Below are 113009 nucleotides of genomic sequence, written 5' to 3'. Positions count from 1 at the left end.
TTCTTGATTTTATGTTCATGGTTGATTTCTGAAAAGGAGTGGAGGAAGCTGAAAGCACACTTCATTACTTACGCCATGTTCTTCGTGACCTGCAACACATTATCAATGAGGATGAACATTTCACCAAGACCTTCCCCACACCTCCACTACTTGCCTTTAAACAACCGCCAAACCTCAAACAGATCATTGTTCGTAGCAAACTGCCCGGCTCTCAGGACAATTCCATACAACTCTGTCACGGTGGACGCTGCAAGACGTGTCAGATTGTGGACATAGATACCACTATTACGCGTGGGAACACCTCCGACCTTGTACATGGCAGGTACTCATGTGACTCAGCCAACGTTGTCTATCTTATACGTTGCAGGCAAGGATGCTCGGAGGCATGGTACATTGGGGAAACCGAGCAAAGGCTACGACAACGGATGAATGGGCACCGCACAACAATCAACAGACAGGAGGGCTCCCTCCCAGTTGGGGTGCACTTCAGTGGTCCAGGACATTCAGCCTCGGACCTTCGGGTGACCATCCTCCAAGGTGGACTTCGGGACAGGCAGCAGAGGAAAGTGGCCGAGCAGAGGCTAATAGCTAAGTTTGGTACCCATAGGGAGGGCCTCAACTGGGACCTTGGGTTCATGTCACATTACAGGTGATCACCATTGCACTACAAACACACAAATGTTCCTACACACACACACACTCTCACATACACACGGACACAGGTACACACAGACACCCACACACACCCTTATAGACACACACACTCCCACACGCACCCCCTCACAGACTTAAGACACTCTGCACTCACTACACACACACACACACACTTTTTCACATTCACAACCCCAACCCCAGACAGACACACACACACAGACAGACAAAGCCCCACATACACACATATTTTGTGGGGTGAATTTGTACTTGCAGAGTTACATTGCATTTTGCTCAAAAACTGCATACATTCATGTAGAACTCTGAGCTCAAAAACTGCATGAATTTATGTAAAACTCTGTTATCTCACTTTTTAGATTAGAATCAATCTAAACATCAGGTCATAGACAGAGAACACAGGGGGCTTCAACATATTGTCTAGCTCTCACCATTGTTAACACCTAACCCGAGAATTCAACTTTAAAAAAAAGGTTTTGTGATTTACACATGAAAGAAATGAAACTATCACTGTATTCTAACAGATGAAAGGCTTAACAGACAATCAATGTTTCAATGTATAATTTTAGTTACATCACACTATAAATTTTTGCTATAAATTCTGTGTTACGACCAAGCCCTCCACTATCACCTGATGAAAGGGTGTCGCTCCAAAAGCTAGTGTGTTTCCAATTAAACCTGTTGGACTAGAACCTGGTGTTGTGTGATTTTTAACTTTGTACACCCCAGTCCAACACCAGCATCTCCAAATCTTCATTACTTACAGGTGACTATCATTATCTATCGATTACCTAGTTTACAAATTTTAATAGTTTAGCATTGAAGTGCTAAACTATTATATATGTGAGATCATTACATTAATTTAATCACATAAGAAATGCTGTTCCGAAACAAAGGGCCTGCATTTCACAGACTGAGGATATCCCAAAATGCTTCATGGTCAATTTATTCTGATGATGTGACAGTTAAATTGCACACAGTAAGACTCCATAAGCAACATTGACAGAATGACTCGGAAATTACTAATATTGACCAGGACACAACAGCATCTGATCTGGAAAATGGCACAGTCTTGATATTGCACTGAAGCATCAACTTGATTATGTTCTCAAATATCCAGTCTTTTAAAAAAAGACCTTCTGATCTGGGGACAATTATGCTAATATGAGACAAGGTTGGCACTACTTTCTGTGTAAAACTCTCCACAAATATACTCAGTTAACCTACCAAGATTATTTATCTTGTATACTGTGTAAATGTTCAATCTGAAGCTAAACTACAACAGATAAATGTGAAAATTTGGATCAAAGTTGTAAGATACCCAGTTCTTGGTCTATCAGTTTTTCCTCACCTACTTTTTCCAAAATGGAATCTTTAATATTGCCCCTTTGCTCCAGACCCCAAGTTTAAAATCATATAAAGCTAATGTCCCATCTCAGGTAGCTGAAAGATTCTCTATTGGCTGACATAAGTAATTTCTTATCAAATATGGGTCACACAGTAAAAACAAATAGGTGATATCTGAGGCTCATTCAGCAAGTAACAATTCACTCTTCTACATTCACATTGAATGTTCATTGTTGTGATAATTCTCTCAAAACACAGAGGAAACTGGTGCAGGATAGTAATGCTATATGCTTTTCAAAGATGGCCTCCTATCTTTTTAAGCACAAAATCACTTTTTGAATTTAAGTGTAATCCAGGATCTACCTCAAAGAGTATACAGAATACAGTGGACAGTTTATTTTTCGCACAATGTCTCAATGTGACCCCTGTGACTGCATGTTATCTGCCAGTGCCTTGAAGTCTAGGTTTAGTCTGAGACTGTTGCTTTTAAGGGTCTTTTTATGCCACAGTTGGTCAAATGAGGCCTTGATGTCAAGGGCAGTTAGTCTCACGCCACCTCTGGAATTCAGTTCCTTTACATTTGAACCAAGGCTGAAATGAGGACAGGAGCTGGCTGAACCCAAACTGAGCATCGCTGAGCAGGTTTTGATAAACAAGTGGCATTTGATGGCAATATCAATGTCACCTTCCATTTATGATCAACAGAAGACTGATGGGGCAATCATTGGCTGGGTTGTTCAGCATTTGTGTTAGGATATACCCAGGCAATTTTCCACATTGTCCGATAGATGCCAAAGTTGTAGCTGTACTGGAACAGCTTGGATAGGTCTGTGGCAAGTTCTGGAGCACAAGTTTTCAGAATATCAGAGCACGTAGCTTTTGTAGTATCCAAAGCCATTAGCCATTTCTGGATATCATGTGGAGTGAATTGAACTGGCTTATGACTGGCATCTGTGATGCTGGAAATCACTGGAGGAGATGGAACATCCAACCGGCAGTTCTAACTGGAGATTGTTTCAGTTTTATCTTTTGCACTGCTGAATCGGGCTCCTTGACCATTCTGGATGGGGATAATTTTAGAAGCTCTTCCTCCTCCAGAGAGTTGTTTAATTGTCCACCACTATTCATCACTAGATGCAGCAGCAGTGCAGAGCTTTAGAACTCATCCATTGGTTGTGAAATCACTCAGCTCTGTCTATCAGTTGGCATGCAAGTTGTCCTGTTTTGTATCTTCACCAGGTTGAGACTCCGTTTTTAGATATACCTAGTGTTGTTGCTGGCATGTCCCCTGCATTCTTCGTGAATGGGAATTGATGCCCTGGGTTGATGGTGATGGTAGAGTGGGGGATATGCAGTGCCATAAGCTTTCAAATTGTGTTGGAATATAATTCTGCTGCTACTGATAGCCTGTAGCACCTCACTGATGCCCAGTGTTGAGTTGTTAGATGTGTTCTCAGTCTATCCTATTTAACACAAGGATATTGCCACACAGCAAGTATGGAAGGTATCCTCAATGTGAAGGGAAGATTTTGTCTCTAGAAGGACTGCGCTGTGGTCATTTCTACTGATATTGTCATGGTTGAAGACTGGTGAGGGTGATATTGAGTATGGGTTTTTCTCTTGGAGACAGTGAGGACTGCAGATGCTGGAGAGTCGGAAAGGGTGCTGCTGGAAAAGCACAGCAGGTCAGACAGCATGCAAGGAGCAGGAGAGTCGACGTTTCAGGCACAAGCCCTTCATTAGGAATGCAGCCCACATTCCTGATGAGGGGCTTATGCCTGAAACATCAACTGTCCTGCACCTCAGATGCTGCCTGACCTGCTGTGCTTTTCCAGTGCCACACTTATTGACTCTTCCCTTTTGTTGATTCACTCCAGGCTCCGTTTGGCAGTTAATTCCTATGGAACTCAACCTGCATGGTCAGTAGATAATCGACAATGTTTTCAGGTCACCTTTCAACTTCAGATTTTTAAAAATTAAATTAAAATTCAAGCCAGAATCCACAGAACATCACGTGGGTGTCTGAATTACTATTGCATTGACTATGCCACAACACCACCAGCTCCCTTTTAGAACTGAATAGATTCTGCTGATCTCCTGGGACAGGTTTTGCCTTTTCCTCTTAAGCTTAGTCTGTGCTGCATCTGAATCTCAACTACCTGCACCATCTGTATTGCCTTCTTTGAATCATTGTTTTTTTTTGAGTGTTAGAAATCTTACATTAATGGTGCATTCCTCATGACAATGCCTCTACTGGTCAGAGTCCACTTTGTCAACCAATCAGCAGTCTCCTCTCATGCAGTATAAATGTTAGCCTTCTTTTTGAATCTATATTCTTGCTAATTGTCGAGGTGAATGGAAGGTGAAAAGCCTCAACAAAACGTGTATTTTGAAGTTCTGTGCTACCAAGTGACAAAACCATATCTTCCTAGCAATATTATTTCTGATACCAGGGGTTAGCAATGGGGCACATGTCTCTGGCACAGGGTCTGTCCTTGTTGCTTAGGAGGGAAGGGAGAAGAGGAGCAGAGCATTAGTCATCGGGGACTCCATAGTTAGGGGGACAGATAGGAGGCTCTGTGGGAATGAGAGAGACTCATGGTTGGTGTGTTGCCTCCCAGGTGCCAGGGTTTGTGATGTCTCTGATCGTGTTTTCGGGATCCTTGCGGGGGAGGGGGAGCAGCCCCAAGTCATGGTCCACATAGGCACCAACAACATAAGTAGGAAAAGAAATGGAGATTTAAAGCAGAAATGGGCTAAGGTGAACGCTTAGAGCTAGAACAAACAGAGTTGTTATCTCTGGTTTGTTGCCCGTGCCACATGCTAGCAAGGCGAGGAAAAGGGAGAGAGAGGAGTTGAACACAAGGATGGTGCAGGAAGGAGGGTTTTAGATTCCTGGATAATTGGAGCTGATTCTGGGGTAGGAGGAACCTCTAGAAACAGGATGGTTTTCACCTGAATCAGAGGGGTACCAATACCCAGGGGGGGAAATTTGCTAATGCACTTTGAGTGGGTTTAAACTAATTCAGCAGGGGATAGTATCCAAAATTGTAGTTCGAGTAAGACGGGAGGATGAGAGCAGCGAAGTAAGAACTAAGATTTCAAGATCACAAGAAGGCACTGGCAGGCAAAAAATTGGTTTGAAGTGTGTCTACTGCAATGCCAGGAGCATTTGGAATAAAGTGGGTGACCTTACAGCGTGGGTTGGTACCTGGGATTTCAATGTTATGGCCATTTCAGAGACATGGGTAAAGCAGGGACAGGAATGCTTATTGCAGGTTGCAGAAAGAACATTTGAGGACTCTTCTACTGAGGTAGTATGGGCTAAGATTAGAAACAGGAAAGGAGAGGCTACCCTGTTGGGAGTTTTCAATAGGCCTCTGAATAGTTCCAGAGATGTAAAGGATAGGATAGCAAAGATGATCCTCGATAGAAGCGAGAGTGACAGGGCAGTTGTTTTGGGGGAGTTCAACTTTCCAAATGTTGACTGGGAATACTACAGTACAGTACTTTAGATGGGTCGGATTTTGTCCAATGTGTGCAGGAGTGTTTCCTGACAGTATGTAGACAAGCCAACAAGGGGTGAGGCCGCATTGGATTTGGTATTGGATAATAACCCGGCCAGTTGTTAGATTTGGGGGTCGGTGAGTGCTTTGGTGGTAGTGACTATAGTTCAGTTATGTTTACTTTAGTGATGGAAAGGGATAAGTATATACCGCAGGGCAAGAGTTACAGCTGGGGGAAAGGCAATTTTGATGCGATTAGGCAAGATGTAAGATGCATAGGATGGGGAAGAAAACTGCAGGGGATGGGCATAATTGAAATGTGGAGCTCATTCAAGGAACACCTACTGCAGGTCCTTGATAAGCATGTACTGGTCAGGCAGGGAAGAAGTTGTTGAGCGTGAGAGCCGTGGTTTACTAAGGAAGTTGAATCTCTTGTCAAGAGGAAGAAGAAGGCTTATGTTCGGATAAGATGTGATGGCTCAGTTAAAGTGCTTGAGAGTTACAAGTTAGCCAGGAAAGACCTAAACAGAGAGCTAAGAAGAGCCAGGAGGGGACATGAGAAGTCATTGGTGGATAGGATCAAGGAAAACCCTAAAGCTTTCTATCACTGTATTAGGAATAAAAGAATGACTAGAGTAACATTACAGCCAATCAGGCATAGTACTGGAAAGTTATGCATGGAGTCAGAGGAGATTGGGGAAGCCCTAAATGAATACATTTTGTCAGTATTTACAATAGAAAAAGACAATGTAGTCGAGGAGAATACTGAGATACAGGCTACTAGACTAGATGGGATTGAGGTTCACAAGGAGGAGGTGTTAGCAATTCTGGAAAGTGTAAAAATAGGTAAGTCCCCTGGGCTGGATGGGATTTATCCTAGCATTCTCTGGGAAGCCAGGAAGGAGATCGCAGAGCCTTTGGCTTTGATCTTTATGTCGTCATTGTCTACAGGAATAGTGCCAGAATAGCAAATGTTGTTCTCTTGTTCAAGAAGGGGAGTAGAGACTCCCTGGAAATTACAGACCTGTAAGCCTTACTTTGGTTGTGGGTAAAGTGTTGGAAAGGGTTACAAGAGATAGGATTTATAATCATTTAGAGATGAATAAGTTGATTAGGGATAGTCAACACAGTTTTGTGAAGGGTAGGTCGTGCCTCACAAACCTTATTGTGTTATTTGAGAAGGTGACCAAACAGGTGGATGAGGGTTGATGTGCTGTATGTGGATGTCAGTAAGGCATTTGATAAGGTTCCCCACGGTAAGCTGTTGCACAAAATATGGAGGCATGGAATTGAGGGTGATTTAGCAGTTTAGATCAGAAACTGGCTAGCTGAAAGAAGATGGTGGTTGATGGGAAATATTCATCCTAGAGTTCATTTATTAGTGGGGTATTGCAACAATTGGTTACAGCTGTTGTTTGTCATTTATATGAATGACCTGGATGAAGGCATAGAAGGATGGGATAGTAAATTCGCGAATGACAATGCGGTTGGTAGAGTTGTGGATAGAGATGAAGGATGCTGTAGGTTACAGAGAGACATAGAAAAGCTGAGAACTGGGCTGAGAGGTGGCAAATGGAGTTTCATGCGGAAAAGCGTGAGGTGGGAAGAGGTTACAGGAATGCAAAATACTGGGTGAATCGTAAGATTCTTGGTAGTGTAGTTGAGCAGTGAGATCTCGGTGTCCAGGTACATAGATGCTTGAAAGCTGCCACCCAGGTTGTTAGGGTTGTTAAGAAGGCATACGGTGTGTTAGCTTTTATTGGTAGAGGGATTGAGTTTTGAAACCATGAGATTGTGCTGCAGCTGTACAAAACTCTGTTGTAGCCACATTTGGAGTGTTGCGTACAATTCTGGTCACTGTATTATAGGAAGGATGCGAAAGTTTTGGAAAGGGTTCAGAGGAGATCTACTAGGATGTCGCCTGGTATGGAGGGAAGGTCTTACGAGGAAAGGCTGAGGGATTTGAGGCTGTTATCATTAGAGAGAATAAGGTTGAGAGGTGACTTAATTGAGACATATAAGATAATCAGAGGGTTAGATAGGTTGGACAGTGAGAGCCTTTTGCCTCTGATGGTGATATGGCACAAGGGGACATAACTTTAAATTGAGGGGTGATAGCTTTAGGACAGATATCAGAGGTAGTTCTTTTACTCAGAGCGTAGTAGTGATGTGGAAAGCACTGACCAACTTTAAGGGCATTTAAATGGTCATTGGATAGACATATGGATGAGAATGGAATAGTGCAGGTTAAATGGGCTTCAGATCGGTTTCACAGGTCGGCGCAACATCAAGGGCCAAAGGATCTGTACTGCACTGTAATGTTCTATCTTCTATGTTCTATGATGTAATGTCTTCCTAATGTGATCATTTTTCTTGCTTAAAATGATTTTAATTTTACTACATGGCTTTCCCCTTGCTTTGTGGGGAAAATGGTAGATTCCCACCTTCTGTGGCTGAAATGAAGGTTTCCAACCTTTTCTGCAACCCTAATAAACTCTCTTTCCTTTTTCATTCCATAAATCCACACCTGTCTAGGCATCAAATTTGCCTCTTTATCAATTTATTTCTGACTTTGGGTCTGTGATTTCAACTTGAATTGCATCTGTGGCCCTTGATTTCTGCTATTGTAACTGCTCACCAGGTTGATTTAACATTAATGTTGGAGACCGTTGATGTCTGCTAGCTCGCCACCTGAACTCCAACTTGGGGCTGTTCTAATAGATTACTCGGACCCAATATGATTTTTAACTGCCTGGACTGATTAATACTCCTCCAGCTCCAAGGAGCTCCTAACTCTCCTGCAGTACAGCATCTTGTACCAAATCTGGAAGGCTTTTACCACTGAGTGTAGATTCTGCTTTCTTCAATCTTCAGCAGTTTGCCACTCTTGGGTAGTTGATGGTACAACTCTTGCTGCTGCTGACTGTCAGCATGAGCAAAATCCTTAAAAGTTGGGTCTGGAGAAATTTTCAGACTTCCATCAGTGCTACTGCGAGGCAGCTAAATCGAATTTGCACCATTGCTCACCATGCTGTATGAACAGTCAAATCACTGGGCAAATTTCACCTCATACTCTGAAAACCTCCTCAGGTGAATGTAACAGATCCAACGGCAGCATTTCACAGAAGAACTCCCTAGTCATTATTAATCCCTCAATTTCAGCATCACAGCAACAGATCATCTAATCATTATCATATTGCTACTTACTGTACAGTGATAGGATGTCCACAGGTTAAAAGTTTGATATTCTGCTTCTGGGTCACAAGCCAGAATCTTTGGCTGGGAGTTTTCTCTTCTTTGATCAAGGATGCTTCAGCTAAGTGTCTTACCACTGCCTGTGGGAATTAGCAAACAACGTAGAGCAGGCACATGAATCAGGGAGCTGACTGATCTGTATGGATAAAAGAGTTCAGTAACATGAATACACCTGAAGTTGCTTCTGATTCCTTGCTGGAATACATTGCCATGAAAGGCAAGCACCATGTGATCCTCATCATGTAATGATTGATCACAGCATCAATTGCAGGAGTTATCCCATCATCAAATGTCAATAAATGCAGCATTTTTGATGTAATCAGGGACATACATTTGCTCCGTTTTCCAGCCCTACACTGGAGATGCTGAAGCCAATTCAAAGCCCTCATTGTTACTTTGACGGAGATGAGTCCTCTCAAAAATCAAGTCTGGACTCGTTTTAACATCCTATAGAGACAAGTTGTTTTGGGCAGCAATCCAGAATTACCCTATTCTATTTGTCCTACAATTGAAGGGCTCTGCTGATTCTTGCCCTTGTTTAGTTTTGGTTATAATTTTATTCTGAAATGTTCTAAATGTTCCAAACTGTTTAATCTGTAGCCGAAATACCATTGTTTCTGTCAGCTATGTAGAATTGGTCATATCTTCATTGTTCCATGTGCCTGCAATTAACTTTGTCCTTTGTTATCTGTTTGTACTCTGAACTAAACACAAATATGTATGTAACTAGCATAAAAGTTCCGAATGTCCTTATGCTATCAAAAGGATGGCAGACAGACTTAGAGACTGCAGTATACAGTGAGTAACTTGCTTTAGAGTATGAGATCTCCTGGATTGTTTTAAGTTGCATGTGGGAGGATTATTCCCCAATCAGGTCTGTTGAATTTTTCTTTAATTGTTTTCTGGAGAATTCTAAATAAATGGGTAAATACAGACAAGGGGAGGGAAGGAAAATTTATTGAGTTTAAGACAGCTAAACATGCGACAGGCTTGATCAAACAATCAGACCTTACCTTTCCATTCATGTCATGTTGCAAAATTGACACAACTGTGGAACGCTGCTTGATTGGAAAATGGCGAATTGGGTTTGGAGCTGATACAAATCTTCCAACGTGCTCCTGAATCTCTCCTGATTAGTATTTGGAAAATTGTATATTGAATATATTACAAATGATTCTCTGACCTCTGCTACCCTTGAGGAAGACTAAGTGGCTAGAGAACAGAGTTTGTCCTTGTGCATTTCATTACAGGAATGTGGTGTTGGAAACATAAACAGTGATTCAAGTTAAACCCAATACAATCGCTCAGAAATGTTGAGACATAGCAGTCACCATCCACTCGTCTATTTAATATTTGTACTTAGCTCCTCATTTCTAGTTCGGAATTCTGATCCTGACTCCTTCAGAAATGCCTATGGGTGCCACGGTCAGTGGGTATAAGGGGAATGCCCGGGCTGGTGGAGAGGGAATATTGAGGATAGAGAGTGAGAGGGATTTGGTAGGGTTGGTGGGTGAAGAAGTGCCTGGTAGGTCGAAGGGAGTTGTTGCTGGTGGGAGTGGGGTGGTTTTGGGGTCAGCATGTTGGAGGGGGACTGAAGTCAAGCCGATAGGGCAGCAGAGGTGTGATGGATGGTGGGAAGAGTCATATTGAGACTTGAGAGGGGTGGGGAGATTGAGGTCCCAGGGGCTTGGTCCAGAGGCAAAGCTACTGGGGAGGTGGTTGGCTGGGAGACAGAGCTATGTTGTTTTGTGGGGTTTCATGACAGTGCAGGGATGTGATTGACAGGGGTCATAGGAGGTGTCATTGTGGCAAGGGGGGAAGTTATAGTTTGGGTTGCCAGCTTAATAGCCACTGAGGAGGTAGATTTATGTTTGAAAATGTCTAACATTCTCTGAGCAGCTATTAGCTTAACAGAAATGCAACTTTCCAAATTCACTAACATTGAGAATTTTTATCATCGGATTTTAAAATCAGGGGAATTGCCCGTTGGAATTTTCACTTTTCTGGGTAGTTCCCAGAGAGACTGCTGCGTCTGGGATTCTGCAGGCCCTGACAGGCAACACCATCTGGCACTGCAGAGATGACTATATGGCTATTGGGATATGTGAGTCACTTGAGCAAAGACTAATCTGGTTCCATTTTGTACAGGTGTTCCTGAACAGGCATTAGGCACATTGTCACTTCATCTGATCGGCATATGAGGAAGTCTCTTAAATTAATCTGCAAAAGTCACTGTACATTTTAAGAACAACCTTTTATTACAGACTAATTTGACATACAGTCAGGAATGTACAGACTAGGAGAAAATGAGGACTGCGGCTGCTGGAGATCAGAGCTGAAAAGGGTAGCACTGGAAATGCATTGCAGTTCAGGCAGCTTCCGAGGATTAGTAGAATCAACTAATAGGTTCCGGGCATAGGTTTATGCTTATGGGAATAAGGGCTTATGCCTGAAACATCGATTCTCCTGCTCCTCGGATGCTGCCTGACCTGCTATGCTTTTCCAGCACCACATTCTCCACTCTGATCTCCAGCATCTGCAGTCCTCACTTTCTACTAGGTACACCAGCTCAGAATGTTTCCTCCATGAAATTAGATTATGCACTTTGGCAGAAAGAATAGAGAGGCTGAATATTATTTAAATGGGGGAAAGACTGCAGAAAGCCGCAGCATAGATGGCTTTGGGGTTGTCCTGCATAAGCCACAAAAAAAAGCTTTCTCCAAATTCAGCAGCTATTAGAGAAGGCAAATGGAATATTGGCCTTTATTTCAAAGGGAATGGAATATAAAAATATGCTAAAATATATAAGGCAGCAAGAACGCTATGGAGAGTTTGGTCCCCTTACCTAAAGAAAATTACACTGGCATTTGAAGCAGCCCAGAGAAACTGCACTAGGTTAACCTTGGAGGACTGTCTTATGAAGAGAGCTTGAATGAGTTGGGTTTCCAAGAATGATCCCAGGGATGAAGCGCTTGTGAGGTGAGGAGTGGTTGATGACTCTGGGTCTGTACTCAATAAAGTTTAGAAGAATGAGGTGGGGTCTGATTGAAACTTGCAGAATACTGAGAGGGCTGGATAGCGTAGATGTGGTGAAGATGTTTCCATGAGTAGGAGAGACCAAGAACCAAGGGCACAGTCTCAGAGTAAAAGAACAATGGGCAATCCTTTGGATCTGGGGTGACGAGGAATTTCTTCAGCCAGAGGACTGTTAATTTGTCGAACTCATTGCCACAGAATGCTGTAGAGGCCAAATCATTGAGTGTATTTAGGACAGGGATAGATCGTTTCTTGATTCATAAAGGGATCAAGGGTTACTGGGAGAAGGTAAGACAATAGGGTTGAGAAACATAACAGCCATAATCAAATGGCAGAATGGACACAATGGGTTGAATGACCAAAATCTGCTCCAACATCTTATGGTCTTATTGAAAAGTACGAGATTCTTAGGGGACTTGACTGGGTAAGTATGGAAAGGTTGTTACCCCTAGTGAGAGAATCTAGGATCAGATGACATAATCTCAGAACAAGGGGTTTCCCAGTTAAAACAATGGTGTGGAAGAATTTCTTGTGAGGGGAGTGGATCTGTGGAATTCTTTATCAAAGAGTGATGATGTTAAGTATATTCAAGGTAAGAGACAGATTTTTAATCAGCAAGAGAGTAAGGGTTATGGAGAAAAGGCAGGGAAGTGGAATTGAGGATTCAGATTAGCCATGATCCATTGAATGACAGAGCAGATTGAATGACCTGTTTCTGCTCCTACTTCTTATACTCGTATCAGTCTGTCTTAGTCATATATGGTACATGCTCATTACATCATGATTCATGAAGCTGATGCTGTTAAACCATTCTCAATCTCCTAACTTCTGTTTTAGCAGGCATTAGAAAAAGGATCTCCTCCTGGGTTTGACAGTGGGTCCAATATCCACCTAAACTAAATGTAGCTGACTATCTCTGCTGGATTGGTATGGTCTGTGACCATTTTATATCAAATCCTACCCCAAGGGTGAAAGTAGTTGTAGCTTTGTAGCACTCACACAAGCAAACAAAGTGGTCTGATTTGTGGAACAACACTGCTGCTAATATAGAGGTATTGTTCATCAACCTAAAGAGACATATTATGACACTTCTCTGGATTAGGTTGGACTTGAGCCTAAGACTTGTGATTCAGAGGTAGGGCACTACCACAGTGCCATAAGAGTGTTTGTAGTGCATATATGAGCATATTGCAAATGGAGCAATCTAATAATTAAAATTATTGTATTCTATAAATTAATTCTGCCATTGGTTCTAGTGTTTAAGTCAATGGTATAATAAACTGAATGCAAATAAGTGAAATATTCATTCTACTGTGGCCTTTTCTGTAACTTAGAAATGATGTGTGCTTGTGTTCAATGTGTAGAACATGACTGCATTGAATTAAAAAGTTAAATCAAGCTAAAGCTAAAAAAGAGAAGCAAAGGAAATGACTTAATGTGAAATAAACTGAGTAAGGATCTGAGGCCTGGATTTTAAATGCCTCGAAGGTATGATTAAGGAGAGGAAGAGGTTTCTCAGCTGCTGGGTAAAGAAATTAGAGGAGGATACATTGAGATAATTATTGATTCCAACACCATTTGGAAACAAAGATGAGAAGAATAGAAAAGTGAAAAGTTCATGGCTGACTGTATTACTAAAATAGGTATAAAACTTATAGCAAAAATTCAACATACAATAAGCTAAAGTCACAAATGGAAGTTAGCAAGATAGCATTGAAGCTCAGAAATTACAAAATAACATGCATTCATTGTCTTACTGAAGAAAATACACAAATGTTTATCACAGCACCTTAACACAAAATAAACATTAATATATACATTAGCGACATTTTATTTCAAAGCACCTTTTACCTTTTTTGAATGCTATTGTGTACTTTGTAAAGTTTCCTTTTTCCGATAAAAGTCTCAATTTTCATCGGCGATAGACCAAAGTCAGTTGTTTAAAGTCACGTCGAATAAAATCTCAAATCATAACTAAAGCTTTAGACGTCCCATGGCATACATTTGCATATTGTTGAGAAATTTTCCAAAATGAACAATTGATTAAGGTACATTTACTAATTTGAAGAATTATAAATAAAGAAAAACTGCTTAGTAGGCAAAAATAGAAATCCGATTTTAAATCTGCTCAAACGTAATCCTTTCAGAATGCAATGTGTTGTTTGAAATATGCAGCAGAAAGTGGATGATTAAGACTGTATTAATCCAGCATTAATAGTAGAATGAAGGTGAACAACAGGTTGGAGCAGCATGACTAACCATTCGCATCAAAACTACTGCTTTGCAATAATTATAACTAGGCACATGATGTATCTGAATGTCTATCCTCTATCACGATGTAACAGAGATGTTAACTCAAAGCAAGCATTTTAATTCCTTTACTGAAACAATGTGAAGAGCAATGTATTAGCAGGTGCATTAAGAAGTGCTCTTGCATTTTTGTCTTGCTTTCACAACCTTAGGATGCGGCAAGTACTTAACAGCCTTAAACTCCTTTTTTCATTAAGTGATGGGATGTTTGTTTTGGGAATATGATTGCAGCAGAGAGTATGCAGAGGAGATTTACAAGGATTTTGCCTGAGCTGGACAGTTTCAGCTATGAAGAAGGAATGAGGTTGTTTTCCCTTGAGCAGAGGAGACTAGGGTGGAACATGATTGAGATGCGTAAAATAATGAGGGACATTGATAGAGTAGAAGATAGGAAGAAACATTTTCTCCTTGGCAGAAGGATTTATGGCTAGGAGGGATTGATTTAAGGTAAGGAATAGGAGGTTTAAAGATGTGAGGTAAAATCTGGAACTGGGAGCTGAAACTCGTTGCCTGTAAAAATAGAGGCAGGAAGCTGGAAGAACACAGCAAGCCAGGCAGCATCAGGAAGTGGAAAAGTCGAATTTCGGGTCTAACCCTTCTTCAGGACTGGTAAAGATGGTAGAGGCAGAAAACCTCATAACATTCAAGAAATCATGAGGGGCATGGATAAGAGAAGGTCTTTTCCCTGGAGTGGGGGAGTCCATAACTAGAGGGTATAGGTTTAGGGTAAGAGAGGAAAAAAATTAAATGGGACCTAAGGTGCAACTTTTTCACACAGAGGGTGGTACATGTATGGCATGAGCTGCCAGAGGAAGTGGTGGAGGCTGGTACAATTACAGCATTTAAATAGCATCTGGATGGATAAATGAATAGGAAGGGTTTGGAGGGAGATGGGTCAAGTGCTGGCAAATGGGACGAGATTAAGTTAGGATATCTGGTCGACATTGACCAGTTAGACTGAAGGATCTGCTTCCGTGCTGTACATCTATATGACTCTAAATGTTTAGATGTGCACTTGTGATGTGAAGGCAAACAAGGCTATGGACCTATATACTGGCTTGCACCCAAACTCATTCATCCATCACAGCTTTACGTTATGACTACATCGGCCACAACATTTTGCTTTTAACATTCTCACCTATATTCTCAAAACCTTTCAGAGCCACATCCTCTCCTTGTCTCTGTACTTTCCTCTATCCCACAACCTTCCAAGGTATCTGTGCTCTTTCCGTTCTGACCTTTTGAGGTATCCCATGAATTGTAATCATTCCCATGCTTTCAAATATTGAGATCCTAAGCTGTGGAACATTGGCAGGGGAGTGGCTAGTTCTCCCAATGCAGGATTTCTCTAGTTTGGTTTCACTGTCTTTCCTTTTAAAAACTGACCTCTTTGCCCAAGTTTCTGGTCACTTGCCCTTTTGTGGTTCTGTATCATATCTTATTTTCCCACATTCTTGTAAAGTGTAATGGATTAGCTCATTATATTTAAGAGCACAATATTGATATTGATTTGCTGTGGTCACACTCACTACCACTCCATGCAACATACAGATCTGAATTTGTATGTAGCAAATTAAGAATGTAATAATTACTGTAGTCATTTGGTGTAACCAAAGCTCAGTTGCATTAATATTTAACGTATCATGCAGCAAAATACTCCAATAGATACGTGTAGAGGATAATGATGATGGCTCCCATCTATTGTGGCTGAAAATGTGTTGCTGGAAAAGCGCAGCAGGTCAGGCAGCATCCAAGGAGCAGGAGAATCGACGTTTCGGACATGAGCCCTTCATCAGGAATCAGGTGAGCAGTCCTCACTTTTTCCCATCTATTGTGGGCAATGGTGAACTGTGTCCTGGATCTAAGCCACTTCTGGATTGAATATTTGTCATTCATGCTATAGGGTTTATTTCCTGAGTGACAGACCTTTCCACGGCTGACACCAACATTAGCATTGGCCCAAGGTCGGCAAATGTTTTCACATTCCTTCTGGTGGCCTTTTTTTTCTGCACCCCTGTCATTTCTTTTGTTCCCTGTGTAATATAATGAGAATGGAGATGGTAATATAGACATCTGAATGTAACAGAGACATCAGCATTCATGGGCAACAGACTGAGGAAAGAATGGAATAGTCTGTATTACTGAGGGGATGTACTGATCGTGAACAAGATTATGTACAAACTCGTAAATATGAGTTTCAGAGTCGACAGCAGTCATTCATGGCTCAGGAAAAATCATTACAGATTTCAAGTACCAGCAGAGTCAAGCATAATCTCATTCAGAACAAAACCCTGAGCTACACGCCTCACAGCAACACAAATTACTCTGCTTTTACTAGTGTTATGGACCAGGCTAGACCCCCTTAAAATATTTTAAGGTAGCCTAGACCTTAACGTTTTCTTATTTCAAAGGCAGATATGAAGTGGATATTCCAAATGTAATGCAGCTGGTCAAACCACGCAGTTTTAAGCAAAACAGAATTTATTTAAACACCACAGTTGAGATATGAACAAAAGAAAATGGAATTTAGAACAAGTGAACTGTTAGGAAACTTAGCCGATCTGGCACAGCAACTTAACTAAGAAACTGTTCCAATATAGTAATATCCAATAAATACACCCCTTGGCAAAAAGGTAAATTGAAACAGATTCTCGGCAGGAGGGAACAACATCCAAAGAGATTTCAAAGAGGAATTATTTGCTGAAGCTTGCAGCCATCTTGGACTCTTACATCTTGTGACTGCCGCAGTGAAACCAAACTAGAGAAATCCTGCACTGGGAGAACTAGCCACTTCCCCGCCAATGTTAACCTAGGCTCTTCCTAGACCCCTCGCACCTCTTCCTTTACAACTTCTCTTAAAAAAACCCCAAGAACAAAATAACCTTGTTAAAGTTACAGCATCGTCACACCATGCAGTTCCTGACTGTATGCTTATGGTCAACATGAAGAATTCCCCAATCCTGATCAACAACACAACGCACATCGTCATATCATATAGATGAGCAATCTGTTGGCCTTGTACTGATAGCAAGCTCACCATAGAACATCGTTAGGAACGCAACTACCATCCATTCTGTCACATGACTCAACCAATGAAGTCTTTGCTGATTCACACAGAACTTGCTGGGCTTTCTTGCATGCTGGTGTAGATCCAAACCTAATATCCTGTCTTTCCAAGGGATGCCCAATATTAGTCTGAGGCATCAGAGCTGGAAGCTGAACAGAAACTTTTCCGGACTTGCGTATATTTTCTTTGCAAATCTTGCATCAGTTATTTAAACTGAGAATACATCAGCTGGAAGACCAGATGTATGGCCCACAATGTAGAGACTTCCCTTTTATCAACATTGACCAACTTCTCTCTGGAGATCATTGGCAGATTCACATATCTCAGATAACCAATGACCAGCAACCTGTCCCTTGGAGCTGAAATCTGTACCAGGATTGCCAAGGGTGTAGTTGTCATGTCAAAATCAAGAGGTTCGACACAAATCAGCAGCAAACCAACAGAAGAGACAAAGCTCCATGTTTGCATTCTCGGCATCCTCTGTTACAGCAGAGTAACATGGTCAACTTATACAAGTCAGGGCAAACTCATGAAAGTTAGTGAAAACATAAATCTAAATATGTACATATTCACAGAAAAATATATTCCTTCATATCCAAAAAACATGTAAAATTTGATATTGTGATGGTGAAGATGCTACTTGTGTAACACTGAGCCATAGAGATCAGTAGAACAGGGACTGTGCTGAGTTAGATAGACTTAGCCCAAACTGCAGTAGAGGAACTGCAGTAGAGTTATTACCATGTGGGGTACTGATAGAGGCCTTTCAAGTCATGAGGTGATGGGGCAGAGTAGTCGAGTGAGTCAGCTGATATGTGTTTCAATTGTAGGTTCTTCAATGTTGAATGGGATAAAACACTTTGAAATTGGAACTGAATTCAGGCAGTCAAGCTACACAGATGACAGCAATAAGATCTGGGTGCTGGTGAATTTCAGCATGTCTGGCAGCACTTATGGAGAGTGAAACAGAGTGAAATGTGCTTTTTTCAGAACTCTGATCTGCAGCATCTACAATACTCAGGTTTTAGTTCAGAAGACAGCAAATTGGCAGCAACTTCCACTGAACAGAAAAGCAGACCCAGTGTAAGGCAGGCTGCTGATTTTCCTTTCCCTCATTTGACTGATCTGATCTCCTCTCTGTCTAGGCTCAGATTTCAATATTGAACATTCTCCTGAGTTGATGGAGGGATCCTGGTATTTGCAAAACCAAGCCTGAATTTACAGGAGATGGTCCTTCCTGATGAAAGGCTTATGCCCGAAATGTCAATATTCCTGCTCCTCAGATGCTGCCTGACCTACTGTGCTTTTCCAGCACCACACTCTTGACTCTCATCTCCAGCAACTGCAGTCCTCACTTTCTCCTCGGAGATGGTTGCTGTTCACTTCAATTTCTTTCAGCAGGATCTGACTAGAGATTCATGACTTTGTAAAGCACAATCTGAATATAATAAGTCAAGTTTCAGAGACAACTGAATGCTGTTACAAACATAAAATTATGTAAGAATATGCAGCTTAAAATTCCACCTATTGGAAGAACGTTGAAGGAACAGAGAGAGCACTGGGCAATGTTTTTTTATTAATGGATATAAGATTAGTAATTTAGGGGATATTAGGATGGTGAGATATGGTTTGGAAATTAGGGTGAAATGAGTGAATAGAAGTGAGCCTTTTAACTTGTCAACCTTGGGTTCAGTAATCTCCAGTTCCGTCAGCAGGCCCAACTCCAGGTTGTCCAAACATCAACTGGATGAAAATAGAGTCAATGGGAGCTGTCAGGTAGGCAACATGATCTTAATCCAGGGAAATGCATCTGGCAGCTGGGACTTACTCTTCATTCCAGTTAAATTTAAGTCACAGCGCCGATGATGTCACCAGATTGCAATTTTGGAATGTTAATTTAACTCCTACTTTTTTTGTCAGAATGGACTAATGGACTAATTTTTGTTTGTTAAGAATTGAAGGGGAAAATTTGGGAATGGGGTTGTGTGCCCTTCTTATCCATGGTTGGTTGGAGGCGGAATGGTTTATAATTAAAGTCCAGCTGTTTTCAATGACCAGCGACCATTAGAGTTAATGAAGTTCTAAAGAAGAATCTAAACGTTAACACTGCTTCTATCTCCACAGATGCTGCCAGATTTGCTGAGTTCCTCCAGCATTCTCTGATTGTACTAGAATAAATGAAGGGCAGACATGAATTTATATCTCAACTTCTATGACCACAAGATATCCCCAATGTACCTTTCAGACATTGAAGTACTTTCAAATTATAGATACTGGTGTAATATATGGATTGCAACAGCTAATGAGCACGCAAACACTGAAACAGCAATGTGATAATGATCAAGTTTTGTTGTATGTTATTTGAAAGGTAAATTGAAATAACTGCACTGAGGCTGGTATTCTGTCACCAAGTCGTCCTTTATTTCCATGTGTACAGTACACAGGCTCTGGCCAGCCAACTTGGAGTCAGTCACCTGAACTGAGGAGATTCTAAAGTCCTGATTATATGTATAGTTCTTTTTTCCATAAACTGAGAAGACTCTAAAGCTCCTGTCTTTTTTTTTCAGAAAAACAATCACAAAAGAAAAAACAGTAAAGAAAACCAAAAAAAAACAAATGTCTTCCCTGAACAAGGGGAAAGAAAAAGAAACTCTTCTCCTCAAAACCAACAGTAGCAGGAACTCTCTGACTGTGGCCCAGCCAGCACAGAGTCTGTGCCCTAAACTGAGAAGATTCTAAATCTCCTGGTTATATCTTTTTTTCTTTTTTTCATATTCCCTCACACTATCACCCAACAGCAGAACTCCTGGTTATATTTTTTCTTTTCTTTTTCTTTTTTCTTTTCTTTTTTGTGAGTACAGTGAAAGACAACTGGTGTACAAACCTTTGTTCAATTCTCACCACCAGGAAGAAAGGAAACACCCAAGTGGCCAGTGACAAGCAGTACCTTTCACATCAAGGGACAATGCTGCGTGATCAAACAGTGAAAGGGAGGGCAGGGATTAAATTAAAATAGAGTTGGAGGGGGAAATAATACACTTTACACCCTGCGATGTCCACCTCTCCCTGAATAGTTCAAGGGTGTCAGTGGACACTGCGTGCTCCTTCTCCAGAGACACCCAGGCTCTAACGTAACCGCGGAAGAGGGGCAGGCAGTCGGCTGTAACTCCATGGCCCGCTGCCTGGACCTGTTTATGGCCAGTTTGGCCAGGCCCAGGAGCAGACCCACGGGGAGGTCTTCAGACCTGCCCTCCCCCCTCCGTACCGGATGCCCGAAGATCAGGAGTGTGGGACTGAAATGAAGCCAAAAACAGAGAAGGAGGTTTTTGAGGAAATCAAAAAGGGAGTGCAAGCATCCACTCCCAATATATACATGGTCCACGGACTCCACAGCACCACATTAAGCATATTGGGAATAAAAGTGGGCTCAAGACAGATGCATAGATTTAGAATGAGGATAAATTCCAACATGAACTGGTTGTACAACACAATCTCTTTCCTTGTTGTAACTTCCATGTAACTCTAGTTATGTGGTGGTAGTTCAGGGGAACATAAATTAGTGAACCAATATTTTAAAAATTGTCTCAGAGATGCCATGGAGTTGTAGGAGACCAGATTTAAACAAGAAGAAAGGGCATGGATTGGGTAAAGAGAAATATGAAACATTTCAGATTGGAAGCATCACAGAATCACACAATTGTTATGGTGAATCTTCAGTCCACCAAGCCTCGATCAGTTCCATTACCTGGTGACAATCTTCTGCCTTTTTCCCATATCGCTGTCTCTAGATATTTTTAACCAGTCTGCTCAGTAATATTATGACTCACCTCTGGAGCAAGTAGGACTTGGGCCTCATGTTTCAGAGGTAGGAACACTAGCTCTGTACCATGAGAGTTCTTAATCCACACTGCTTCTGTTTAAATAATCAATGCTGTCTTGAATGCCTCAACTAAACTTGCCTCCTCCTCACTTCCTGGCAATGCATTCCACACCTTCACTGTTCGCTGTGTGAAGATGTTTCTGTTCATCTCACACTTGCTTCATTTGTACACTACTTTAAATCTATGCCCTATTGTTTTTTGCCTTTTGTGAGTAGGAAGCATTTCTCCCTGTCTACTCTGTCAAGCTCACTCAAGATTAAGAAACACCTCACAAATCTCCTCTCAGCCTTCTGTCCATGAGAACAGACCCAACTTCTCCAGCTATCCCTCCTAAAGAGAAGAACGTTTCTGCATGAGTCTCTGATTTCCATCATTTTGGAACAAGGTCAATGAGAATTGGCTTCAACAACCAACTTGGGCACCTTTGACCTGCCAATGAATTTATGGTTAGAGACAAAAAAAAACTACAGATGCTGGATTCCAAAGTAGACAAGCAGGAGGCTGGAAGAACACAGCAAGCCAGGCAGCATTAGGAGGTGGAGAAGTCAATGCTTCGGGTATACCCCTTGTCCAGTCCTGGAAAAGCATTGACTTCTCCACCTCCTAATGCTGCCTGTCTTGCTGTGTTCTTCCAGCCTCCTGCTTGTCTACCAATGTGGCAGCAGATCATAAGAACTTTAGAAATAATTTTAGCTGAAGAGAAAGGAAATGAAAGCAGTGAGTGAAAATACTGAAGGGAAGAAAGGTTCCAGCAAAAAAAATTTGAAAGAGGAACTTGGCAAGCAAGGAAAGCAAATTGAATAGTATTATTGCTCACACAGAGGATGAAAAAGATGTAACTAGGGGGAAATTTCAAAGGCAATGATATTCATCAGGGTTTTCCCACATTACAATAGTGACTACATTTCAATGTCCTATTATTGGCTATAAAGTGTAATGGGATGTCTTGAGTGAAAGAAAGGCACTACAAAAATGCAGTTTTCTTTGCTTTTAGGTTTGCCCTAAAGATAAAGTGTGTGTGAAAGCTGAGAAGGAATGTGAAAATATTTCAGAATGTGCAAGCTTGCATTTTTATGTGTTTGAGTTTATGCCTGTGGGGCCATACTGTCTGAAAATTCAGCTGCGTTTTGCAAATGACTGAAATGTAATGCCAGTGTCAAATCACCAGATGGCAATGCTATATAATGGAAGAAATACAATTGGGCAAGTACATGAATGATGATGATGAGTCAGCTGAAAACTGATGTGCATTGTGACGTTTGGGATGATATTTTTCATAGACATTAGCAAACGTGACCCCTTTCCTATTTTATCAACAGTCAGCATTTTATCATTTAGGAAAATGTCTTAAGTCTTTAACGAAAGAGTATTAGACTAAATTTGCCAATAAGACTGTGGATTCTTTTAACAGGTGACCAAATGCTTGGATAAAGAGGTAAGAGTCCCACATAGAAGCAGCTAAAAATATTGACATAAACAGTACAAATCCTTTACCCTTTTTGGTATTTTTGCAAACGAGATGATCAGAAACAGCTGCACAATCAGGTGTTTAAAATATAGCTTTAATTTATATATACAGTAGCGCCTCAACTTACGAACTTAATCCGTTCCGGGACCCGGTTCGCGGACCAAAAAGTTCACGAACTGAATCAATTTTTCCCATTTGAATTAATGTAATTCCAATTGATCCATTTCGCCATGTCGTACTGCTTAGCGAGATAAGATACTCGAGCACCATTCTCGTGTTTAGCTATTATTTCCTTCTTCGTTTCCACAGTAATACGTTTAGGCTTCTTAACACCACTATCACTACCACTTTTCACTTTCTTGAGAGCTCAAATGAGGGCTAATTTAATGCAAAAAACAAAAAAAAAGCATGAGAATGCTTGGACATAGCAATGAACGATGTTCACAGCGCGCGCGCCAAAGACAAACTGAATGAGATCACGCGGGGCCCGAGAGCTTTTGAGTCCAAAGCATGTGTAGCAAAGCAGAACAATGAAACCACGTGGTTGCACACAGGCTTTTTGCGTTCATACCTTCATTAGTACCTTGAATTTCATATATACGCTGAAGCATAGTTTTACGTAAACCGATTTGTTCGTGAACGGGGTCGTTCGTATGTCGAGTCCCTACTGTATATTATATATATGTAAATGAAATCATGGAAATCAAAATGTGTATACATTGATCGAGAGTTGATGGGTGCAAGTCAGAATTTGGAATCAAAAGTGCACCCATTGTCTTAAAGTAATTTATGCTCAAATTTCATTAGGAGACATCTAAATAGAAATTAATCAGAGTGAGCAATCAAACCCACACCACACATTTTGTTTTTAATTGAGTATGACACCATTCTTTATTCTGAATCACAATTTCCACTCCAGGACAAAAATCAAGGTTGTCCAATGCAGAGCTAGGGGAGTATTTTAGTTATTGGAGTATTGTAAAAGATTCCATGTCATCATTCTGAAGAGCAGGGCCTTATCCCACAATGTATATCACAAAAACAGATGATTTGTTCATTATCACATTGCTATTTGCTGTTGCATTTCATACATTACAACAGTCTTTGCACTTCAGAAGTAATTCATTGCCTGTAAATCACTTTGATACATCTAGTGAATGTATAAAGCACAATATAAATATTGTTTTATTTTCTCTGTTAATCCAAAAGCACTAGGTATGCTTGTGTTAGAATCTGTAATCAGGGACATTTTATTGATGTGATTTATCCTGTGAAATATAGAATATATATACAAATATAGAATCATAGAATCCCTAAGAAACAATTTCTCCACAGCTACCCTCAGAGCTACAAACCCTCTATGAATCTTATATGTTCAATAAGGTCTCCTCCTATTTTCCTAAACTCAAACCTTTCCTCATAAGAAAGCCCCACAGTACATGGATCAACCTAGTAAATCTTCACTGGACTGCCTCCAGTGTCACTCTAGCTTTCTTTTGATAAAGGAATCAAAATGTTAACAGTAATCTGGTGTGATCTGATTTGTACCTTGTATTGTTTCAGCAAAACTTCTGTATTTTTATACTCCATTCCCTTTGAAAGAAAGGCCAACGTTCCATTTGCTAGTACCTGTTGACCTTCTACATTTGCATGTGAAAAGAAAGAAAATATTGGGCAGGCCTTAATGAAGCAAACTTTTCTTTCAGAAAGTGTTCAAAAGAACTTGCAATATGCAGAAAAAGTAATTACATAGAAACATAGTTGTGCAAGACTTAAAAATGGGGCCAGGTTTGTGGATGGTGATGCACTCGAGCAGAGGAATAGACAATTGAAGAGTACTTGGGAATATTTTACTTGAGGGTATTTGCACTCAAAATTCCACAACCTTTTCAGCAGCATCATTGACTTATGCCCCCTATTCCTCAATGCTAAGAGGGAGAACATTCAAGGCATTTGACTTGACATAACTTACTGGGAACAAAGGATCCAATTGGATGAGAATGGGAACAATACTCAAGCTGTCTCTGAAAGCCAGATTCTAACCATGTCACTATTTGCTGAAACCACCAACATTTCTTTTCACATCAAACAAAGGAATAACCAGGTCGCAATGGGAGCAGAGTGGTTAAAAAGCATTTGCTGCCTGTTCACGTGTCTGTTGTTTGCAGCATTGGGTCGTCCAGCCTTAACCTCGCAGTCTCGCAGGGACAGTCAGCTGAAGGATTAGAACTCTGACTGGGTATCAGCATTGGCAGTCGAGCTGAAGCAGCATTCACACAGACAACTTTTGTATTCAGACGTTGGTGGGGCCTCTGGTTCTGCGTGCACTCCTCCTAACTGTGCTTTCCCGTACATTCCCAATACTCCAGCCTCCTAGAAAGGTAAGGTGAACAATTTTTTCAATAAATAAGTCTTGGGCGGTACCAGGACCACAAGAGTCCTGGAGGTGTCAGAATAGCAATCTATTTTGTAGGCCCATGCGGGTCATATTTCAGCAATCAACAGATTAAACCTACTCCTGCATGGGTCTTTGAATCATTTATGTATGTAAGATAAAAACTGCATTGAGGGCGGTTGATTTATTGCACCAGATGAGTTTCATTCTATTCCAATTTGGACATTTGCTATTAACAGCAGTAATCTATCATTTAACTATTCGAGGTCAGTTGAAAAGCAGTGAAGACTTGAATTTCAAAATGCTTCATTTGTTATTTTTACAGTAGATTGAAGTACATGTTTTAGACCATCTTGAAAAGATTAATAAGATTAAAAAGATCCCTGTTATAGCACCGTACACAATAATGAGCAATTATGTTGTGAAACGCTACAAAATTCAGAACTAAAGTCAGCTTTGAACAGGAGACATTTATAGTTAGGCTAACCACAAATCACCTAAATATTTTGGTCTGCTTGTCAAAAATGTGCCATTTTTAAAAAATGTCTATGGGACATTGTCAAAATTCTCATTTCCATCCTACATCGAAGAGCCTTTGCTTGGCTACAAGGGATGTGGGGGATGTTCCTTTCAGTACAGTTTACTTATGAAAAGAAAAATTCCATTCTCTGTTTTAAAACAGTGTCGTATTTTCCCCATCTTAATTTTCTCCCTTCTTTCTTGAACATGGCAGAGGTAAAGTTAACTTGTTGATGATTCAACTACCTCTTGCATATCATTCCCAATGAATTAAATGAATTCAATATTAACAATATTATATCTCATTCATTCATTCACGAGATGTTGGCATTGTTGGCTGGGGGCAACATTCATTATCCATCCCTACTGGAACTTAAGTTGGTAAGTTGCCTAATTGAATTGCTGGAATCGATGTGTTGGGTATAGCCGCAATGCTGTTAGGAAGGGAGTTCCAACATTTTGACCCAATGACAGTGAATGAGCAGTGATGTAGTTCCAAATCAGGATTGAGAGTGATTTGGAGGGGAATTTTCAAGGGCTGGTGTTCCTATGCACCTGCTGCTCTTGCTTTTCCATATAGGTCGAAGTCATGGGTTTAGAGGATGCTGTTGAAGAAGCTTTTGCAAGTTATTTCACAAATCACCAGTTTACATTGGTTGAGCAGGGAAGGAATGATCAAAGTAGTTAATGAGGTGCCAATCAAACAGGCTGGTTTGTTTAGAATGATGTCAAGTTTTTTGTCAAGCATACTTGCAGCTGAACTCATCTAGACTATTCCTAACTTGTGGACAGGTGGACAGGATTTGCGGAATCAGAATTCCTTACCTGAGAGTTCCTCACCTCTTACCTGCTGTTATTAATCACAATATTTTTATGGCTGATCCAGTTCTGTTTCTTGTCAAGGACTTGCTTTACTCAAAGGCAAAATAGTCTCAAGTGTTTCACTGGAGTTCATTTTATCATCTGCAGTCCTCACTTTCTCCCTGTATTCTATAATTCTCAGCTGCTTTTCTGTGCTTTACATGGATGATCTGACTTTTCACATGAGACTGGGCAGGAAGTATTTAAGGCTTTTTAATCAAGCAGACCTCCATAACAGGGATTGAATCTATCATTGCCCAATATTCTGACACTTAGGAAAGGGATTAGTTCCTTTTGACAACTGTCAAATGTGGTTTCTGAGTAAAACACCACTGCCTTAATGTTATGGTCTGAGTGTTGTTTATACTTTAGACCTTGTAACATTTACCATGAAAATGGGACAGATGTCTTGAAGGTTTTCAACAGCATAACTGTCTACACAATTTTAAGATCTCAGACTTACAAATTACATTGAACAAAGATACAATGACTGTAAGCAGGTTATTCCTATGATTATTTCTGCTACTAAAGGTGGGGCAGGTGCCTTTATATTGGAATGTCCTCATGGTGATGGCATCTAACTGCCTTTAGGGCACACTGCCAGTTTGCTCTGGGATCTATGCATTAATGCAACATACCACTATTCTCTTTTAAAAAGTGGGACCCTTTTCTAAGAAATGTACAAGGATGCATATAGACAAATTCTCTACACATTAAGATCCCACTTATGGATATATAACATGATCGGATGTAATCCTTATAGTTATCACAACTTGGTGATGTCCCTGTACTCCATGCACTGTCTGCCATCATGAGCTGTGCGTTATTTATCATAGGTGTGTGATGTCTTGCACTAACACAATATCAGTATCCAATTCATTGTGTGATGGATGGTTGATTATATGCAGTTTGGATAAGACTTAGCTGTTGCTCATTACAATGCCATATAACCTAGAGTGGACACAATGTCATTGTATCTTGACACAAACTCATTTATGCATATGGCAATCTCAAATTCTTAACATTGCCTTGGTTCAGGTTGAAATAACTGTCTGAGAACTCATTAAACTTCCTCTTGTGTGATTCTCTTCCTTCATTACAATGCATCATGTACATGTGTTCAAGTGGTGGAATGTGGGAAGGACAAACTGGTGGATCTTTCTTCATGAGAGCTATGATTGGACACACCGGTGTTGGACTGGGGTGGACAAAGTTAGAAATCACACAACACCAGATAATAGTCCAACAGGTTTACTTTGAAGTCCAAGCTTTCGGAGCACTGCTCCTTCGTCAGGTAGCTACTGGGGCAGGATCATAAAACACAGAATTATAGTAAAAGATCAAAACATCACACAACTGATGTGATGCATTGAACAAACCTAGATTGCTGTTATGTCTTTAATCACTTAGAATGGGCTGCAGGTTTCGATTGACTAATATGTAAATCCCAGAGCTTCTTTCAAAGTCACATTCCTGAGACAAGTTAAGGTTTTATCAGTATAAAAAAAGGTGACATCTCAGCTCAGGCAATACATTAAAGGTGTGAGGTTAGAGTCTGTCTATATCCTAACCTTGAATCAGACTGGTTCTATTTCCAAAGTAAGAATTTATAAAATGTCACATGGAAGAGACATTGGAGTGCAAGTTCATAGCTCCTTGAAAGTGGAATCGCAGGTGGATAGGATAGTGAAGAATGTATTTAGTAGGCTTTCCTTTATTGGACAGAGTATTGAGTACAGGAGTTGAGTGGTCATGTTGCAGCTGTACAGGACATTGGTTAGGCCACTGTTGGAATATTGTGTGCAGTTCTGGTCTCCTTCCTATTGGAAAGATGTTGTGAAACTTGAAAGTGTTCAGAAAAGATTTACAAGGATGTTGCCAGAATTGGAGTATTTCTGGATAAATAGACAAAGTATTTTCTGGATTTCTGGGGGAGTCCAGAACTAGAGGGCCTATGTTTAGTGTGAGAGGGGAAAGATATAAAAGAGACATAAGGGGCAATGTTTTCACGCAGAGGGTGGTACATGTATGGAATGAGATGCCAGAGGAGGTGATGGAGGCTGGTACAATTGCAACATTTAAAAAGCATTTTGATGGGTGTATGAATAGGAAGAGTTTGGAGGGATATGGCCGGGTGCTGGCAGGGAGGACAAGATTGGGTTGGGATATCTGGTCGGCATGGACAGGTTGGACCAATGGGTCTGTTTCCGTGCTGTACATCTCTATGACTCGATGACTGACTGCCTACAGATTGTACGCTTTTTGAATAAAATAGAATGTATCTGCTAATGCAAATTCACCCCACAGACTTATATATGCATATGCGGCATGTGTGCATGAGGGGGAGAGAGAGAGAGAGAGAGAGAGAGAAAGAGAGAGAGAGAGAGAGAGAATGTGTGTGTGTATGCTTGATAGAGTGTACACGCAAGTGTGAATGTTATATGCCTGTGAGAGAGTGTGCACATGAGTGTGAGTGTGCTTGTAAGAGAGAACATGTGTATTAGAGCGGCTCTGTGTGAGTGTGATCATGTTAAGAGTGTGTGTACGTGTGTTTGTGTGTGAGTGTGTGTATGTACAACTATTTAGTGCAGTAGGGTCATCTGTAGTGTGACATGAACTCAAGGTCCCGGTTGAGGCCATCCTCATGGGTACTGAACTTGGCTATCAGCGTCTCTTCAGTGACTCTGCATTGTTGAATATCCCAAAGTTTGCCTTGGAGGATGGTCACCCAAAGATCCAAGGCCGAATGTCCCTGATCACTGAGGTGTTCACTGACTGGGAGGGAACATCCCTGTCTGACGATTGTTGCACGGTATCCATTTATCCATTGTCGTAGCATCTGCTTGGTCTCACCAATATACCATGGCTTGCACACAGCATATGAGATAGACAACGTTGGTCTCGTCACGCATGTAACTGCCGGGGAACACTTCAGTGATCGAGGACATTCAGTTTCGGTTATTTGGGGTACCAGTCTCCAAGGCGAACTTTGGGATATGCAACAATGCAGAGTGGCCAAGCAGAGGCTAATAACCAAGTTTGGTACTCCATGAAGACGGCCTCACTGGAGTCTTGGATTCATGTCACAATACAGGTAACCCCATTACACTATATACTCACACACACACTCACACATAAGCACATATACACATACATATATTCACACACTCTTACACACAATCATACCCACACTCACACAGTCCCTCTCCCATACACACACACTCACACGCACAACCTCTCACAGCCATATACTCCATCACACTCGCACACACTTGATCAAGCATGCACATACTCTTACACATGCACACACACACTCACTCCTTCTCTATGACATATGCATACACTTTGCACACACATATAGAAGTCTAAGGAATGAATTTGCATTTGCAAATACATTCTATTTTGTTCAAAAAGAACACAATCTGTAGGCAGTCAGTTCATGTGACATTTTATAAATTCTTACTTTGGAAATAGAACCAGTCTGATTCAAGGATAGGATACAGACAGACTCTAACCTCAGACCTTTAATGCATTGTCTGAGCTGAGATATCACCTTTTTTTTGTATACCAATAAAACCTTAAGTTGTCGCGGGACTATGACTTGAAAGAAGTTCTGGAATTTACATATTAATCAATCGAATCCTGCAACCCATTCTAAGTGATTAAAGACTCAACAGCAATCTAGGTTTGTTTAATACATTGCATTCAGTTGTATGATACTTTGACCTTTTATTAGAAATTCTATGTCCTATGATCCTGCCCCACTAGCTACCTGTTGAAGGAGCAGCACTCCGAAAGCTTGTACTTCCAAATAAACCTGTTGGACTATAATCTGGTGTTGTGTGATTTCTAATTTGATGAGAGCTGTCAGTGAAGGTAAACCCCTGCCTAGAGGAGTAGCACATGGATTTATCAGCCATCTAAAAATCTTGGCAATTCTCTTTGCACTTGATTATCATGGATGTCATTTCACAGTCAGTGCATTCTTTGAGACTGTTAGACTGAGGGCAGTGAGAAGTAGTATTACATCGATGCCCCAATTCCTGCATCTTCTGAAAGGACCCATGAGTGTTCTACAGATCATTGTCAGACCTAATTCGGTGAGGAACCCTACATATACTTAATACGGTGGTCAATGTTTCAACAGGCTTTGGACAAGTTATATCTTTGATTTGTTGCACAAAATTACATTTGGATGAATTAGTCACTGATCAGAGTGTAATTGTGTCTGTTTGATCATGGAAAAGATCAGTCACGATCTTGCACCATGAGTCTGAAAGAATCCAATTTGGAATGAGATTTTGTTTCAATATCTTGATTGATGCCAGGACAATAGATGGACTCATATGACATCAGAAACACAGAAATAATGTAGCTCAGAATCATACTAATCAAGCCAATCTCATAGTCTTATTTCTGCATCATGCGACCTACACTTATGTTATCCAGCATGACTTTATGTAGACCTTGTTGAATTATGACTTGTTTCCCTTTAAAAATGACATTCCTGGAGAATCCAGTGCCTCATCTCTGAATGGGCAGAGGAGCATGTCTGTTCATGGATCTGTTGAATGTGTTCAGGCCACCCACTGATGATCTCATTGAGCTGCTGCAGCTGCTTACCATCTGACGTCATTTATTGAATCTGTTTTGCTCAACTGTGACTAAAATGAGCAATTTGATATTAAGTTTATCTTCCAACTCAGATTAAATAATTCACTTGTAGGTCTAAAGTAATTTCATATTCTTAGCAGGAATTAGAAATTGATTAAGAGCTTTGGAAGTTATAATTTCAGAACCAGGTTTGTGTTGTACACCTAAATTGTATCCTGGATCTTCATAAATAACGATTTGCGTCATAGAGGTACTTTTGGATGACTTTTGACAGATCATTGTGGTTTGTGGTTACTATGGCCAATGAAACGTTTGTCTAATAGGGATGTGTGAAACTATTGTGTTCCAAAACCAGAGCAAGAGTTTCTCTTTCACTGTTGGAGAACTCTACCTGAGCCGTTGTGATGACCTTTGAACCAAATTCAGTAATCTCGTCATCCTGTAATGCTCCAAAGCCTTTCATTTACTACTAATGCAAAGCATTGGAGGATCACACATTTGCTGCATGATAAAGCATTTTTGTGAGATTGGAAAATAGATTGGCAATCTTCCTATTGTATCTTCCGGAGTGCCCATGTGGGGAAGGTCCTGAAGAGGAGCAATCCGGTCAGCAATGGATAAAAAGTTGAAGAAACTGAGATATCTTGTGTAAGTTATCTTTATCTTGCATTGTAAACATTTTCTGCATGTCTTCTACTTTGGTAGGATCAGATCAATATGAATTCATTGAATGGAAGAAATTGATTGGCTCATGTTAACTCAGCATTTCTTTTCCTGTTGAGAATAAGACCATGTTTCCTTTCTACTGTCATGGGCTGAAGGAGGTTTGTGTCACATTCATGGTTAGATCTTCCAAGGACCACAATGTCATCTTTGATACAGAGACAATCCAGAAGATTCTCGATGATGTAATCCATATGTTGTAGGAACAAATCTTGGTAGGAGGATAATCCAAACTGTAATCTGAGAAAACAGTTTCTCCTGAAACGTGTTCTAAAAGTTATCAGCACCTGCAATAAGAAGAAAGATACATGAACCAATATTCATTCTTAGCATCAAGCTTGTAAAATAGCTTGACACACGTGTATTTTGGATTACGCCCTTGCAAAGTAGGAATATTGTGTGGACTGCGCTTTAATGCATTGTTCTGCCGTGTTGAATCTGAGCATACATGTATTTTTCAAGAAAGATGGCACTATATAAGTAATGGAATTACACCAAGCAGTACGATGCTCGACTTTGAAGATTATGTTTGTACCATGGAATTCAGTTCCACCTTGTGCTTATCTATATGAATGTTGCCTACAAACTGGGTGATGCTGGTTGGGAATCACCTTTCGTATGCAATACTGCATTGCTTTTACCGATAGTTACCAATAGAATCAACTCTGTCTTGGTCAATGATATGTCATGGATAGACTGAACGTCACAGTTTGACATTTCTGGGGCTGCAATAAAGGCTTTTTACCTAATGTACTGTGACAAAATATAGATTCTTGCATACTGACTAATCAATAAATACTGGACCAACAATGTAAAAGCATTCAGGTATCCATCCTGGGAAGCCAAGTTGACATCTTAAGGTGTATAATGCCAATGCATGGAATGTCGAACTGATTGTAATATTTAGCTTATTATGTGCACCATACTGTGGTAGTTTCATGAGTACACCTCATGTAAGATGTATAAAGGGATGTTTTCACATTAGGTCCAATGCCAATGTTGGTACATAATGCATGCTGCCATTACTTTTGGGGTATATCATTTGGAAGGAAAGAAAGGTTTCCTATCCATGTCCCTCATGATTAATTAAACCTCTATAAAATCACCCTTCAGCCTTTGACACTCTGGAGAAAACAACCCCAGCCTATTCAGCCTCTCCCTAAAGCTCTAATTTTCCAACCTGGCAATATCCTTGTGAATCTTTTCTGAACCCTTTCAAGTTTCACAACATCCTTCCAAAAGGAACGAGACAAAAATTGTAAGCAATATTCCAAAAGTGGCCTAACCAACGCCCTGTACAGCCTCAACATGACCTCCCAACTCCTGTATTCAATACTCTGACCAATAAAGGAAAGCATACCAAATGTCTTCTTCACTATCCTATCTACCTGGGACTCTACTTTCAAGGAGCTATGAACCTGCACTCCAAGGTCTCTTTGTTCAGCAACACTCCCCAGGACCTTACCTTTAAGTGTATAAGTCCTGCACTGATTTGTTTTCCCAAAATGCAACACCTTGTATTTACTTAAATTAAACTCCATCTGCTGCTCCTCAGCCGATCATCTGATCAAGATCCCATTGTAATCTGAGGTAACTTTCTTCGCTGTCCACTACATGTTACAACTACAAACTTACTAACTATACCTTCCATGTTCATATCCAACTCATTTATATAAATGACGAAAAGTAGTGAACCCAGCACCGATCCTTGTGGCACTCCCCTGGTCACAGGCCTCCAGTTTGAAAAACAACCCTCCACCACCACCCTCTGTCTTCTACCTTAGATCCAATTCTATATCCAAATGGCTAGTTCTCCAAGTATTCCATGAGATCTAACCTTGCAAACCAGTCTCCATGGTGAACCCTGTCAAACGCCTTACTGAAGTCCATATAGAACATGTCCACTGCTCTGCCCTCATCAATCCTGTTTGTTACTTTTTCAAAAAACTCAATCAAGTTTGTGAGATATGATTCCCCACACACAAATCCATGCTGACTATCTCTAATCAGTCCTTGTCTTTCCAAATACATGTACATCCTGTCCCTCTGGATACCCTCTAACAATTTGCCCACTACTGACGTCAGGCTCACTGGTCAATAGTACCCTGGCTTGTCCAAACTACCTTTCTTAAATAATGGCACCACGTTAGCCAACCTCCTGTCTTCTGGCACCTCACCTATCGATGATACAAATATCTCAGCAAGGGGCCCAGCAATCACTTCCCTAGCTTCCCATATAGTTTAAGGGTATACTTGATCATGTCCTGGGGAATTATCCACCTTTATGTGTTTCAAGACATCCAATACTTCCTCCTCTGTAATATGGACATTTTTCAAGATGTCACCATCTATTTTCCCACATTCTATATCCTCCATGTCCTTCTCCACAGTAAACACTGATGTAAAATACCTGTTTAGTATTTTCCCCATTTCCTGCGGCGCCACACAAAGACTGCTTTGCTGATCTTTGAGGAGCCCGATTCGCTCCCTAGTTACCCTTTTGTCCTTAATGTATTTGTAAAAACCCTTTGGATTCTCGTTATCCCTATTTGCCAAAGCTATCTCATGTCCCCTTTTTGCCCTCCTGATTTCTCTCTTAAGTATACGCCTACTGCCTTTATACTCTTCTAAGGATTCACTTGATTTCTCCTGTCTATATCTGACAAATCTTTCCTTCTTTTTCTTAACCAAACCCTCAATATCTCTCGTCATGCAGCATTCCCTACACCTACCAGCCTTTCCTTTCACTCTAACAGGAATATACTGTCTCTGGACTCTCATTATCTCATTTCTGAAGGCTTCCCATTTTTCAGCTGTCCCTTTACCTGCGAACATCTGCGCCCAATCAGCTTTTGAAAGTTCTTGCCTAATACCGTCAGAATTTACCTTCCTCCAATTTAGAACTTCAACTTTTAGATCTGGTCTATCCTTTTCCATCACAATTTCAAACCTAATAGAATTATGGTCGCTGGCTCCAAAATGCTCCCCCATTGACAGTTCAGTCATCTGCCTTGCCTTATTTTCGAAGAGCTGAAAATGTGTTGATGGAAAAGCGCAGCAGGTCAGGCAGCATCCAATGAGCAGGAGAATCGACATCTCGGACATAAGCCCTTCTTCAGGAGGGCTTTCAAGCCATTCCTGAAGAAGGGCTTATGCCCGAAACGTCGATTCTCCTGTTCCTTGCATGCTGCCCGACGTGCTGCGCTTTTCCAGCAACACATTTTCAGCTCTGATCTCCAGCATCTGCAGCCCTCACTTTCTCCTTATTTTCGAAGAGTAGGTCAAGTTTCGCACCTTCTCTAGTAGGTATGTGTACATACTGACTCAGAAAATGTTCTTGTATACTCTTTAACAAATTCCTCTCCATCTAAACCCTTAACACTATGGCAGTCCCAGTCAATGTCTGGAAAGTTAAAATCCCCTACCATAACCACCCTATTATTCTTACAAAATCTTCTTACAAATTTGTTTCTCAATTTCCTGCTGATTATTCGGAGTCTATAATACAATCCCAATAAGGTGATCATGCCTTTCTTATTTCTCAGTTCCACCCAAATAACTTCCCTGGATGTATTTCCGGGAATATCCTCCCTAAATACAGCTGTCCCTTATCAAAAATGCCACTCCCCCTCCTCTCTTGCCTCCCTTTCTGTCCTTCCTGCATTGTTTGTATTCTGGATTATTAAGCTGCTAGTCCTGTTCATCCTTGAGCCACATTGCTGTAATTCCTATTTTCTTAACCATGCCCTGAGTTCATCTGCTTTCCCTGTTAGGCCTCTTGCATTGAAATAAATGCAGTTTAATTTGTCAGTCCTACCTTGTTCTCTGCTTTGTTCCTGCCTGCTCTGACTGTTTGACTCTCTTCTGTTCTCAACTGTACCAGTCTTACATTGATCTCCTTCCTCAGTATCTCTCTGGATACCAACCCTCTCCTTACTAGTTTAAATCCTCCTGAGCAGCTCTAGCAAATCTCCCTTCCAGTGCATTAGTCCCCTTCCAATTCAGATGCAATCCATTCTTCTTGTACAGGTCACTTCTATCCTAGACGAGATTCCAATGATCCAAAATGTGAATCCTTCTCCCATACACCAGCTCTTCATCTATGCATTCAACTGCTCTATCCTCCTATTCCTACCCTCACTAGATTGTAGTACCAGGAGTAATCCAGATATTAATATCCTCAAGGACCTCTTTTTTAAACTCCTGTCTAACTTTCTATATTCTCCCTTCAGAATGTCATCCTTTTCCCTTCCTATGTCATTGGTTCCAATGTGTACAATGACCTCCCCCCATCTCCCCTTTAAGAACATTCTGCACCCTTCCCTGAGACAACCTTGATCCTGGCACCAGGGAGGCATCACACCATTCTGTTTTCTCACTGCTGGCTGCAGAAACATCTGTCTGTGCCCTTGACTAGAGAGTTCCCTAACACAATTGATTTCTTGGAACCTGACATACCCCCCATTACATTGGAGCCAGTCTAGATACCAGAAACTTGGCTGATCATGGTACATTCCCCTGAAAGTCTGCCACCTCCTACATTTTCCAAAACAGCATACCTGTTTGAAATGGGGATAATCACAAAAGACAGCTCTACTACCTGACTATCTCTCTTACCTTTCCTGGAGTTAACCCACCTATGTGACTGTATCTGTAGCTTTTATCCCCTCCTATAACTGTCATCCATCACACCTCCAGCTCTTGTAAATTTGTCATTGCCTCTGTAGGTCCATCCAATCCATTCAATATGACAGGATTTGCAACCAGACAGGATTTGCAACCAATGACATTTATTGCAGATATAATCCTCAGTAACCCTTAAACTCTTCCAAAACTCCCACATCTGACAAGAAGAGCATAACACTCTACTAAAGGCCATTTTGCTCCTTCCAATCTACAGACCCAGAAAATAGCACAGTCTTATTGCTCTACAAAACACTGCTCCAGGCTAACTTAATACTTACGGCTTATATTTTTAAAATTCAATCAAGAGACAGATCCCAATAAAAAAGTATAATCAATAAAAAACCCACCCTACTCACTATCGTTGATATTTGGCAAGGCTATACTTAATACTATTTACTTATCTGTTTCTGTGCTGTGACCGCTCCCAGACAGGCTCCTCCAACATCAGTTGTGAATTTTGCTATTTGTTAAGATTTCCTAGACACATTGCAATGTTGAGCTATACATGAATTCAAACAGCAGAGTCAGGAACTGCACAGATTCACCGCTGTGTCAGTTAGCAGTGTACGTTTCTTTCTCTCTCTCCCTTACAGACAATGTGCTCGCTGCCTTTGTCTGTCTTTCTCCCTTTTAAAAGTGCTGCTATTCTGAATTTTTTTTTAATGTTCCAAAACAATTGCAACAACATTTAAAACAGTAATTGCTGCTCCTGGAATTAGAGGAAATCACCTCCAGCACCAAAAATACCTCAAAAGAGGAGCAGCCTCTTGCAGCCAGAAATTTTTCCCATCCTCCATCTTGGATTACCCAAGTTGAGGTCAAAACATCAAATGCCTTTAAGAAGAGGATAGATATAGTTCTTCGGACAAAAGGGATCAAAGGGTATTGGTTAAAATACTGAAATTCCCTTCCTAATGCCATATTGAGTCTACCTACAGCACATGGACTGCAGCAGTTCAAGAAGGCAGCTCACCACTAACACTAAGAATGAGCAAGAAATGCTGACCCAGCCAACAACACCACCCACATCTCACGAGTGAATTTAAATAAAAGAGCAGGAACGGTACAGAGTTGGGGGATCAGTCTTGATCAGATTTAATGGCAGAGCGGGCTCAAAGGGCTCAATGGCCTAGTCTTTTCTTTACGATAAAGCAATCATGCAAAATTTTGAAGTCAAAAACTTGGAGAAAGGTGGGGTAGGGGTAAATATAATTTTGTTATCTTCATGATTGGTAATGGGTTAACTATGGGGGGAAAATGTTGGATTCGGTAATGGTCCATATTCTATTGACTCCACGCATGCTACTGATGTCATAGACAGTGTGTGTATGGAGATAAGGACTCTAGCTTTTGGGGCCAACATGTGTACTTTTACGAGTTCCCTAAGTCCTGGTAATTATGCTGACTGAATGTAGTTGTATTTATTGCTATCATGAAATAAACCTTCTTGTTATGTAAAAACAGAGTCTGTTCTGGAGATACTCTGTTATGGTCTGTCCTCTACCAATAATCATTGTACTATCTGCGCTTAGGCCCATGCCAAAAGAGGAATTGGTGGTAGACAATTACCTCAATCAAATTTCAACCAGAATCACATCTGCTCAACGTGGCAAATAGCAAGAGCTGTCAGATGTGATCATCTGCAAAGGCACCGCATGATCAGCAAGCACTTGCATCCCACAAAGTCTCCAAGGAAACCAGGAATATTGCTGGAGATTGATGCTGTGGGTGTAAGAAACTTGGAGGTCTAGGGGAGATGGGGAGAAGCAGGAGTTGAAAAAAAACTGTAAGTGTCTCACGAGACTAATAATTTGTGGGAAGAATGAACTTGGGAAGTTTGTGGAATAATACTAGCTTAGTAGTAGTTATATTACTAGCTATTACTAACAATAGCGAGTGGGAAAGGTAGGGACACCATTGCTACGCCACTAGAGAGCTGAAGCCTTGCTATTTTATGCTTCAACTTATTGTCTGCAGGCAATAAATGATAATAGTTTCCATTTGTCTTGTGTCGATCCCTGTTGATCCTCCTAAAAGCTCCTACCAATCTTTCTACATGTATCTTCTACATAAAGCACTGTGTCAACTTGCCCAAACTCTTTCAACAGAATTCTCCAAACCCACAATCAACCACTTAAAAGGGCAAGAACAGGAAATGCAAGTAAACATTACCACCAGCATATGATCATTTCAAACCACACGCTATCCATCCATCCATACCACCATTCCTTCACTGATCACCAAATTAAAATCCTGGAATTTCCATTCCAATCCTGCACTCAACATCACTGTGAGTGTATCTCCATTACAATGGCTCAAGAAGTTGGATGGCCACCACTACCTCATCAATGATTAGACATTGGCAATAAATGCTGGCTTGTCTAGTAATGCTCCTACCCTAGTTTTTTTTAAACCTTGTAAACACAAGCCAAAACATTTCTCAATAACAGAAGAATGAGAATGGGAGGAGATCTCTGTGAAGCACGCAAGATTTTGAAGCAGTTTCACAGGGTAAGCCCTGATAGGTTGTCTCCCTGTCTGGGGAATGTAACACAACTAAGTCTCCAATAATGGGCGGCATCATAACTCGGTGGTTAGCACTGCTGCCTCACAGTGCCAGGGAACAAGGTTCAATTCCAGCCTCAGGTGACTGTCTGTGTGGAGTTTGCATATTCTCCCTGTGTCTGTGCAGGCTTGCTCTGTTTTTTTCCCACAATCCAAAGATGTGCAGGCCAGGTGAATTGGCCATGCTAAATTGCCCATCGTGTTAGGTGCATGAGTCAGGGGTAAATATAGAGGAGAGAATGGGTCCAGGTGGGTTACTCTTCGGAGGGTCGGTGTAGACTTGTTGGGCTGAAGGGCCTGTTTCCATACTGTGGGAAATCTAATCATAAGGTTGGTGGGGCTGGTCAATCATTATCACTGAAATCAGGAGAACCTTCTTCAGTTGGAGGTTGTAGATATCAGAAGGGGTTGTGAATAAACACAAAACAAAGAGAACACATTTTCGGGGATTGCTATAAAACCCCATTTGTATCAGTGACATTGAAACCAGTCACCTCAAAACTGCAGCAAGTCAATATATTGAAGATATGTCCATTAACATATCATGAAGTATGAATGCTGAATACAACAAGAGTACTGCAACTGATCTCATCACCCTAGACATACCTTTCTCCCCTTCCCTGGACGGTCACAAAGTACACACTGAAAGGGACACAACATAGAGTAATTTATTATTTCCACTTCTGATCCCACTTGCTGTCCAAGCACATTATTTGTGAGGAATAAACAAGAGGTCACAAAACTAGGAGAGTAATCAATGCCCATGGGATCACAGCCTGAGAGGAACAGGAGGAGATCAAGAAAGGGAATAACATTATACAAAATACTAGTTAACAACCCATCAAAAATGGATTTTAGAGTTTTATTGAGAAATGCTGCCACCTAGTGGTGTGAGTTAAAAAGCAAAACACTGCATACTTTGATCTTTGAACTTTGAGCAAAAAGGATGCTCATGGGATACTCAATGGAATGCAACAAATAGAGAGCATGGAATTCTGATGCACAGTACTGCAAGGTAATGTGTTACACCCATGTTATATTCTTGAAAGGTATTTTAAAGTAAGTCCATATACATTAGTTCAATCAATACCCTCCTTTTTGAAGCTGAATAATGCTCTATACTGAATGTTCAGTGGCTTATGATTCTAACTCACATACTGGCTAAAACATGTGAATCCTTACTTCAATTCATATTACCATATTATTGTGGTTTACAATGACGCCAAACTGGAAGCAGCAGCAAAAGCTTGCATTTATATAGAAGCTTAACCTTAGAAAACCATTGTAAGATTGTTCACAAAGGTATTTTATTTTTAATTAATGCAGGAATAAAGAGGGGGGTATCAGGAAGAACACTTGGTCAATGAGTTGAGATTGAAGCAAGGTCTTACAGAAGAATATGGCATAGAAATACAAATGAAGGAGGGAAGGTTTAATTATTGAAACTGGACAGCTCAAGAAATAGACATACATTGTAATTTACAAAGGGGCCAGTGTCAATGGAATTGAGAAATTTAGGACTGAAGGAGGAGACAAAAATAGGAAAGGGTGAAAACATTGAAGTGCAGAAGGGGTCATGACTCAAAGTATATCAGAACATAATCAATGGGCAATGATCAAGTTGGACCTATTGTGGGGTAGGGATATTGGCAACAGAGGTCTGAATGAGCTCAAGTTAATGGAGGATGGACTTTGCGAAGTTTGCAAAGTGATGATTAGACAGATATTATCTGAAGTTAGCAAAGGGTTGCATGAAGGTTTCAGCAGATGAGGAACTGAGGCAAGGGTAGTAATGAATGATGGTTAGTGAGGGCAGAGGAATCTAGGACAAATCTTTTGGGAAGGGGTTAATGTTAGCTGTTTGGAAAAAGGGTCGGAATGTGCAAAAATAGCTAGGATGAAATTCATAACGAGAAGTTAGATAAGGGTTACGTGCAAACAGACTCAAAAGAGCAGGCAGTGAGCTTGGAAGGAGGTGAAAAAAATACTAGCGAGATAGAGCAGTACTATTAAAGAATTGAAATATTAAATCATTAAAGAATGAACAAACCTGATCAGTTTTACTTGTGTGTTCAGAACAACTCAGTAACTGCAAGGTGAGCCCTTGGGCTTCTGAGACCAACTAAAGGAAAGGAAAAATTAAATATAACAGAAATTGTTTTCCCACAGTTGGAAATTGTTGACCCACAGAATTATAGCAAGGGTGGCAATGAATGATGGTTAGTGAGGGCAGAGGAATCTAGGGCAAATCTTTTGGGAAGTGGCAGCATCTCCTTACAGATGCTGCCAGACCTGCTGAGATTTTCCAGCATTTTCTCTTTTGGTTTCAGATTCCAGCATCTGCAGTAATTTGCTTTTATCCAGTTTTTAATATAGTGGGGGAGGTGATGGTCTAGTGGTATGATGGCTGTACTGTTAATCCAGAGACCTAGATAATGTTCTGGGGAGCTGGGCAGATGGTGGAATTTGAATTCAGTAAATATCTGGAATTAAGAATCTATGATGATCATGAATCCATTGATGATTGTCAAGAAAAACGCATCTGGTTCATTAATGTTGCTTTGGGAAGGAAACTGCCATCCTTACCTGGTCTGGCCTACATGTGACTCCAGACCCACAGCAATGTGGTTGACTTTTAACAATTAGGGATGGGCAATAAATGCTGGCCTGGCCCTCATCCTGTGAATGAATGATAAAGAAAAATTGGTCAATGGGAAATACCATTTATGATCGCAATACAAACAAATGCAAAACTCCAGTGAAAAGTATTTAATCGGTTCAAGAAAGAATAGGACTCTGGGTAATGGGGATAAATGTTTCCAGCATGTTCACTTTTCTCTCACAAGAACAGGAGTGTGTGGCACTTAATAAGAAGCACCTCGCCAGTGGCCTTACTGGGTGCCAGTCAGGTTGCTGACATACACTGTCTGTTAAGGCTATAAATCATTTGAGTTTGCCTTACCAGGCCATCAAAATGGCACACATCCCAGCATCGGTCTAGTCGCTGGAAATCTCCATGGTAATGAATCTGAGGCAGAAACTCCAATAGGCCAAATGACCTCCTTCAGTGCTGTCAGATTCAATAATTTTATGAATAAAATTTTACCATGGAGATCGTTACTTTAACAACAGGCGGCTTCAAGCTAAATTTACTCACGCTGCGCTTGACTCTTTCGTCCCTCCCTTATAATCATTTTTGATTACTTCCTGTTATTGGTTGTTTCCAGGCCACTGGCAATAAGGCAAGTACAGAGTTCAAAGTTGTTCTATTATTGTCATGTACTTAACAAGAAACCGGGTCTGACATCTAAAACAAAACTGATAGTGCCCATTAAATAGTTGAAATGTTTTAATAAAGAATAGTTCTCCAGTCCTTCTGATGGTATAAAGTGACCCATAGTCAGCAGCCTGCAGAACAGGTGTGAATACCTCCTTTAAGCGGTAGGACGAAAGCACATGGTAAAACTCCAACCAGAATGTTTCAATTCATTGCTAACCTATGTGAGCTGTTGAACTAAATTAATAACAGCTGCAGACTAAAGGATGGATCCGATAGCCTTGCTGGGACCACAGAGGGAGAAGGACTGATGGCAGGATGTTTCTGCGGAGTCAATTTGAATTATTTTGACTTGAGGAGGATAATTGTCTTTCATTTAAAGGGTCATTCCAGGATTGTGCATGAGGATAAGATGCAGAACTGTAATTAGTGTGGTCCTGTTATTTAATCACTAATCTCAATGCCTCCAATTTCTTTTTAATTTGGCTTGCGTGAAAACTGAAATAAAAATGCAGAAACATGCTTGTGTTGCTGCAAACCATACCAGTTTAAATGCTAACATTTATGTTCGTATCCCTGAATGAATGCTCCTTAATATTGTAACAACACCCTTTTTAATTAACTTGGTCAGGAATCTTTCTTTCGTTGTTCATTATAGACAGAGTACAGAATGTACTCAGCCAGTCTGGGCTTGCAAAACCTGAAACAAAACATCTACTGTTGAATGTGATATTGCAATTGGACAGTATTTGTGAAACAATCGTGGTTGTCATTAATAGCTGTACAGCAATTTAAGATAAGCAGTCGAGATCATAACCTAACTTATGTACAATTGCTAGAGTGATATACATTCATTCTCAAGAACTCATTTTCTGGAAACTGTTTAAGTCTTGCGTCTTTTTCTAAATTACTCAGGAGCTTAAGAAGCATGTAACTCACTATTGCTTTCTCCATAACAATACCTTGGCCAATCAACAGCCTTTCTCCTGTAGTATAAAGTGTTGTGATTGTCTGAAATTTGGCATTCTTTTGTTTGTCCTGATAAGTTCAAGACAAAAAGCTTGGATCCCTTTTCCTTAAGAGATACAGTTGGTATAGTGTAATGTCACTGAAGTAGTAATGTGAAGTCCCAAGTTGATTCTCTGGAGACATGTTCAAATCCCACCATGGTAAATCATGAAATTTTAATTCAATAAAAATCTGGAATTAAAAGGAAAGCCAGACTAATGGCAACTATTGTTGATTGTCACAAAATTCGGTATGAGAATGAAAGCACATGGTAAAACTCAATCCAGAATCTGGTTTCTGAATGTTCTTTAGAGAAGGAAATCTGTCGTCTGTCCACTGCTGCACCTACATGTGACTCCAGACCCACAGACATATAATGAGTTCTTAACTGCCCTCTGAAACAGCCTAGAGATCAACTCAGTTCAAGGGTAATTAAAGATGGGCAACAAATGTCAATCTGACCAGCAACAGCTACATTGCAAAAGGATTAAAAACTATTCAAATTGTGTAGTCTCATGTGGTTGGTTGTTTAGGAATTCTGGGATACAAGTTGATGAGATTGGTCCAAAATGTGTGAGGAAAAGTGTTAAGGGCAATATGTAAAAACCTTTTCTTGTCCAAATACTTATCACTTATTTGATGTTTCAGGATAACAAGAGTCCCTTCAGTAGAAGCAAAACAGAAAAAAGTTAAACTAATGTTTATTTTGAAGTTGTCTTCTGAGCATCATCCTTTAGCAAGTTTCATCCATTGGATTATTAAGGCATATATCATCAGTTTCGCTATAGCGCAGGAGTTCCGTTCTTGTGTAGATCGCGTAGTAGCAGCACCATTTAAACTAATGGGGTCAGAATTGGGTTATAATCAATACACAGTTTAAAACTTTGCACTTTAGAAACAAAGTCCCCAATTCGTCAATTGTGTTGTAGCGATATTGCATTAAAGAAATGCACATTATAGCAGAATGACCTGTAGTCCTCAGCTCTGAAGGTTGGCTACTTTCACCCAAGGGTCAAAATGGGGGATAATGCAATCGAAACTTTACTAAGTATTGTGTCTTTTTAAAAGTTTTCTTCTGGAATGTGGATTTACCCAGCCAGGCCAACATTTGTTGCCCATCCCTAACTACCAACATAGATGTTTGAACATCTCTACAGAGCTGACCAATTAGTCCCACACTCTAACTCTTTCCCAATAGCTCTGTAATTGTTTTACTTAATTTGAGAGCCTCTCTCCAGTCCGTAAAGATGCATAGATAATCATATCTCTCAGTTCCGTCTCACTGGCTTCACAATAAATTATTATGAAATCTACAATGCACTATTTTGTAAACAACTCAACAACTGTTATCTGCACAGAAATACCCCAGATATAAAAACAAGATAAATTGTCACTTTTCCAGGAACGTTAAATGAAACAGTACTGCTGGCGAAGAGAGCAAGGAAACCAATCATTAGATCGCACACTGCAATGTTTTAGATCCACCCTAACTGGCCCCATTTTGAAATCTCAGCTGAAGTAGACCACCTCCAACAGTAGAGCATTTGCTCTCTGCTCCACCTCAGTGCCAGTTTAAGATTACACAATCCCAGGTCTATAGAACAGAACTTGACCCTGCTATCTTCCGTCTCAGAGGTCAAAGTGACAGCAAGTGAACCATCTTAACAATGTGAAAACACATCCTACTTTTTCAAATGTGTTTTTGTTCTGTCATCTGATATCCAAACTTTTGTTGGCCAGACCAGAATCTGATACCAGCAATAATTTTCTCTCTTCTCTGAGCATCTGTTTGTGAATGATAAAGTATGTTCATGTTTCTGAACTTTCAGTTTGGTCTCCTTATCGTTGGACAAGCGGATGTAACTTCCATGTCATTTAAGTTGTTTATTTCTCTCAGTCTGTCATTTAACACTTCACAGGCAGATCTGGTGAAAAAGAAAGAAATATCTTTGTGAAGACACTCTCTCTCCTGCTCCATTTGCTCTAGAATCCATTTCCTATTGCATCTCTTCTTTCTGCTGGGAGAAAATCAACATGTGTCAAGCTGGACACAGGACAGATTTTGTTCCTAGATAGGTATTTCTGATAGCTTGAGCATTGATGTTGAGGAATTCAATTGATTTAAATTTTAAATGGTCTGTTATATTTTCTCGATACAGCTTTTTTAAAGTTTATCTCAAGCAAAAACGTCTGGAGGGTAATTTATCAAAACAAGCTTAATATTTTCAAGCAACATCACTTAACTGGAATGAGATCCCTGCAGCACGTTCGTATGGAGGGAGTTAATTTAAAAATGACAAGGACTTCGTGGTAAAATGGGGAAAGGAATGCACAGAATGCTCTGGGGAAAATGAGATGGTTTACGTTTGAAAGCCCTGGTTTATCTTTTCAAAGAGGCCCCTGTGCAAATTGCATGAATTTCAAAGCAAAAAGCTGATCATTGCTAATTCTGGGGCCAAGTCAGTCACAGAACAATCGGTAAGTCTACAATTCTTCTGGAACCATGACATTTCAATCTATCCAACTAAGTTCTAATAGATTGGCTGTAGTCTGATTGGAGATAGTCACACACAAAAGTCCTCTTGAGAAAGATTTTTGTGTTCTGACTTTTTTTACTGTTAAAGCCCCTATGAAATATTCAAGAGCAGCTCAAGTCTTGTTAAGATAGATACCAATCAGTTAAAGTATATTCATCAGTTCGAAACGAGACATTTTAACTTGGAAGTTTTTGATTATATGAAACAATCTAACTTAAATACAATTTTCTTGCTGATTTTATTTTTATATCCAGGGTATAGGAGACTATCACATGCAAAAGAATTGACTAGACCAAGCCTACACTCCCAGTGGTTAAAATAATGAGATGTAATCTAATTGAGCTATGTAAAATTCTTAAGGAACTTGACAGAGTGGGTCCAGGTTGTTTCTCCTGGCCTGGGGAGTCTAGTACTATGGATTACAGTCTCAGAGTTCAATTGTTTAGAATGATGATGAGTGAGAAATTCATTCACTCTAAGGTTTGTGAACCATTGAAATTCTCCACCCCTGAAAGCTTTTGATTCAGAGTTGCTGAGTATATTCAATACCAAAACTGATAGATTTTGTTACAAATGGAATCAAGAGATATGGGGAAAAAGCAACAAGTTGTGTTTGTGAAACATCCATGATCTTATTGGGTGGCAGAACAACCTGGCACAGTGGCTCCTCTAATTGTTAGGTTTTGGTCTTCTGAGTCAATGTTGGTTTGGGAGGATGGGATTATTCAACATTTAATTGTTGCATCACAATTACCTTTTTTAGTTGGTGTTTTTCAACAAAAAACAGATTTCACCTCTTTACACAAATTAAAGATTCTCTAAACAGGAGACACACTCTCCTCTCCAACCCAACCACCCTGTGGCTCAACACTTCAACTCCCCCTCCCACTCCGCCAAGGATATGCAGGTCTTTGGACTCCACCATCGCCAGACCACAACAACACGACGATTGGAGGAAGAGCGCCTCATCTTCCGCCTAGGAACCCTCCAACCACAAGGGATGAACTCGGATTTCACCAGTTTCCTCATTTCCCCTCCCCCCACCTTGTCTCAGTCAAATCCATCGAACTCAGCACCGCCTTCCTAACCTGCAATCTTCTTCCTGACCTCTCCGCCCCACCCCAGTCTGACCTATCACCCTCACCTTGACCTCTTTCCACCTATCGCATTTCCAACGCCCCTCCCCCAAGTCCCTCCTCCCTACCTTTTATCTTAGCCTGCTGGACACACTTTCCTCATTCCTGAAGAAGGGCTTATGCCCGAAACGTCGATTCTCCTGTTCCCTGGATGCTGCCTGACCTGCTGCGCTGTTCCAGCAACACATTTTCAGCTCTGATCTCCAGCATCTGCAGACCTCACTTTCTCCTCATGATAAATTGCCCACAGTGTTAGGTGCATTAGTCAGGGGTAAATGGGGGTAGGGGAAATGGGTCTGGGAGGGTTACTCTTTGGAGGGTTAGTGTGGACTTGTTGGTCCGAAGGGCCTGTTTCCACACTGTAGGTAATCTAACCTAAAATTAAGTAAAAATAAATCAGGATGCACAAGGTTGAAGCCCTCAGAGGATTTTAGGTTGGGTGGGTTAGAGATAGGGAGGAGTGAAACCTTGCAGAGATTGAGAATTATATATTCAAGGTGTTAAGAAAATATTGTACCTCAGTGATTGCAAAGGTGATGGACCAATGGGACTTGATGAGCATTGTGAAATCAAACAAGCATTTTTGAGGATCAGCTCAAGTTCGTGGGCAGCATGAAGGGGGAAACCCACCTGGAGAGCAATGGACGAGTCAGCTCTGGAGGCAGTGAAAGCACAGATAAGAGTTTCAGCAGATGAATTGAGACAGGACTAAATTGGGTGATTACACAGAATAAACATAGTTTATGATGGAGAAGGTACAGGGTCAGAAAATCAACGCAGGGTTGAAGAATGCTATGTGTCTACACAGGCACGGTCAACCAAAACATTACAAAGGCAGGATTTTATAAAATCGTTTTGTTTTGGGGATGTGAGTTTAATTTAAAATAGAGGAATGAAAGAGTCATGTGACCTGTTCTGAAATCTCCTGCTCTCGTTGTTTGATTACTAAAGATTAAAGGGGCAGGGCCAGTTATCTTATTGGGAAGAAGGTATAAGGTATTTACATTTGTAGACAATGACTCAAACTGCTGTGCTGACAGTGGATAGATTTAGTCTCCAAGTCCCAGGGAGATGCTAAAAATGGTTTTGTAAATGGTTATACTTTAAACCATCTGCTTATTCGTAAGATAGAATGGTGTTAGGCAGTCTAGAGTTAATTAGCTTTTCTACCTGAATACAAAACCAATATGATTCATCTTGCCACGGAGATGGACATGGAAGAGAAAGAGTCCATAGGAAGTTGTTCAATGCAGACATTCTTAAATATCATTGAAATTCACACAGAGTCGGAGCACGAATCTGAGAGAGAGAGAGCAGAAAGATTAAGCCAATAAGTTATCCACATTTCACCATGGGTGAGAACTCGCACTCAAATTGAACAGACCAATTTCCTAAAGATTTAAATAAGACTGGCAAAGTTGCCTACCGTTAACAAGAGGCAAAAATCTCTTATATATCTCTTACTGTCAATGTCAATTCTGAGATTAAGAGTTGCCTGACTTTGAAAGGAAAAGAAAGAAAACAAGTTTTCTGGATCTGAGAGTAATTTAGGACTGGTTACAGAAGAGTAGAATACCTGCTTAAGGGTCACAGTAAAGTGGAACTGTGACAGTAATTTTCAGTAATTTTAAAAACTTAAATAAGGAATCTTTTTTGTAGTTTAGAGTATCATTTGTCTGTTGAAATAGTATTTTGTCAACGTTGCTTTTAATTTGACTGTTATAGTAAACATCTTAAAATGTGGAACCTTGTGTAATTTTTGCAATTATTCACTGGTAGAATGAATTTCTTTTCACATGTTAATGTTCTCTACAAGGATCATAACGCTATGCAATAGCCAGAGAGGTGGTGGGACGGATGTCTATGGAACAGAGTTTATGGTCTTCCCAATAGTTTAAAAAGGAAGAAAAATTGCAAAAAGAAAGAAATGCTGCAGTAAAAGAACTAATACTAGCTCAGGAGGTTTGAATAGGCAACAAATACACGAAGGGTGCAGTTAGATTGCCACTTTGAAGTGATTATTGGTATTAGTTCCTGACTTGTCTCTGGAGGAGATCATTGTAAAACTCCCTAAAGGCAACATCCTCTATGCACCAAATATAATTCATAGCATGAAGTGCTTTCAGGCAGCGATGGTATAAGCTGATAAGGGATGGGATAAATTCAAGTCATCTTTGGCTAGTTTACTTAGACTCGACTAATAAAGGTTTTACTACTGGCTACTGTGATCTCTGTCTCCACGTGAACTGCAGTTAATTAGTATCCAGGACAGCTGACTCCACAAAGCTTTAACAGCAGAGTTCTGGTTATCTGCTCACACATAACTAGACTATTAGAAATCAAAATCTTTCTCTATCAAAAAGTATTGTACCCATACAATGAAATTCCTCTACCAGGTATATTACCTTCTGCCCTAATAGAATGGACAGTGACTACTTTGAGTTCTCACCTCAGTAATCATTGGTGAAATTGATCCTCTACTGTGTTGTTTTTCTGATCATAAGGGAGTATAATGCAATTATAGAAACTGAAAAAGGAGGAGTTTTGAAGCATGAGATAGGAACATTCCTGGCTCCAAAGATCCATCTACATTAAAGGAGGATTGAGCTCCCTTATTTTTTCCTCTGGTGAGGCACGAGAAGGTGAAATCTGATTCAACACGCTGGAGGTAGGGTCAAGGCAGCAACATAGCTGGTAAGGTTGGTAGGCTAGAAAGCCCATCTCCAGTTACTGGGCCTGGCCAAGTGATTGAAGCTTCAATGGGGGAGCATTTTGGGAACAGTGATCATAATTCTTTAAGTTTTAAGGTACTTAAAAATAAGGATAAATCCTCAGGTGAATGTACTAAACTGGTGGAAACCTAACTATGATAATATTAGGCAGGAACTGAGGCATGTTGACTGGAGTTTGAGGGTAAGTCCATGTGGGAATAAGTAAAAGATAACGACGGCAAGATTCAGGAATTTTGGATGACAAGGTAAGTTATGAGCTGACTCAAAAAGAGAAAAGAAGCATATGTGAAATTTAGGAAACTAAAAACAGATGGAGCTCTCAAGGACTACAAAGAATGCAGGAAAGAACTTAAACAAGGAGTTAGGAGGGCTGAACGGAGACATGAAATACCCTTAGTAAACTGGATTAAGGAATATCCTATGTTTTTTTTTTATATATGTGCATAAAAGAAGCAAGCCAGGGAAAGGGTAGATCCATTCAAGGTCAAAGGAAGAAATTTATGCATGGAGCCAAAGGGTCTGGTGAGGTCCTTGATGAATTTATGAAGAAGGACAATGGGGGTGGTGATTCTGGAGAGAGTTATGTTGAAATTCTAGGGTATGTCAATATAAAAAGAGGTGCTGGATGTTTTGAAAAGCATTAATACAGACAAGTCCCAAAGACTGATGGGATCTATCCCAGAATACTGACAGAGGTAAAGGAGGAAATTGCTGGGGCCGAATATGAAATCTTCATATCCTCTCTAGACACAAGTGAAGTACTAGAGGACTGGAGGATAGTCAATATTCCTTTGTTTAAGAAGGCAACAGGGATAATCTGGGTAATCACAGGCCAGTCAGCCTTACATCAGAGATACGAACATTATTGGAGGAGATTCTTAAGTTCAGGATTAACTTGGATTTGGAAAATAATGGACTTATTATGGACAGTTGACATGGTTTTGGGCAGGGGAGGCCATGGCTCACAAATTTGATTGAGTTTTTTGATAAACTGACAAAGATGATTGATGAGGGTATGGTGGTGGATGTTGTCTACATGGGCTTTAGCAAGGCATTTAACTAGGTCCCTTATAGCAGACTGATACAGAAGGTGAAGTCACATGGGATCCACTGTGAGCTGATAAGATGGATTCAGAACTGCTTGGTTACAAAGAAATAGTAGAGGTGGAATGATGTTTTTCTGACTCGAGATCTGTGACCAGTGGTGTTGCGCAGAGATTGGTGCTCAGACCCCTGTTGTTTGTAATATATATATTATATATGAATGATTTGGAAGAGATATAAATGGTCTGACTAGTAAATTTGTGGATGACAAAATGTCTGAGGGAGCTGCAAATAGTGAGGGGAATCGCTAGAGTATACAGCAGGATATAGATCGGCTGGAGACTTGGGCGGAGAAATGGCAGATGAAATTTAATCTGGATACATGCAAGGGGATGCATTTTTGAAGGTTCAATTATAGAGAAAAGTAAACGGTAAATGGCCGAACCTTAGAATCATGAACATAGTCCTAATATCATAGAGATGTACAACACAGAAACAACTTGGTCCAACTCATCCATGCCATCTAGATACCCTAACCTAATCTACTCCCTTTGACAGTACTTAGTTCATATCCCTCTAAACCCTTCCTATTCATATACCCATCATCCAGATGCCTCTTAAATGTCGTAATTGTAGCAACCTCCACCACTTCCTCTGGCAGCTCATTCCATACCTGGACCACCCTCAGCGTGAAAATGTTGCCCCTTATATATCTTTTATATCTTTCCTCTCTCATCCTCTAGGTCTGGACTCCACCAGCCCAGGGAAAAGACTTTGTCTATTTATCCTATCCATGCCCCTCATGATTTAAGGTCACACCTCAGCCTGTGATGCACAGGGAAAACTGCCCCAGCCTACTCAGCCTCTCCCTAAAGCTCAAACCCTCTAAACCTAGTAACATCCTTGTAAATCTTTTCTGAACCCTTTCAAGTTTCACAACATTCCTCCGATAGGAGGGAGACAAGAACTGCACACAGTATTCCAAAAATGGCCTAACCGATGTTCTGTACAGCCGTAACATGATCTCCCAATTCCTTTAATTGATGCTCTGACAATTAAAGAAAGCATACCAAATGCCTTCTTCATTATCCTTTCTACCTGTGACTCCACTTTCAAGGAATTGATGAACCGGCACTCCAAGGTCTCTTTGTTCATCAACACTCCCCAGGACCTTACCATTAAGAATATAAGTCCTGCCCTGATTTGCCTTTCCAAAATGCAGCACCTCACATTTATCTAAGTTAAATTCCATCTGCCACTCCCCGGCCCATTGACCCATCTGATCAAGATCTAGAGGGATTTAGGCATACAGGTCCTGAAAATGGCAAAATAAGTGGACAAGATGATCAAGAAGGTATATGGTATGCTTGCCTTCGTTGTTTGGGGTATAGAGTAGAAAAATTAGCAAGTCATGTTGCAGCTTGTTAGAATTTTACTTAGGCCACATATAGCATATTGTGCACAGTTCCAGTCACCACATTATCCAATAGATGTGAGAGCATTGGAGAAGGTACAGAAAAGGTTAACCAGGCAGTACACTTGGATGGTGTTAGCTATGATGAGAGATTGGACATATTCGGAATGTTTCCACTTGAACATCGGAAGCTGAGGGGTAACCCGACAGAGGTTTACAGAACTTTGAGAGACATGGATAGAATGGACGGTCAAAGTGTTCTCCCAGGGTAGAAATGTCAATTACTCAGGGACATTGGTTTAAGATAAAAGGGGGAAAGATTAAAGGAGATGCAAGAGGCAATTTATTTTTAACAGAGGCTGAATGCACTGCCAGTGAAAAGGGTAGAAGCAGCTACAAAGCGACACTTAACAGGAATCTTGACAGATACATGAATAGGCAAGAAATTGATGAATTTGAACAATGTAGAGGCAAAAGGTTTTTAATTTAAAAATCATCTTGTGTCAGCATAAGCTCAGTGGGTCGAAGGGACTATACCTGTGATATATTGTTCTTTGTTCTTTGTTATTTGTTTTATTAGCTAGGTTGCGTTTATGAGTATCAGGTCCATCATCCCTCATTCCCCAGCCACCCATATGACACCAATCTCCCCATGTGTTCCCTCATGTCTCCCATGTGCCCTCCATCACTCTTCATACTCCTAATGCCTTCCGTATCCCCATGTATCCTATATGCCATTCTCCCAATTTTTAAGGAGTGAATGAGCTTTTCCCAAGTCTGGAAAGTCTATGAAATTATAATTGAGTTGAGACAATGACGAACAAAACTTCAAAAATCTGCTGCGAAAAAATGTACAACTTAAACTTCAAATAGGCGTTAATCAAGCACAGCCATGCACAGTATTAATGATAATAAGCTTTTATACACTTCACAACTCCTAGTCTTGTCTAAATAAGCATGCAGGCATTGAAAAAATTATTCAAAGAGAAAATAAAAGAAAAACACTACGAGGGAACAAAAAATGTCAGCCAAGCAAACCTGTCACTCTTTTGCAAGCTTAGCTAAGAATATTATCCATTATTGGAGCTTCATCACAGGGCCAGTTGGATTACCAGATGTATGGCGATCTTTCGTAATGTCAATAGTTGTTAGAAAGCTTCATTATGAATCTCAAGTCCTAAGTATCTTGTATCTTTCTCTACAACTACCCCATGCCTGTTGTTGCTCAATCCAGAGTAACTCATATTTATCTGTTCTCCCCTGGGTTCATGGTTACAGCTATAGTTCAGTTGTAACTTTCTCTATCTTTGAATCTAAGATCATAGATCAAGATCCACTCCAGAAACCTGAGTCCAAAATCAAGACCGGCAGTCTGTTACAGTACAGAACGAGGGCTGCACTGTCCAGAGGTCCCATCCTTTGGATCAGGTGCCAAATCAGGGCCTCACTTTTATCTTAGCTGAATGTAAAATATCCCAAGGAATTTTATCAAAGAAAAGCAGGAGAATAACAGTTAATATTTATCTTTCAATCCACAACACCTGACCTTTGGAACATAGGAAATAGGAACAGCTCCTTTGGCCTGCTCTGCCATTATTCTAGATCATGGTTGACTTCTGTCTCAATGCCATTCTCCAACACTATCCCCCATGTCACTTGATGTCTTTAATATTTAGAAATCTGTTCGTCTCTGCCTTGTACATATTCAATAAACATATTTCATTCATAAATAGAGTCATAGAGTCACACAGCATGGAAACAGACCCTTCATCCCAACTTGTCCATGCCAACTAGGTTTGGTAAACTTAACTCGTCCCATTTCCCTGCATTTGATCGACATCCCTCTATACCTTTCCTATCCATGTACCTGTCCAAATGTTTTTTAAATTTTGTAATTGTACTTGCCTCTATCACTTGCTGTGGCAGCTCAGTACATATAAACACCACGCTCTGTGTGAAAGCATTACCTTCAGGTCCTTTTTAATTCTTTCCCCACTCACCTTAGACCTATGCCCTCTAGTTTTGGACTCTCGTATCCTGGGGAAAAGACTTTATCTATGCCCCTCACAATTTTATAAATCAGCCTCCTACACTCCTGGGGAAAAAACCCCCAGCATATCCAGAGCCTCCTTATAACTCAAATCCTCCAGACTTGGTAACATCCTTGTAAATCCTTCTTGCACCCTTTCCAGTAAATCTATATATTTAATGAAACAACAATCACAGCCCTCTGGGTTAGAGAATTCCAAAACAGAAATTCCATCTCCATGAAATTCTTCATCATCATCTTGTTTCTAAATGGGCAACCCCTTTTTCTGACATTGTGTTACCACTTGAATTTAACCCCACCAAGGGGAACCGTCGTTCCTGAACCTATCCTGTTGAAGGAACAGTCAATGTTGAAAAAAACAGGACGTCAAGCTGGTATTTATAAAACTAGATGAGAAAATTCATCACTTCAGGCAGCGTCATCATTTTATTTTGGCACAGTCTTGGATGACGGCCCAGAAAGCATTCCCAAAATTGGAATTGTTCAAACTTTTTATCATGGTTATACAGCAGCTCCTCAAAACTCTTTTAATTAGTGGATACTGTGCTTGTGTTATAAATCTCAAAAACATTCAAAAACTGTGTGCTCTTTCTAGGTCTTGCCCAGTCCAAGTCAGCTCATTGCTTACAGAGTGCTTCAGACATGTCCTAATATGTACATGACCTCAGACAATCCGAGGGATTTTAAGGCATTCAGTTGGAGGCGATTGTCTCAGTCATTTATTATTGTGTTCTCTGCTGCTTCCTGTCACTGCAGAGAAACAATGTGGTTTACGTTTAGTTTCTGTGAAACTTTTGTACATTCTACCACAAAGCAACGCTAATTTAGTGGTCGGGTCATATTCCTTCAAACCTAGTTATTGCTCTGGGCAACTTGTGAGTTGATTGCGCCACTCACAATGAAGATCTATAGCAAGTGCTGTGCAGACAGTCCTCACGTTGTGAATGGGTTTCGTTCCTGAATTCTTTTGTGAGTCGATTTGTACACAAGTCGGAACACAATGCAGAACAATATAAAGCAGCTGTTCGTAAGTACAGGAAATGTTTGCATGTCAGGTCTTTATAATTACACCCCATATTTAGGATTATATTTGTAAGTGCAAAGGTTTGTAGGTCGGAAGTTCATAAATCAGAGACACCCTGTGTGTTAACACAAGAAGGCTCATCTGTTAGAGAAATGTTCCTCTCCTCGCCGAGGGATTGATGAAGCAACATTTTCACTACACTAGTGATATTGGTAGTGAATACCCCTAAATGAACCTGTTACCTGTTCCTCCAACGGTGTATGCACACCACAATTTGCTGGAAAAATGATTAGAATTAGCTGCAGGCTCCATGATGGATACAGAGCAACTCAGCCAATGAGCAAAATACAAACAGTGAAGATACTAAGCAAAAACAGGTTCCTAACTGCTGATGACACGTCACTGTAAAGACTGTTTGTCCTGATAATGGTCCAACAGTAATAATTAACACTGGAGCTTCAGCATGTGCCATACCCCTAGCCGAGCTGTTCCAGTAAAGCTACAACACTGACATCTACCCAACACTGTGGAAAATTGTGCAGAATTGACAATAAATCTCAACAAACCAATTACTGCCACATCAATCTATTTTCAAACTTCAGTAAAGTGATGGGAGGTGTGATCAACGGTGCTGCCAAACACTGCTTGCTTAGCAATAACCTGATCACTGTCACTCAGTTTGGGATCTGCAAGGGCCACTCAACCTCTGACTTCTGACCTCATAACAGTCTGGATTCAAACATGGACAAAAGAGTGGAATTATAGAGGGGAGGTGAGAGTGACTGCCTTGGACATCAAGTAAGCTTTTGATTGAGTGTCAAGGAGCAAAACTAAAATCAGTAGCAATGTTCCACTGCTTTGTGCTTGGTATGACTCAAAGGAATATGGTTGGAGTTGTTGGAGGTCAGTCATCTCAGCTCTACAGGAATTCCTCAGTGTAGATACTTCTTAATCAACCTGATTAGATATGCTATAACACATACCTGAAGCGGGTGGGACTTGAACCCCAGACGTAGGGACATAACCACTGCACCAAAAGAGTCCCTCAGGGTAGTTTACGAGATCCAACAATCATCAGCTGCTTCATCAACTACCTTCTATTCATCATAAGATTTTCCCCTCTGGTCTTCGACTCTTCCATAAGGTGAAATAAGCTTTCTGCATGTACGAAGAACATTGAATGACAATATAAAATAGGGGTACAATTCTAAAGTGGGTGCAGGAGCAGAAATACCTGGGCGTACATGTGCACAGATCATTAAAGGTGACAGGACAAGTGGAGAAAGCAGTTAGTAAAGTGTGCAGAGATTTCAGCTTTATTAATAGGCATACAACAGCAAGGAAGTGATGCTGAACTTGTACAAGACACTTGTTAGACCTCAGCTGGAGTATTGTGTATAGTTGTGGGTGTCGCAATACAGGAAAGATGTGAAGATACTGAAGAGAGAGCAGAAGTGATTTACAAGAATAATTCCAAGAATGAGAAACTTCAGTAATGAGGAATGATTGAAGAAGTTGCGATATGACGCAATGATTCTATAAATGGTTTGCAGCAATTCAAGAGTGCAGCTCTCTATTATATTCTCAAGGGCAACTAGGGATGAGCTATAAATGCCAGTGCAGCCTACAGGGCCAAACCTTAAAAAAAGTCAAGTTTTTTTGTTGCAGACTTCTTATTTAAAAAAAATAAAAGTGGAATTTGATTCTTACTTAATAGAATTAAAGATTTGGAGTTCCACCGTTCTTTTGATGTCTTTGAGTCATTTAGGTGATTGAGTCAATTGAGTGTAATAGTTCCTGTAATGTCATAAATAACACAATTTGTGTACAGCAAGCTCCCACAAACAGCAGTGTGATTAATGACCAGATAATCAGTCTATGTAAAGCTGGCTGAGGAATAAGTAATTGGCCAGTACAGTGGGGAAAATTCCTGTGGTCTTGAAAAAAATTAGTTTTTGCTTTTTGCATTAAATTCTTGTTGCTTTTTATATTTAAATAAGTGTCCCTTATTGGTACAAATCACAACATCTGGTTCAGTTCACTTCTGGCAGTCTGCCTGATCAGTATATTTTTATTTTAAACACAATTATGACATTCACGTAAGGCTGAGAAAGGTTGAGAGACAAATACATCTCCTTTCACATGAAGTGCAAATGAAATTGATTTACCTGACTTCCCTTCAGCCTTAAACAGGATTCTAGTCCAAACTGTATTTATTGCTGGTTTCCAGGATTGTTTATATTCATTTGGGGATGTGGGTGTCGCTGGCTGGGTCAGCATGAATTGTCCATCCATAGTTTTCCCGGAGAAGGTGGTGGTGAGCTGCCTTCTTGAACCGCTGAAGTCCCACTTCCCTGGCAAACCAACACTTTGTGACCCACCTTGAATTACTGTAGCAATGAGTCATCTTCTTGATTTGAGGCAGTCCATGTGGTTGAAGATGATCCTGCAGGGCTGCTAATTTGGGGTTTTCAGTATTTTGGTCAGTTGACAAACAAGCAGCAGTGGCAATAAATGTTCAAGTTGGAATGAGATGTGGCAGGGAAGGGAACTGGAAATGAATGGTTTTCCTATGCACTTGTTGCCTTAACCCTTCCAGATGGTGAAGATCATGGCTTTGGAGGCTCCTGTTGAAGATACCCTGATGAGTTGCTGCAGTGCATCCTTCAGACTACATGCTGCAGCTGGACTAGTGGTTGGAATAAATTAATGGAAAATCACCCACATTTCTGACCCTGATTGCTGGAATCTTCTAGAAAGTTTGTATGAGTTTTCCTGCCCATGCCTAAGCTGTTTATGCGTGTGTTTGTTTCAGATGATAAAAAGATCAGATATGAGTGTGTGGCCTTTTGCTGCTGAATAGCTTACCAGTGCCTGTGAACTATCTGGGGAAGATACAAGAACTTGTGGAAAAAGAGGGGAATAGGTCTCAGGGTGAAAAAAAGCCTAGAAAATACATAATTACAGTTGTGATGTAGACTTCTAATTCCTCATATTTTTGTTTCCTAAACTGGCATTCCTTAAAGTGCATGGTTTGTTATATGCCCATTGATTTATTGCAGGGGAGAAGAACCATATGAACACTGTGCTGGAGGCAACATGGATGCTGGAAAGGTGACAAGTTTATCAGACTTGTCCAATTCCTTTAATCACTTTCTGGTGAACTACAAAGACCCAAAGCTCTTGTACTGTGCAAATGGAGGGTACTTTGTTCGACTTCTCCCTGACGGACAAGTAGAGGGGACGAGAGACCGCAGCGATGCATACAGTGAGAATTCTTTTTCAGCCTTCATGTATACTGCATTGTTAAAGTGTGTGTTTATGTGTGTGTTTGGGCTTGTGTTGCTTGGTAACTGCTTCGTAATTTTCCAAGTTCAATTCACTAAGGACTTCTTAGCAGTCAGGAGAACAAGGTTTCCAGTGGCGTTTTAGGGAGACAAAAATCTGAAAATGCTAATGCCTTGTTAGTTTCTCAGTACAATCATTTGAACTTTTTCTTAAAGCATTTATAATTTACAGGACAATGACCATGCAGTTTTCACAATGAAGCTGACTGTTGCTCACTGCAAGTACGCAAGGAACTTAGGAAATAGCAGCAGGATGAGGCTATTTGGCCCCTCAGTTCTGCTCCACCATTCAAGTACATTATGGCTGATTTTCTCCCTGAAAGTCATTTTCCTACACTATCTATTTTCCCACACTGCCCATTTCGCTTGAAAGCTTTAATATCTACACATCTATTGATATCTGTCTTAAATGTTAAACTCTAAATTCAAATCAGTTTTCTATAATCTTGTTATCATTTTTCCTCTCCCAGGCTCACATCATCTGGGTTCTGTTCCAAGAGACAATTTGTCATTTTTGCATCTATGGGAACAATTTAAGCATATGTGACAACCCAGTTAATGCAATTTCTCCTTTCATCTGGATTTGCTGATGTATTTTCATAGCCTGGAGTCCCACTATTTATATTAGGGGTTAAAGGCGGGGAAGGGGAAGTGAACATGAAGCTGAAAATGACCAAAGTCCAGAGGTAATGATGCCCCATCAATCTTAGTGGCTTTATTTTTATATTCTAGCTCTATTTCCCAACAGTTGAGCAAATAGACCACCTGAACTGGCAGGCAGGAGGCAATCCTGCCAGATAGGGTTGGGGAGAGTGCAAAACTGGCGAGAATCACAGTGAGTGGTGGCTGGTGATTGAGTCAGGCGGGTGGGAAGACTGGCAATCAAGGGGTTAAGGCAGGCATTTGGGACTGAGCTTGGGAGGGGGTGAGTGGGATGGGACTGGGGAGAAACTAGTGAATGGGGTTAGGCAGGGTGGGGGAAGGGGAATTGTGAATGACTGTATGAAGGTCTGTATGAGACCAAGACTCCTTTTTTGGTGTAAGGGTGCTATCACTTTTCCAGTTGGTCCACAGGAAGTGCTGAAAAGAACTACCTCTATTTTCCTCAGGAAATCAGCAGCTCACATTGCCCCTTCATTGCTGAGTCTTTTTGGCTTCTAGAAATGTATGCAGCATCAATAAATCTCAACCCAAATATCAAGTCGCAGCGTAGGAGCCCAATTTAAATATATTTAAGTTTTCCAACTCTCCATGAAGATTGAGGGCATTACAGAAACATTACCTTTAATTCCACTGTCCCTTCTCAATAATGCCCTGCATATAATGTAAGGGATTGGTGATGGCATTTGGAAACAATAATATATTTTCCTTTCTTAATCGTCTGATACTGATACTAATTGCAATACCTCTAGCTTTTGCAAATTCACCTCACTGAGTCACAAACTTGTTAAAATGCACAATGAGGCCATTCAGCCCACCCTGCCAGCTATATTGCCCAATGTCAATCTCCTGCCTTTTTTCCATCCCTATGCACCATTTCTATCCAGATAATCATCAAATATCATCTTGAATGCCTCAATTCCAACTGTACCACATTTCCAAGCAGTGTCTTAACCATTCGCTGTGTAAAAAGTATTTCCTCATGTTATCCTTGCCGCATTTGTACATCACTTTAAATCTCTTTTATGAGCGAGAACAACTTCTCCCTACCTACACTGCCCAGCCCGCCCATGATTTTTGGCATATCCATTAAATCTCCTCTCAGCCTTCTCTTTCCAAGGAGAACAATCCCACATGCTTAAGTCTATCTGCATTACTGAAGTTTTTCATTCCCGGAAGTGTTCTTGTAAATGTAACATTGAAATGGACCAGCATCCTGGGACCTCCTGAAGTGCGCAGTTTAATATCGTGTCTATTTTCCTGTAAGAGGGCAGAGGTAGCAGATATAGATGGAACATTACAATGTTACCAAACTAATGGGTTACATTTTTGCATGGCACCATAATAGGTAAATTTTAAGATCAAATGTGTCTGAGGGATTGACTTAAGGGAGTTGAGAGATATGGGGCACAGACAAGAAGGTAAAGCCAAGATCACACTCTGATCAGTTATATTTCTTTGAATGGCGGAGCAAGCTTGATGGATTCAACAGCATGTTTCTGCTCCTAGTTCTTATGCTTTTATGACAAACTGAATACTGATCCAATTGGATTTTTAGAATTGCCTCCAAAACCTGATATGAATGCAACTTAGGCTCACTTGGTTGCATTCTCTTCTGCTCTATCTCTTTTGCATTTCTCTCTCTCTCTCTCTCTCTCTCTGCATCAGTATGTTAATTTAACAACAGTCCGCAATGAGGAAAGGAAGAAGTCAGAAACGATCAAAGCAGCTACATCAAATGCACTGACCTCCTAAAGCTGTGGGACAAATCATCATTGTTTAATCTTATTCAACATTTCAAAACAGGATGACTCTATGGTGTGATTCACTCTGAGTTATGATGAGGCTATCTAGTGGTTTAGTGTTTTGTATTGTCAATGTGCAGTTCACAGAGCACAGCAAAATGTTGGTGCAGATGTAATACTTCCTGAATGGGATCTTCTAACATTAGAGGGATCCATGCAGACGGCAAATGCAGTTCAGAATGGAACTCTGTGTTTGGTGTATCTTTAGGTTTGGTTGTGTCATCCTGAATATAATTCATCCCTCTCCAGTTCGCCTCCAGCTACAAGCTGTAAGTAGAGGAGTGGTGACCATTCAAGGGATTGAATCTGGGCGCTACCTAGCAATGAGCGAACTGGGACAGCTTAATTCCTCAGTAAGTTGACACCCCTATTGTATTTTGCTCACTTTTCACATTTGAATGTTTATTGTACTCTGTATCTGCAGTTAAAATAACACTGTTGCTCAATAAAGTAGCCCTAATCAAATTCTTTATTGATGGATTCCCAAATGGGATCTCTTGACCCCTTCCTATCCTGAAAGTTAATGCTTGCATTTGAATCTGTAGGTGGGAACCGTTCATAATAAGAAATAAGAGTGGGAGTAGGCCATTTGGCCCATCAAGCCTGCTCCCGTATTCAATAATGTGTTATAATCATGATCAACAATACTACTTAGCTGTACTTATCCTTTCCCTAATTTTGGGATGAAGGGGCTACGTTCCGAAAGCTTGTGATTTCAAATAAATTCTGTTGGACAAATCTAGTCAATATCTATTTTTATATTTATTCTTTCACAGGACATGGATGTCACTGGCGAGGCCCAGCATTTGTTAATCCAGCTCCCACTGCCTGGAAATGGTGGTAGACAGCCACCTTCCTAAACCATTGCAATCCACCTATTCTGCTGTTAGCGATAGAGTTCCAGGATTTCGCCTTTAGGATCTAGTCTCAGGAAAGCAGCATTACAGTCATGCAACAGTTATGCATTGATATAACATTTTCAGTGCAGTTAAAGATATCACGAGGTGATTCTTTGGTCACTGATCCACAAAGGGAGATATTAAGAGAGGTGACTGGAAGCCTAGTCAAAGAGGTCTGTTTAAAGGAGGATCTTGAAGGAGGAGAGAGACAGACAGACAGACAGACAAACATAGAAGTGGAGAAGTTCAGCGGGGGAGTTCGGGGCAAAAGCAGGCAAATGGGACTAGTTCAGTTTAGGGTACCTGGTCAGCACTGACAAGTTGGACTGACTGGTCTGTTTCTGTGCCATATGACTCTATGACCCTAAGATCGCAGCTGATCTGATTGTAATCTCAAATCCATGATTCCCCCCCCCCCCCAAGATAACCTTTTACTCCATTGCTTACCAAGAATGTATAATCTCCGCCTTAAAAAGATTCAAGCATTTGCTTTCTCAGCTTTTCAGGAAATGAGTTCCAAAGACTCCCAACCAGCGTGAGGAAAAAAAAGCCTCATCACTTTAAACGGGCCATGAGAGGAAACATCTTCCTCACATCAGTCCTTACAAGACCCTTGATGATCTATGTTTCAATTAATTGGGAACCAATTCTCTACATTAAGCGTTCGCCAGAAGAAGCAATTAATCCATAGGCAGAGACCCAAGCAAATCAGAATCCTCAAACACCAAAAGCATTTGTGTTTTGTACTTGCCAAAGCTGACTACCAATCATCATTGCTCCATCAATAATGCACGTACTTCAGTTTTATAAACCCCAAACTCAAGAAGTTCCTCCCCACATCTCCCCTTCTCTCTTTCTTACCTCACTTTCCTCTTTAAGGCATTTGTTAAAATCTGCCAATTTGACCAAGCTTCTGATCACCTGACTTCATATCTTCTATGTGACTCAGTGCATACTCTGCTACATAATGTTCTTGTGAAGTGCATTGAGATGTTTGATTATGTTAAAGGTGCCATATGTTGTTGTTGCAAGGCATTGACTCAGCAGGTTAAGGTCATCCTTCATGAGAGAGAGACAAAGCATCAAGTGTGCGAAGTCCATAATCTCTTTGGCTCAACTCCTAATTCAATAACCTAGCTGATGAATGGCAACTAATAGGCAAGATTTCCAAATATGTCTGGCACTGAGGAAGAACAAAGTTAAGATGAGGGAACGGAATGAAATTCCCACCTCAGGCTAAGTATGGCTGAGCCATACAATCTAGGCAGACCCTGCTGATGCAGTACTGACAGTGTGCTGTTGGAGGTGCTGTCTTTCAGATGAGACACAAATCAGGGCCTGGTGAGTCTTAAATCCCTATGACACTGCGTCAGAGAAGAGCAGAGGTGTTCTCCCAATTCCTATGACCAATATTTAATATCCAACAAACGTCAGTAAAACAGGTGTTCACTTAACCTTCCCCTCCACCACAGTTGAAACAGATGTATGTGCTGTCTGATACATTGACTACAAAGGAGCCTTCACAATGACACATTTGTCCATAACAGCTTCCTTCTCTCATTCCACCCTCTCTTTGCTTTCCTTCTTTGCTATTCTATTCTCCTGTTCCTTCCTGTCAGGCCATTAATCACATCCCACAGCTTGACTCCGCTCTAAGAGATAAGTATAGGGGAGGTAACGTCTTTGCAAATTACTGTTATGAGACAAAGGAAACAGGACTCACCTGTCCTCTTTGAGCTCAGGAAAGCTACAGCCCCTCACCCCACCCCCAATAAACACAAAACAAACTGGACGAGCAACTGGGGAAAAGCAACTATCAAACTCACAGTTGCTGGACTGAAGAAATCTGACCAAATCACAATCTTTTAACTAGCAAACAAACTTCTCCAACTCCCAGTAATGGTAGAGTTTTGCCTTGTTTCTGCTCAAAAAATGATTATCATGGTTGGCAGTACAGACAGGATTGAAGATTAGGCTTTCTTGCCAGTTTGCTTGCTGCTCTCCCTTCACATAGCCATGATGTGGAGGTGCCGGCGTTGTACTGGGTTGGACAAGGTCAGAAATCACATGACACCAGGTTATAGTCCAATGGATTTATTTGAAAACACTAGCTTTCGGAGATCCAGAATTTATAAGCATCAAGGTCTTCCTTGTGTCTAAGGTCTTCCTCTCTCACCAACACCTGATGAAGACACAGCACTATGAAAGCTAGAGTTTTCAAATAAACATTGGACTATAAATCATGTGATTCTTGAACCTGCCTTCACAAAGACACTGATCCTTCACGAGCATGGATTCTCACAACCCTCCAGTGTTTCACTAAAAAAGCACAGGGACTCGAATCTTACAGGATCTGCAAGACCCCCGATGTTGGTGTACCAGAGGAGTCTGAGGAGATTGGGGTCCAGCTGATGACTAAACTGAGCTTCCATAGCTTCTCTTTGTGAGCTGTAATCTGGACAATTTGCCAGATGATCAGGAATTCAGGCAGCAGGAGGTTGCTGTCCCTGATAATGCTTTGGGCAGTCACAGTTAAAGGAGGAGGATTCCTGATTAAGATGTGGGAGCTAGGGAAGTGGGAAGAGGGAGAGGATCAAGACTAGTGGTGGTGGATGTCATTGTCAAAGTAGGAAACTTTGTAATACCCAATGAAGGACTCCCCTTTAACTCATAAAGAAACTGGAAATGAAATTTTAAAATGTACTTGATAGTTGTGGTTCTGTTCGCCGAGCTGGAAGTTTTTGTTGCAAACGTTTCGTCCCCTGGCTAGGCGACATCATCAGTGCTTGGGAGCCTCCTGCGAAGCGCTTCTTTGATGTTTCCTCCGGTGTTTATAGTGGTCTGTCCCTGCCGCTTCCGGTTGTCAGTTTCAGCTGTCCGCTGTAGTGGTTGGTATATTGGGTCCAGGTCGATGTGTTTGTTGATTGAGTTTGTGGATGAATGCCATGCCTCTAGAAATTCCCTGGCTGTTCCCTGTCTGGCTTGCCCTATGATAGTAGTGTTGTCCCAGTCAAATTCATGTTGCTTGTTGTCTGCATGTGTGACTACTAAGGATAGCTGGTCGTGTCGTTTCGTGGCTAGTTGATGTTCATGTATGCGGATTGTTAGCTGTCTTCCTGTTTGTCCTATATAGTGTTTTGTGCAGTCCTTGCATGGTATTTTGTATACTACATTCGTTTTGCTCATGATGGGTATCGGGTCCTTCGTTCTGGTGAGTTGTTGTCTGAGCGTGGCTGTTGGTTTGTGTGCCGTTATGAGTCCTAGGGGTCGCAGTAGTCTGGCTGTCAGTTCCGAGATGCTCCTGATGTATGGTAGTGTGGCTAGTCCTTTTGGTTGTGGTATGTCCTCGTTCTGTGGTCTTTCTCTTAAGCATCTGTTGATGAAGTTGCGCGGGTATCCGTTTTTGGCGAATACCTTGTATAGGTGTTCCTCTTCTTCTTTTTGCAGTCCTGGTGTACTGCAGTGTATTGTGGCCCTTCTGAATAGTGTCCTGATGCAGCTTCGTTTGTGTGTGTTGGGGTGGTTACTTTCATAGTTTAGGACTTGGTCTGTGTGTGTGGCTTTCCTGTATACCCTTGTAGTGAGTTCTCCGTTTGGTGTTCTCTGTACCATCACGTCTAGGAATGGGAGTTGGCTATCCTTTTCTTCTTCTCTCGTGAATCGGATTCCTGTGAGTGTGGCGTTGATGATCCGGTGTGTTTTTTCATACCACAACCAAAAGGACTAGCCACACTACCATACATCAGGAGCATCTCGGAACTGACAGCCAGACTACTGCGACCCCTAGGACTCATAACGGCACACAAACCAACAGCCACGCTCAGACAACAACTCACCAGAACGAAGGACCCGATACACAACATGAGCAAAACGAATGTAGTGTACAAAATACCATGCAAGGACTGCACAAAACACTATATAGGACAAACAGGAAGACAGCTAACAATCCGCATACATGAACATCAACTAGCCACGAAACGACACGACCAGCTATCCTTAGTAGCCACACACGCAGACAACAAGCAACATGAATTTGACTGGGACAACACTACTATCATAGGACAAGCCAGACAGAGAACAGCCAGGGAATTCCTAGAGGCATGGCATTCATCCACAAACTCCATCAACAAACACATCGACCTGGACCCAATATACCAACCACTACAGCGGACAGCTGAAACTGACAACCGGAAGCGGCAGGCACAGACCACTATAAACACCGGAGGAAACATCAAAGAAGCGCTTCGCAGGAGGCTCCCAAGCACTGATGATGTCGTCTAGCCAGGGAACGAAACGTTTGCAACAAAAACTTCCAGCTCGGCGAACAGAACCACAACAACGAGCACCCGAGCTACAAATCTTCGCACAAACTATGTACTTGATAGGCCTGTACCAGACCATAAATCCCCTTTGCAGATCCAGCCTGACAGAAAAGTCATCACATTTTCCCAGTTCTGGCTAAATTTGTGGATTGGCTTTTGATGAGTAGGCCTTTTAACTCAAATAAGCACAGGTTAACTTGGAACACAGTGAGAAAGCACTGAGGTCAGAGGGCTGCTTTAACTGCTCCACTCACCCCATGATTACTACCTTCTCTGCCAGGCAGGGGAGGGTTAAAATTGTGGCTTATGTTGTGCCTTCGTGAGGAACTCCAGAAAACATATCACTGTCAAACACAATATTCATCTTATAGAGACTGTTTGATAGCTTTCAAGAACAGAAACTCCCAGGTAATAACAACATCATCCAGGCACAATCTGTTTGTCCTACCTTAGTTAACTCAGCTTCCTGATCTGTACAACTTTATGACTTATAATGATTTGATTTTGTTAGGCAAATGTACTGAGAATTGCAGAGTGAAATAATCTAACTGGAGTTCAGATACAAATCAGACTAAGTAACTGAATACTGCTTCTGTTCCTATATCTGTATCCCAGCCCTTGCCCAGCTATGAGCCATAATGTCAAAGTACAGAGAGAAATCATGTCCATTTGGATCAGAAAACAGAGACAATAATGAAGTTCATCACAACAGCAATTTGTATTGATATAGAGTATTTAGTCAGTGAAGTGTTATTGAACTGAATTGACACCAAAGGAAATATTCAGGCAGGTGACTAAAGATTTATTCAAATAGTAAGTTTTGAAGGAACATCTTTAAGGAGAGAGTTAAGGGGGAAATTCCAAAGTATAGACTTATTTATGTGAAGGTCATCAACAATGTAATGATTAAGCTTGGAGATTTGTAAGAACATATAATCCAGAAGCTAGAGGTCTTTCAGTCTGCTGTTTAATAAGATCATGTCCATATGTTTGGAACCTCTATTCAAACTTCTGTGTACCTTTCACACCCCCTTGCTTACTCAACAGGCCAGAGTTGGATGAGCTCAGGATCCTGGTAGGTGTACAACTGGGTAAGGTAACAGTGTGAGGAAGATTGAGAGCATGGAAAGATTCAAAACCGAGGATTAGATTTTGAAGGTGTGTTTCCAAGCCAGGAGCTAGTGTAGGCAGTAAGCTGAGGAGTATGGAAACAAGACAAGTGGTTAAGAAATATGCTGGAGCATTTTGAATGACGTCAAGGTGAAGGAAGGTAGAAGATGGGAAGTCATCCAGGAGTGCATTATAATAGCCAAGAAAGACATGGGTGAGGATTTGAGTTGAGGCACAGACAGAGTTAAACAATGTTATAGCAGTGGAAGTCAGTAAGCCATCAGTTTCTGAAGCAAAGTGGAGGTGCATTTTACGAAAATGTAATAGTTCTAAATTAAATGTAGTTTTAATCAGCACTTATTAGTCATTATCAGAGTTTAGTCTCCATAAGGGTACCTGACACAGCAACGTTTCTGTTATCCTTCACAACATAAGAAATTAAGTGTATATATCATGGTATTGTAGAATCCCACAGGTGTTTATTACAGCTAGATAATTTATGCAAATTTGATCTTTATAGATACATCAGTGGTTAGTACTGCTGCCTCACAGTGCCAGGGACCACGTGACTGTCCATGTGGAGTTTGCACATTCTCCCATGGGTTTTCTCCCACAGTCCAAAGATGTGCAGGTTAGGTGGATTGGCCATGCTGAATTGTCAATAGTGTCCAGGAATGTGCAGGTTAGGTGGATTAACCTTGGGAAATGAGATCTTCGCAGGGTCAGTGTGCACTTGATGGGTTGAATGGCCTGCTTCCACGCTGTAGAGGTTCTATGATGATAGCCTTCTATGAGATCAGTGTCTGGGTTAATATACCACTATCAGATTTCAGGGCGAAAGTGAGGATGCAGATGTTGGAGATTAGAGTCGAGAGTGTGGTGCTGGAAGAGCACAGCAGGTCAGGCAGCATCCGAGGAGCAGAATAATCGCTGTTTCAGGCAAAAGCCTTCATCAGGAATCGGGTTGCAACTGAGTAGTATGCTTCTAGTAGCAATTCATCCTTCAAGTGATCCTGGGAAAAGATGAAGTTTGAAGCCATTACATTCTCAGGTCACATATAATGATTCAGTAATGGTTTGAGCATGTTAACACCAAAAGAATAGCATCATAAATAGCTGCTTCAGGGACTGGGAGGAGTAAAGAGATATAGATTAAATTGAGTCAACAACCAGGTGGCAGATGGAATATAATGGGGGGAGCATGAGGTTATTCACTTTTGTCACAAGAATAGAAATTCAAATATTCTCAATAAGTGTGATATTTCCTACGTGTAACTGTTCATGAAATTGCAAGGTGACAAGGCTGGGAAAGCCAAATGTTTTTGATACATGACCATTACATCTTACCAATGTATATTTGGTATTTACTGTAGGTGTTCTTGTCAGGCAAGAAATGAAGTTTCATGAAACCAAGGCAGATTGATAAAGTTAAATCCAAAGTTCAGTGATCAAATTGAATAGTGGGGCAGATTGGCAGGACTAATGGCCGACTCTTCCCATTTTCCTGAAAATAGTACTTATAAGTTAAGAAAGATCATGCGCATGTTGCTCCAACAAAGCAACCAGAATTGATATCAGTAATAAATGCATTAATTGATTCATATAAAATTTCCTCTACCAATTTAACACAAGTTAAAATAAATGGGTGTCATCTCAAATGGATATAATGTAGAGGTAAATATCCTTCTTCCTAATATTACAGAATGTAATGTGTATGTTCTGAGGGTCAGCTTGACTCCGTTCATGATATTCTGTTCCTAAGTCATAATTCCAAATGAAGGAATATTCTGTGAACAGTGCTCCCAACCTTTGGGAAAAGTAATAAGATGTTTGCCCACACACTTATATGTAAATAATTTCTTAGAAATAATCAAGGGGTGGCATCTGATGCCACAATCAATATTCTTCTTCAACCAGAGTCTGCCAAACAGATTAACTGGTCACTCGTTCACGGATTGTTGGGCCTGGCTTTGTGCATACCCTCCTATGTAATGACTGTGCATGTCAAATGTTATTGACTGTAAATTGCTTTGGGAGGTTCTGAGATTATAAGAAGCTCAATATGACTGCAAGTGCTAACTGCTTAACTCCAATCTCCCAATATTAGCCCCGTTCTACACTTCCATTTCTCTCACTAAGACATGTGCTTCAGAATAAAACCACTTTGTTACTTTTTGATATTTTCTATCCCTTAAACTTTTCCTTGCCCCTGCCAAAAACGGAGAGACATGCTGCACTACAATTCTATAGCTGATGGCAATTGCTACATCACCTCTTTGAAGGAATTATTATCTGAATCCTGTTGATGATCTCTGGCAGGTCATTTAACTGTGAGCGGGAACGTCACCTTTAGGTTCATCTGCCCTCATCTTTCACACCAGCCCAGACACAAACAGGATCACAGTGATATTCATGAACAAGAACCCTGGCTGCTTTTTCCTTCCCTCCCTAGCCCAAGGGTATTGAAGGCAATTGGAAACCAACTGTAGCTCTGACTGAGAGGATCTGACCCCACACCAACAATCAGAATGATACTGGTATTAACAGCAGTAAATTGTGATGGCAGGTCATATAGAGTGTTCCCTTAAATATACAAATAAGGAGTGAGCTGATGAGTTGTTGAAAATTTGAGCGATTTAGAGTTTGGCAGGGTAGGTAGAGAAAAACAATTTCCAGAACACAGGAGCATAAACCTTATTATTAGAATGATACACTTGCAGGTCAATACCAAGACACCCTGTCCTAGTACAAAGGGTTGTGAAAGTCTGGAACTCTCAGCCTCAAAACATTCCCCTCCAAATTACACACTGTCCTGATTTGGAACTATATCTTTATTCCTTCACTGTCACTATGTCAAAATCCTGGAATACCCTTCCTAACATCACGATGGGTGTACCCTATCTCAGACTGCAGTTGTTCAAGAAAGCAGCTTACCACCACCACCTTCCCCAGAGAAAATTGGAATGGGTACTAGGACAGTGAAGAAGGCATTTGGTATGCTTTCCTTTATTGGACAGAGTATTGAGTACAGGAGTTGGGAGGTCATGCTGTGGCTTTACAGGACGTTGGTTAGGCTATATGAATAGGAAGGGTTTGGAGGGATATGGGCCGGGTGCTGGCAGGTGGGACTAGATTGGGTTGGGATATCTGGTCGGCATGGATGGGTTGGACCGAAGGGTCTGTTTCCATGTTGTACATCTCTATGACTCTATAAAATAAAAAACTCTTCAGGCTAGGTCAATAGAAAGTTTCAAAATGCTGTTCAAGTTTTATTATCAATGGGTGTAAAAGGAAATGAAATCAAGTTGAGCAGGTTGTATTGAGATACAAATCAGTTACAGTCTAATAGGGGAGTTTAATTTAGATAAATGTAAGGTGTTGTATATTGGAAAGGCAAATTAGGGCAATACCTATACACTTACTGGTAAGGTCCAGGGGAGTGTTGTTAAACAAAGAGGCCTTGGAGTGCAGATTCATTGTTCCTTGAAAGTGGAGTGGCAGGTAGATAGGATAGTGAAGATGGTGTTTGTATGTGGTCCTTTATCAGTCAGAGTATTGAGTATAGGAATTGAGAGGTCATGTTGTGGCTGTACAGGACATTGGTTAGGCATATTGAAATGTTGTGTGCAATTCTGGTCTTCCTCCTATTGGAAGGATGTTGAGAAACCTGAAAGGGCTCAGAAAAGATTTACAGGATGTTGGCAGGGCTGGAGGATTTGAACTGTAGGGAGAGGCTGAATAGGCTGGGGCTGTTTTCCCTGGAGCATCAGAGGCTGAGGGGTGATCTTATAGAGGTTTACAAAATCATGAGAGGCATGGATAGGATAAACAGACCAGGTCTTTTTCCTGGGGTCAGGGAGTCCAGAACCAGAGGGCATAGGTTTAGGGTGAGAGGTGAAAGATATAAAAGAGACCTAAGAGTGAACATTTTCACACAGAGGGTGGTGCGTGTATGAAATAAGCTGCCAGAGGAAGTGGTGGAGGCTGGTACAATCACAACATTTAAAAGGCGTCTGGATGGATATATGAATAGGAAGGGTTTAGAGGGATATGGGCCAAGTGTTCACAAATGAGACTAGATTAGATTAGGATATCTGGTTAGCATGGACGAGTTGGACCGAAAGGTTTGTTTCGTGCTGTACATCTCTGTCTCTGTGACTCTATGAAATAGGACTAATAGTGAGAACAGCCCAATTCAAATTTTTATTGTCTCATGTACTACAATATTGACTACACTTAAGTGACATTGAACTGGAAGTTGGACAGCCCAAGAATCATTGCTTCCTCATTATTTTCATCAGCCCATTCAGACATGTCACGACACACCTCTGGGCCAGGTGGATCTTGAACCCGAACATTCTGGCCAGAGGTAGAAGCAGCCATTTGGCTCATTGAGTCCATACTGATCCTCTGAAGAGCATCCCACCCAGACCCACCTCCCTACGCTATCATTGTAACCCTGCATCTCCTTTGATCAATCCACCTAACCTGCACATCTTTTGATTGTAGGAGGAAAATGGAGCACCCAGAGGAAACCCAGGCAGACACAGAAAGAGTGTGCAAACTCCACACAGACAGTCACCCAAGGGTGGAATCAAACTCAGGTCCCTGGCGCTGTAAGGCGGCAGTGCTAACCACTGAACTACTGTGACATTGCCACTACCACATAGCCCTCATCATAACATAGTACAACAGGAAGGAAGTGATTAGGCCCATTGAGTTTTCAGCTAGTCATTGAGAACTATGCAGTTAGTTTCTTGAATCGATTTTTTTTTCTCTCCTTGTCCAGTCCCTCCCCGCTTACATCCGCGATTCTTGTGACTTTTTAAGACAGTCTCAAAGTTCCAGTTCACAGGCTCCAGCCACCTCCTCTTCACCATGGATGTGCAATCCCTATACATGTCCATCCTCCATCAGGATAGACTCAGAATAGACCTGAAACATCCCTAACCACCCTTCTCTGCTTGACTGAGTTCACCCCCACTTTGAAAAACTACTCCTTTAACTCCTTTCATTTTCTTCAGGTCAAAGGAAGGGACATGGGTCCTCACATGAGTCCTAGTTAGACCTTTCTTTTTGTGGGATACGTGGAAAATTCCATGTGCCAATCCTACTCGGATCCCTCCACACAACTCTTTCTTGAGGACATAAGTGCTGGAAACGTTTATCAATTTGTCTTCCAATTTTCACCCTGCCCTCAACTTCACCTGGTCCATCTCCAACTCCTCCCTTCTTTTCCTTGACACCTCTGTTTCCATTTCTGGGGATGGGTTGGCCATCGGTATTCATCACAAACCCACTGACTCCCACAGGAACTTAGACTATACATCCTCACATCGTGCTTCCTGTAAGGACTCAATCCCATTCTCCGTGTTTCTCTGTCTCCATCACATCTGTTCCGACAATGCCACTTTCTGCAGGGGCTATCAGAAACGTCCACCTACTTCCTCAACCAAGGATTCGCCGCTACCACAGTCAACAGAGCCCTCAGCCATGTTGGACCCACGTCCCACACTTCTGATCTTGCCCCTTCCCTTCCCTCCCACAATAACCATAAAGTCCCTTGAGTCCTCATGTCCCATCCACCAACCTCCACAACCTCCATGTCATTTCCATCACATTCAGTGGGATGCCACCACCAGACACACATTCCCTTCCCCTGCCTTGTCATCCTTCCATAGGGACCGTTCCATCTGAAACACTCTGGTACACTCCTTCTCCATTTCCAACACCTTCCCACACCCCCATGGCACGTTCCCGTGATTTCATAGAAGGTGTAACACCTACCCAATTACCTCCTCCCTCCTCAGTATCCATGGCCCAGGACACCTCTTCCAAGTGAAGCAGTGACTTACCTGCATTTCACTCAATCTACCCTCCTATATTCGGTGCTAACATTATGGCCTTCATTACATTGAGGAAACAAAATGCAGACTGGTCAACCACATTGCAGAACTCTTATGTTCTATCTGTAAAAATGACCCCAAGCTTCCAGTTGCCTGCATCTTCAACACACCACCTTGTTTCCATGCCAACATTTCTAATGCCATTCTATTGCAGTGTTCCAGTGAGCCTCAGCGCAAGCTGGAAGAACAGAATCTTATTTTCCACATGTGCACCCTGTAGCCTCTGGAACTCAACATCGTTAGAGACTGTTTCCATCCTTCTTTGTCCCCACCCTACACCCAGTCCTGTTATGACATGGGTTGCTTTTAGCACACTCAACTGATTGTCACCCATTCTCAGGTCTGTTATCCATTACATGGTTTGCTTTCAGCATTGACTATCCATTCTCTGACACTCTCAGTTCTCATGATCACTTATTCAGCTTATGTTCTGTCCTGGCCTGCTATCCACAATTCCCTTGTTTACCTACCTTTTCTTTATCTCTGTCTCTCCCTCTCTGTCTCTGGGCTCCATCTCCACCTGTTTGTTCACCTCTGCTCCCCAACCAACCTTGTCTTCAGTATAAATACTAGATTTCCTAGCTGTTATCAGTTCTGATGAAGAATCATCAGAATCAAAACATTAAGTCTGCTTTCTTCCCACGGATGCTTCCAGACTTGCTGAGTTTCACCAGAAATTTTTATTTTTATTTCACTTAGTTTCACTCCCTGGCTCTTTGCCATTCCCCTTCACTTCTTTATCCTTCAAATATTTATCTGATAGCCTTTTGAAGGTGAGCATTGGATTTGAATCTGCCACCTATGAGGCAGTGCATTCCAAATCCTAAACACTACTGTAACCACTTTGTCAATCACCTTAAGCTATGGTCTCTGGATACCAACCATTGGAAACAGACTGTCTTCGGGGTTAGGAATCAGATTAGGATGGTTACTGCGTTCTGGAATGATTACTATAACTGCTCCTGTGGAGTCCTGAGTCCTAGTTGCACAGTGGGGACAGCTTCTATTATGTTTGTGTGATAAACGGGATCAATTCAAAACAAGGAAAGCAGCTAAGATATTGTTGGCCATCTGCAGCTGCAAGATTGTACTCCCCTACAACCTATAGCCTCACGAGGAATGCAGAAAATCATGCAAGGGGCATTACAAGATGTAGTCAAAAAGGTGGTGCCAAACTGGCAAAGTCACAACATGGGCATGCCAAGCAATAAATGCAGCATGCCAAACGACAAATCAAAGCAAAGCTCCACAGTGCTGTCAAATCCAGTCATGAATGGTGATGGACAGTTAAACAAAAGGTGTGATGAGCAAGCTCCATAAACATCCCTGACCCCAGTGAGAGCAGAATCCAGCGCACATACGAAAGACAAAAATATCTGAATTGTTCGCAACACTTCAGAAGTATTGAGTGAACCATTCTTTGTGCTGGCCTGTGAGACTTCTCGCCATATCTTTCTGTTAACTTAAATGGTGCTAGGTTCATGACTTCAAACTGGGATCTTCCCACCTGTGACACACAAGCACAGTGTCATTACCTACTAAACCATTGGGGGGAGCTCTTTTCATTGTTAATTGTTTCTCCTCCTTCTGTGTCCTGTACAGCTGACCCTGACAGATGAATGTCTCTTCCTCGAAACATTGGAGGAGAATGGTTATAACACTTATAAGTCAAAGGAGTATATGGAAAGGAACTGGTACGTCGCCATTCGAAAGAACGGAAATGCCAAACCAGGACCAAAAACTAATGTCGGACAGAAAGCTATCCTGTTCCTTCCCATGCAAGTTACAAGTGATTAAATGTATATCTGCAGCATTAAACAGTCTCCTGAATGAAGCAACGTCTGAATGTACAAAAATGTTCCACATAGATTCGGTAGTTGCGGGTCAATGTGTCACTGGGGATAATGACAGAATATGGTAATGGGACCTGTACTGTCCTTCGTTTTCATCTGTATTCTAACTTTTTCTATCTTGAGAGCATTGATTCTACCCAGGGCAAGGGCAATCACTCTTGAGGAACCATGTTCTTTCTGACCTTCATGTTACCATCCATCACATCAGAGCCGAGAGAGCTAAGGTCACCAGAAACAAGCAAATACTGGCTTTTCTGGACAGTGGAAGCACACACGCGCGCGCGCACGCACACACACACATATGACATTTAGTGGCAGCATAGAGATTGGAAGCAATGTTGTGGATCTTTCCTGTACTAGCCTAAGCCACTGAGAGAGGACAACTGTGTCTTCCTAGCTGAGCCAAGCAGACCAGAAAAAGAACTGGGAACTTTCAGTTTATTGTTAGCGTTTGCCTTTTCAGTGGTGGGCATTTTGGATGGCATTTATGTTGAGCATCTGGGTCAGTCATTGATACTTTCTACAGCGGATAAGAGAGAGTAGCTTTTCTGCATCCTCACCTACATTGAGGTTCTTGGTGTCCCTTGAGTTGTCAACTTTGATTTGTATATGCTTGGAGCTTTCATCACATTATCTCACTTTTCCAACTACCCCACCCAGTCAAACAGCCATTTCTTTGTCCTTGTAACTAATAAATGAAAAAAATGGAAAAAAAAATGCCTTTATGATTTTATTTTTTCCCAGGGTTACTTGAGACAACGATGACTCTTTAATTTCTGGAATTTCCATCACAGTCCTGGAGAGTTGTTAACCCTTGTCTTACCACAAATTAGGTTTAGAAAAGGTTCAGGAAGACTGCCAATGAGCATGATAGGGCTGAGAGCTTGTTTTGAGTGAGAACTCGGGGGAAAATCTATCCTCATAATTTGAGTATTAAAACATGATACATCAGCAATTTGTTTTAAATGTCACCCGCTTCAAGCAACCAGCCCACAGTGACATATTAATGCATAGAATTCCGCTTACTGTGTTTTCTGTACATTGTAACTATTAATTTGTTCCATCAGTAACAAAAATAGTAAAATCGGTAGATATCGGTTTCCACTTTATAGCCTTAATGTGTCCAAAGTTATAGAGTCATAGATGTAATAAATGATATGATGAAGTGATTGGAGTATCACAAATGCAGAGTGAATTGAGTGCTAATTTAGTGACAATAATAAGCTCTCTTCCCCCAAAGTGAATCACTTCCGACACCTCTGATACTTGTCCATCAATTGGACCAATCTATGGCCTTTTGAAGTTCTACGCTACCCTCCTCCTCAGTTCACAACATTTCTAAGTTTAGAATGGTCCCGGAATTTTGAAAGTGTGCCCTACACACTAATATATCAGAAAGGGCAGGGTTCTAGCACTTAAACATGTAGAATCCTATATAAACCAGCCTACAACCCCCCAAAAATTGAGTATTATTGTCAATTACCTGTCACCAAGCCTATTAATTATCCATGTCCAGATGTTTCTCATGCATAATTTATGAAAATGCCATTTGGAAGTCCATGTACTCTGCATCAACAGCATTATATCCTCATGAACCCTCTCTTTTCTCTCGTCAAAACCTCCAGCAAGTTAGGGCTTATGCCCGAAACGTCGATTCTCCTGTTCCTTGGATGCTGCCTGACCTGCTGCGCTTTTCTAGCAACACATTTTCAGCCAAAATTTGTCCTAGCCAGTCTTCAAGAAGTAGCCTCCATTTGTTGACTTAAGTTGGTCGTGGCTTATCATTTCGAAAAGTGCACCAATCACTGAGATTAAACTGACTGGCCTGTAATTGTTTTTTTGAACAGACCAAATATTTATCAGTCTGCATAAACTCCTTTTGACTATAAAGTGATTTGGACCATTTTGTAGATATGAACGGCGCTTCTTAAAATGCAAGTTCTTCCTCGCTTGGTAACTATCATTCACTCTTTTTCGATCATAAGACTGTAAGATATAGGAGCATAATTAGGCCATTCAGCCCATTGAGTCTGCTCCACCATTCAATTATGGCTGATATGTTTCTCAACCCTATTTTCCTGCCTTCTCCCCATAACAGTTGATCCCCTACTAATTAAGAATCTATCTCTGTCTTAAATGGCCTCCACAGCCTTCTGCAACAATGAGTTCCACAGATTCACTATCCTCTAGCTGAAGAAATTCCTCCTGATCTCAGTTTTAAAGGGTCATCTCTTCACTCTGAGGCTATGCCTTCAGGTCCTAGTCTGTCCTACTAGTGCCCACTCTATCCAGACCTCGCAGTATTCTGCAAGTTTCAGTTAACTCTCTCCTCATCCTTCTAAACGCCATCAAGTACAGACCCAGAGTCCTCAAATGTTCCTCATACAACAAGCCCTTCATCCCTGGGATAATTCTTGTAAACCTCCTGTGGACCCCTTCAAGGCCAGCACATCTTTCCTCAGATACGGGGCCCAAAACTGCTCACAATATTCCAAATCTCATCTGACCAGAGTCTTATACAGCCTCAATAGTAATATGTCTCTGCTCCCATAGTCTAACCCTTTTGAAATGAATGCTAACATTTGCCTTTCTTACTGTCAACAGGGTGGCATGGTGGCTCAGTAGCTCAGTGGTTAGCATTGCTATTTCACAGCATCAGGGACCTGAGTTCAATTCCACCCTTGGGTGACTGTCTATATGGGTTCTCCCCCTGTCTGCATGGGTTTCCTCTGGGTGGTCCAGTTTCTTTCCACAGTCTAAAGATGTGCAGATTAGATTGGCCATGCTGAATTGTCCACAGTGTCCATGGGTATGGAGGCTAGGTGGATCATTCATGGGAACTACAGGGTTGCAAGGATATGGTGGGTGTGGGAAGGATGCTGTTCAGAGGTTTGGTGCAGGCTGAATGGCCTGTTACGATTCTATGAACTTACATATTGACCTAAAGTGAATCCTGAAGTAGGACACCTAAGTACCTTTGTGCTTCAGATTTCCGAAGCCTTTCTTTAACTATTCTTCCTACCAATGTGCATCACCTCATATTTGCCCACATTGTGTTCCATCTGCCATTTCTTTGCCCACTCTCCTAGCCAGTCCAAATAATAGAATCCCTACAGTGCAGATATAGACCAGTTAGTCCATCGACTGCACTGACTCTCTGAAGAGCATCCCATCCAGATCCAGTCCATCCCTGTAACCCCACATTTACCATGGCTAACCCACTTCATCTGTACATCCCTGGACATTATGGGAAATTAACATGGCCACTCCACCTAACCTGCACATCTTTTGGTCTGTTGGAGAAAATCAGAGAACCCAAAGGAAATCCACACAGACAGGGGGAGAATGTGCAAACTCCACACAGTCAATTGCCTGAGGCTAAATTGAACCCAAGTTCCTGGCTCTGTGAGGCAACAGTGCTAAGCACTGTGCCATCATGCCACCCCTTCTGCAGACTTCCTGCTTCCTCATTGCCACCTGTCCCTCCACCTACCTTTGCGTCATCTGTAAACTTCTCTTCCACCTGTTTTGCCAACTCAATATACATTCTCTAATACAACCCATTTCCTTTCTACAGACTTCTGCTAATGGGACCAGACTTTAAAAGCAACACAATCAAAAGGTATGGTGCTGGATAAGCACAGCTGGTCAGGCAGCATCCAACGAGCAAGAGACTCATCATTCCTGATGAAGAGCTTATGCTTGAAACGTTGACTTTCCTGCTCCCTGGATGCTGACTGACTGGTTGTGCTTTTCCAGTGCCACACTTCTTGATTCTGATCTCCACCATCTGCAGTCCTCACTTTCTCCTACTTTAAAAACAACACAGCAAACTTGCTCAAGCAAGTTAAGTGTTCATTAGGAAATTCACCTATTATAAATGATCCTCCATGAGCACATTTTTGGGATATGATCCAACCAGTACTGAATTTCTGTTTTAGTGCTGCAGCCATTTCAAGGTCAGCAGGCTACTGAATAATGGGGGACTATTACAAGCAAGCGAGCTCAATTGAAAGGTGCAGCATGGAAGGGGCCATCACATTCCATCACGCAGGTGCCGATGTAGTCACTCAGTGGCCATGCCAATGAGCTGCAGCACAGAGTGCAGAACCTACTGTGAAGACCACCCTAAGCGAAGGTCACTCATAGAGTCCCGAATAGCATTTGTCTGATATTAGTTAACCCAGCACAAATCAAACCTCATACCTTCCTGAGTCTACACCAGCATATTACTTTGACATCCTTTGTCTGCTTTAGAAGAGAAACCAACTAAGCAATTCCATTTTCTTTTGACCAAAAACAGAAGTTATCTTGAAAACATATTTGTTACTAAGACTCTGTTATTATAAGCAGAAATGGCTTTGGGACCTGGTGATTTATGGAAAATAAAGTACTCATGACTTCAACACACTTGAGTTATGCGTCCCATGACATTTGATGGTTTATTTTTATAATTCACCATGCAACCCTCTGCCCCCCTCTGTTCTTGCTTAAGGCCTTTAAAATTAATCATAAAGTCATCATTTTCTGATGATGCATTAACAAATAAAAGGTTTGAACCCAATACTGAGCGATCACTGGTTAATTATGCGATTGTAAAACTCAGCCTTAAAACTTTTTTAAATACTTCTGTTGAAAATGAGACCATCCGGCTGCAACTGGTAATCACTGGAAATTGCCCCTCACTTTGTCTTTCTTCCTTGCTACCTACATGACAGTTTGAGATCATTATAACTGCAGGTGTTCTTGTGTTGCTGAGCTCTGTCAGTCACACATGGGTCAATAGAACAAGCACATACATCAGACCACTAAGTAAGGCTTAATTCCAACATCACTTCACGGTTTCACAGAAGTGGAAGTGAATATCTTTTCCAGAATTAAAAATAGCTAAGAATGGATTGTTTGGCAATACTGCTGAAAAGTATGTTGTGGCAATATTTAAATTAATTATATCAACATATACTGATATTATTCAATCAGTAATAATAAAATAAATAGCTTAAATTTTTATAGTCCCTTGCATAATCTACAGCCTAAAACACTGTAGAGTCAAAAAGGTAGTTTCAAAATGCAGTTGCTACTGTAATGTAGGAAATTTGCAAGCAATTTTCACACAGCAAGCTCTTACAAATAGCAATGTGATAATGATCATATAAGTTGTTTTAAAGATGTTGACCATACGAAACTACTGAAAGTTGTGAACACAGCCCAGTCTCTCATGCAATCCAACTTTCCATCCATTGATTCCATCTACACATCTTGTTGCCACGGAAAGACAGCCAACATCATCAAAGACCCCTCCCACCCGTTATAATCTCTTGCAATCTCTTCCATCTAGCAGAAGATACAAAAGCTTAAACCCATGTACCAGCAGGTTCAAGAACGGCTTCTTCCCCACTGTCATTGGACACCTGAATGAGCGTCTCAAATTTCAAATCTAATGTTGATCTTGCCTTCTGTACACCTTCTTTGCTGCCATAACTTTGAATTCCTCACTCTGTTCAATTACTCTGTAATCTTTGTGCATGCTATGATCTGCCTGTGCTGCATGCAAAACAAAACTTTTAACTGTACTTAGGTACATGTGACAATAAATCAAATTAAATAAAATTGTTTGAAGGTTTGAGAATATCTACATTCCTGATGAAGAGCTTATGCTCGAAATGTTGATTCTTCTGCTCCTCGGATGCTGCCTGACCAGCTACACTTTTCCAACACCACACTCTCGACTCTAATCCAGCATCTGCAGTCCTCACTTTCTCCTAATATCTACATTCACCTGAGAGAGTAGGCAGGATCTCCATTTATGTCTCAGACGCTTTCTCGATAGTTGTAGCAATCTCCCAAAGTGCAATGTGATAAATGACCAGATCTTGTTTTTGTGATCTCAGTTAAGGAATAAATACTGGCAATAATACCAGAAATAATTCTCCTGCTCATCCTTGAAATAGGGTCATGAGAACTTTTACTTCTGTGTAGCAGGACAATTAGATCCTCGGTTTAACATTTCATCTGAAAGGCTGTACCTCCAACATTGTAGGACTTTCTCAGTTCTGCAGCAGCCTGTCATCTTGGATGTTTATGTTGGAGTAGGACTTGGACCCACAACCTTCTAACTCAGTAGTAACTGAGCCACTGTACAGAATACCAGCAGGGTATGGCAAAGTACATCATCTGAACTCAATATTGCCCACACTTCAAATCAACTATTTTTGAGATAGCAATTGGAAAACTGACATGGGGTGAAAAACAATCAAAAGGTGGAGTGGTATCCATCTCAGCTGACACTCTCGCACAGAACACGAGCTGATTGTGTCACATTCATTTTTGATATATCTCACTAACACATCAATCTGCATGCCTAATAAGTCACTGATGGTGAAAGTGCTTGCCTTTTTTTATTGAAAGTATGATGGCAGGTGGGATGGATGTGTATATTTTAAAGGGATTTGTTCATCTAGCCCCGGGATCAGCACTTCCAGAATATCTCCAAATACCTGAAACTTCAATAGTGTTCTCCTCAAGGTACTACAGGAGCTTTTTACTTCTGGTGACTCACTTTGAAACAGGCCCTATCTGTAATTTTAACTCTAGCCTGAACGGGCAAGTGTAGGAAGCAGATTCAAGAACAGACATAGCCCAACTTGTTAAGTTTCATCACTTTCCCTCGGGGTTCAGGATAAGCAGCAATACACCCTGGGCCACACACAAGGAAGGTAGACTTCCCTGTCCTTAGCTTCTCTCATTCCCTCATGGGCTCTCAAGCCTGCAGCTTACTTTGCTTTTGGTAACCGTTCCTTCTCTTTTGCTAACTGTGTGTGTGTGTGCGTGTGTGTGTGTGTGTGTGTGGGGCGGGGGGGATCTTCTGTACCCATCCACAGGGCATTCTCACTCCCTGTCTCCGCATCTCGCTATTCCATCTCCGTCTTGCTGCTGCTTGAGCTTTCTGGATTGAGGGTCTTCTTCAACTTGAGTGGCGAGCTTCTTATTTCTCCAACCACCCATCCATCCCTCTCCAGCCCCTGAGGCCACTATTCTCCTCCATCTCCAATTTTCCCAATTTTATAGAGATTAGAGAATGGCATTTCTGATGGAAGAGCCACAAACAAGCAGCAGACAGTGTTCCATCAAAGTGAATAGGATGTAAGAAAGGCCTTCAAACTCATTCATGTCTGTGGAGGCTCAGATGGCAGAACTCCATGGCAGCAACAGGCCCTGCATCCCAGTGAATGGCCCACAGAATGGGATAGGGGCTGGCATCCATTAACTTCTGAAGTCCAGAGCTGGGAGTCAGAACTAGCATGACTCCCCCACAACATAATAATTACAAAAAAGATTCTTCTTTCAACTTCCCTTCAATTTGTTTGGCTTCTGCGCATCAAGGGTAGCCACAGCTGGGTCAGGAATTAGTTTTGAGCTCATTGTGGGCGTTATTAGGTTTGACTCATTTCACTATTGCACATCACACGTTAGCAGATCAACCCACAGTGCTTGATTATTAGAGGCAACCATTCAGCCATCATCAGTACCCAGGAACTGTAGCCATATGTACAAGATAATCACCAATAAACCTAACTTGGAATTTAGGGGAAACTTCTTCACCCAGACAATGATTAGAATATGGAACCTGCTACCACATACACTGATGTTTTCATGACAAGAAAAGTAATGAACAGCATTTAGGAAATTGGATGAAATAGGGTGTGATCTATGCTCATGTAGATCTCAAGCACCAGTAAAGACTCTTTGGGCAGACTGGTCTGTTTCTGGATGTCAATTCAATGTAATTAATTCACTGTGAAATCCCAGCAGATGTAGTGACGCCACACAGACTGTTATGAATTAAAAAAGTATTTTATCATCAGTTCCTTAAAGACATTTAGGATGGCCAATAAATGTCTTCCTGACTGTATAGAGATCAGAGAATGGCATTAATGATGGAAGAGCCACATGCGAGCAGCAGACAGTGTCCCATCAAAGTAAATAGGGTGTAAGAAAGACCTTCAAACTCACTCATGTCTGTGGTTTTTGTGGGGACAATGGCGTCTTTTCAAATGTACAAATCCCTTTCCATTGGGCCTTTGACTCAAGCCAGGCTCTAATCTCTAAGCTGTGGTTAGACAAACAAAAGGTCAAATCTGCTCCATGGGAGGGTGGGAGCTAATATTTGTTTGACCCGATAATACTGTAAGTAGGTTCAGGCTCCATGATGCTCTGTGGAAATGGCTGTATACAGAGGGGACTCCATGCATCTGTAGGCCCTTTGTGCTGCCCAGCCTCCCCCTTCTGTGTGCTGCCACTTCTGTTAAAGGAGACCTTCCCTCTAGGCTTGGGTTTACAGAAAAGGCGAAGAGCAACATACCCATTTACATCACAACAATCAGTGTCAGACACAGGCAACTTTCGAGTGTTCACTGATACAATAGGACATCTCGGTATGGATCATATCATCACATCCACTTCAAAAGGTTTTCCAAACACTCGGTGAACCTTTCTAATTCTTTCACCCAGACTGTAAAATGACTCATAGCCACATCTTCATTAAAGGCCTCAATTTTTGATTAAATTATAACAGCTTAAAACCTAGGAATCATTTATCACGATGTTAGTGCAATGATTATCAACAGTTGAAGGACCCCTTTTCAAATGGATTGATAACCACAAAACCCCTTCTGAATTACACCATATAATTCTCACAATAAGAAAGTGCTGTATTTAAATGAAGCTTTCAAGCCATTTACTTTTGCTTTCTTCCAACTGGACTTCAAATTGAAAAGCAGAGTATTATCCTCAGGTGCAATGTTAACTCCACCCTCTACAGCAGAACCTGGAGAATTAAAATTGGCCAAGTCACTTGCCCATTGATCAGGCCCTGTCTATAATTTTAACTCCAGCCTGAATCCTTCTGCCTCTGCAGCATGCGGAAGCTGGTGGGAAGCAGATTCAAGGACCGAAGTGGCCCCATTTGTTACAGTTTCTTCATAGTTTCTGGGGTCAGGACAAGCAGCAATGCCCTCTGGGGCCTCACAACGAAGATAGACTTCCCTAACCTTGGCTTTCCAGCTCCAAAAAATGTGGAGCAACAATAGCAGGAGTTTCTGGGGGTACTTCAGGAGGCACAGCAGAAATTCATCCCAAAGGAGAAGAAGCATGCTAAGGGTAGGACAAGGCAACCACAGCTGACAAGGGTGACATGCAGGTGAAACCCAGGAGGTAAAAAAAAATATGGACCTCATCCTGCCAAGATCAAGTAGGGGCTGCATAAGGGGGGGGGTCACAATTTCTTTCTCGACTCACCTCCTCCACTTAGTTGAATTCCTGTGACCAATTAAAATTTAACCTCGTGTGTTTAAGTTTGTCTGTGGCCTCATCCCACCTTCCCCAAACTTACAGCTCTCTGACAGCTTTGCATTCCTGAAATTCTGGCCTCTTGTTGAATCCTTATTCTCTTCAACTTGCTTTTAGCCATGCAGGCTCTTTAGCTCTATAATTCCCTTCAAAAACCTCAATGTCTCTCCACTTTCCTCTCTTCCTTTGAAGATCTTCCATAAAACTGACCTTTTGACCATGATTTGAGTCACCCCTGCCCATAGGGGTGATTGCGTTTCCTAAAATATCTTGGGATGGTTTCCTATATTAAAGCTAAATCTAAGCTGTTATTGTTCAACTCTGTGGGACATTCCTCTGTCTGCTGGTTCTGAAGGATGTGCTAACTTGTTGACTTCCATTACCTAAGCAGACAGAAGATTTTGCACGACTGCTAACAGCAGTTTCAAGAATCATGCTAGAAAACTGAAACAAAAGTCCTGGAAACACCCAAGTTCTGGTGCAGACCTTCATCGGACTGTGTTTCTATAAGCTTCATTTACCTGTTCTCTCCAATGTGCATTATTTCTCATGTCACTTTACAGTCAATTAAATACTTTTGAAGCACTGTCACTGTCGCCAGAAAAATAGCAACAAATTTCCACACAACAAGTTCGTACAACCAGGAACTTGATCATGACCAAATAATTTGTTTCCAGTATGGCCAAAATATTGCCAAATTTGCAATAAATACATAAAGAGCTGTCAATATCAGTGAAGAGATAAACAGAGTTAACATTTCAAATTGAATATGATTTTTCTTCAGGCTGGAGGAAGGTAGAAATGTGATGGAGTTTACATCTTTGGAAAGGGGGGATGGAGAGAAAGAACAAAGAGGTATAGGATAAGCTCGATAGTGAGAGATTAAAAAACAAAGATTTCTTTTGAGTGATAAATATTGTCCAGGAATTTTGGGAAAACATTATTCAAAAAAGTGTCAAGGGATTATTTTAAAGTCTACCCAATAGAAAATTCTTCACACGGCCTTGGTTTATCATTTCATCCACAGTACAGCACCATTAACAATGGAACACTCTGGAAGATCTGGCCAGGTTTTGTGCTCTATTCATAATGTAAGACTTGAGTCCACAATCTTGCAACTCGGAGGCAAGACTGGTATCCACTGTGTGACAATTGGCAGCACAGTAGTGTACTGGGTTGAAACAGTGGGGGGAGGATGGGTGTATTCAACCCTGTACTAGCTCCCCAGAGGGCAGATTAAAAACTATGTTACTTTTTCTGATTGCTATCCACAAATCTCTATTGGAAAGAATATGGATGTAGCGATCCCTAAGAGTAGGACTGCATGTACTTGGGTGTTATACCCCACAAGACAGTCGATGTGCCAAACCCTATAGCCTAGGTTCACTTAAAGAGGATGGGCAATTCGGAGAGTATAGTTTTTTTTCTAAAACTAGTTTCTAATATTACCAGCGAAGTAAAATCATTCTAAGATGGACATTTGGATCTCAGCAAAATTCAAGCTTTGTTTTTGTAGCTCATCTATTTTATGTTTTATTCTCAGAATGTTGTCCAGAGAGTAAAATAATGTTCCTGCTGTTCTGGAGGCCCCTTTGTTCATACCCACCTACAGGTTAATGAAAGGGTTAAGCTATTGCAAAGTGCTTCAGGAAGCCTGCAGGCCCCAGGGTACAGTGAGAGCAGGAAGGGAGTCATTAGCTGTAAACTGACATGGTATTACTTCCTTCTGGATTACTGTTTAAGGAGGACAGGAATTTGAGCCCTGTCACTACCACAGTAAAGTAATTTGGCAAGCATGTGTCAGCACTGACAGCAAAGAAGCCTCTGTGGTTTCAGTGAGCTGCCCATACATTGACAATCATATATTTACACGTCTGGTCAAGGTCTATACTTTACAATTTGGAAATTCTGGTCTTCCGCTTCTTTCAACTACTGTCATTTAGATGTCACCTAATGTAATAGCAATCTGTGAGCTGTGGGCCTCTGTCTTAAGGCTGGATGAGTCTGGCTTGCTTCCGGGAATAAAAAAACATTGGAAATGTGTCATTATGAGTCTCCTTCTGGCTCAGTGAGCAAGTGGGCCAAGTGGACAAGTGTCAGAGAAGCATAAAAGCCAAGATCTCTTTTACTCAGAGAGGTGGTCAAAATGAATACAATGGATTATGAAGAAATTTGCTTTGGATCAGTAAGTGGCTTGGGATAGGTTCCAAAGTGGTTCCTCTTTCACATGGGGATGATTTAATCATTGACATTGCTAATCAAAAAATAAATGCTGTTAACATTTGTTCACTCAATGATGTAAATTTAACACAATTCCTTGATCTCTGGAACCGAAGGGCAAAAATTTCCACAAATAAATTAAACTGTCAATTGGCAGCAAATTCGTTCATTCTGTAACATTCAGTGTTCAATGTTTGTAACTTTGCCTGTCTGAAGTTACTGAGCTGTTTTCATAATGTGCCATAAACATTAGGATAATTTTGTTTTTGAATGATAGTGGTAAGCAGGCATAAATAGATCAGACACAAGTTCACAGTCCTTTTTTGAATTTTCTCTTCACTGGAAATATATGTGGACAAACTTTATATGGTGTGCCCTATTCAATATTACCAAATATATACAATTGCTGAGAGTTAAAATCATTCTTGTTAATTTCAATAGCTCTACAAAACTGGTGAAACTCAGCTGGTCTGGCAGCACCTGTGAGCTGAAAGCAGAGTTAATGTTTCAAGTCTGGTGACTCTTCATCAGAACTGTTTCTGTAGCTATTCAGTTTAACATCATTGTTCAATCATAGTTCCTGTAATTTACATAAAATTTGGGCTTCTCATATGTTTACATGGGGATAGCTTTGAGTTGGAATATAATATAATTTAATTAACTAACAGCATAAACATGTCTCAAAGCAGTGTAATTGGACCGAATCTGCTGGACAGGCTTGAATATTTATTCTTTGTTGTGTACAATACCACCTCAGTTAATTACTGTTTGGACCCACATGGACTGGAATACTGAATGTTATTTAGCAAAGTGACCACTAGAGGGAACTTGAGCGATGTCCACAGATCAGAGTAAATCTGTCTATTTCAGGTGTTGGGTTTTCAATTGTCACTGAGGATGGAAATAGGCACAAGTTATATCATGTTTTCAGGCAGCATTTCTGGATCGCATCGTCTCTCAAACATGCCCCAGTTTTCAAAAGGTGAGGGATAGGGAACCAAAGTTAAGGGTCGAATAACTTCCTGGAGGATCTCGTCAATGGACCACCAATGGTGAGAATGCAGGTTCAAATGTTAAATCGGTGAATCCAAACAATATGGTGTGCATTCACGTCCTCCTGTCAAATTTAAAGCAGGTACAAGTGTAAATTATTTTAAATGGCCTGTAAAGTCTCAAGCTGCTGGATGGCATGTTTGCATTGGCTCTCATTTGGCTGTCTAGCCAATTTCATCAATATTTCTGCTGAAGGCCCTCTGCAAGGCAGCAGCAGGCCCCATCATGGCTGCCGTCTGCATTTATCACATGTGCATGAAATGCAGCTCCTGTCTCCTGGAGACACATCACTCAGACCCACTAATTGGTGCTGAGATTACCTTGGGCCCAATGAAGTGCTTTTATGTTTCAGAACAGTAAGTGAGAGAGTGATATAGAGGAGTTGTGGGGTCAGGACCCAGCAGTTATCAAGGTGTCAAGTTCCCCACTCTCTTATAAAAATCCCCCTCAGGATGTCAGGAGCAAGCTGGCTTTGAGCCCACAATCAGGCAACTGTACTTTTCCAATAAGAACAATTGATTCAGGTTCTGGAACAGAACCTATGCCTGACTGACCTATGCCCATCCTGAGCCAGGGATGATTCTGTGCAGGAGCAAATTGCTGCAGATGCTGGAACCTGTACTAAAAACAAAAAGTGCTGGAGATCAGAGCGGGTCAGGTAGCATCCATGGAGCGAAAACATGCTAATGTTTCGAGTCTAGATCACTCTTCATGCGGATTGCAGCATTATAGCTGAGATGAGTACAGGTGCATCACTCTTCGGCCCCTCTGAGTACATGACTCAGTACTGCATCAGGAACCTTTACTCACTGCATCTTCTACTGAACCATTTTGGTCAACTTAGTTCAAGATTATCTTTTATTTTGGTCAATATTTGCTGCCTCTGCTTTGTGGCTAACTGATCCTGATTTCATGCCGTGTTGCAGCACATCAACCTGCTGGTGGGGCAACCTATTGTAGAGGAGGTTCACTTCAGACAAGAAGATCAGGCACAGCTTCACGAAAATAAATTCAGAAGGGAAAGCACATGAGAATGGGATTAAGTGGACACATGTGAGAGAGCTGGATCAACACAAATGGGCCAAATTCTCTGTACATTACAGGCCAGTGACAACATTTAGTACAGTACCTTGGGTTCACACCAGACAGGTTTTGAGTAAGCTTTAAGACAGCGAACTGCCTCTTGTATGCATCACCTACTTTCTATTTCCTTCACTATTTACTGACCACACACTGCAGCAGTTTTCATTGGCTGTGTAGCATTTGAGCTTAAAAATGTGTTGCTGGAAAAGCGCAGCAGATCAGGCAGCATCAAAGGAGAAGGAGAATCGACGTTTCGGGCATAAGCCCTTCTTCAGGAATGAGGAGGGTGTGCCAAGCAGGCTAAGATAAAAGGTAGGGAGGAGGGACTTGGGGGAGGGGTGCTGGGAATGCGATAGGTGGAAGGACGTTAAGGTGAGGGTGATAGGCCGGAGAGGGGGTGGGGGCGGAGAGGTCGGGAAGAAGATTGCAGGTCAAGAAGGCGGTGCTGAGTCTGAGGGTTGGAACTGAGAAAAGGTTGGGGAAGGGGAAATGAGGAAGCTGGAGAAATCTGCATTCATCCCCTGTGGTTGGAGGGTTCCTAGGCGGAAGATAAGTCACTCTTCCTCCAGTCGTCGTGTTGCCATGGTCCAGCGATGGAGGAGGCCAAGGACCTGCATGTCCTTGGCAGAGTGTGAGGGGGAATTAAAGTGTTCAGCCACGGGGCGGTTGGGTTGGTTGGTGCGGGTGTCCCAGAGGTGTTCTCTGAAACATTCTGCAAGTAGGCGGCCTGTCTCCCCAACGTATAGGAGGCCACATCGGGTGCAGCGGATGCAGTAAATGATGTGTGTGGAGGTGCAGGTGAATTTGTGGCGGATATTGAAGTATCCCTTGGGGCCTTGGAGGGAAGTGAGCGGGGAGGTGTGGGCGCAAGATTTGCATTTTTTGCGGTTACAGGGGAAGGTGCCGGGAGTGGAGGTTGGGTTGGTGGGGGGTGTGGATCTGACAAGGGAGTCGCGGAGGGAGTGGTTTTCCAGAACACTGATAGGGGTGGGGAGGGAAATACATCCCTGGTGGTGGGGTCCATTTGGAAATGACGAAGGATAATCCGATGTATCTGGAGGTTGGTGGGGTGGTAGGTGAGGACCAGTGGGGTTCTGTCCTGGTGGCGATTGGAGGGGCGGGGCTCAAGGGCGGAGGAGCAGGAAGTGGAGGAGATGCGGTGGAGAGCATCGTCAACCACGTCTGAGGGGAAATTGCGGTCTTTGAAGAAGGAGGCCATCTGGGTTGTTCGGTATTGGAATTGGTCCTCCTGAGAACAGGGTGGGAAGAGGTTTACTATAAACCGACTGACTCCCACAGCTACCTAGATTACACCTCCTCCCACCCTGCCCCCTGTAAAAACGCCATCCCATATTCCCAATTCCTTCGCCTTCGCCGCATCTGCTCCCAGGAAGACCAATTCCAATACTGAACAACCCAGATGGCCTCCTTCTTCAAAGACCGCAATTTTCCCTCAGATGTGGTTGACGATGCTCTCCACCACATCTCCTCCACTTCCCGCTCCTCCGCCCTTGAACCCCGCCCCTCCAATCGCCACGGACAGAACCCCACTAGTCCTCACCTGCCACCCCATCAACCTCCAGATACATCGGATCATCCTTCGTCATTTCCGCCGCCTCCAAACGGACCCCACCACCAAGGATATATTTCCCTCCCCACCCCTATCAGCGTTCCAGAAAGACCACTCCCTCCGCGACTCCCTTATCAGATCCACACCCCCCACCAACCCAACCTCCACTCCCGGCACCTTCCCCTGCAACCGGAAAAAATGCAAAACTTGCGCCCACACCTCCCCGCTCACTCCCCTCCAAGGCCCCAAGGGATCCTTCAATATCCGCCACAAATTCACCTGCACCTCCACACACATCATTTACTGCATCTAATGCACCCAATGTGGCCTCCTATACATTGGGGAGACAGGCCGCCTACTTGCGGAACGTTTCAGAGAACACCTCTGGGACACCCGCACCAACCAACCCAACCGCCCCATGGCTGAACACTTTAACTCCCCCTCCCACTCCGCCAAGGACATGCAGGTCCTTGGCCTCCTCCATCGCTGGACCATGGCAACACGACGCCTGGAGGAAGAGCCACTCATCTTCCGCCTAGGAACCCTCCAACCACAGGGGATGAATACAGATTTCTCCAGCTTCCTCATTTCCCCTCCCCCCACCTTTTCTCAGTCCCAACCCTCAGACTCAGCACCGCCTTCTTGACCTGCAATCTTCTTCCCGACCTCTCCACCCCCACCCCCTCTCCGGCCTATCACCCTCACCTTAACGTCCTTCCACCTATCGCATTCGCAACGCCCCTCCCCCAAGTCCCTCCTCTCTACCTTTTATCTTAGCCTGCATGGCACACCCTCCTCTTTCCTGAAGAAGGGCTTATGCCCGAAACGTCGATTCTCCTGCTCCTTTGATGCTGCCTGACCTGCTGCGCTTTTCCAGCAACACATTTTTAAGCTCTGATCCCCAGCATCTGCAGTCCTCACTTTCTCCTGCGTAGCATTTGAGCCAGCCTGACACCTTGAAAGGTGTGATGTTGAATGCAAAACCTTTCTTGATCATCCTTGAATCATGTTTGGTATTATTGAGAAGGACAAAATCAAAGCTGACTGGAGAGTATTGCACTATTGAAAGTGCCATCTCAAAAATAAAATATTAAACCCCAGCCTTGTCTGCGTCAAGGTGGATGCAAAAGACCCCGTGACAATATTTCAAAGAAAAGTCAGGGAATTATCCCTGATGTATCAGATCCACACTGATCTACACAAATCCAACGTGATCAACACTGATTCACTCTGATCAACACGGAACCGCTCAAAGTAACACAGGTCCACACTGGTCCAAACTGATCCACACTGGACCATTCTGATCCACATCAATCTGCACTGATTGATACTGATCCACATTGATCCATTGTGTTCCACGCTGATCAACACTGATCCATCCTGATCCATACTGATGCACACAAATTCACATTGATCTGCACAGATCCAATCTGATCCACATAGAACCATACTATTCACCTTGAACCACACTAATCCAATATTATCTGTACTCATCACACACAGATCCACACAGATCCAAACTGATCAACACTGATCTACACTGATCAGCACAGATCCAACTGAAAAACATAGAGCCACACTGATCCAAGCTGTTCCACACAGATTCATACTGATCTACGCTGATCCAAACCAATGCCTACTCTTCCACACTGACCAATACTCATCCACACAGGTTACACAGATCCAAACTGATCAGCACTGATCCACACTGATCCACTCTAATCCACACTGGTCAAAACTGGTCCATATTGATCCACAATGATCCACACAAATTCATCATGATCCATACTCATCCATGCTCATCCACACAGATCCATACCAATCCAAACTGATCCATATTGATCCACACTGGTCAAAGCTGATCCACATCAATCTGCACTGATCAATACTGATCCACATTGATCCATATTGATCCACACTGGTCAAAGCTGATCCACATCAATCTGCACTGATCAATACTGATCCACATTGATCCATACTGATGCACACAGACTCACATTGATCTGCGCTGAATCAATCTGATCCACATAGAACGATACTATCCACATTGATCCACAAGAATTCACCATGATCCATACTCATCTATACTCATTCACACAGATCCACACTGATCCTAACTGATCAATACTGTGATCCACACTGCTCCATTCTGACCCACAGTGTTCGAAACTGGTCCACACTGATCAGCAATGATCCATTCTGATCAGCAATGATCCACACAGATCCATATGATCAATACTGATCAACACTGACCCACAGTGGCGCACACTGATCTGCACAGATCAACACAGATACATACTGGTCCATACTTATCCACACTAATCCTCACAGATTCACACTGATCCACACTAATCCTCACAGATTCACACTGATCCATACTGATCCATATTGATCCACACTCATCCACAGTGCTCCGATTGAGCTCTCACCAGTCTTCTCCAACAGTTCATATTCTCCTTGGTCTCAATGAGCATGCTCGTCTGATTGAACTCTCTCCTTCCTTCTCAGTGCTCTTAATAGTCATACTGGTCTCACTGCCCCAACTGAACTTTCACTTTCCTTCTCCACCTGTTTAGAATCCCGCTGGTCTTGTTGACTCTCACAGTCTTTACTTAATACCTGCAGGAGAAAATATTTGTAGAGTTCTGAAAGATCAGCGCGTCTTTGAAAGAACTGGTATAGACTAAATGGGCTGAGTAGCCTCTTTCAGTGCTGTTTTAAATGATTCCACAATTCTGTCGCACAGCTTCACTTTAAAATCTGAGTGCTGTCATTGTCCCCAAAGAATTAAGAAGCATGAGTGACACTGTGGGAAAGAAACTTCCAACCCATCAGAGTGGCTTGGATTTGAGCCAAGGTCCCCAAGGTGAAATGACAATATTCGAACACTTTGTACTACCCAGTCCCACATCAGAGGATAACAAGACCGCCAATCCCCATCCAGCTGGGTCGCTTCTGACCACAGTTCCCAGTTGTAGAGAGACAGTGTTCCAAAACAAAATGATCATACAGTTCTGCAGCAAACATCTGGTACAACCTTTGTGCAATGGGTCAGCAGAGTGATTGAAAGGAACGGCAGACAGCATAAAATGTTCAATTAAGTAAACTTTATAGCAGCTACAAGTCTGTGTAAAATGAATTTAAGGAATAATAGCCAGAAAGATTTGAACTTTTTGATGCAACACAACCAAGTCTGCCTATTCCAAAAATAAAAATCTAGTGAGTTTGCAGAATTTAATTATGGAACCATATGTTTCTCTAATTCTGCTTTAGAGCATTCAGCAACAGAATGTTCTAGAATGCCCCATTTTTGCAGATGCTCCACAGAAATTGTGCGTGTGTTGAAATCATCAAAGGACACACAGTAGTTAAAGGATTAATCATTGTATCATCATCATTTGCCTTCCAGGCAATAATAGTGTGTTAACAGTTTGTGAAATATTTCCGAAAACACAACACAAATTATGATTTCGGTAGTTGAGCAAATGAAACTTCAGAAGCATTCCATCGTAGCAGAAGGGTACAATTATTGCAGTCTTACCAGGAAACTTTTCATCATTGTGCATGCACTGAAGGTATCAACAGCTAAAGAGTTGCTAGTGCAGGGGGGGACAAGGATTCACATTTTTGGACCATTGGGATCTCTTCAGTCGTGGAAATGACCTGTATAAGTGGAGCGAGTTCCACCTGACTTGGAAGGGGATCAATATCCTCAGGGAGAGATTTGCCAGTGCTACTCAGGAGGTTTTAAACTCGTAGAGGGGGAGGGAGCCAAGGCAAAGTGAGAAAAGAGAAAAGGTTCAGGGTGATACAGTAGATAAGGGGAGGAAGTAAAATTTTCGAGGAGAAAGTGAGGGCTGCAGATGCTGGAGATCAGAGCTGAAAATGTGTTGCTGGAAAAGTGCAGCAGTTCAGGCAGCATCCAAGGAACAGGAGAATCGACGTTTCGGGCATAAGCCCTTCTTCAGGAAGTAAAATTGTCAAGACAGACAAGAACTTAGCAGAGAATGAGTTAAGACTGATAAATTACATTGCTTTTACTTCAATGCAAGAGGCCTGACAGGTTAGGCAGATGAATGTAGGGCATTGTTGGGAACATGGCACTGGGAAATCATAGTCGTTACAGAAATGTGGCTCGGGGATGGACAGGACTGGCAGCCAAATGTTGCAAAGTATAGATGCTATAGGCAAAATAGAAAGGGAGGCAAGAGTGCCGTTTTTGGTTAGGGATAACATTAAGCTCTACTTAGGAAGGATATTACTGGGAGATCATCCAGTGAAGCTATATGGATGGAACTGAGAAATTTGAAAAGATTGATCACATTGTTGAGATTGTATTGTAGGCACCCTATTGTTCAGCAGAAAATTGTGAAGCAAGTCTGTAAGGCGATCTCAGATAGGCGACACGGTAGCTCAGTGGTCAGCACTGCTGCCTCACAGTGCCAGGGACCCGGGTTCAATTCTCGCCTTGGGCAACTCTCTGTGTGGAGTTTGCACATTCCCCCCCCTGTCTGCGTGGGTTAGGTGAATTGGCTACGCTAAATTACCCGTAGTGTTAGGTGTATTAGTCAGGGGTAAATATTGGGGGGTGGATTTCACTTCAGAGGGTCGGTGTGGACTTGTTGGGCCAAAGGGCCTGTTTCCACACTGTAGGGAATCTAATCTCATCTCTAAGAATAATAGGGTTATAATGGTAGGGAATTTTAATTTTTCAAACATAGACTGGGACTATCATAATGCTAAGAGCTTGGATGGAGAGGAATTAGTTAAGCGCATACAAGAAAACTTCCTTATTAAATATGTGAATGTACTTAGTGGACAAGGAGCAATATTTGACCTTCTGTTGGGAAATAAGGCAGAGCAAGTGACTGAGGTGTCAGTGGGGGAGCACTTTGGGCCAAGTGGTCATAATACTGTTAAAATAGTTATGGAAAAGGATAGAACTGATCAAAAAATTAAAGTTCTAAATTGGAGTAAGAGCAATTTTGACGATATTAGACAACAACTTTCAAAAGTTGATTGGGAGAGACTATTCGCAAATAAAGTGAAGTAGGAAGCCTTCAAAAATGAGACAACAAGAATTCAGAGGCAGTGTGTTCCTGTTATGATGAAGGGCAAAGCTGGTAGATGTAGGGAATGCTGGATGGCTGGAGAAATTGAGGCTCTGGTCAAGAAAAAGAAAGAGGCATATATCAGGTGTAGACAGCTGGGGTCAAGTGAGTCTATAAGTGTACTTGAAGCATACTTACAAGGGAAATTATAAGGGCAAAAAGGGCACATGAGATAGCTTGGCAAATAGAGCCAAGGGGAATGCAAGGAGATTCTACAAATACATTAAGGGCAAAAGAGTAACTCGGGAGAGAATAGGTCTCCTTAAAGATCAACATGGCCATTGATGTGGGGAACCACAAGAGATGGGTGAGATACTAAACAAATATTTGTGTTAGTATTTACTGTGGAGGAGGACAAGAAAACTTGAGGAAATAAATAGTGACGTCTTGAAAAGAGTTCATACGGCAGAAGAGGAGGTGCTGGAGATCTTATCATGCATAAAGCTAGGTAAATCCCTGAGACATGATCAGATATTTCCCACAATTTTGTGAGAAGCTAAGAAAGAGATTACAGGCCTCTTAACTGTGATATTTGTATCATCATCATGAGTGTGGCACTGGAAAAGCACAGCAGGTCAGGTAGCATCTGAGGAGCAGGAGAATTGACATTTTGGACATAAGCTCTTCATTCCTGTTGAAAAGCTTATGCCTGAAACATCGAACCTCCTGCTCCTCAGATGCTACCTGACCTGCTGTGCTTTTCCAGCACCACACTCTCGACTCTGATCTCCAGCATCTGCAGTCCTCACTTTCTCCTATTTGTATCAACAACAACCACAGGTGAGGTGCTGGAAGACTGGAAATTAGCCAAACTGGTGCCATTATTTAAGAAAGACAGGAAAGAAAAGTCAGGGAACTATGGACTAGTGAGCCTTGTATCAGCCATGAGGAGGTTGTTGGAGGGGATTCTGAGAGATAGGATTTACCTGCATTTGGAAAAGCATGATGTGAATAAGGATAGTCAACATGGCTTTGTGCATGCGAAATGTGTCTCACTAGCTTGATTGAGTTTTTTCAAGAGGTCTCAAAGAATATTGATCAAGGCAGAGTGGTAGACATTGTTTATACAGACTTCAGCAAAGTGTTCAACAAGGTACTGCATTGTACGGGTCATTCTAGTGTAACGCGCGTTCCATCAGCATGACTTAGTTAAAACACGATTGACGAATTGTGGATGTTGTTTGGATAACGCAATCTTTCTGCTGAGCAGGTGTGGCTATTTTCTATTAGTGATCTTCAACAGTGCGATTTTCCAAAGCGGTTTTCCATCGTGTGATTTTCTATAGAGCAAGGTGGCAGAGGAACGCAACTGTTGCATTATAGCAGAATGACCTAGAGACTGGTTAGCAAGGTTAGTTCACAAGGAATCCAGGGGGAGCTAGCCAACTGGACAGAAAATTGGTTTGAAAACAGAGAGTGGTGGTAAAGGGTTGTCTTTCGAACCGGAGGCCAGTGACCAACAACGTTCCACAAGCATTGTGCTGGATTCACTGCTTTTCATCATTTAAATGGATGTGAGTATAGGAAGCATGGTTAGTAAATTTGCAGATGACATAGGTGGTATGGTGGACAGTGAAAAAGATTATCTCAGATTACAATGGGCCCTTGTTGGTCTGGAAGGATGTTGTGAAACTTGAAAGGGTTCATAAAAGATTTACAAGGATTTTGCCAGGGTTGGAGGATTTGAGCCACAGGGAGAGGCTGAATAGGCTAGGGCTGTTTTGCCTGGAGCATCGGAGGCTGAGGGAGAATCTTATAGAGGCTTATACAATCATGAGGGGCATGGATCAGATAAATAGACAAAGTTTTTTTCTCTGAGGTGGGGGAATCCAGAACTAGAGGGCATAGGTTTAGGGTGAGAGGGGAAAGATATAAAAGGGACCTAAGGGGCAACTTTTTCACACAGAGGATGGTGTGTGTATGGAATGAGCTGCCAGATGAAGTGGTGCAGGCTGGTACAATTGTAGCATTTCAAAGATACCTGGATGGGTATATGAATAGGAAGGGTTTAGAGGGATATGGGCCAAGTTCTGGCAATGGGACTAGATTAGGTTAGGATATCTAGTTGGCATGGATAAATTCAACCGAAAGGTCTGTTACTGTGCTGTATGACTCTATGACTCTCTGACTCTATGACTGAGGTGTGACAGTTGGAGTTTAATTTAGATAAATGTGAGGTATTACATTTTGGTAAGGCAAACCAGGGTAGTACTTATGCAGATAATGAAAGGGCTCTGGAGAGTGTTGCTGACAAGGAGACCAAGTGGTGCAGGTGCATAGTTCCTTGAAAGTGGAGTTCCAGGTAGACAGGGTGGTGAAAAAGGCATTTGGCATGCTTGCCTTCATTGGTCAGTGCATTGAGAATAGAATTGGGAGGTCATGTTGTGGCTATACAGGATGTTAGTGAGGTCACTTTTAGATTACTGCTTACAATAGTAGTTGCCCTTCTATAGGAAAGCCATGATCTATTCCTACTTCTATTTCTTTGTTTCTATGAACCAATGTAAGAAGGCTTAGGCTCACACAATTAAACAGCAGCTGCTTCAGGAGTATTATAGAGATCAGTCAATGCCCATGGAAATGTAGCGCAGTATGAAGCAGCAACTTCAGAGGAGAAGACTGATATTGCTTACGGTTCCCAGACTACCAACTCTGTCCCAATATTGGTCAACTTTGGTTACCAGAACTGAGGAAATATAGAAATGTAACAGCACTGAGCTTCAATGGAACATTTTAACGGGCCAAGAACAGGAAGATTATACTGGAAACAAGGTGGAGAATTGAAATGACAAGTTACACAATGATCAGGGTTATGCTTGTGGACTGCATGAAGGTATTCTAAAAAATGGTCACCCAATATGAATTTGGTTTCCTCAATGTAGACGAGATCACAGTCTACAGTCTAAGTCTACAGTCTGCAAGTAATACAGCTCATAAAAGTGGACAAATCCCCAGGGCCAGATCAGGTATACCCAAGAACTCTGTGGGAAGCTAGGGAAGTGATTGCTGGGCCTCTTCCTGAGATATTTGTATCATCGATTGTCACAGGTGAGGTGCTGGAAGACTTGAGGCTGGCTAACGTGGTGCCACTATTTAAGAAAGGTGGTAAGGATAAGCTAGGGAACTACAGACCAGTGAGCCTGACCTCGGTGGTGGGCAAGTTGTTGGAGGGAATCCTGAGGGGCAGGATATACATGTATTTGGAAAGGCAAGGACTGATTAGGGATAGTCAACATGGCTTTGTGCGTGGGAAATCATATCTCACAAACTTGATTGAGTTTTTTGAAGAAGTAACAAACAGGATTTGTGAGGGCAGAGCAGTAGATGCGATCTATATGGACTTCAGTAAGGTGTTCGACAAGGTTCCTCATGGGAGACTGGTTAGCAAGGTTAGATCTCATGGAATAGAGGGAGAACTAGCCATTTGGATATAGAACTGGCTCAAAGGTAGAAGACAGAGGGTGGTGGTGGAGGGTTGTTTTTCAGACTGGAGGCCTGGCAATGGAGTGCCACAAAGATCGGTACTGGGCCCACTACTTTTCATCATTTATATAAATGATTTGGATGTGATATAGGAGATATAGTTAGCAGGTTTGCGTATGACATCAAAATTGGACATGTAGTAGAGAAAGTTACCTTGGATTACAACGGGATCTTGATCAGATGAGCCAATGGGCTGAGGAGTGGCAGATGGAGTTTAAGTCAGATAAATGTGAGATGCTGCATTTTGGGAAATCTTAGCAGGACTTATATACTTAATGGTAAGGTCCTAGGGAGTGTTGCTGTACAAAGAGCCCTTGGAGTGCAGGTTCATAATTCCTTGAAAGTGGAGTTGCAGGTAAATAAAATAGTGAAGAAGGCATTTGATATGCTTTCCTTTATTGGTCAGAGTATTGAATATAAGAGTTGGGAGGTCATGTTGTGGCTGTACAGGACATTGGTTAGGCCACTTTTGGAATATTGCATGCAATTCTGGTCTCCTTCCTATCGGAAGGATGTTGTGAAACTTGAAAGTATTCAGAAAAGATTTACAAGAATGTTGCCAGGGTTGGGGGATTTGAGCTACAGAGAGAGGTTGAATAGGATAGAGCTGTTTTCCCTAGAGCATCGGAGGCTGAGGGGTGACCTTTTGAGGTTTATAAAATCATGAGGGGCATGGATAAGATAAATAGACAAGGTCTTTTTCCTGGGGTAGGGGAGTCCAGAATTTGAGAGCATAGGTTTAGGGTGAGAGGGGAAAGATATAAAAGAGACCTAAGGACAACTTTTTCACTCAGAGGGTGGTACATGTATGGAATGAGCTGCCAGAGGAAGGGGTGAAGGCTGGTACAATTGTAACATTTAAAAGGCATCTGGATGGGTATATGAATAGGAAGGGTTTGGAGGGATATGGGCCGGGTGCTGGCAGGTGGAACGAGATTGGGTTGGGATGTCTGGTCAGCATGAACAAGTTGGACCGAAGGGTCTGTTTCTGTGCTGTAATATCTCTATGACTCTACAGTAATTAGGACAGGCACCAGTTACTAAAAGTCCTTGTCAGCACTATGGGGCAAAGGAATCCTGCAGGGATAAACAGTGCCCAGCTATAATTGTTTTATCTGTCTTCTAGGTCACTTGCACAAAACATGCAGAAATGGACATAATTTTAGCAAAGCAAAAAATTAACTGGTTATCCATACAAAGTCTACAACAGAATACAAACCCAAACTGTTCCATGAGAAATATGTGATCTTGCAATTTTTTAAGACGATATTTATATGAATGGTCATCTCATAAATTTCAAGTTACAGGCATGACAATTATCGTTATTATCAGGCAGTCATGGTTAACAAAACACTGTCAACAGCTGACAATGCTGCAATTATATTATTCAGGAAGCATGGCACTCAGCACCAAAGATATAGACCAAGCAACATTCCAAGTTAGAGGATATCAAAACTAGAAAACCTACATCATAATCAAAAATTTGCACTGTTCAGTCGGAATGCATGTCTTGACCTCAATCTTCTTCCATTAGCAAAAGGAATTAAACTATGTTGTAATGATTACAGCTGATGGGAATATTAAGCAAGCCAGATGCCAGAGTGAAACCTGGTTTGGTAGATCCTAAATGTAGTTTTTGCAGGTTGCTCCCATGTCGATTAGTCACTGAACAAATTCACTCAGTCTGCCAATGTTCCTTAATGAAATAACATGTTTATTACAAGAAGGAAAACACAAACAAAGCTATACATATACATATGTTTCAAAAATAACATACATTAATGGAAAAATAGAGTTTCAACCCTTTTCCCAACAATATTCCTCCCAAATTGGGGGTTGGTTAGCTCAGTTGGCTGGATGGCTGGTTTATAACACAACAATGCCAATAGTATGGATTTAATTCTCACAAATGGTTGAGGTTACCATGTGTTCTGGCCTTCTCAGCAATACATCTTCCCTGAGGCATGGTGACCCTCAGATTAAGCCCACTATCAGTTATCTCTCTGTAATGAGACGGCACGACTATGGTGACTTTACTTATCTTTTCAGATATTTAATCCCAGAGAAAGTTTGTTCCTAATTTAACTCTTTAATATTTTCCTGAAATGATTCTTTCCAGTTTCATATTTGGATTGCTGAAACAGTTTGAGATTGTTGGTCTGAAAGGCAGCAAGTAGTAACTGTTGAAGACTTAATTCCAGTTCTGTTGTCTAAGTAATGTATTGCAGCGAGAATAATCCACTGTCATTATCAAAGTAGCAAGGAAATTCCAAGGACCCATAGCCTACAGATGGTGCAAGAGCTGCTTAATGTACACTTTGATCTATATAACCTCTTGCATCACTAAAGATTGTTGGGCTCTGACCTTTCATTCTCATAGCTGCAAGTAGATGGACATTCACTCACATAGCTGATGGTGAAAAGTGAACTTATATTTCCAAATGTATTTAGAAGTCTTCCTATATCACATCACAAAATGTTACCACACAAGTTAATGAGGTAATAGAGAAGGCAAATGAAATCTTGGCCTTTGTTTCAAAGGGAACAATGTATAAAACAGGGAAGCCTTGCTAAAAATATACAAGGCACTGTTTAGATCACACTTAGAATTTGTCAACAGTTTTGGTCCCCTTATCGAAGAAAGATTTACTGGTATTGATCGCAGTTCAGAGAAGGTTCAGTAAGTTGATCCTGGGTATGAAGGGCTTTTCTTATGAGGAGAAGTTGAGTAGGTTGGGACTGTACTCATTAAAGTTTGGAAGAATGGCAGGTGACATTATTGAAACAAGATTATACAAAACTCTTTGCGGGCTAAACACGGGAGATTGGAGAAGTTTCCAGGAATGTTTTAGACCAGAGGACGTAACATCAAAGTAAAGAATCATCCACGTAAGACAGCGATAAATGGATTCTTGTTTCAGGAATCAAAGGTTATTATGTGTAGATGGGAATGCAGAATTCTGAACAAGTGGATCAGCCATGATCTGATTAAATAGTAGAGCAAGCTTGAACTTCCCTTTCTAGTTTTCATGCTTCATGCTATCGTTGGAATGGTTGATTTAAGTAACTTTTCCAAATTATTTTCTAATCACTTAAAAAAAGTTGTATTAAAAGAATCGAATCCAAAATGTTTTACTAATTTACTTTTCCAAGTGATAATAATGTATATTTTGCTTCTTTATCACCATAGAAAGTTAAGGAACAGCCAGTCAAGAAACAATTGGTCAAGAAACATCCAGTGAAATGCCTGTGATAGAAGATTTCATAGGATTCTCTAGACTCATAGCTAAACCTAAATCAAAAAAGAGTCATTTGTAATTAGTTGTAATGGTATATGATGTTTATTTCATATTGTCAATAAGATGGGAGCCTATGATTATACTAGATGGGATTTATTGACCATGGATCATAACTCTGGATCACTTAAGGACAGGGAAACAAAGGCTTTTTTATTTTTAAAAAAAGTAATACAGCTAAAAAAAAAATGGCTATAGTTGTAAATTCAGTGGCTACCTGGACAGAAATTCTGGAATGTTACTGCTGAAGGTGGCAAGGAAGTGCCAAAGGGATAATGTACTACAAACTGGGCTGTAATTTCCTGTGAATAACCCTGAACATCAACATGATTGAAAACAGTAAGGGCAAAAGGCATGTTTCTAGTTTCTTCTTCTTAAGATTAAGCAAATATTGGGGTTAAAAGACAAGTCTGTGTGTTCTAATGGAATAAGGTATGCTGAGGAGCTTGTGTGTGCCAGTGAGCTGAAGTACTCATGTGTACTAGCCTGGGTTCAAGCTCTACTGTGCTGTGTATATCAACAGTTGAAGAACCACCCACTGTGTTGCAGGTAAAGGACTCTCTCACTCTGACTGCTGGAAGCCAGCCAGCAAGACAGTTCAAACAAAATGGAACAAAAGAAAGACCCTTTTGTTCTGAGTGCTGGAAGCCATTTAACATGCCACTTCAAAAGAAATTGGGACAAAATAATTTCAGCTAATTTCTAAACCAAGAACCTCAAAACTAAATGCTCAGCTAACAAGATTCCATGATCTATTTTGCCTAAATGATCAAGAAACTGATCCATTTATGTCTTAGTCTTTATTTTTTGTTTGGTTTCATTTCCGATTGCTAATCTGTGTGAATGTGTGTGTAGTTATTACTTACATTCACATTTATTAACTAATAGACTCATCTCTTCCATTAGTTCAAGAAAGCCTGGTTAAATTCATTCCTTTTAAACCATAAAATAATTTGGTCTTGGAGAAAGGTATCTACAAGGGAGGAAAGCCATTTTAACAAGAGTTGTTCCGGCCAATTGAGGAGGCTTTTGGATAAAGAATGAGATCCAGTTCATCCCTCCTTATACACGAGCTTAGTAATTTGGAGTAACCAATCTGGAACTGTAATAAGTCTGGGGATTTCTCCCAGGCACAGCTGCTTTCCATTGCTATCAGCACTGAAGAGTCCTAGCAGTATGAGATCCAGTTCATCTTGGGAGGAGAAATATGCAATGAGATATCCAATTGACTGAAGTGCTGAAGCCAATTATTGCAACTATCACTGATGTAGCTTGAGGTGCAGTTTGGTGAATAAATAACTGTGACAGATTGAAGTTTAACGTTAGATGCTGGCGTGACTTAGAAAAGACAAATTCAAGCAAAATATTGACTTCCTTTCTTTCCTATTGTATGCTACCATACAATAAACTGTATTGTATTGAATACCACAAATACTTCTGGTTAGAACAGGAAGTAGTCTTCCCATAACACACTAGATCGAGCAGGCACTGTAGTTTCCAATTTCAAGGAGGGTTGTGGCAGCAAGATTCATCAGGATCAGCAGCTCAGACCCACCATAGTGAGCTGGAATGCCTGCACAGCACCACAGGGCTATAATTGGGTACCTAGGGTAAGGTACAGATATCAGTCATGATTGCCACCCTGGATTATTATATCTGGAGATTGTCGCTACAAGACTTTGCATGTGAGAAGTGAGCTCAACTGTGACCTCAATAAAAACTGGAATTCATATCGCAATTTTAAAACAGTAAACAATCCCTGGATGCATCCCAGGAGGGTTATCAGTTAAAACTGGGTGCTGAGACAAAGGATATATAAGGGTATTAAGCCACACTGCAAGGAGTCAAAGCCTCCAGAAGAAAGGATGGATTGACGGTGTTTCAAACACTCTGTATTACAGAATCCCAGGCCCAAACTTTTAGGATTTTAGAATATTGATAAATCCTGGAAATTTAATTAGTTTGGACTCTGAAGTGCAACTATTAGTGAGAGACCTGCAATCAGCTCCTGTATTTTCACAGCCTCCATGAAAAATGAGTAAAATGTTTAAAAGGCATCAGAAGAAACAAGTAAATTTATAGAAATGTGATAACCTAAGTTTTCCAAATATTTGAAGTGTGAACACAATTCAAAACCCAGCATTTGTTTTAGCACTTGCATTTATTGGGAGGCAGAACTAACACTAGTGTAGCAGCAACACAACCAACTGACAACAGTTTTTTCACACCTTCTACGCATTAGAGTCGAAAAGGACTTAAATGAAACTTCAAGGGGTTTCAGCACTAAATGGATTATATATTTCACATTTGTTGTGGGTTCCCATTTTACGGCTACAGATGAACTGATCATTACAGCTTATTACAAAATGCCTTCAAAAAGAGCACAGTTACAGCAGTGATGAATTCATCTCTTGCAGCATTCAAATAGGTCAAAAATGATCAGTCATTGTGATTCAGAATTTCAGGGCTCCATTCATACCATGTCTGTGATATTTCAATCCAACACCAAGACAACAAAAGATTGGTGGCAGAAACAGAGGTTGAAAAGGAATTATTATGGTTAGCCTATTATTCATTGTGTAAATGCTGCATTTTACATGGTACCAGTCAAACAGATTAGGAAGATCAGAGGTTCATTTGTAAGTCGCTCTCAAGTGGGTTTAGCAACAACTGACAAAGCACTACAACTGACCTCAGTGCCCTCTATACTAAGGAAGGAGGAAAATACCACTTTCTGATCTGTCTTGAATGAGGCATGTTGGAAAATGTGACAGTGGATAAAAGGCAAGGAAAGATACTGGTTTGAATCGGATGTTCCCCTGTGGTTGCCAAAACAAACTAGTGTAAATTCACTCATGTACATCTATACAACATAGAAAAAACAAGCTGGTCCCTTGGTCCTGACCTCACACCATGATGGCCAGAACACTATAAGAAGGTATTTCCTCCCTTCCCTCCCTCACCCACCAACACATAGTGTCCTGAGAGAAGTAAAAATAAAAGGAACCCTGTAAGGGGAACATTACTCTGGAATGTCCATTTCTGAGCACTTCAAGTGATCAAATCAGTCCACAAGATTACATGGACCATGTAAAACATATTTCAGCATAGGACTGATTTCTTATTCAGAAGAATGGAGTAAAAGTGTTTTTATTTAGCTCCAATATAATTGACTCGCAATAAATATGGTGCGGATTCAAGTTCACTTGCTCATATAAATATATATATAACCTCTAGGTGATGGATGCCAGTAAAATTATACTTTTAGAACAACGTACATTTTAAGCTACTAATTTTAGCTTTGACATTCCCAGTGGGCTGATGAACACATTGAGCTTACTCAACATCTCAAAGCAATGTCAGATACTCAAGACTGACTAGTCATCAGAACCCTTCTGCTCATTGAGGGATTCAACTGCTTCATTGTATAAGTTCGAGTACAGTCATACATGTGCATGTGACAAATACTGGAACACAGGAACTTTGTGGGCTGGGAGGAGTGGGCATCACACTCAGTATCAGCTCAGAAGAAGTCAGGAACTAGTCTAAATAAGACGAGGATATGCAGGGGGTACATTGGAGAAGCACATGTCTGGTGCTACACTCTCCCAGACAAAAGTGAAAACTCTTTTGCTTAATCCAATCCACCCTTCTCTGGAAGTGCTCAGCAGGTTATTTCAAAGGTCTGTTTGCTGAATAAACAAAAGTTACACCCCTAGGAAATGTGCAAGCTTTCCCTAAGTGGTTGAAGATAGGACACACACACACGCGCGCACACACACACACACACAGAGCCATGTTCTTGTGAATCCTTTTGATGGTAAGAGCCCAGGAAATGAGTATCACACCTGCTGGGAAATGATCCATTTGCAGGAGCTGTTGGCTCTTGCCGGTTGCTTCCGAGTGAAAATAATGCTCCTTATAACAATAAAGAGTTCATTCAGTTCGTACCTTGACAGGTCTCATCTTGCCTTAAATCTCCATATGCCTGTTCCTTTCTACTCCCTGAACTTATTAACTCCTTCAGTGCACAACCTCTACTTTCACATTGGTGTTAATTTGGTCCACATTAAATGACAGCAGACACAGATGTTTTTAATATTTACAAGACTGAATATGACTCCCCCAATCCCAGTTCTTCACAAATCTATCAATGTGTTCATGAAATTTATGACAGAAACTTGGCAGTTTAAACATTCATGGATGCTAATAACCTGAGCGACTAACCAGGCATTGACAAGGCCATTTAAGTCTATATTAATCATCTCCACTACCATTCATCCTTCAGTTCTGTCATAGCCTTTTAACATCAAACATCCACATTCTGAGCTTCTTTGACTTCTTAAACACAACCCACCTTTAAAAATCTTCTAAAGTCTGTCTGTTTGACTAGACGGTCAATCGCATTCAGCCCGCACAATTTTATCCCATTCCATTCAATGTCCAATCACGACAACCTTCACTTTTCTTTTTGAGAAACAACCTGGAAATGTTTCACTGTATAAGACACGTTAGTTAAATGCAAATTACTGTTATTATATATAATGCATGGCCAGCATTAAACAATTGACCTCCAGGGTTGCCCTTCACCTATATTAAGCTTGGTCTTATGCTGCCTTCATCATTTGAAAATCAATGTAATATTTCATTGGAGTGGAGACAATCAAATAGTCAAGCAGCCAGTGCTCGTACAAATTTGTACAAATGCATTTTCACTCTTTTGTGCATTGCCTTATAATTTCTGTCTCTCTATTATCAATTTTTTATGAATTCCCTTTTTCCAATCCCACTCCAAATACAGCCAACTTCCGAAACTTGAACAGAAAAACCTGTGGAAATCTATTAAAAGTCTCGAGCCAAAACATGAATCTATCTGTTCCCCATTCAGAGCCTGATAGATTGTATGGAATCATTGAGTTTGCAGCACAGAAGGAAACAATTTAGTACATCATATCTATTAGGCAATGGCAGATGGCTGCATTATTCCGATTGCTTTACTCATTCCCTGTCATCTTTTAGTGGCTTTTCAAATGTTTATCCAATTTCTTCTTAAATAGAAAGAAAGATTTGAATTTATGTACCTCCTTTCACAACCTCTGAGCATCACAAAACACTTTGCAGCAATAATATATCTTGCACGTGGACTCTGTGTTGCAATACAAGAAGCATCAATATCAAGTGAGTGTACAGCAAGTTTCCACTCACAGCAAAGAGATAATGATCAGGTCATTTGCTTTTGTGATACTCATTGAGGAAGGAATACTGATCAGGGTACCAAGAAGAACTTTATCTGCTTTTCTTCACATTGTTAGAGCAAAACGAAATTGCAGATGCTGGAATCCAAAGTAGACAAGCAGGAGGCTGGAAGAAAACAGCAAGACAGGTGGCACAGGAGGTGGAGAAGTCGACATTTTGGGTATAATGCTTCTTCAGGAATGACGGATGGGTGATGGGGGGGCTGCAGGTTACATCATTTTTTTTTACATCATCCTGAGCAGCCAGGCAGAGGTTTTGACTTGAAGTCTCATCAGAAATACTGCATCGCTAACAGTGCAGCACTCCCTTAGTCCTGAACTGGGAACTTTGACTGAGATTATAAACTCATATCTCTACAGTGAGATTTGAGTCCATAGGTTTTCAGAATCAAGGATGCTGCCAATACATCAGTCATAACTGAATATGTCATGATACTCTGTAGGACATTACTTTACATTACATTTTATCCTGCTTATCCACCTGAAGATCACCAGAAGATATGCAGGAACTCTAGGAAGAATTGTGTTTTGGACATTTCTGACACTTCTCTGTAATTTTGACAGTTGAGGGAAAGAAATCTTCATAGCAATTCACCCCTTTAACCCCTAGAATCCAGAGACATTGCTTTCAACAATGCTTTTGGAACAACAAGACATTGGAAGCTAATCACGGGGGTGTTATTGCACAAAATTTGTCACCAACTTTCAAAGAAAGATATTAGAGCAAGTGAAAGTTTTTAAAGAACATCTTCAAGATGGAATGAAAGGTGAAAATGTTTTGGGAATGAATTTCTGGGTTATGGACCTTGGCAGCTGAAAGCATTTCATTGTCAGTGAGTGAAGGGATTTTAGAGGGCTCTTGTTGTGCAGTAATGGTATCCCTACCTCTGAACTGGAAACCTGGGTTCAAGTCCCACCTGCTCCAGAGGTGCATAATAACGTCTCTGAACAGGTTGATGATGAAACTTTCTGAAGTGATTATAATTGAAGCTGTGCAAGTGGTGAAAACCAGAAAACTTTGAGGGCTGTAGGACGCAAGGACATTAGAAAGATAGACTTTACAATTATGGCATTCCCAAACAGGAAAATCAACTGCAAGCATAGAACATAATGGGTCATCAGGACTCTGCCCAAGTTAAAACACCAGGAGCAGCAAAACAGTTATGGACAGCAGTAAATAGGAGTCATTTACTGTTAGGTCTGTAAGTTCCCACCTCTCTATTTATTAACACATCAACTTAGATCCTATCTACCTTCCCTTGGGAAAAAAAGTGGAAATGACATCACTCACCTTAAGAAACCAAGACCTATAAATAGAGAGGCGGGACATACCACCAGCACTTCACAGAGACTCTCACTGATAATGTTACCTAGTATGGTGACAGAATGTCTGAAAACAAAGCTTCAAGCTCAGTGAGCTAACTTACAGACGTATCATCAACCTGAGCTACAAATCTTCTCAAAAATCACTAGTCACTTACTGTTTTAATACATAGCACCCGAGTAGATTTATGTTTATTTCAGATTTCCATTGGTAATCTCACATCTGCAGCATGACATATGTTCAGATGGAATAAATTTGTACATTTCAGATATTTCCCAACAAACACATGTTGGCAGACAGGGATGGGGTGGTACTTAGCTTCCACAGGAGTAATGGAAGGAGTCAGCAAATACTACAGGCAAAAGGCATCAAATGAGGCCATCAATGTCACCAATTCAACGAGACTTTATCTGGAGTACTGCATTCAGTTTTGGCTCCAAACTTGAGGAAAGTTACACTGGACTGGGATACATTGGGAATTAGATTAAGAGAATGGGTTGAATAAACTTAGCTTGTATTCCTTTAAGTCCAGACGATTCATTAGTGTAATGGAATTTCTGACATTTCCTGTTTTTGTTTATTCTTTCTTGGAAGCTAGGTGCCATGGCTTCGCTATGCTTCTCTAATTGTCTTTGATTTGAACAGCCAGCTCAGATCTTTGCAGGAGACAACTATTCTAGAACATTACTGCTGGCGGGAAGGTGGGGAGAAGAGTGTAGAGACTGTTACTCAGCTTCTACTGTGGATTGGGCCTTTGCGAAAAAAAGGCTGGAGAAAGAAGCAATGTTTTTGTCCAGGTATGTCCTGACTCCATGATGCAGGACCCTGCGCTCTTCAGACTGGTCCCCTGGATGCACACCAAGACAAAGCATCTGGAGGACCATCAACTCAGTGATGGTCTGCCCAAAACTTGTTAGTCTTTCAGAGCAAGAAGCTGACCTCGACCGAGTGTTGCAGACTGGCACACTCTAAGGTGCATACATGCTGAGGGACTCACTAATGCTGAAGGCAGCTGCATCCAAGGTGCAATGAGGAAAGACCACCGACTAAGGTCTTTCTGCTGAAGTTAAATGGGGGTCCATTTAGTTATAGGAATCCCCTACCCTGAAACAGATATAAATAAGGAAGAAATGCCTTTGGTTTTTAGATTAGATTAGATTACTTACAGTGTGGAAACAGGCCCTTTGGCCCAACAAGTCCACACCGCCCTGCCGAAGCGCAACCCACCCATACCCCTACATCTACCCCTTAACTAACACTACGGGCAATTTAGCATGGCCAATTCACCTGACCTGCACATCTTTAGGACTGTGGGAGGAAACCGGAGCACCCGGAGGAAACCCACGCAGACACGGGGAGAACGTGCAAACTCCACACAGTCAGTCGCCTGAGGCGGGAATTGAACCCGGGTCTCTGGCGCTGTGAGGCAGCAGTGCTAACCAGTGTGCCACCGTGCCGCCCAAACGTTTGAAAGACATTAACCCCAATGTTTGTTTGTTTCTTCATATCTACTACAGAACTGAACTGCTTTAATGACTGTGTATGTACACAAAGATTTTTTTAATGAATAAAGCATATTTTGAAACAAATAAAATAAAGTGCTCAGTGACTTTACTAGGATGGCACCATCTGCCCTGAATCCCAAGGACATTAAAGACAGTATCTAAATGCAGTTCCTGTCACTAATTGGCAGCATCTGTGAAGAGAAAACAGAGTTCACATTTTGAGCCCAATGACATTTCTCCAGACTACTGGACTTCAAATGTTAACTCTGTTTTGTTAATTTTGTTTGTTTCAGATCTCCTGCTTGCACCATTCTTTGTTTTATTTGATGCTTATAAAAGCTGTTCAGGTGGGAAGCCCCCATTGCTATTGACCTGCAATTCTCATTTATCACAGTTTGAAAAGTGACCTGCTGAGTTTTTCCAGCAATTTCTGTTTGTTGTTACTGGATTAAGTAGCATTGTCCTCATCTGTGCTGCCCTCATACACATAGTTACCCAGTGACCAGCACGGTCTGTGACTTGGGACTGGGCTAGAGATATAAAAAAAACTGCAGACTCTGGAATCCAAGATGGACAAGCAGGAGGCTGGAAGAACACAGCAAGTCAAACAGTGTCAGGAGGTGGAGAAATCAACGTTTCGGGTGTAACTCTTCTTTACGACTAGGACTGGGCAGAAGCCATTGAGTGATCTGCCAACATGAAACAATGTCTCAATGAGAAAACGTTAAAGTTTATTTGGAAAGCACTAGCTTTCGGAGCACTGCTCCTTCATCAGGTGATTGTGTGGATGAAGGATGATGATGAAGGAGCAGCGCTCCGAAAGCTCGTGCTCTCCAAATAAACCTATTGGACTATAACCTAGTGTTGCATGATTTTTAACTTTGTATACAGCAGTCCAACACTGGCATCTCCAAATCAATGGGAGAAGTCATGATGAGGTGGTGCCAGTATTGGACTGGGGTGGATAAAGTTAAAAATCACAGGGGATCCAACTTGTTTATATGAAAGTAGAAGCTTTCAGAGCACTGCACCTTGGTCAGGTAGCATTGGGGAGAGGGGGAACTAAATCAAAGTCCCGGTAAACCTTTTGAAATGTGAGATAGTGCTAAAGTGCTAAACTTTTCAGAAAGGAGCAGCTTCTAATGTGCTCAAAGATAACTATAACTTGGTGCTGATAGCACTTACTGTAAATGACATGCTGGAGCTTTAATAACTAATAACTGGGTTTCCTCCAGGTGCTCCGGTTTCCTCCTACAGTCCAAAGATGTGCAGGTCAGATGAATTGGCCATGCTAAATTGCCCATAGTGCTAGGTGGATTAGTCAGAGGGAAATGGGTCTGGGTGGGTTACTCTTCAGAGGGTCAGTGTGGACTGGTTGGGCCGAAGGGCCAGTTTCCACACTGTATTGAATCTAATCAAAATCAAACTTAAAAATCACACAACACCAGGTTATAGTCCAACTGGTTTATTTGGAAGCACTAGCTTTCGGAGCGCCATTCCTTCATCTTCATCCACACAACCACATGATGAAGGAGCAGTGCTCCGAAAGCTAGTGTTTCCAAATAAACCAGTTGGACTATAACCTGGTGTTGTGTGATTTTTAAGTTTGATTTTGATTAGATTCAATACACTAGCTTTCGGAGCACTGCTCCTTCATCATGTGGTTGTGTGGATGAAGATGAAGGAACGGCGCTCCGAAAGCTAGTGCTTCCAAATAAACCTGGATAAAAGCAAATTACTGCGGATGCTGGAATCTGAAATCTGGAAAATCTCAGCATTTTCTCTTTTGCTTCCAAATAAACCTCTTGGACTATAACCTGGTGTTGCGTGATTTTTAACTTTGTACACCCCAGTCCAACAGCGGTATCTCCAAATCAGATTCGGAATATTAATTGGATTGGTTTTCTGAGCTGATGTCCGAAACCTAGGCAGACAGCAAGCTTGATGCTAATGGGGAATGAAACGCATGCTCTCTACGCCTCTCGCCTTTTCCCCCCAGACCTAAGTGTTGGAGACTGCGTCAGAAAAAGCAGGAGACCATATGGTGCCCGAGACTCACAAGCAATATACATGATTTAAAGGCTGTACAAAAAAAAACAATCAAACTCAATTTGCTTTTCTTTTCCCTGAGCCCTGTGTAATCCGCACACAACTGTCAGCGGCACCTGCATACACACCAACTTCGATCAAACTGCACAGCCCATCCAGAGTGAGGAAGGTAAAAGTAGCCAAGGGGGCCCCATGTGTCGGAGGAAATTAAGGCTATTTGCAGAGAATGGGAAGTGCTTTGTCATGAAACTGTGTGTGAAATGCCCTTTGTTCTTTTTATTATGGCGTTCATCGGATTCCTCATTCAAACCGCAGAGATTTGGTATAATTGCTGATGACAGCAACTCTGTTAAATCTGGGAGATCAGGGCCAGCTGAAGACTTTCCGATGAACGAGTTTGGAACTTAATCCAATTGACACATTGAACTGCAAAGCTGCTGGACGCTACTGAGGGAGACTGGCCAGTTTTTCGTAGAAATAATGATTTTATTTATTAAAGATTGCCATATAAAGATGAAAAAAAAAGGGACGTGAACGGAATTTCTGCCCGGGGCAGCTACCATAACACAGCAATAATGTCGACAAAACAGACACAACGGGCAATTGTTAGTTATTCTTAGCCTTATCTGTGGTTACTTCCGATCCACGTTTAAAACGTTGTCCATTTCCAAGCTGGGAACAGAGAG

At 41.4% G+C, this 113009-nt stretch overlaps 1 protein-coding gene across 5 annotated transcripts; it reads left to right on the top strand.

The window, feature by feature from the left end:
- Nucleotides 1–24480: 24480 nt before the first annotated feature.
- On the top strand, nt 24481–78331 carry LOC122556507 (fibroblast growth factor 1-like). 5 transcript variants are annotated; one of them, XM_043703220.2, is made up of 4 exons: nt 24481–24920; nt 58187–58392; nt 61186–61289; nt 74776–78331. In XM_043703220.2, exons 2-4 carry the CDS (start codon nt 58224–58226, stop codon nt 74968–74970), a joined length of 468 nt encoding a protein of 155 aa, XP_043559155.1. In that variant the 5' UTR covers nt 24481–24920; nt 58187–58223; the 3' UTR covers nt 74971–78331. The 5 variants fall into 5 exon arrangements, with proteins under 5 accessions (XP_043559155.1, XP_043559153.1, XP_043559156.1 ...); XM_043703218.2 differs by lacking the exon at nt 24481–24920 and adding an exon at nt 45183–45665; XM_043703221.2 differs by lacking the exon at nt 24481–24920 and adding an exon at nt 54860–55127.
- Nucleotides 78332–113009: the final 34678 nt, after the last annotated feature.

Source organism: Chiloscyllium plagiosum, unplaced genomic scaffold (assembly GCF_037043375.1).
Source record: "Chiloscyllium plagiosum isolate Xiang-an unplaced genomic scaffold, Cpla_swu_hap1 HiC_scaffold_16, whole genome shotgun sequence".
Taxonomy (NCBI): domain Eukaryota; kingdom Metazoa; phylum Chordata; class Chondrichthyes; order Orectolobiformes; family Hemiscylliidae; genus Chiloscyllium; species Chiloscyllium plagiosum.
The sequence above is the reverse complement of the archived record's forward strand: the minus strand, read 5'-3'. Positions and strand labels throughout refer to the sequence as shown.

Excerpts from the sequence above, each read along its gene's own strand:
- LOC122556507 (XM_043703220.2), top strand. The coding sequence starts at position 58,224 with ATGGATGCTGGAAAGGTGACAAGTTTATCAGACTTGTCCAATTCCTTT. Across the intron at positions 58,393-61,185 it reads AGACCGCAGCGATGCATACA|TTCGCCTCCAGCTACAAGCT; the intron begins GTGAGAATTCTT and ends ATCCCTCTCCAG. Across the intron at positions 61,290-74,775 it reads TGGGACAGCTTAATTCCTCA|CTGACCCTGACAGATGAATG; the intron begins GTAAGTTGACAC and ends TGTCCTGTACAG.